Source organism: Salvia hispanica, chromosome 6 (assembly GCF_029641045.1).
Source record: "Salvia hispanica isolate PSC_SH4W2 chromosome 6, Shi_PSC_v1, whole genome shotgun sequence".
Lineage (NCBI taxonomy): Eukaryota > Viridiplantae > Streptophyta > Magnoliopsida > Lamiales > Lamiaceae > Salvia > Salvia hispanica.
The window spans coordinates 25,934,743-26,074,736 of record NC_142697.1 but is presented as its reverse complement, the minus strand read 5'-3'; the positions used below and the strand labels follow the sequence as shown (position 1 = coordinate 26,074,736).

At 34.8% G+C, this 139,994-nt stretch overlaps 19 protein-coding genes, 2 long non-coding RNA genes, 1 other non-coding gene and 1 pseudogene across 28 annotated transcripts; 11 read left to right on the top strand and 12 right to left on the bottom strand.

Annotated features, from left to right (window-relative positions):
• Positions 1-242: 242 nt before the first annotated feature.
• Positions 243-809, bottom strand: LOC125206452 (uncharacterized). The gene has a single exon (XM_048105704.2). The coding sequence runs from the start codon at positions 807-809 to the stop codon at positions 243-245; it is 567 nt and encodes a 188-aa protein (XP_047961661.2).
• A 947-nt stretch (positions 810-1,756) lies between these two features.
• Positions 1,757-3,931, top strand: LOC125204208 (uncharacterized protein At2g34160-like). Its single transcript, XM_048102801.2, has 5 exons — positions 1,757-2,039; positions 2,131-2,179; positions 3,008-3,070; positions 3,358-3,422; positions 3,607-3,931. Exons 1-5 carry the CDS (start codon positions 1,923-1,925, stop codon positions 3,694-3,696), a joined length of 384 nt encoding a protein of 127 aa, XP_047958758.1. The 5' UTR covers positions 1,757-1,922; the 3' UTR covers positions 3,697-3,931.
• A 160-nt stretch (positions 3,932-4,091) lies between these two features.
• LOC125204204 (Pentatricopeptide repeat (PPR) superfamily protein) lies at positions 4,092-7,751 on the bottom strand. 2 transcript variants are annotated; one of them, XM_048102781.2, is made up of 2 exons: positions 5,198-7,751; positions 4,092-4,681 (listed from the first exon to the last, which is right to left on the bottom strand). In XM_048102781.2, the coding sequence occupies exons 1-2, from the start codon at positions 7,725-7,727 to the stop codon at positions 4,653-4,655; spliced, it is 2,559 nt and encodes an 852-aa protein (XP_047958738.2). In that variant the 5' UTR covers positions 7,728-7,751; the 3' UTR covers positions 4,092-4,652. The 2 variants fall into 2 exon arrangements, with proteins under 2 accessions (XP_047958738.2, XP_088916823.1); XM_089060697.1 differs by having other exon boundaries at positions 5,106-7,749.
• A 1,180-nt stretch (positions 7,752-8,931) lies between these two features.
• Positions 8,932-11,286, bottom strand: LOC125204192 (pentatricopeptide repeat-containing protein At1g80150, mitochondrial-like). The gene is made up of 3 exons (XM_048102765.2): positions 11,192-11,286; positions 9,435-10,974; positions 8,932-9,340 (listed from the first exon to the last, which is right to left on the bottom strand). The coding sequence occupies exon 2, from the start codon at positions 10,817-10,819 to the stop codon at positions 9,593-9,595; it is 1,227 nt and encodes a 408-aa protein (XP_047958722.2). The 5' UTR covers positions 10,820-10,974; positions 11,192-11,286; the 3' UTR covers positions 8,932-9,340; positions 9,435-9,592.
• A 910-nt stretch (positions 11,287-12,196) lies between these two features.
• LOC125203126 (ABC transporter G family member 11-like) lies at positions 12,197-15,684 on the bottom strand. The gene is made up of 9 exons (XM_089061892.1): positions 15,386-15,684; positions 14,685-14,974; positions 14,445-14,616; positions 14,136-14,375; positions 13,849-14,043; positions 13,686-13,772; positions 13,324-13,596; positions 12,873-12,980; positions 12,197-12,542 (listed from the first exon to the last, which is right to left on the bottom strand). Exons 1-9 carry the CDS (start codon positions 15,638-15,640, stop codon positions 12,282-12,284), a joined length of 1,881 nt encoding a protein of 626 aa, XP_088918018.1. The 5' UTR covers positions 15,641-15,684; the 3' UTR covers positions 12,197-12,281.
• A 1,063-nt stretch (positions 15,685-16,747) lies between these two features.
• On the bottom strand, positions 16,748-20,801 carry LOC125207692 (ABC transporter G family member 11-like). Its single transcript, XM_048107143.2, has 9 exons — positions 20,440-20,801; positions 19,905-20,194; positions 19,660-19,831; positions 19,346-19,588; positions 19,088-19,282; positions 18,929-19,015; positions 18,439-18,711; positions 18,139-18,246; positions 16,748-17,166 (listed from the first exon to the last, which is right to left on the bottom strand). The coding sequence occupies exons 1-9, from the start codon at positions 20,767-20,769 to the stop codon at positions 16,885-16,887; spliced, it is 1,980 nt and encodes a 659-aa protein (XP_047963100.2). The 5' UTR covers positions 20,770-20,801; the 3' UTR covers positions 16,748-16,884.
• Positions 20,802-26,191: 5,390 nt separating this feature from the next.
• LOC148923429 (uncharacterized) lies at positions 26,192-26,989 on the bottom strand. Its single transcript, XM_089059962.1, has 2 exons — positions 26,912-26,989; positions 26,192-26,818 (listed from the first exon to the last, which is right to left on the bottom strand). Exons 1-2 carry the CDS (start codon positions 26,987-26,989, stop codon positions 26,435-26,437), a joined length of 462 nt encoding a protein of 153 aa, XP_088916088.1. The 3' UTR covers positions 26,192-26,434.
• A 2,647-nt stretch (positions 26,990-29,636) lies between these two features.
• LOC125205195 (uncharacterized) lies at positions 29,637-32,158 on the top strand. Its single transcript, XM_048104019.2, has 6 exons — positions 29,637-30,221; positions 30,315-30,434; positions 30,541-30,594; positions 30,861-31,024; positions 31,341-31,517; positions 31,847-32,158. Exons 1-6 carry the CDS (start codon positions 29,811-29,813, stop codon positions 32,055-32,057), a joined length of 1,137 nt encoding a protein of 378 aa, XP_047959976.1. The 5' UTR covers positions 29,637-29,810; the 3' UTR covers positions 32,058-32,158.
• Positions 32,159-32,271: 113 nt separating this feature from the next.
• Positions 32,272-35,702, bottom strand: AT-IE (histidine biosynthesis bifunctional protein (HISIE)). Of its 2 annotated transcripts, none has more exons than XM_048104021.2 (6): positions 35,479-35,702; positions 34,794-34,958; positions 33,229-33,474; positions 33,042-33,137; positions 32,807-32,958; positions 32,272-32,709 (listed from the first exon to the last, which is right to left on the bottom strand). In XM_048104021.2, the coding sequence occupies exons 2-6, from the start codon at positions 34,941-34,943 to the stop codon at positions 32,508-32,510; spliced, it is 846 nt and encodes a 281-aa protein (XP_047959978.1). In that variant the 5' UTR covers positions 34,944-34,958; positions 35,479-35,702; the 3' UTR covers positions 32,272-32,507. The 2 variants fall into 2 exon arrangements, with proteins under 2 accessions (XP_047959978.1, XP_047959979.1); XM_048104022.2 differs by lacking the exon at positions 35,479-35,702 and adding an exon at positions 33,711-33,763 and having other exon boundaries at positions 34,794-34,915.
• Positions 35,703-37,454: 1,752 nt separating this feature from the next.
• LOC125204171 (putative inactive poly [ADP-ribose] polymerase SRO5) lies at positions 37,455-39,534 on the top strand. Its single transcript, XM_048102744.2, has 6 exons — positions 37,455-37,714; positions 37,933-38,421; positions 38,511-38,746; positions 38,837-38,976; positions 39,059-39,154; positions 39,272-39,534. Exons 1-6 carry the CDS (start codon positions 37,683-37,685, stop codon positions 39,287-39,289), a joined length of 1,011 nt encoding a protein of 336 aa, XP_047958701.1. The 5' UTR covers positions 37,455-37,682; the 3' UTR covers positions 39,290-39,534.
• Positions 39,535-40,586: 1,052 nt separating this feature from the next.
• LOC125206449 (mitogen-activated protein kinase kinase SIPKK pseudogene) lies at positions 40,587-41,451 on the top strand (annotated as a pseudogene).
• Positions 41,452-42,181: 730 nt separating this feature from the next.
• On the bottom strand, positions 42,182-44,673 carry LOC125206448 (protein FAR-RED IMPAIRED RESPONSE 1-like). Its single transcript, XM_048105702.1, has 3 exons — positions 44,607-44,673; positions 42,673-44,436; positions 42,182-42,546 (listed from the first exon to the last, which is right to left on the bottom strand). The coding sequence occupies exons 1-3, from the start codon at positions 44,671-44,673 to the stop codon at positions 42,182-42,184; spliced, it is 2,196 nt and encodes a 731-aa protein (XP_047961659.1).
• An 11,427-nt stretch (positions 44,674-56,100) lies between these two features.
• LOC125208460 (uncharacterized) lies at positions 56,101-57,025 on the top strand. Its single transcript, XM_048108087.2, has one exon. It carries the CDS (start codon positions 56,190-56,192, stop codon positions 56,823-56,825), a length of 636 nt encoding a protein of 211 aa, XP_047964044.1. The 5' UTR covers positions 56,101-56,189; the 3' UTR covers positions 56,826-57,025.
• Positions 57,026-60,182: 3,157 nt separating this feature from the next.
• Positions 60,183-63,631, bottom strand: LOC125205896 (protein KINESIN LIGHT CHAIN-RELATED 3). 3 transcript variants are annotated; one of them, XM_048105074.2, is made up of 3 exons: positions 63,385-63,631; positions 60,940-62,974; positions 60,183-60,726 (listed from the first exon to the last, which is right to left on the bottom strand). In XM_048105074.2, the coding sequence occupies exons 2-3, from the start codon at positions 62,904-62,906 to the stop codon at positions 60,507-60,509; spliced, it is 2,187 nt and encodes a 728-aa protein (XP_047961031.1). In that variant the 5' UTR covers positions 62,907-62,974; positions 63,385-63,631; the 3' UTR covers positions 60,183-60,506. The 3 variants fall into 3 exon arrangements, with proteins under 3 accessions (XP_047961031.1, XP_088917353.1, XP_088917352.1); XM_089061227.1 differs by lacking the exon at positions 63,385-63,631 and adding an exon at positions 63,130-63,285; XM_089061226.1 differs by lacking the exon at positions 63,385-63,631 and having other exon boundaries at positions 60,940-63,285.
• Positions 63,632-65,507: 1,876 nt separating this feature from the next.
• Positions 65,508-65,579, bottom strand: TRNAD-GUC (transfer RNA aspartic acid (anticodon GUC)). Its single transcript has one exon. It is a non-coding gene; the product is annotated as a tRNA-Asp (tRNA).
• Positions 65,580-67,553: 1,974 nt separating this feature from the next.
• On the top strand, positions 67,554-69,902 carry LOC125207697 (uncharacterized). Its single transcript, XM_048107153.2, has 4 exons — positions 67,554-67,865; positions 67,940-68,061; positions 69,242-69,394; positions 69,648-69,902. Exons 1-4 carry the CDS (start codon positions 67,650-67,652, stop codon positions 69,736-69,738), a joined length of 582 nt encoding a protein of 193 aa, XP_047963110.1. The 5' UTR covers positions 67,554-67,649; the 3' UTR covers positions 69,739-69,902.
• LOC125207696 (CASP-like protein 4A2) lies at positions 69,760-72,120 on the bottom strand. Of its 2 annotated transcripts, none has more exons than XM_048107152.2 (3): positions 71,236-72,120; positions 70,317-70,477; positions 69,760-70,231 (listed from the first exon to the last, which is right to left on the bottom strand). In XM_048107152.2, exons 1-3 carry the CDS (start codon positions 71,925-71,927, stop codon positions 70,164-70,166), a joined length of 921 nt encoding a protein of 306 aa, XP_047963109.1. In that variant the 5' UTR covers positions 71,928-72,120; the 3' UTR covers positions 69,760-70,163. The 2 variants fall into 2 exon arrangements, with proteins under 2 accessions (XP_047963109.1, XP_047963108.1); XM_048107151.2 differs by having other exon boundaries at positions 70,317-70,452; positions 71,236-72,111.
• A 6,107-nt stretch (positions 72,121-78,227) lies between these two features.
• On the top strand, positions 78,228-79,423 carry LOC125203158 (transcription factor bHLH168-like). Its single transcript, XM_048101457.2, has 3 exons — positions 78,228-78,472; positions 78,568-78,891; positions 79,067-79,423. Exons 1-3 carry the CDS (start codon positions 78,338-78,340, stop codon positions 79,154-79,156), a joined length of 549 nt encoding a protein of 182 aa, XP_047957414.1. The 5' UTR covers positions 78,228-78,337; the 3' UTR covers positions 79,157-79,423.
• Positions 79,424-88,002: 8,579 nt separating this feature from the next.
• LOC125203329 (uncharacterized) lies at positions 88,003-89,024 on the top strand. The gene is made up of 2 exons (XR_007173345.1): positions 88,003-88,123; positions 88,649-89,024. It is a non-coding gene; the product is annotated as an uncharacterized LOC125203329 (long non-coding RNA).
• A 6,426-nt stretch (positions 89,025-95,450) lies between these two features.
• On the top strand, positions 95,451-96,585 carry LOC125203287 (transcription factor bHLH162-like). The gene is made up of 3 exons (XM_048101598.2): positions 95,451-95,649; positions 95,730-96,053; positions 96,214-96,585. Exons 1-3 carry the CDS (start codon positions 95,515-95,517, stop codon positions 96,301-96,303), a joined length of 549 nt encoding a protein of 182 aa, XP_047957555.1. The 5' UTR covers positions 95,451-95,514; the 3' UTR covers positions 96,304-96,585.
• A 3,629-nt stretch (positions 96,586-100,214) lies between these two features.
• On the top strand, positions 100,215-108,776 carry LOC125207827 (uncharacterized). Of its 2 annotated transcripts, XM_048107326.2 has the most exons (26): positions 100,215-100,469; positions 100,561-100,722; positions 101,051-101,216; positions 101,311-101,427; positions 101,502-101,620; positions 101,744-101,900; positions 102,442-102,509; positions 103,058-103,156; positions 103,243-103,358; positions 103,867-104,041; positions 104,145-104,255; positions 104,387-104,465; positions 104,549-104,692; positions 104,778-104,891; positions 105,856-105,977; positions 106,049-106,131; positions 106,210-106,334; positions 106,412-106,526; positions 106,625-106,762; positions 107,190-107,286; positions 107,370-107,495; positions 107,590-107,682; positions 107,770-107,875; positions 107,967-108,109; positions 108,194-108,280; positions 108,370-108,776. In XM_048107326.2, exons 1-26 carry the CDS (start codon positions 100,308-100,310, stop codon positions 108,493-108,495), a joined length of 3,150 nt encoding a protein of 1,049 aa, XP_047963283.1. In that variant the 5' UTR covers positions 100,215-100,307; the 3' UTR covers positions 108,496-108,776. The 2 variants fall into 2 exon arrangements, with proteins under 2 accessions (XP_047963283.1, XP_088917965.1); XM_089061839.1 differs by lacking the exon at positions 100,215-100,469 and having other exon boundaries at positions 100,665-100,780.
• Positions 108,777-121,115: 12,339 nt separating this feature from the next.
• LOC125203340 (uncharacterized) lies at positions 121,116-122,221 on the bottom strand. Its single transcript, XR_007173347.2, has 2 exons — positions 122,162-122,221; positions 121,116-121,443 (listed from the first exon to the last, which is right to left on the bottom strand). It is a non-coding gene; the product is annotated as an uncharacterized LOC125203340 (long non-coding RNA).
• A 7,781-nt stretch (positions 122,222-130,002) lies between these two features.
• LOC125203208 (transcription factor bHLH168-like) lies at positions 130,003-131,149 on the top strand. Its single transcript, XM_048101515.2, has 3 exons — positions 130,003-130,214; positions 130,395-130,721; positions 130,817-131,149. The coding sequence occupies exons 1-3, from the start codon at positions 130,080-130,082 to the stop codon at positions 130,892-130,894; spliced, it is 540 nt and encodes a 179-aa protein (XP_047957472.1). The 5' UTR covers positions 130,003-130,079; the 3' UTR covers positions 130,895-131,149.
• The last annotated feature ends 8,845 nt before the right edge of the window (positions 131,150-139,994 follow it).

The window sequence follows — 139,994 nt, the reverse complement described above, 5'->3', positions numbered from 1 at the left end:
CTGCGATACTGCATGCCATTTGCTACAAAACTGATCTCTGGACCCTCTCCCCGGCAATCATCATTGAAGATAGGCGACGACTGCAGAACGTTGATGTCGTTGTTCGAACCTGCAACACCGAAATACGCATGCCAGATCCGCAAACGGTAGTCAGCAACGGCTTCGAGGATCATCGACGGATGTTTCTGCTTGAAACCGGTAGTGAACTGGTCTTTCCACGCCACCGGGCAGTTTTTCCACTCCTAATGCATGCAATCAATGCTGCCCATCATCCCGGGAAAACTGTGCACCGCACAGTGCATATCTAGCAGTCTCTGGCACTCATCAGGGGTTGGCTTTCGTAGGAACTCCGGACCAAAGACTTCCCGAATGCCCTTACAAAACTGCCGGAGCACATTTAGACTAGTCGTCTCACCCATCTGTAGGTATTCGTCGAACATATCAGCCGGTCCGGCATAGGCAAACTGCCTAATTGCAGAGGTGCATTTCTGCAAAGTAGACAGTCCGATCCGGCCAGTGCAATCACTCCGGAGCGTGAAGCACTCGAACCGGTCCGCCAATGTCGTCGCTATATGGGTAAAGAGCGGTCGCGACATTCTGAAACGCCGATGAAAAATCTCAGCCGGGTAACGAGGGTCAGCGCTAAAGTAGTCGGCCATAAGCCGATCAGCCGCTCCGACATGGTCTCGTGGGATTGTCCGACGATGAAGAATCTCACGAGGGATCGCCGCCGCCGCCGTCTCCTCGTCGGCCTCCCTCTGCACCTCTTGAATCAAAGAATCCCATGCTTGATTCCACAAATCATCCATAATTGAAATGTTTTTAGAGATAGAAAATTTGGATAGAAAGTGAAATGGGTGTGAAGATGTGTGTGGAGAGAAGATGAAAATGGGAGGAATATTTATAAAAAAACCATTACAAATTCGAAATTAAAAAAAAAAAAAAAAAATTTAAACCGGCGACCGCCGTGCCGATTTCGCCGCACAATAGATAGGCGCAGCGGCCGCCGCGCTTCTCTCTCTTCCGGCTCGTCCTCGCCGCAATCGCGGCGAATGCCCGTCCGCCCCCGGGGCGGACACCACCTCCGCTATAGCCCGCCGCGGCTAAGCCGCAAACGGGGCGGTCGGCGCACCGCCCCTATAGTGGATGCCCTAATGAGATAGGACTCATTTCCCACTAACAATACTTTAATTATTTTTATTTTATTTTACCTCTCTCTTACTTTGCCAATTTTGCATTGCTGAACTCAAAGTGCATATTCTTTGAAGACTGGGGATGTATTTAATGTCGAGATATTGTCGCATTGGATTAATCTTAATGTATGAGTCTTGGTCTTAGCCAGTGATAATATGAATTTTGAGTAATATGGATTTAATCAATCCAGAATAGTCTCGGGACAATTTAATCATAAGCAATCGAGACTCTGGACTAAGATTTTCGCTCAGTTCAATCCTATTCGAAAAATTTTAAAACTGTATGAAAAATGAATCTGATTCGATCTGAATTGTTCAAAAATCTGAAATCTGATCCAAAATTTTGAAATTATATAATAACATATACAAATCCGAAAATCTCATACTATCGAATACTATTAGAATTGTTGAACATAATAGTTTTATATTTACTCGTTTTCAAGGTATAATATACGTAACTATATTTCAGATTTTGATTTACTTTGGATTTTAAAATATCCGAACCAAATATCTGAACCAAATTTTAAATTATTCTAATTTAGTTCCGATCGGATTTTTGATTTTTGGATATTTTTGGTCACCCTCGCAAAAACAAGCTTACGCCTATGGGCTTTGGCTATAATTTGGAGCGATTCCCAAATCACAAAATAAAACCCTAGCTTCTCTAAAACCCTTGCCAGCAGAAAATCGACCTAAATCCCTACCTCAGAAGATAATATCGTTGCAAAAATGGAAGAGATAACCGAAGGAGTGAACAAGATTAACATTGCTGAAAACCAGAAGAAGAACCGAATTCAAGTCTCCAATACAAAGAAGCCGCTATTCTTTTACGTTAATCTCGCTAAGGTATAGAGTTATCGGCGCCCGTGTTTGATTATTCGGTTTCCAATTCTGCTGTGAATTGGATTTTATTAATTTCATGTATTTTGTTATCTAGAGGTATATGCAGCAACACAGTGAGGTAGAGCTTTCAGGACTTGGCATGGGTAATTTCCGTTACCTGGTTTTTGAGTTGCTTCTCATTTTATAATTTCGTATGTATATGATGACTGCGACTAATGAGAATGAAAATGATTTTTGGGGTTATGCTCTGTTTTGATGCGTTTTCAGTTTATGTAAGAGCATCATTAGTCCTCGACAAGTACATTTGTAATGGGATGATTTGGACGGTTTTCTAAGCAATTCAGTTCGTTGTAGTCCTTTTGTTGTTTTCAGTTTTATGTTTATAAGGAGGGATTTGGTGTTAAGGTTCTATGTTTGATTGTTTGGTTACGTTGGTCTGCCTTTATGCAAGGGATAATAAGAAGGTGCTGGCTGCTTGTGAAAAAAGTACTGCTACTGATTAGAATGTGTGGATTTGTAGGAGTAGCTCATCAGCCATTTGTTCAGTGACAATTTCCGGTTGCTCTTTTGGTAAAACTGCGTTGAGATGCCTTAAATTACACCGCCGTGAGAGTTTCTAAGATTGTGGTGTGGTTCTCAAAGGACCAGTTAGTTACGTGAAAAGTTGAAGTTTTAATTGGAATTTGTTGGCAGACTAATCTTAATCTTTTTGCTAGTTGATGTGGATTTTTTTCTGTGTCGTGAATTACAACTCATTCGAAAAGGATATGAATACATTACTGAAACCATTTTGTGACAAGGAGAAGCGACAATTATTTTCTGCTTTTATGTGGATTATTTTTTAGAATCGTGCATTCTAAACCTCTCCTTTGTTTTGGATTGCTGAGTGCATCCCATCCTCTATAATTTTTATTTGTTCCCCTTTTCCTGGTTCTGTACTGATTTTGTGATTTGTTGTTATGTTATTATAGCAATCTCAACAGTTGTCTCAGTTGCTGAAATTCTGAAGAACAATGGATTTGCTGTTGAGAAGAGTGAGTTATTCTTTACAGTTCCATTTTCTTCATTATTGTTTTTTAACGATCACAAGCGACTTCTGAACGCCATACTGATTTGGGAAAGGTTTGATTGGGTGATCAGCTATAGCAGTAACTTTGGTGGGTGTTGGAATAAAATGGTGTTACAAAATGAAGGAAATTGCATAATCTTTTAATCAAAATCTTCAATTTGATTGCTGTATCTAATAATCTGTGTAGACCTTACAGATACATCATATATGTTGCAGAGATTGAACTAACCGTATCTACTTTTGAACATGTAGAAATCATGACATCCACTGTGGAGATAAAGGATGATTTTCGTGGAAGGCCTGTCCAAAAAGCCAAGGTACGTCTATTCCTGTTCAGACTGGATCAGTGCATAAGGATTAGTATTGATGTTTGTATCCTGGGCGTGTTTCTTCCTGTCTTTGATGAGAACAACATGGGTCGATGCTTAGGTACATATTCGTTAACATCTTACATCTAATGCTTTTTTTCATTTTCCTTTTGTTCTCTCTTTTTTCATACAGATTGAAGTAGTACTTGGGAAAACAGCAAATTTCGATGAGTTAATGGCTGCAGCCCAAGAGGCTAGGGAGAATGGAAATGATGAGGAATAAGCCTGATAGCCGTCATCTCATCTCTTATTTTGCCTACTGTTATGGATGTTGAATGAGTTTGAGTCATGTAAAATGGCTACATTTATAGTGGGTATATTCCTTTAAGTTTTGTAACAAGTTGTTTATTGGATGTGTTATGGTTAAGGCTTTTTTTAGGTGTAGATTAGTCAAATGATGTTCTTTAACACAGTACTATTATATGCAGTGGGATTATGCCTTTTTAGGTGATTTATTATTTGCTGTGAGATATTGAAGGCACTCTTTTTACTCCAAAACACACAATTTCCTGTGAGACATTGAATGAACTTCCCGTTTCCTTGCATATCTATATCAATGTTTTGTTCCATCTATACACAATTTTTTGATAAATTAACATGGTGTAGAAAAAGGTATAGTAGTACAATAATAATAACCAGAGAGCTGAGAAATCTGTTGAAATTCCAAGATCCTAGTCCTAGTATAAAAAAATGAATAAACTCTTCAAGATGTTCTATACTTAAATAGAAAAACATGACTAAGAACAACTCAATATTGCACTTGAAGCTTAAAAATCTGCTATGTTCCCATCTAGATCTGTCACAATGTACTAAAATCTTTGAGACCAGCCTCCAATGATTTATACCAGGCTGAGAAGATCCACACTGCCCAAGCCTGGCCAAAGCCATTCCTAAGAGTAACACCTCATGGTCTATTCATTTGATATCCACAGCGTCACCCTCCCCACACTGCCTATCTATGAAGAAAATACCTAACCACAGAAGCAACCTCAACTCATTGTTATGCTCAGAGTGGACTTAGCGTAATAATTTGAAGAAGACGCCATACTGAACCTCTCCTGGTGAATAAGGCTTGTTTTAGGTGAGCTCGGCTTGGCTTGGTTCAGCAAGAAATATGGATACAGTAGTTTCTCACTCGTTGGATATATCTTGTCTGTTGAGGGAAGTATGGTGAGAGAATCAGCCTATTCGCTGCAAGTGGATCCATTCTGCAATTTTATTACCAAACACCAGTTAGATTTCTGCATAAATAGGAATACGCAACAGGAAGCTTATTGTAGAAGCCAAGTATGCTATCAATAAACTGCAGGAGAATCAAGTATGAACTAGGATAAGAATGCTTATGATGCAGTCTATGTTTCCCTTGCCCGACCATGACATGTTACATAAGGGCACAAAATTGTTCATTTAATGAACAGGACAACGGGTTGTCCACCTTACTACCTGCCAGTTCCTATGTTACTGGTGCTTATTCCATGGTAGTTGGTGCCTCAGTTGCTTCTGAGATAACCACATGAGCTACCAAATGAGGAGATGCATACATTCATTCCAATATGATAATCAGGTGATCCGAACAGAACAAAATCACAAAATAAATAGCTTGGAATGTAAAGTTTCTCACAAGAGCTCCACCTCAAATTCCCTAACAACTATGCACTCTCGGAAGAGATATCACATGTTCGGACTAAGAAGTGTTTCCTATTGGTTATCAAGATTTCAAGAACCTGCCAGCACATTCGTTAGAGTTGAATCCTGTAGCAAGGAATGCAAAATCACTGAGGTCTCTTTAGTCAGATGATGGCTCGAGTAGCACCCAAATATGGCCAAATACTTCAAAGCAACATCAAGCTTTGCATCAATTGGTTTGGAAGTAACCATGCTCTTCCATTCTTTGGATTTTCCTACTAAACAAGCACCATGTAATAGAGCAGCCAAACTCACTGAGTCTAGATGGAAGCCTTTATTCAACATCTTATCAGTCAGCTGTAATGCAGTTCCAAGCATCCTGTTCAAACAAAGACATACAACAATTGAGCTGTACGCAGCAGATATGGGATGCCAACCATCAGATACCATCGTCCCAAAGATATCAAGAAGCATATGCTTATGCTGACCAGAACCACCATCTTGTGTCCCCTGAATAACAGAAGAAGCATTGTTTGATAGCCCGTTGACCAAATAATGAAATGTAACTTCATTGGGATTACACTTGCTCATCATCATTTCTTCGAAAAAGGAAGAGGCTTGTGCAAGTTTTCCCTCTTTGCAACAGCTACCTATCACTACAGAATAAGTCACCACATTGGGAGGCACACCATTTGATTGCATTCCTCTGAGAATTCTTTCTGCACCCGAAACATTTCTACAACAACAAAAGCCACTGATGATTGAGGTATACATCACAACATTTGGTATGTACTTCTGTTTGATGACGAGGCCAAACACAGCCAATGCACCAAGCAAATCATTCTGCTTTACTAACCCATCAATGATTGTAGAATATGTAAATTCATCTGGAGTGATGTTTCTTCTAGTCATCTTATTAATGCAAAGAATAGCATTTTTTATCTTCCCAAGCTTACAGTAGCCCTTAATCATAGCATTATACCCTACAAGCCCAGGATTCACACCTGTTTTTGTTATGAGTTCAAAAAGGTTTTCGGCATCATCAAAGTTGCCACTTCTTACATATCCATCAACTAAAGTGGCATAAACATATGAATCAGGAGACACATTACGCCCAAGCATCTCTTGGAGAAGCTGCTGCGCATCAGCAAACCTACTCTGTTTGCAAAGTCCGTTAATTAACACATTGTAAATGCATGCATCGGGAGAAACTCCCCTTTCCACCATGTTGTTTCGGATGGTCAAAGCAGCCTCAACTTCTCCAGCAACAACTAACCCATGAACAAGACCTCCATATGTTATCATGTCAGGCTTATGTCCACTTCGTGTCATCTCAACGAGAAGAAATGACGCTCTCTCAAAATTTCGCTCCCTGCAGTAGGCATGTATAAGAGGGGTAAAGCTTAGCTTATTCGGAACCAATCCACGATTGATTACCTCCTCCAAAAGCTTTTCTGCCTCCTGCACATTCCCATCTTTACAAGCACTAGAAATCAAAGAATTATATGTCACAATGTCCAACCGGCACCCTACTTCCATCATCTTTCTTGTTGTCTCAAAAGCTTCCCTGACAAAGCTGTATTTACATCTACCATCAACAACATTGTTATAGATTATGGTATTCACCTCAATACCACTCGACTCCATTTCCTTTAACATTTCATCAACCTTATCAAATTCCCCTCTTTTGCAAAACCCATCAATCATAGCCCCATAAGTCTCATGGTTTGGAAAGAAACCCTTCACTTTCAACTCTTCGAAAAGCTCATGAGCCCTCTCGAGACTACCTCTCTTGCAAAATCCATCAATGAGAATATTATAGAACACAATATTTGGAATGCAGTTCCTTCCCCACCTCTTCTCAATCAACTTTCTACCTTTCTCAACCTTTCCTTCTCTACACAATCCCTTCACCATTATAGAAACACTATAATTGTCCAAACAACTAGTCTCACCGGCTTCATCTCTCCTCACCATCTCTTCATACACACGCCACGCAGCATCCAACTTTCCTTCATCGACAAGCCCGTTAAGCAAAGAATTGCATGCCGGTAACTGGGGCAATGTGTTGTAGTTCCTAAGAAGATAAGAATACAAATCGAGAGCTTTAGAAACAGACCCCGATTCCGCATACGCGCGGATTACAAACCCTAACGCCTCGTGAGTAGGCCGCTTCTCTTCACAATGCAAACACTCCAACAATACGCTGTCGATTTCTTCCAAGACTCTGGAACGAGCCAAGAGCTTCAAAAGTGAGGAGTAAGCGAACCCATCGAGGTGGAAACTGCTATGGGAGATGAAACCGTAGAATTTGAGACCCAATTCGCAGTTGCGAATTTTGTCGAACACTAGGTGGGCAACTTCAGATGGAGCAATATCCTCTCCAAAGAAACGATTTTGAAGGGACTCTTCCCACTTTTCGTCTTCACTTCGGAGAATTTCACAAACTTCATTGGCCAAATCCTTGACTTGAGGTGTGATGGGAGTATTGAGGGCTGGCTTGATTCTTTGTTTGGGGCGGTTTAAGGGTTTGATGAGTCTTAGAATTGCCTTGGACATGTAGACGAAATGGTTTTTAAAATTTGTAATAACTTCTTTATATTTTATCCTCTTCTCATAAAAACCCATCGTCGGCGTCGCAAACAATTGGACCATGTAATGTTGTACTCTTGCGTATAAAGTATTTACAATTATGGACTATATAATTAACGAATAAAAAATAAATTATTGATAATAAAGCATGTATGGTATGTCATCGCGGTCATTTTATTTTGATGTGAGTGTGAAGTAGGAATGGATTACGATTAGTGAAGTAGGTGATCCTTACCGCATCACGGTGATGCCTTCCGTCCAACGCGGCCCACCCATGGTGCAAACATGTCGCGTTTCTCTTTTCGTGCGTTATTGATGCTCTAATATTTATATTCACAAGTGAATTTACTAGTAAAATTTAGATAAAAGATTAACCCCTAACTTCACAAGTTTCACAAGTTTGCTTTTCTTCGAGAGTGATTAAATTATGCTTGATAATTATTGTTTTTTTGTTCTTTATAATATTTTATTTTATAAAATGATAGATATAAATCGTTGAATTTGATTGAATTTTAGTTAATTAAATAAGACCCAGAAAACAAAAAAGTACATTACAAAGTACTACTTACTATCTATTTTTACAGTTATCTCATTGATATATGAAACGACATTTTTTGGTGTTATTTCGAATTACATTCATTATGATAAAGAAAGGAAAAGAATACTCATTTAATGAAGGCATAACCAAAAAAAACGTCATTTTGTACGCAGAATGAACGATTGTGAAAATTTGAAATTTCATGCTTGGGGAGTATTAGACTTTCTAAACTTATAGGAGTTGCAAGAACATAACATCATCTCTAATCAGCATCAAGATACAACTATCAAGTATGCAGAGAAATCAACAAAACAGTAGTACTACATCTATACAGAGTAGTCTCGTGCAAATGCAACTGACAGGAAACAAGCTTAAATCAAACTGGTGGTTCATCAAAAACAGTCCATTCATCTTCCTGACTAACAACTAGAATTGAACTCCGTGATCACATGAATGTGTTGCTTACAAAAATGACAAACTTCAAAGCAAATCTTTCTTTCTTCTACAAGTTCTTGTTAATGTATAATAAGAATTGCATTTTACATTCCTTTCACACAGCCTCACAACTACACGAAAAAAGGTTGCATTCGGGATTCCAGGTGACTCTATCAAATATGTCTGTGCCTCACAATTACTCTCCATAATCAAATTACAAAACAATGTTACAAATAGTAACACAAAACAAATGAAGGAATGAGCAACTTTAAAAAGCTAAATGAGATGTTTATTAAACAAGAGCTCAATCATGTTACAAAAGAATTTGTTAAGGCTAAATCTGCCAAGTGTGGGTTAGAATTCAATATGGAACATCAGCAGGAGGGAGTTGCTCAGAGCAAGCCGAGGCACTAATACAACCTAGCTCGTAAGACTAGTGAGGTCGCTATATCTTAGAGATTTAATGCATATACAAAACAACTAACCACCCTGTTTCGTAACTCCCTCAAGCTCACTCTGGCAATCCACCATAATACGTTCCTATGTATTCTTCTAAACTAACATGCAGCAAACAGCTGCATCAAAAAAATTAGTGTAGCCCTTCAATTTACCAATTGTTAGAGCTCCAGCATAATCAAACATGAGTCATCTGATGCATCTGGCAATCAGCTCAAACCTGAAGACAACACAAATATCCAGATTATCACAACTGAGAGATGATTTAAAATATTGGATTATTGGTTTAAAATCCATTAACGAGTTGAACTTACATAATAACTAATTTGGGCAGAACCAGAATCAGACTGAAGAAATTACATGCAGTCATCGGAGGTGGTATCTCTAAGGCAAGGCTCCAATCGACCTTGCTTCATAACTAATCAATCCAATTTCCTCCCTATGAGACGATTGACCCATCCAATAAAATAGGTCATTTCCTTGACAGCATGGATTTCATAAATTCAATTTGAGCCGGATTAAAAGGAGGCTTCCTTTTCAAAGCAAGACTATAGATATGTTTTGCCTTATCAAGTTTTCCATCTCCGACCAGGCCCTCAATCAGATTGTAGATGGTACCCACACTAGGATACCAGTTGTTCTCCATACTTTGTTTACACATGTTGTATGCCATGTCAAATTCTCTTGCTTCACAGAAATAATGAATCAAGGTTTGGTAAATTTTTTGATTTGGCTTGTATCCCTCACTCCTAAAAGCAGAATACACATACATAGCCATTTTTAGATTTCCCATTTTGCAGAAACCTTTGATCACCAAATTATACGTGATCTCATCAGGAAACTCAGGAGATCTCTTCAATCTCCGCATGAAATCCAACAACTTATTAGCATCCCATGTACGCCCCTTATTCACCAAAAACTGAATCCTCACATTGAAGGTCGCAATATTTGGAGGACACCCTTTTAATACCATCCGGCTCCACAATCCATTTGCAATCTCTGGACAGTTCGACTTGTAACAGGCCTCTATAAGCGAAGTGTATGTAAAAACATCAGGTTCCAGTCCCCATTTTCCCATCCCAGCCATGACAAGAAATGCCTTATCTAATATACCCATTTCACAGAAACCCTTGATAACAATATTAAAAGAATATGTATCTAGCACAATTCCAAATCTACCAGGAACATCATTTAGAAACCAATCAATCGCCTGCAAATCCCGAGAGTCAGTCAATACCTTCAAAGCAGCATTGAACGACTTAACAGACCTCGCACAACCATACAAATGCATATCACAAAACGTATTGACAGCATGCTTAGTCATTCTCGCCCTACCATACAACACTATAATTCGTATAATGAACCCTTCCCGACGACCCTGTGGCAGAGTCTTCTGATGCTCAAGCAAAATCTCAATATAATCAAGCCGGCCCGCCCCAGCTAACCTAGAGACGGTGTCCTCAAAGACAAATCGGTTCTCAACAACAACCTTATTTGTGGCATTAGCCTTAAACAAATTGAACAATTTCTCAGGGTCCCTTTCCTTCTTTAGCTTAATCAATGCAGGCTCATCTACCGAACTAGGTTTTCCAGCTCTACTGCTAGCAGAACTAATTTTTTCAATGGATGAAGAAACAGCTGCGGTGGCGAGATTACAGTGTGCGGCGCCTAACCTGCGAATCAGTCGCAGAGTGAGCATGTTCCACAAAAGCCCTAATTTTTATGAATACCCATTACCCACCAGGCAAAATCGCAGCTTCTCAATATATCACCGCAATCGAATTCCCTCAACTCAGGCAGCCACAAACTAATAAAAAAGAATTTGATCTTGGATCAAATCAATCCATTCCAATCCTAAGAAACAAAAAAAATATATATCAAATGCGATATAAGATCCCAATCGACCCAAAAATAATAATCCCTAAAATCTAAATTGCGTCCCGAAATTGCAGACTAGAATCCGAATCTAGAAAACTAAAGCAATGCGAATGAATTGATATGCTTTGTACATAGAATGGAACGGATAAATGAGATCATCAAGGCATAAAAACAGATGGGCTATATTACATACATATATATTTGTATATAAGTGAGTTTAGGTGGGTGGGGGAGAGCTTGTGGTGATGGAGGGTTTTGCGTCCATGAAATTTCTAGTTTAGGGGTTTACAGGTTTTCTAGAAATGAGGTCTTATTGATCTGCTGCACGCGGTTGCACGATAAGTTTTTCTCTTAGCTGACGTGGCCAAAGACTAATGCACTAAATTGAGACGATTTAATAATTTAATCTAAATTAAGACGATTTAATAATTCAAATATTTAGGGCGCCCTCACTTTCTCATATTTCAATTTCTACCAATTTGGGCTCATATCTCCATATCTTCCCTCTTGTTTAGTATACAAGATCCAAATATTATATAAAATAAAGACTTTGATTTAATAGAATTATAGATCGACAAATTTATCTCTTCAAGTGAAAATATGGAAAGGTGAGAAAGTGAAAAGATGAGGCAAATGTGTAAAACCAAGTCCATATTTTGGTGCACTTTTTAATGCACACCCGAATCTTACCTATTTTGCAAGATTTCAATTCTTCCTCAATTGACATGAATAGTGCGGACCTCACCTCAATTGTAAGGCCCCCAATAATTAATTTGTGGAAAGTGAACACAAGAATTGGCTTAATTCTTCCAAGAATCGGCCAATTCTTTCAAAGTGAACACGCCCTTAAATTAAATCCGACAGAACCAAAATCTCCTCTTAACTAATGGACTTGAGCCAATCGACGAGGCCCAACAATTTTGACAATAGGCTCGAGCCTTATCTTAAAGATAATTAAGTCCATTGTATTAACGTCGGAAATAAAACGTAATTCATTGGTTCGGACATACTAGTACTAGTAAATAAGGTCGTCATTAGTATCGGAAATCAGAGATTGTGTAACAGTTGCAACACACAATGACAAATGAAAAATAAATACATAGATGAGTTAATGTCTTCAAAATAGCATCGTGAACGCACAATGTCGTATAAAGAATAAGTATACAAATGAGTTAATATCTCGAAATAACACCGCGTGAATCGTACAAGATAAATCCTAGTTGATTGTAATATGAATAGTAATTTGACATAGAAAAAGTTTTCTTATAAATTTAGTACTGTAATTATTTGTGGTTTGCATTCTTTGCCTTAATTGCAATATAACGTCGAATCCACGGTACGATGTCTTCATTTGCTTTGATGACCATGAAGAAGACGAGTCTGTATATAATAGTCATGCTGAATATAACGCTCAGATCCATCCATTTTGATCGATAAATATCCACTTCAAATATGTTTTCCAAAATAAACTCTCCTGAGAGCTTAGGCTTATCAGACGATATGTCATTGAACATCAACCCTTTAAAATCATTCTTGTATTGTCCCTGCATTAACAAATATTCTTAATACTCCCTCTGTCCCAATTTAGCAGTTCCGGTTACTAAAAATGATATAATAAATAGTTAAAGTGGAGAAATGGTAAAATAAGAGAGAGAACAATGTAGATAACTTCTCTACATTAATCTCTCTTTTAATTTACCATTTATTCACTTTAACTATTTATTGCTATCATTTTTATAAAATAAGTATATAAAAGTAAGTGGGACTGCTAAAGCGGAACAGAGGGAGTATTTGCTATCCGCATACCACAAATTCTAATTGATTATGTACATGACCTAATTGAACAATTAATTGATTGTTCATAATTTCATTACCTGTATAGCCCAGAACTGAAAACTCATGTAGGATAATGGATATCGCCAAACAAGCTTTGGGATTTCATTTGGAGGAAGAAAGTAGCCAGATGCAAGCAAAAATATCCCCTGTTGCATCAAAATTATATGAAACCAAATTTAAGATGATACAAACAATATGTAGAAGAAAAAATTAGAGTAGGCACATTTTCTATAAGTAATAGGCCATATTCTGACACGTCATGTCAGGATTCTACTATTCTCATTGATAGAAATCGATACTAAGTTAAAAAGATTGAGATATAGTAATTGATAAGTTGGAAACATTGGGATATAATTGATACAATTGTTAAAGGTTAGAGGTGAATTTGATAAATTTTCAAGATTGAGATGCAATTGATAAAACTACGAAAGATCAGGATAAGTTGAATCACGGTGTTAATAAAATGGTAGATGGTAACGACGTATGGACCTGTATTCCGGCGCCGATGACGATTCCCATATGATAATCAGGAACAACACTAGCAATGACCATCATGAGGCTCTCGACTGCACTCACACAAGCATAGAGGCACAGTACAAAGAAAGCATAATGCGAGAAGCCAGAGTGAAATCCTACCATGAAGTAGCAAATACTTCCACAAGTTACACTTGTCGTTATCAAATATGGCATTGCTGAGAAGGTATTGCTTATAACAAATGCCCCCACACCATAGTGCCCATTCAGCCTCTCCCTTTGGAAAACCTGATCAAATCCCACTTATATTAGTATTGCAGACTATAATACTTTTGAGTCGCATTGCGGACCCAGGAAGCAGAATACTACATGATTACCTTCATATCCTCCACAAAAGAGGGGAAGCCTCCAACGCACATGATGGTTACAAAACCATAGACGAACGCCGAGCACGCTCCTCTCCCCTGCATTTCCCAATTACTACTATAAACAAGTTCGTAAATCAAATTTTTTATTTTTGCATTTAATGTAAACTGTCACCTGAATTGAAGTATAAGCAGTTCCTATATCAAAATAAATGGAACCAATACCAACTGCAGTAATGATGTATATCAAAAGCCTTAGCCAATAATACCCCAAATCCCTCCACATATTTACAAACGACCGTTGTGTCAAAGGGATTGTTTGTCTCAAGAAACTCGCCTCACTCCCTCCAAAACCAACAACACTTCCTTCCTATTATATGCAAGAACAATAGAAAATAAAAAATCCATTCTTTCTTAATCCCAACAAAATAGATAGAGATACATTATAGGCCAAAAACTTACTACTTTGGACATTTCCTCAATCTTTTCTTTTGTTGCACAACAATATTCAGAGCTTAGGTAAGAGTCTACAAGCCTTTTGACAGCTTCAGCTGCTGTTATTTTATCTAGAGGATCATCATCTGTCTCAGACTGCAGCTTCATTGATCGTCTCACTTTGTCAAAATCAGAGTTGATGCAATGTATGAAGTGATCCGAGGGGTTCCCGAATTCAGGGCAAGGGAATCCAGCATCGCCAAAAAACTGTATAAACAATAGACAAGTAAACACTAAACCATTGTGTGAGATCATTTAATGGATCAAGATTCGTACCTTGTGAGCTTTAGACGCTTCGCCAAAGTAGAGAGTTCTGCCATGGGAAAGCAAGCACAGCTTGTCGAACAGCTCAAACACTTGGCTGCTAGGCTGGTGGATCGAGGCTATCACTGTCCGTTGATCCTTAGCCAACCCGCGCAGCATCTCAATCACAAAGAACGCCGCGGCACTGCTCCCCTCCAACAATATCAGTTAGTTTTTAGAGAATTTCCAAATTAATTTTATTTGCCTACTGACCTGTCTAGGCCAGTGGTTGGTTCATCAAGAAAGAGTAATTTGGGCCTCATGAGGATCTCGAGGGCAATGCTGACTCTTCGCCTTTCGCCTCCGCTGATCCCTCGCAAGTGCCAGTTTCCGATGACAGTGTCGGCGCAGTCTTGAAGCCCCATCTCTAGGATGGTGTTTTCTATGATGTCGGATTTCTCGGACCATGGCATCGTGTCTGGGAGCCGGAATCGAGCCGAGTATGCTATTGTTTCTCGTACTGTTAGTGTCCCCATCAAGCTTTCATCTTGTGTTACATATGCCTGCCAAAAGATGTCAACATTTATTGATATAAATAAAAGGGCAAATTGTTCGAAAAATCATTCTGGTCCGTCTACAACTTTATAAAATGACTGATTATATCACAAATTTGGCATATTTTAATTGTCTCATAATCTCATAGTTGTGGGAAGTTATGTACAACATGGCAAACCAGAAAATACTATATGGACAAAACGAGTAGCTTCTGACGTCGTTTAATATACTTAATCAATAAGGTATTTAATTTTTACATATGTATTATTATATCAATAAATTCAGACACTATCATGCTGAAATTTTTCGCCATGGAATGGTAAAAAATTGTTAAAAAAGCCAATTGGAAAGTTGCGGGATAGATCAGAATTTGACCAAAATATAGCAAAATATAACCATTATTTGAAGAGAAGACTCACAACGGTGCCAAAAGAAAAGTTGGCCTTACGGCCGTTGAGGAGAATATCTCCGGAGACGAAGGCGTCGGGGGCGAGGCGGCCCGATAAGGCATCGAGCAGCGTGGTCTTGCCGGAGCCCGAAGGTCCGATGAGAGCTGTGAAGCTTCCTGCCTCAGCATAACCACACACTTGCTCCAAAACTGTGTGTGTTTTTCCGTTGCGGTGAGCGATCATAACCGTTAAATCCTTCCAAACAAGACTGCATGCACTCTCCATCTTTGCCGTTCCGTTTGAGTTTGACTGTAAATGAGACCAGACGCTCTGTTCCTAAATCGTGTTACGGTTAATGTAATAGTTGCTTAATTCTTGCTAGCTGTTTAGAGCAAAAACCAAAAACGCGTCTCTTAATAATTATATAAAGAAGAAGATTTCATATTAGATTTTTTGAGTGAGGGGATCATATTTTAATTATTTTAAATAGCACTTCAACGGGATCGATGAGCCCAAAGATTGTAAGCTGTAACATGTAAGATTAATTAAAAATATACATCCGTCAAGCATGTCTATTGACCATCATAATCTTTGTTGTGTCAATGACGATAATATCATTCGATATCCTCATGGGATATAATAATGTGGTGCTTAATTAAAATTTTAATCAACTTATTTTCACTTTAAAAGATGCAACTTTCTATTCGTAAAAAAAGAATATTCTCACTATAGATCTACTTGAAATTGTGTTTGAATTGAAATTGCAGGAACTGTACTGTAATTTAATTTGAAATATATTTGGAGTATTCTTAATTTGCTATATTAGAAAATCAACTAAAATTATTTATATCCATATATAATACACGTATGTATATTTGAAATTTTTTTCTTTAAGTAAATAATTGTTTGTTGTAGTGAGATTGGTAAATTGTACTACTATGCTGGTTGTGTTGTCTTGTGTTTCAATTTCAATTCGGCATTAATTGTTGCAACTTCTATATAGGCTACTTATATGAAGTGATTTTTCGGCACGAAGTTTTAAAAAGGGATATTAAGTGCGTTAAATAAATAGATAAAAAAAATAAGAGGGAGAAAAAAGTAGAGAGAATGAATAAAGTAAGAGAAAGTAAGGTAAGAAAGAGAAAAAAATTACTATATACTCCCTCCGTCCCAATAAATATAAAACTTTTGGTTTCCGGCACAGGATTTTATGCAAGTGTTGTTTTGTGAGATAATGAAGAGAGAGTAAAGTAAGAGAGAGGGAAAAGTAGAGAGAGTGATGTTTCCATTTTAAGAAACGTTTCATTTTTAGTGGACAACCCAAAAAGGAAAACGTTGCATTTCTAATGGGACAGAGGGAATATAAAAATGGCTCAATTATGACAAAACTTCTCAAAATAGAAAAATGATTCAATTATAAAGAAACAGAGGAAGTACTAATTTATACAGTATGTCCTATTCCTCTTGAATATTAATACATGTAGTAACTTAAAAACGATTCAATCAACCTAGACATTGATGGGCCTTAATTAACTATGCATATCATTAGTATTATTTACAGGTTTTATTCTTTTCTTTGCAATGTGGCGTCGAACCAATGGTATGGCGACTTCATTGGCTTTGATCATTATGAAGAAGATGAGCCTGTATATGATTATCATGCTGAATATAACGCTGAGATCCACCCATTTTGATCGATCAGTGTCGATTTCAAATATGTTTTCTAAAATGAATTCTCCTGAGATTTTTGGTTCATGATCGGGCGTTAAATTGTCGAACATCAACCCTTTCAGATCATTTTGATATTGTCCCTGCAACAAATCATATATATATATATATATATATATATATATATATATATATATATATATATATTTATTATTCACTTAATTTTAACACTTCAAATATCCATCCCTAATTAATAAATAAAAATTCAAACCATAAATACAAGAAATTTACTATAAAGGAAGCAATGAGAAAAGGGACTTCTCAAAAATAAAAGCTATGGGGTGGTGTGCGGTCTTCGTCAATTGTCGTTCCATTTTCAAAGAGGATGCAACATCTATATCAAGATTCCAAATTTGTGGTGATCAAGCACATTTAGCACAGGGTATTCGGTCTGTTCGGTTCTAACCGAACCGAATACCAGGTTAACCAAAATCAAAAGGAACCGAAATTGAAGCACCGAACCAAAACTGAATTGGCCTCGGTTCCTAACCGAACAAGGTCGGTTCGGTCCCGGTTAACCGAACCAGAACCGAAATTCAAAAAAAAAAATTATGCGGTACATAGGTATCGATCCTTGGACACTGCATGGGAAAAATGCCCACCCTAGCCATCACTTGCACTACATTGCATTTTTTGTATTTATACTTGTAGAAAGAATTATGTATGTGTAAAATTAATAAAAGAAAGGAATTAATATTTAATAAAAATAAATATTTAAATGTGTAATTCGGTTCTAATCGGTTAGAACCGATTGGAACCGAACCGAACTGATAACTGAGTGCCTTACTTTTGGAACCGAACCGAATCGATAACCGAATTTGTCGGTTTTCGGTTAACCGAGAAATGTGATAAACGGTTCGGTCATTGATTAACCGACTAACCGATGACCGAATTACCTGCCCTAATTATAGTCTCATCAATTCAAATTGGCTATATTTTATGTTTTTTCAAGTTGTGAGTTTTCTGTTAATTTTGACTCTCCTAATCGGCAGTTCGACGCATTAATATATTTTGGGCACGTTTGTTTGATGGAAAACTTAAGTTAGTAACATTACCTGTAAAGCCCAAAAATGAAAACTCATATATGACACTGGATATCGCCAAACAGGCTTTGGGATGTCATTTGGTAGTCGGAAATAGCCAGACACTAGCATAAATATTCCCTAAAACACAAACATGATATATTAAGTGGAAATAAAGGCAAATATTATATGGCACGTAGAAAAATAAAATTTGGATTAACACTTCTATTTCGGATTAAAGTTGTTGAAATATCTTATGTTCCTCTGTCGACTGTCGTAGACATAACATATCATATGTTGAAAAAAAATACAGATAGCGATGAGCATACGAACCTGGATTCCCGAGCCGACAAGGATCCCCAAGAGGAAGTTAGGAACAACACTCGCAATGGCCATCATGAGGCTCTCGACCACACTCACACAAGCATAAAGGCACAATACAAAGAATACATAATGCCAGAAACCAGAGTGGAAATTCACCATGTAGTAGCATATTGTTCCAGAAATCACACTTATCATAATCAAATATGGCATTGCTGAAAAAGTATTGCTTATAACAAATGCCCCCACACCGTAGTGCCCATTCAGCCTCTCCCTTTGGAAAACCTATTCAAACAGCATTGCAAAAAAAAATCAATTACTCCTACAAAATTAGTCCCCTTTGTTTGGCTCAATATCTAATACTCCAGTTGTAAATAAGATCCGAGTCTCGACTAAATAAGAGAAATCATCCCAAAAGATTAGTTAAAACCCTCACATTTGTTTCCTTAATAAAAACCGATGTGGGAACAAGTTTTTCTTGCACTGGAGTTCATAAGCTTACCTTCATATCCTCTACGAAAGAGGGGAAGCCTCCGATGGACATGAAGGTCACGAAACCGAACACGAAAGACGAGCATGCTCCCCTCCCCTGCATTTCCCACACTCAAATTCTTGTTGAAAATTGATAAGTCCAAAGTTCTTGATTACAATAAAATGTTACCTGGATGGAAGAAAAGGCAGTTCCAATATCAAAGTAAATGGTGCCAATACAAAGTGTGACAACAATGTACACCACAAGCCTCAGCCAATAATACCCAAAATCCCTCCACATATTAATAAACGACCGTTGTGTCAATGTGAACGCTTGTCTCAAGAAACTCGCCTCACTCCCTCCAAAATCCACATCACCTCCTTCCTATTCAAAATCAATTCAAATCAAACACACTTTCTTAGACAACAAATGTACAAAAACACTTACAACTTTGGACATTTCCTCAATCTTTTCATTTGCTGCTCTACAATACTCAGAGCTACGATACGAATCTACGAGAATCTCCATAGCTTCAGCTGCGGTTATATTCTCTAGAGGATCATCATCTGTCTCGACCGTTGATCCTCTAAGAGTCTCCTTCACTTTGTCGAAATCTGAGTTGATGCAGCGGATGAAGTGATCCGCGGGATTCCTGAATTCAGGGCAGGGGAAACCGGCACCACCAAAGAACTGCAAACAAACTTCTCAACATCAAATTTGTTGTATCCATGAAAATCAGTGAGAGAGTGACTGATTCTTGCCTCGTGAGCTTCAGACGCTTCGCCAAAGTAGACGGTTCTGCCTCGGGAAAGCAAGCACAGCTTGTCGAACAGCTCAAACACTTCGCTGCTAGGCTGGTGGATCGAGGCTATCACTGTCCGTTGATCCTTAGCCAATCCGCGCAGCATCTCAATCACAAAGAACGCCGCGGCACTGCTCCCCTCCAACAATATCAGTTAGTTTAAGAGAATTTATTCGGAAATTAATTTTTTATTTGCCTACTAACCTGTCTAGGCCAGTGGTTGGTTCATCAAGAAAGAGCAATTTGGGCCTCATGAGGATCTCGAGAGCAATGCTGACTCTTCGCCTTTCGCCTCCGCTGATCCCTCGCAAGTGCCAGTTTCCGATGACAGTGTTGGCGCAGTCTTGTAATCCCATTTCTAGGATGGTGTTTTCTATGATGTCGGATTTCTCGGACCATGGCATCGTGTCTGGGAGCCGGAGTCGAGCCGAATATGCTATTGTTTCTCGTACTGTTAGTGTCCCAATCAAGCTTTCATCTTGTGTTACATACGCCTGCCATAAGATATCAACATTTATTGATATACATACAGGGCCAAATTATCCGAAAAATCATTCCGGCCGGTCTACAAAATAGCTGATTAGTATATCATAACTTTGACATTTTTCCCATCTGTCTCATTTTCTTATATAGTATTTGAGGGAAATTATGTATAATGTGGCAAAACGAAAGGCATATATATTTTATTGAATTGATCGGAATGTGACTAAAATAACCATAATTTGAGGAGAAGACTCACAACGGTGCCAAAAGATAAGTTGGCCTTACGGCCGTTGAGGAGAATATGACCGGAGAGGAAGGCGTCGGGGGCGAGGCGGCCGGATAAGGCATCGAGCAGCGTGGTCTTGCCGGAGCCCGAAGGTCCGATGAGAGCTGTGAAGCTTCCTGCCTCAGCATAACCACATACTTGCTCCAGAATTGTCTGTGTTTTTCCGTTGCGGAGAGCGATCATTACCGTTAGATCCTTCCAAGCAAGACTGCATGCTCCGCCAGATTCTGCAGAATCTTCTTGTCCGTTTCTAGATTCTGTCTCCTTCTCCATGATCGCGCCATCATTTGGCTCCCCCATCGAGTTTGAGGGAAGAAGATTTTGAATAATTTGAAACGTGATGTTTTATCAAGAAAACATACAAGAGTAGTGAATGCTAAATTAATGGAACTGGTTAGCCTTAATTACTACGATGGGGTTAGGGTGGTTGTAGGATATTATGAAATTAAGGGGGTATGAGGAATTTCTTGTTTATTTTTCATTTTTCAATCCAAACATAATTTATGTACTAACTTGATTAGTTAGTTTGGAGGTATTTTTCGAATATAATTTTTAATTACATAGCAATGTTAATGATTTATCAAATGATTAGTGATTTTATAACCTCAGTCATTTCTCCTTTTTATAAGAACAAAGCAAAGTATAAGTGAATCTTGATAAACTTAAGTAGCTAGTTAAGTTTTTATTTTTCTTTTATAATCATCATTAAATAGCTAGAGCCGTTGTGGTCGTGGAGGTTAAATCAATTAACGCTTAAGTACCAATTAGATGCTTAGAGTCTAGATTAAAAAACCAAAAAAAACTGTAATTAGCAAAATACATATAATAACACTTGGTCCTACCTCTACCTAGCCTCTCACTCCTACAGCCGCGCTATTGGTATTTTATCTAAGCAGTTTGATTCAAGTTGTTTCTAGATTATGCACGCATTTTCTTTGATGTATAGTAAATTTAAATATAATTAATACTCCTACATTTTAATTTAAAAGTTGACAAATCTTAACTGAATTTTATATAAAATCCTATTGAAGCCTTAAATATAAATTGATGATTCTTAAGCGTAAATTATGATCAACAAAAATGTTGTAATACAATTAATATTGAATTAATAAGGAGTATTTACTAATTTCAACTTTCAATTACTTTAAGCGAGCATGTGTTAAACTTGCTGTTAATGATGAACTAGTCTTAACCCACGTGCGATGCACGACGGAATATTTTTTTGTCATACAATTTTAAATTGTTAATCGATTAATTAAAATAGGAAACAATATAATTATATACGATTTAAAATAGAAAAATATACTACTATGTAATAAAAATTCAATAAATATATACTCCTCAATTCATTTTACACCTAAAGACATTAACTTAAACATATTTAAAATTGAATTGAGACAAACACAATTATTTGGACAATGATAAAGAGACTACATTAAGTGTTGACATTTTTGAAAAATATGTTTAAAACAATCCTTCATATTTCTCTACTAAAAATAATAAACTGTGTAAAGATGAAGATAAATACTATGTATGTTTGAGTTAAGGATGTTACAATTCTTCTCTCTCTAAGAACGGTAAAAAATATTGGGGTAAAATTCTGAAACCATATACACGCGGTACTCTAACTTTTGTAATCAAAGGAAAAAAACAACAATAAATGAAATGGAAATTACAATGAAAATTAGTCAAGAAAAACTATCTTTCCGCAAGACAAATTACATCACGGTTAGTGCTCTCGGATTGACATATTTTCCCCAGAAATGAAAACGACTTCCTCCTAACGTATATAACATCTCAAACCTGCTATGCACCTATAAACTTGATGGGGCTCCAAAATCAAGCAAAACAATGTTCCTAAAATGTGCAATAAAATGTTGAGAGCTTCAGAGAGAATGAAGAATGTTTTGTTAGTGTGTATAGTGTAATTCATCCACAATTCTATGCCTTTTATAGGTACAAAATTAGTACATGAGAGATCATGGAATTAAAACATCATAAATTTTAAAATCAAGACAATATAGGTTACAAAATTTGTTAAATGCTCATTATTCTATTTAAATATTTGTAACCACCAATGAGTCATTGTAGTGATTTAAGAATTAGTCAAATGCTCATTAAAATATCTAAATAAATATTCATGAGTTACTTAAAATATTCAAATTGGTCCATAACTTATAAATATTTCAGAATAAGGACAAAACATATAAATATTTCAAGAAAAGACCAAAACTCGCCTTTTATATATGTATAGATTACAATCGTTGACTAACTGCGCCCAACAAGGCTAAATAACGCTACTTAATTCGTTTAAAATTTTAATCAGCCAAAACACTCACATAATACTCCCTCCGTTCCATAGAAATGGGGGCAAAACTTTTCGGTACGGAGATTAAGAAAAATTGTGTTAAATGAGTTAAGTAAAGAGAGAATAAAGTAGAAAATGAAAATGATAGAGAGATGAAGGGAGAAAAAATATGATTTTACTAAAAATGTGAGGAAGTAAGAGAGAGTAAAGTATGTGTGGAAAAATGTGTTGACTTTTACTAAAAAGGGAAATGACTTTATTACTATGGAACGTACCAAAATGATAAAATGACTCTATTATTATGGAACGGATGGAGTAGTAGATGTTTGGCAGGTCATATGTGATTTGAGATATTGCATCTATATAATACTACCACTACATACATTGCCATTTACATAATGTTGGACCTCGTTTTCAATTGTACCATATATTCCTTCAGTCTCAATTAAGTTGAGTAGTATTCATTTTTGGGATGTCCCAATCAAGTTGAGTCATTTTCTATTTTGAAAAAAAAATATCCAATCATTCCACTTTATTCTATAACATATTTATATTTCCTACTTTATTCATCTCTCCTACTTTTTAACACAATTTCTTAATTTCCATGCCCAAAAGTTTGACTCAATTTAGATGGGACGAGGGAATATTATTTATGTGCTGTTTTTAACTAAAAAAGGCTCTATTAATAAACATCAAAGAAGACTCATAATCTTTAAAGCGTTGGGGACTTGGGGTCGACGGTCGAGCCACGTTTAGACGTGACTCTGAGTGGGCTTGGGCTTTGTTGTGCTTCCTTAGATGGGTCTGTTGGATGTGGGCTGATTGAACTATATTTATTTCATGAAAGCTGACCAAATGAATATGGATCAAAATATGGGTGAGTATCTTTCATAAGTAGCTACTTCCTCCATTCGCGCGAACGGAGTTTCATTTTTCTATTTTGATCCGTCCACAGTTCCGATTTATAATTACTATAAATGATAAAAAGATGTCACATTCAACTAACCCACTTTATTCACGTATTATTTAAAATTAATATATACAAGTGAAATTCATACTCCAGTAACATTTTTTCCACTTACTATTAGAACTAGGTCACCCAACCCTTAAAAGACCTTGTAAACTATCTCCATCCGTGACACTCATCCAACCCAACCCCAATCAACTTTTTAATAAAATATTCATTTCTCTATCCTCCACATACACAACCCTCACTCAATTCAACCCCCATCAACTTTTTTACTTCCATCAGTGACCCCAACCCAACCCAACCCAATATTTTCTTTTTCATATATTTTATATTAATATTTTGATTTATAATTAATTTAAATATATTAAATAATGTCTACAAATTATAATAAAAAAAATTATAAAAAGTATATGATTCAAATTTAAAACAGAAAATATTAGATATTCAAATAATTAAAGCACAATATAATAATAAATTACACACATTAAAAAATACAATATGATAATAGAAATAAACAAACCAAAATACAAATGAAGAGTGGAAAAAAAACTAGCTTAAACAAGATAAACATTAGTACATATTTAATTGTTTGTGCCAAATTTATTCCAAATGTGCTCAATCAAATCTTCTCGAAGAGCAATATGAGCTTCTCTATTGCGAAGTTGAGCTCGATTAGTCATATATGATGACAAGCTCCCGATCCGTTGAGTGGAATAGCAAAAGGCTTCAACATTTTTTTCATGTACTCTTGTATGCGTATCTTCAATAAACTCAGTGGCATCATAATAATTTTGATATGTATCACGTTCATCTTCTACTATCATATTATGCATGATGATACAAGCCATCATAATTTTTCCCATCAAAATTTTATCCCATACAAGACACGGCCGTCGCAAAAATGCGAAACGTGCTTGTAGGACTCTAAATGCTCGCTCAACATCTTTTCTAATGGGCTCTTGGTGTTGAGCAAACAACTTATGCTTTTGAGTTTGTGGAGAAGTGATTGATTTGACAAATGTAGCCCATGCAGGATATATGCCATCGGTAAGATAGTATGCCCTATTATATTGATGATCATTCACTACATAATTAACATATGGTGCTCGACCTTCTAAGACATCATCAAAAACAGGAGACTGATGGAGTACATTAATATCATTGCACGAACCTGGAGTCCCAAAGAATGCATGCCATATCCATAAGTCGTATGATGCCACAGCTTCCAAAATGATCGTTGGTTTTCCACTTCTCCCTGTATATTGTCCAGCCCATGCGTTAGGACAATTTTTCCACTGCCAATGCATGCAGTTTATACTCCCTATCATGCCTGGGAAACCACGATGATCTGCTACATATAGAAGTTTGGCCATATCTTGTTCATTAGGTCTTCTAAGATATGTGGCACCAAAACATGAAATAACACCATCAACAAAATGCATTAGAGAATCTCTTGTCGCCGTTGAACTCATCCGCAAATATTCATCGACGACATCGGATGATGTCCCATACGCCAACACCCGCATAGCTCCTGTACACTTCTGTAAAGAGGACAGACTTTGTCTCCCAGTAGCATCGCGTCTCTCCTGAAAATACTCATCGTTAGCAGTCACAGCTTCTACTATCCGAAGGAATACGGATTTGTGCATGAGAACGTCGGAACACCTCTGGTCCGTACGTCGGGTTGGGACCAAAATAGTCATTGATCAAACGCTCAGCACCAATCTCGCGTTGCCTTTCACAATACCTTTTTCTTACTCTAGAAGCTTGGACCCCTACAGTTAGATTGGGAATGTTAGATAACATATTCTCAACAATTGTATAAATTTGATGATTTTGTTGAGAAACTCGTTCTTCCTATTGATTGAGTGCAATGGTATTTGAATCATCAAAACTTGAATCTGATGAAAGTGATGAGTTTTCACTGGAAGACATTTTTTGGAATTGGAGTAAGTAGTTGGTGTTATCTTCAAAAAGAATTCACAAGCTATTTATAAACTAAATACTATTTACAAGTGGCACAGAATTCATATTTTCACCTAGACATGTGATAGACACATTTGCAGTAATGCATGTGATATATCAATAACTTTAGTAGTATAATGCATGTGATATCTGACTCATATTTCCAACAAGACATGTGATAGACACACTTGCAGTAATGCATGTGACATATCAATCACTTTTGCCAGAACATGCATGTGATAAATAAATTACGCTTGTGACATAATAATCACTTTTTCCAGAAAATGCATGTGATAAAGAAATTACGCTTGTGACTTCTCAATCACTTTTGCCAGAAAATGCATGTGACATATTGTTTCTGAAATCCCACTTACTTTTGCATGTGATAGAGAAATAATGTTCCTGACATCTTAATAATTATTTTTACTAGTAAATGCATGTGATATCAAACTCATATCTGCAAATCCATGTGGTAAAATTTGAAGTTTGTGACATCCCACTTACTTTTGCAGAAAATTCTTGTGACACTAATTTATTTTACATAAATTTATGTTACATAAAGTGCAAACAAAGATCACACCAAATGAAGTAAATTAAGATCACACAAAACTAACATTACATAATTAAAAGCACACCATACAAATATTACTACAACTAAGATCACACCAAACTACTATTACATAACTTGTTCTCACACCAAACTCATCTCAAACTAAAAGCATTTATTTTCCAAACACAATCTCCGTTAGGTTGCGTTTCATGTCTTGATCTTCTGGGGACAAGTGTTCTTTCTCCAACAACTTAAGCAACATTCTTTGGTACATCTTCATAGAGGGCTTATCCAGCTTTTCACGTTCCAGCTGCAGTCGAGCCCTTGCTATTTCGTTCTCATTATCTTTAGCTAGCCTAAGTGCATGAAGATCTGCAACACATTGTGCATTAATAGAATCATATTGTGTTACCTTGCCTTTTCCTTTTCTTTTTGTCTTGTCTCTGCCTATAGGTCGGGAACTAGTTGAATGTCCAGATGTGGGAGTTTCCGGATTTGAAGGGACAGTATACTCGCCGGATTCAGAAGTCTTTGTCCTCTTTGAGCTGCTGCCATCCTGTTCATTAGCAAAATTTTCATTGTCAGGAAATACATGTGTTGCATCATGAACACTCCACTTCTCATGTTTACTCATAACTTCATTAAACACTATCAAATCTTGAAAGTCGTTGCCTCCGTCGCCTTTGTAGATGCTATGAGCTTCATTCTCAACATCCTGGTCGCTCATGCCACTCCTTTTTCGGGCGTTGGCAGCTCTGCAAGCAGCCACCCATTTGTTGGCATTTCCGTTAAGTCGTTTCCATCGATCCTTCAAAGAGTCCATATTTCTTTTGTTAATTTCACCTGGATTTTCTGCTTGGCAGACATGATACAATTTATGGACATTTAGCCATAATGTATCTCCCTTCTGATTTTTACCACGCACACTATCTTCGCTTGCGTAGACCCAAGAAGACATAAGTGCTATGTCTTCTTTCACACCCCAACTTAGATTTTTTGAGCTCCTCTGATTTTTGTTCGCTTGTTGGACATCTCCGAACAAATTGCGGGTGATATTTCCAGACGTGGGAATTTCAGTAGATGTAGGAATTTGGCTTAAATTTGGAGAAAATTCAAGGTTTTGTGAATACTCCGGATTTGAAAAAAATTGAGAGTTTGGATATTCTGATAATTGTTGATAATTTTGGGAATTTTGATGGTTTGAGAAACAAGGACGATAGTCTGGATAATTTGGATCCATGAAACCAAATTTATCAAAACAAGAATGAAAAGAAAGTTATTTGTTTGTGAAGAGTTTTGCATGCTTAGTGGGACATATATAGAAAAAATGAAGCACAATAAAAAAGTAGCAAATAATAAAGAAATAATAAAAAAAATAACAATTAATCATAAATAAAATGAACTAGTTCACGTGAATTTTTCAGAAAATGGGCTGACATGAATGTTTGGAAGAATAATTCACATGAGTTTTGAAATGATATATAAAGACAAAACTAATAGTAATTAAATAAATTAAAATTAATCACTTAAAGTAATAAAAATTTCATAAATTCACAATATTCAAAATATTCAAAAGTATTTAGATTTCATATTTATAGATTACAATTCTAAGACATGTACATTATTAAATAAAATAGCGATAATCAATAATTAATAGTAGTAAATAAGAAAAGTAAAAATAATAATACAGGAAACCAATGAAAATTCGACATGTGTCATTGCCTTCACTTTTGTATGGGCCGGCTGACGAGCCTTGAAAATGGGGGTTGGGTTTGATAATTTTATTTTTGCTTTATTTTTAATACTTCCTATTTTGTCTTATATGCTCCACCCCCATCTCATAGTCACCGATGGGGGTGGTCTAAGGAGGAGGATTATCCATACTTTTATAGATGAGTTCATTATCTAGTCATGTAGGACAAGATGAGTTTTAACACGCCCCCTCACATGTGAACCGGAATGACACATCGGAATTCCATCACATGGGTAAGTAAGAGAAGAGATAAAAAGATAAAATTCATCATCGACTTGTGTCTGCTCTGATATCATATTAGAAATTGACCACTCACCACTTAAACGGCCTTGCAAGGGGAGAGTTATCTATACTTTTATAGATGAGTTAGGATCGTTGTCAAGTCGATATAAGACAAGATTTAAGATTTTTAACACCTGCTTTTCATAATATTTCTTAAAACTCGTGCCAAAATGAAATGAGATTCCTATTAGCTGACAGAGAGAGTATTAATTAGTGTAAAGGCCCCGATGTTAAACATTCTTTTTTGAACCGAAGGGAACTTTCTTGAAGTCACAATTTATATAAGTTAACTGATATCAAATTTAATAGAGTTTCCTAATCTTTATAAGTTAACATTAATGTTTGTTTCTCTCAACTCTCCAACTTTTTAAAAGCAAAATTAAGAGTAAATTTAAATTATTGAAAATTACGAAAAAATGTATTTAATTTTTTCAGTGAAATAAATTAATTAGTTTTATTTTAGGTAAAATCTGAAATTGCAAAAAAAAAAAAAAATACTGTTGACAATTGAAACTAAAAAATAATATTAGAACTATTTCACATTGGTGTACAAAGAGAACTGAAATCAGTATATAAGTCTCATGGGTCCTCCTCCTATCACCAATTGGTTTTCGGTTGGAACCCATGGATTTCTTCATGGTATCAGAGCGGGTCGCCGACTGTGAGTCAAATTTAACTGACCCAGCAGTATATCTGGGCCGAAACCGAAAAAAAATGACTGACCCAGCAGTATATCTGGGCTTAAAATTTGGGCCAGTGGTCCAACCGATCGGAAAAAGATTGGGCCAATCGTCCAACCGATTAGAAAAAGGTCTGACCCCTCCAAGGTTCACCTTGAAGGGTTTGAGGGAGGGTGTTGGCAATTGAAACTAAAAAATAATATTAGAACTATCCCACATAGAAAAAGGTCCAACCCCTTCAAGGTGAAATCCCACATAGAAAAAGGTCCAACCCCTCCAAGGTTCACCTGTCCCATATAGAAAAAGGTCCAACCCCTTCAAGGTGAAATCCCACATAGAAAAAGGTCCAACCCCTCCAAGATTCACCTGTCCCATATAGAAAAAGGTCCAACCCCTTCAAGGTGAAATCCCACATAGAAAAAGGTCCAACCCCTTCAAGGTGAATTCCAAGGTTCACCTTGAAGGGTTTGAGGGAAGGTGTTGGCAATTGAAACTAAAAAATAATATTAGAACTATCCCACATCGGTGTATAAAGAGAACTGAACTGAAATCCGTAGTATATAAATCTCGCCCTCCTCCTATCACCAATTGATTTTAGAATGGAACCCATAGATTTCTATCAAATACTTATAATTGGAAAACGGTCACGTGTAACTCGCCTCTCCCACCGCAAATCTGTGTATGTTGGCTTGGGATTGGGAATCCCCAATTGTGGTTGATTTTGGCGGTGGCAGTTGCATTTGCAGAAGCAGCTCCCAAATTCAGCAACAATTGTGAATTAATCGATCTATTAGGGCTTCAACTGACAGACGAAATCAGCAACAAGCTCGTTCATGGCTCGGAGTCACTGCTTCTTTGACTCCGGGGCTCTCTCGCCGGCGTTTGCTCTGAGGCCTGCATCTCCGCCTCCGAATCTGAATTCCCACTTCTCAACTCAACCTCACTGCGCCAGACTCAATCTCATTACGAGACCAGCAGTTGAGACGGCCGCCATTAACGGCAGCGACGGCGCCAGAGTGTACGTCGTGTCTGATTTGCACACCGATTACTCGGAAAACATGTCCTGGCTCAGCTCCTTACCCAGCCACAACGACCGCCAAAGCGTTCTCCTTGTTGCTGGCGATGTGGCCGAGACTCACCAGAATTTCGTCGTGTCAATGTCCATTTTGAGAGACAAATTCGACCGCGTCTTCTTCGTCCCTGGAAATCACGATCTATGGCTCCGCAGGGAAAAAATTGATTACGTAAGTCTACTTTTAATCAACAAATATTTCGACGAGCTGTTAAATTCGTATCAAATTCAATGTGAATACCGATCTCTCTCTCTCTCTGTTTAGTTGAGTTCGCTTGATAAGCTGGATAAATTGTTGGAGGCGTGTGAAAAGCTCGGTGTGGAGACAAAACCTAGCATGGTTGATGGTGTAGGAATTATCCCATTATACTCCTGGTATCATGAGGTAGAAATATGTTTGATTATTAATAATGCTGCTGCCTTGAATTTTGATATGGATCTCAATCGCTTATTTATTTTTATTGTTCGCTGTATGGATTTTTTTTGTCTAGAGCTTTGATGAAGAAAGAGACATAACTGGAATCCGAATTCCATCTTTGGCGATGGTGATTAACTTTCTTTCTCCTAGTAAGGACTTCACATCTCTGTCTAATTGCACAGAGATTGAACTTTTTTTGTGGCTATCTGGAGATTTGTTAAATGACACATTGTTTTCAAGTGGTCAGCCACATTTTCTCATTTTATTTAGTTCACTCAAAACTAAGCCATATGCTAGTAAGACACGGTAGTGGATTGGCTTTTTCGTCCCGATATTGCACTACTTATTATACTTGGAGAGTATGAGATAAGATGTTGCTTGTTTGGTGTACAGGCATGTAAGGACTACCACGTATGTAAATGGCCTGACGAACTAAAAAATGGAGATACTTCCCTTGCAATGTATTTTGATTCTTTGAATGATGAAAACATTGGTGTAGTTGATGATATCTTGAAGAAGTGCACTCATATAATCTCATTCTCTCACTTTCTTCCAAGGTGAGTAACTCGAACTTGGAATCCTATCTTGTACTCTGCAATGTGCATAGTTGTCATACAATTGCAAAGATTTGGTTTTTGGCTGCTACTTGTTTTACACCTGGTGTTGGTCCTTTTGCCTTAAGTATGTTCCAGGGAATTTGCCTCTGTAATGAGTTCCTTATCAGGTACTGTATAACATAGTACCTGCGTTGTCTTCATGTAAATATATGCTAAGAATGTATCTCAATTCTTATCCTTTTACAAACCACAGTTGATATCAAATTCCAATCATACCTTTCAGTAGTACTCCTAACTTGTAAGCTATTTTCTGCAGGCAAGAGTTATGTCCAGAAAAAAGAATGCTCTTCTATCCCAACCTTCCAAAAGTTATTGGCTCGAAATATCTTGAGAAACGAATAAGAGCGATACATGGAGCAGAAGGGCAGCTACCAGCTTGTCATGTGTTTGGTCACACTCATTTCTGTTGGGATGCTGTTCTTGAGGGTATCAGGTGATTGAAATAATTTTAAAAATAATCTCAATTAGCTGTGGCACTTTATTGTAACCAGTCATGGTGCTCCCCTGCAAACACCATGCTACCTCTTCTGAGTATCAGAGTATCATTTGTTAAGTGAGTTAAAACATTCATGATTCAGTTCATTACTAATATTATGATGGTAAAATTATTGTTGATGGTAGCATGATTCATGTGGCTTTAATTTGATGACTTTCTCCCTGGACATATGAAGCACAATAGTTTTGATGTTTCTTAGTAGTATATGTTATCTGGATTAAAATTACCCGTTGAGTCAAATCTATGTATTCTTATGAAAATTGCAGGTATGTACAAGCACCTCTAGCTTATCCAAGGGAAAGAAACAGAAGAATGAATGGAGGTGAAGATTGGCTGCCATTTTGCATTTACTCAAGTGGGAATTTCTCGGAGAAGCTCTCGCCTTGCTACTGGTCTGATCATTACTCTGTGAACCCCAGAACACCCGACATCACTGAACTTGCTCCCTGGGTCGCCAGGTTTTACTCCAAAGCCTGATAACTTATCTTATTCTTGCTTCTGCTTTCTGTGTAGTACCCAAAAGGAAAACTGATATATGAACTTGTACATTTTATATTATGATATATTTATTGTTTTAATTTTGTGATCTGAAGCAAGAGAGTTTACTCTATGTTTACGTGATACAAACAAGTTTTATCGTGCCCAATCGTGCCAAATTTGTATACACCTCTATTGTAGAAAGTAGAGAACAGTCGAAAAATGGTTGAATGTTATTAGCCAATTTATTGTATTTCTCATCGGAAGCAGCCGTGATAATAACATACAGAGTTGAAGCAAATACAATCACAAAAACGGCTCCAGATATACAAACTGCAGACGCACACAGTTAAGTGTCCCATCACAGTATGTATGAGATTTGAGTTGCTCTGCTCACTGCAAGTTTAGCAGATAGCATAAAAGGTCGAGGAAGCACAAGTTATCAACCAGCTATGATGATTTTCGACTCTTCTTTTCTTCAACACCTGATTGTGCAAACCTTAGTCTTAAGACTTGAAGGACGTCTTCGATCTGAACTCCTTTCACAGACAGCAACACCATTGCATGATAGAGCACATCTGCCATTTCAGAGGCGGTCCTAGTTTGGTCCTCATTTTCCTCCAGTGTTCGGCATAACTCATCCGCCTCTTCCCTGCAGAGAAAGAAACACAGAACTAAGGCTTAGAGTTCACTACTTCTATCTCAGTTGCCAAATAGTATAAAGTACACTTATGCAAGGCAAACCTAACCTGATCTTTGAGCACAATAGCTTCTCATCAAGCAAAAGCCGCTTGGTCCAAGAAGGTTTGCTGTCTGGGTTTTCTGTTAACTCTTCTTTTCGTTTTGATATAGTTGATTCCAATGCATATAGAGTCGTTAATGCAAGTTTACTACCATCAACCTATACGAGAAAAATTATTGATCAACATACTTGCACTAATTCAGTAAGAGTTAATAAAGGCAATCAGTTGAAATATGTGTTACCGGAGGATCGTTTATGATGTTATCCACTGAAGTATAGTAACATGTCTCAGCCCCAGTGTGACAAGTTGGTCCATCAGGCTTACCAAGATATATGATCTGAAATATGAGTGAAGTTATCATTTCATGATGGTAAAAGACTAAGATACATAGAACTATAATACCCAGAAAAAACTAAGAAGTAACTTACAGAATCGCGGTCACAATCTAAAAAGACATCAGAAACATTGATGAAATTCATCGAGGTCTCTCCCTTTGTCCATAAAGTTGATCGTGACCTGCTATAGAATGTAGCCTTTTTGGAGGAAATAGTCTTCAAAAGAGCCTCTTTGTTGACAAACCCTTGCATTAAAACCGCTCCAGTATCAACATTCTGAGCTATTGCCACTGCTAAACCTTTGTCGTCCCACTTGACACTATCCAACAAGGGATCAACCTATATATTGATCCAGTAGTTAGACAGGTACTGAAAGATCAACGTATACTACAAAATAAATGTTGAACTATGATCATAGAGGAAAAACTTATAAATTTATCCTTTTCAAACATGTCTATCCACATCCCTCCCCCCAACAACACACAAAGAATAACTGAAGAAACATAGAAAATATTGTGTCCAGATGTAGCTCAGGAACCATGGAGTTTGATTATAGAGCAACGATGAACACTTACTTTCATATACCAAGACATTCAACGGTCTAAGCAACAAGTGAAACATTAGACACCTGCCAATGTCTGGTATATTAATACACGAGATAAGCGAAGAAACATAGAATATGTTGTGATCAGATGTAGCTCAGGAACCACGATGTTTGATTATAGAGCAACGATGAACACTAACTTTCATATACCAAGACATTCAACGGTCTAAGCAACCAGTGAAACATTAGACACCTGCCAATGTCTGGCGTATTATAAACTTAACAATATCAGACAAATGTGATGTGACTCTTTAGCTTCTTCCACTCTAGTACATGAATTACCTAAAGTAAAACAAGAATATATGTTCTTCAAATGTTGTGTTCAGATGTAGCTCGTGTGACCATTTAAGTTCGATCATCAAGCAACAATGAACACTATATCATGTCTACCAGACATTCAACGGTCCCCGCAACCAGGACAGCGGTCGACACCTGCCAGTGTCTGGCCCATTAAAAAAATCTATTTAAAACTCACAAATTCATGATAGCCAATACAGCAAGCTTCCAAGCAATTAACACATACCCAACCTTTCATGTAAGTCACCATCAGGACAAATTCCAGTAAAAGGGAACTTCTAGACTAGAAGCAAGCCAAAAACAAACTAAATAAGTAAAAGTATGTTGCACTATGTCAAGATTTAGCTTGAGTCAAAGAGTAAGACCAGCACATCAGCTCCAGCCAGAGCATGACAAAATTTTAGTTAATTACAAGAGAATATTATAAATTAACAAATGTGGGGTCCAGATGTAGCTCAAATAATTATAAGGATAACTACTAAGCAACGATGAACACCTCCAAGAGAAAGCATAATGGCGGATGAGTAACCCATCCACCAGCACCCTTCTCTATCTTTAATTTCCCAGATATGTAACAGCATTCACCAGAAGAAACTAATGAGCACCTGACTAACATGTGGTGTTAAGGCTAATAGGTGTAAGTGAACCAGTAAAAGAAGTACGACAATAATCAAAGATACAGATAAAAACAATGAACAATGAAATCAAGCCAATCAAGTTCTCTCAATGAAATTACACATAAATGGAAACATGTTACCTTGGCTTCTACATGTGAAATCGGGCTGGAAGTTCTGAGGCAACAATACGCAGGAGAGGCCCTTGTGTTGAGTCCACTAGACGAGCCAAAAATGTGGCCTTTTGGGTTTACTTTTGGAAGTTGAAAGTAATTGGCATATGGAACCGCCATTGACTATCAATCGACCTGAAACAAATAACAACCAAAACCACCTCAATGAGAAAAAAAAACTGCAACCTTTTTTGCATCAAGTGCGGGGAGAATCGTGGGAAATAAAAATGTGCAGACTTCCCACAAAACTAAAACAAAAAATGAATCAAAATAAAGGGCTTAACATTCTTCTAAGAATTGTACATACTGAGATCCGTCATCAGCTAGAGACGCGCAGAAATTACACCGAAAAGAAAATTTGAAATCCAAGTAGGTGAAAAAGGGGGGTTTTCTCTAAACCTAATAAAAAATCGATATCCAGGCACAACAATTATCTATTGTGCAAAGGACTGTGCTTCCAGGTTAGATCTAGAGCGTTGTTCTATAAATACAAAACCATCTTTGTAGCCAAAATTTAAAAAAACAACAGTTGGCGAAATCGAGTAAATACATTTCTGTGAGCGAGAATAAGAAGGCATTAATCCTGAATATTTCAAATTTGTCGCCGAAATGCATCATCTCTGGCAAACGATGACGTATCGGTGCATATTGTTACCTAGAGTCGGAGATTGCTGAAGAGTGGATGGTAGGAGAGCAGGAAATGAGAAGAGAAGACAGCGAGACTTTTGCTAGTACGGCTACTGCGAGTCGAGACAGGTAAATTCAATGAAAATAGACGTCGGCGAGTGACGTCAGCTGGTGATGGTGAGATGCAGAGAAGAAGTGAGAGTGAGAAGCGGCGGCGCCTCCACTAAATTTTCTAGGAGAAGGATGAACAGATATGTGTTTTGGAGATTTTATATTTACTATTAAATTCATTGATTAATGGGCTTAGGCCCATTTACTTCAAATATATTTTCAATTCTTGGACTGGACTTATTTACAGATTATTGGGCCATCATTACCCATAAATCTCAAATCTGGTTGATTTAATTTGGTTTTAAGAGTTAATTACAGAGTTACCCATAAAAAATAACCAAATTGACTAGTTACAATTATTGTATCCGCCAAGAGAATATAGGGTCAGAATAATATGACAAGATGATATATAAAAGCATCTTACCAACTAGTATGCTGCACTTTATCGTCATGAATTTCTTGCTTGATATCGTACAAAGAGGCACATACACATCGGCTCGAAATGGATTAATATTTCAGATGTTTATTTTATTATATTCATAATTACTAGAGCATTTATTTCATAACCATCGCTATCATCTTGTTAGCCATCACATGAGAAAAAAAATCATAAATTAGTTGTTGTCACCTTATTATTGTATTGGAAACAATTTTTATTTGTTATATGGGAGCACTCCAGTTTATATTAATCTTGGAGAAAAAATAATTGTTTAAAAATTAAACGTTAGACGATAATCAAAGGTTTTGATTTTGAACTTTAATGAGTGGCTACCAAGGAATACATTTTCAAAGTTGCATGATTTTTGTGTGAGGTTGAACTTTTTCAATATGAATTAGGAGTACTATATTATGTCATAATTTCATTATTCATTAATGGTTACCTACAAGTGTCTGTTGTAATATCTATTCCCTCCTATATTTGTTCTTTTCTTTGGCCCGAAGTTTCGTGATCCCGCAGTAGCATATATAGGCACTATTTTTTGCATAAATAATTGAAGACTTTTAAAAATTGTAAACGCCTTTATTTTATTGCATATAAACACGCAATTTCCAAATCATACTCTTTCCACGGATAACCATCCATGTTTTACCATTTTTGTGTATTTTTCTAGAATGTATTTTATCATATAAAGTTATAAACTAACTTTTATTCATTCTTCTAAACCGGACTTTTAGTTTTTTATTAAATATTTTTCTTCTCAATCTAGCTAAAATGCGGTGAGATATTATAATAGAGAACGAAACGTATTTCAAAATAATAGTTCTTTGGAAGCATTACTAAAATGATTAAGGTTTCTTGTAGCAATGTACCATTCCATTTTCAAAGAGGTTTAATTGGCTGGTTTAAATTCCATTAACAAGTTTATTGACCTACATCTCCTCCAAACAATCATATTTTTCATATTTTTGTAAGATAAACCCAATAAGCATATGAATATTTTCCTTTTCCTTCATTTATGGTTATGAGTCTAACTGTCTATGACCTCATGCAACGTGCAATTGCAATGTAAGCCGACTCATAAAATATTGTTTAACTAATTAACTATTCCGTAAACAATTCTTTATTTTATGTAAAAAACTCGAACCCACGTGACTCATTATTAAAAAAAATTAATAAATAATTTATCCTGTTACGATACCGATTCAAATTCAATTTCTTGGATATAAAACAGTCAATAAACTCCAAACCAGACCCCTTCCAAATAAACTTGGATTCCACTCTAGAAATCACAAATGACGTAAATACCCCTATAAATGCGTAATGCGTGACTACACTTTTCGTCCCAAGATAATCCAAATAAGTAGCGTGAAAGGGCAAAACCGTCAAACAACAGCACCGCCATCAAACAATCTCTCTCCATAAAAAACCTCAACGCTAAGAAACACATAAGCTGACCGACCACCTTAAACTATAAAACCATCGGCTCCTCCAAATCCAATAAAAATTACTCACGCACTAAACCAGAGGCTGTGTTTTCCGTTGGCCCTCTTCTCTATATAGTATTATTTCATTCTACAGTATATATTTGTTTCCACCGTATTTCTTACCTATCCTCCACCAAACAAACCCTTCCCACTTTTGATTTCTGTTTTAATCTCGTAAAGTTTGAGTCTTGCAAAATGGGTTTCTCACTTCTTCAATCTTTCTTGAGGTATTGATTCATTTTAGACATAGATTTGCTTCTGTAGATTTTTTTTAGGTGTCGTTTTCAGAATCTAGCAATGGCCGCCCCAATTCCTCCAGCTAGTCTTAATTTATTAGGTTGCTGACTTTTTGAAAAATTAGACTTTTTCTAATCGATTAGCAAATTCTAGTTTTCCTACCTTGTTGGAAGTGTCGATCAAGCAAAACTCTTGTCGCGATGTGCAGCGAAAAATTCGACGACAATTTGATCTCTGGATCAAATCACGATTCAATCGAGAAGAAGAGCAAAAAACTGACGCTGTTTGAAGATCTCGTAGAAGATTCAGCCGCCTTGGATTCGAATTGTTACCCCTCCGACTGCGAGAGCGGCGTTTCCGGCGGCGAAAACGACCGAAATTCACAAGGGATTCATGGGATAATCGCGAAGAAGCTGGTGTCGAGCTTGAGCTCGAGCGGATTCGATGCAAGAGTTGAGGGGCTTCGTCGGATTGATTTCTCGAGCTTCACGAGCAGAGCAAAGCTTCAATCTTTCTGCATATATTCGAAGGCGGTTGAGATGAAGTGCAACGGCGATGCCAATGTGAGATACGCGTGGTTTGGAGCTTCTAAAGCTGAGATTACTGCGATTCTCTCTCACGGTTTCTCCCTTCCGACCAGCAATGGGACTCACGGATTTGGAGTTCATCTCTCCCCCGTTGATCATCCTGTTCATAGGTAATCATTATTTTACTATCATTGTTACTATTTGGCTTGTCTTTGTCTGGATTAGTTGATGTTAATGTTTGTTGTTTGTGTGTGTTCAGTTTGGCATTGGATGGTGCTGATGAGAATGGCCTAATGCACATGTTGCTTTGCCGGGTGATAATGGGGAAAATGGAGGCTGTTTTGAGTGGCTCCGATCAATACAATCCAAGCTGCGAAGAGTTTGATTCCGGATGCGATGATTTAGCCTCTCCTCGGAGATACATTGTGTGGTGTTCGCGGATGAACACTCACATCTTGCCCGAATACATGATCAGTTTCAAAGCATCGTATCAAGGTGAGGACTTTTAGACAACTGGTGTGGAGTTTATAGACTGAATTGGATCTTTTCATGTTCTCTTGTAAGTAACAACTAATCTGATTGCAGAAAAACAGAGGAAGTTGCAGCAGCCTCCGAGGGTTCCTAGGTCGGATTGGATGCCGTTCCCCAGTCTCATTGCAGCGATGTCCAAGTTCTTGCCTCGTGATGCCATTGAATCGATTTCGAAGCTTCATAGTGCCTACAGGGTATGGATTTTTCTTGATTTATGACTAGGGAAGTGTCTGATTTCTTCATGGTTTTGAACTTGGTTTGATCTTTGATTTGCAGAAGCAGAAGGTGACACGCCACGAAATGATTCGACGTGTGAGGGATATAGCAGGGGACAAGTTGCTGATGGCCATCATAAAATCTTATAGGAGCAAGGTATGCAGATGGAATTTGGCCTAACAAGAACTTGGTTTAATGTTGATGTCTGAGTTTGGTGATGTTCAGTTCTAGATTCTATTTCACTAAACTGGTGTTTGCTTATCTATGGTGCAGACAAAATCACATCTTTGAGCAAGTGAACAGAGCAAGTTTGAGTGAAGAATACTAGTTAGTTGATGGCGATTAGAAGTATTATGCGTGAAGTTGACAGCCTAACATAGATTGTACATACAATGAAGATCACTTAGAGTTCTTGATAGGGAGTAGTACTATTTACCTCAGGGGTTGTCATTTCTAGAATTATGTTTTGATAATTAGCTCAAGAATTTGAAGCGGTTGAAATTTTTACTTTGCATATTGCTACACTTATTAAGTCAGTTGCACGTCACCAATCAAGCAATTTTCACAATCATCTTATCCGTCTCATTTTCGGTGAAATATAATTTTACGATAAAACTGCGTGACCAAAATTTGGACAACCAAATTCTGGTTTAATATAAAAAAAACCGGTTTGTTTATAATGTCCGTTTTAATAGTAATTGCATTTACTTTGCTGCCCTTATAACAAAACTTTCCAAATTGGCGCCTGTTTTTCTTCGTTTTCCCTCTCTCTCTCATTTCATCTTTCCATGATTATTGATGTTAATGCCAACTGTCCAATACAATCATCCATATCTATATCTCTATTTCATGCGTTATTTTTTCAATTTTTCCTTTTCTTCCATTTTCTTCTCCCCATAAATTGCAACAACCACGTCCACAATTTTCCTATATTATCAGCAAAAATCCATATTTATTCTCTCTCCCCTCTCTCTCATTTCTTCTCCCACACCAATGGCAACAATTCATATATATTTATATACTCTAAGATTTAGTTTATTTAAGCAAAATAACTAAAAGTGTTAAAATTTATAGTAATAAAACCAAAAATATTTTTAAAAAAAGTGGTATTCTATTATAATAAAGATAAATATATATAAACTCTAAATACATAACACCCCTAAATTTTAATACTCCGTATGCCTAAATCAGTTTTGTTCACATTGATTTTGTTATTGGTTATAATATTATTTGATTACTAAATTATCCTTAAATACAAAATACCTAAATACTTCAATGTATCAAATATGCTATTTCAAATATGCAAATTTATTTGAATCAACATATACGTTAGATGACTAATTTTAAATTTACATGAAAATTTCTTTTCATCACATTTCCAACAAAATTCAATGAAAAAAGAATGAATTTGTTCATTCCCATTAAACAGCCAAACTTAGGATATTCTTCATATTGAATGGTCGTAAGCAAAAACTAATTCTCTTAGTTTTGAGTCAGTTCACCGCTGAGAATTGGAAGGAATATTGATAAACTTGTACTCCATAAATTATACATAATATTTTAATTATTTTAAATTTAAAACAAAATTATAGTAACTATTAAAATTAATCAGTCATCTCAGTGCCCGTATGTCGTGATTTGCTATCAATCTTTCTATGATAATGGTGCAATCTACATGATCTTGGAGTATATGGATGGAGGGTCTCTTGCAGATTTCCTTAAGAAAGTCAATAAAATCCCATAGCCTTATCTGGCTGCTATATGCAAACAATTACCGGCTATTGCGCGTGTAATCACACCGTGTTCTCTATGTCTAATACTACTTGTTACGTTAAAATTCCCGCCATGCCATTATAGATACTCAAAGGTCTCTGGTATCTTCATCACGTACATATCATCCACAGGGACTTGAAACCTTCAAATTTGCTGATAAATCACAGAGGTGATTGCAAGATCACTGACTTTGGAATCAGTATAATACTTGCCAACACGCTGGGTCAAGCTAATACTTTCGTTGGTACTTACAACTACATGTCTGTGAGTACTCTTCCCATTACATGAGTTAACAATACCCACCGATATCATTGTCTTTCATGCTAATATCTTTCCTGTGATTATAAATATAAACGTGCTAACAAGTTTACTCACCTTCATCTCCAAATGTGTGCTCTTATCACTCTTATGTTGTATTTTTTATGCATAACCAAATTTTGTTCTGAACTCTCTATTTTTTATCTTCTGTGTGCTTAGCCTATAGTTATAAAAGTGACATCTGGAGCCTGGATTTGGTTCTCCTCGAGTGTGCAACAGGAGAATTTCCATATTCTGCACCTCAGGCAGAGGGATGGATCAATGTCTACTAGTTGATGGAAACCATTGTCAATAAGCCTGTGCCTCATCCATCTCCAGATCTATTTTCTCCGGAGTTCTGTTCATTTATTTCTGCATGGTAATACACTTAAATCTAATACTCCTACTTTTTGATTAAAAAAAAAAAATTCACCCAGGCTTGAAGTGTACTAAAAATGGTTTTAATACCATAGTGATTTATAATTTTACCTTACTCCTTGGAGTCACATTTCAGAAAAACAGAGATTTCCACAACTCATACTACAATGCAGAAAAATATTTGCAAAGGCTCAACATCCATACTGAAATTAAATCCAATCAAAATCACCTTATGAATAGAAATCAGAAAAGCAGTTATTTTGCAATTCATATAATGCAACCTTACTCCTTGGAGTTACATTTCAGAAAAACAGAGATTTCCACAACTCATACTACAATGCAGAAAGATAATTTGCAATTCATATAATGCAGAAAATATCTAGAGTCTAATCAAAATGGTGATTTTGAAGAAAGAGAGATTTTGCCAGGTTGACACAGTTCATAATGCAGAAAATCTCAATCATATGTAAAAAACATAAGGAACAGAATAAAACTTTAGATACATTCTTCCAAAGATAACAAGACCAAATTACTTAAATTTTGATATCAATAACATATGAAAAAACAAATGTTTCACAAGATGGATTTTCAAGACAAAAATAAATTGTTTCTGTCAAACTAAACAAAGCATATCAGAACAATCTCAAAGTAACTATTTCAAATTCCATACCACCAACTAAACTCGTGGCAATATAATGCATATGCCACATAGTTATAACACAAAATATAGGAATATCAACTTACAGAAGGACCACGAACTCCTCTTCGACCTCGACCACGACCACGACCACGACCTTTCCTATTTTCAGCTGGATCTTTAAATCGAGCAGTCCTCGGCCTTCCTTTGCGAGTGACAACAACTGGATCTAAAATAGGAATATCACTTGCATCAATTTCTATTGCTTCAGATGTATTTTGGCTTTGAAGAGAAATTGTGCCGGCAGGTTTCCATCTCTTAAGATCTCTTTGAATTTCTTTGAACTTATCTTTGACAAAACTGATTTTCTCCTCCGAATCAATTGCCAAATTGCTGCATTTTATAAACTCTTGTTCCATCTCTTGAAATTGTTTATACTCCTTGGACATGTATGGATATGCACCTGCAAAAGAAATGCTAAAATGTGGCCTATATACATCCTTCCGCCATCGCCGCAAAATATATCTTTCGCTGACATGATCAATTTTTTTGAATACCAAAACCTTCAATATATGACAGCAGAAAATACCTTTGTTCTCGAATTTCTTGCAATTGCAATCAAAATAGCCCCCAGCAGGCCGATGCTCAACCATGAAATGTAGCTCGCTGGGAGAGGGATACTTACTCGATGTACGTGTCTCAGTAATATCATATCTATCCATTGAGCTACTATCTGACTCCAACAAAATGAGATTGCAATTCCAAATCTTTTTAACTTGTTTCTGAAGAAGCTCCATGATATTATTAGTGTATACCTTAGCAAATTGTGATTCCCACTTAAACTCTGACACACAAGTGATAGGCCTGCACTTCGTCGAATATTCAGCTTGAAGCTCTTTCCGAATCTTATCGATGATACAAATCTCATATTGCTCAACAAAGATTTTCAAAGTACTCCTCGAATTGATGTAATTATCGAAGAATGCATGCATTGACTCACTTCTTTGAGTCGACATCATGCCAGCCCAAAAGATGTGCTTTGAGTATACTGGCACCCAACTTTGCCTTATTTCATATAAGTTTTTTATCCAACTATTTTCATGTAAGTTATACTTAACTTGAAAATCGAGCCAATTCTTTTCAAATTCCGGAATACTAAAACTGCCATGTATCACTCGATTGAAATCTAAACAAGCCATTTCAAAATTAGCGATACCTCTGAATTTCTTGGAGCTCTTCGAAACAATATGCCATAAACAGAAGCGGTGGATACTGTCAGGCAATACTTCTCTCAATGCAATCGTAATGCTTTCATCTTGATCACTCAAAATTGTCGTTGGTTGAACACTTCCCATTGCGTCCAGCCAATTCCTGAAGAACCATTTGAATGATTCTGCACGCTCGTCGTTCAATAGACAACATCCTAATAGAATGGAGTGGTGGTGATGATTAACCCCTACAACAGTTCCAAAAGGCATATTGTATTGATTGACGAGATAAGTCATGTCAAAGCTCACGACGTCGTGGAAATCCTGGTATGCAGCCCGACTCCGCGGATGAATCCACATGACATGGCGAAGTCTAGAATCATCACCAATATCGATCAGATAAAAGAAGTCTCTATCATTTTGCTGCGGCCTCTTAAACATCTTTTGAATGGCATTAGCATCTCCATCTCCTAGTCTTAGCCTCCGCATTTTGTCAACATGATTTCTGCAATCTCTCGTCGAAGCTCCTAAATTAGATGGCCCGCCGGCAAGAACTTCCATCGTTCTTACACTCTTACATAACCTTGATCCTGCACGATCATATGCCTCTAAAAGGACCTTCAAATGAGTTGTCAGGTGCCTATGTGCCGGCATAAATTCTGAAAGTTGTGGCTCTAGATCGTGGTTATGCTCATTGCAAAATGTTGAAATCTTCCAATTGCCGTTGTCCTGTTTTATCGCATTCAAACGAGCAGTACAATTGATTTTCTTAGTGTATTTCTTTACATTTGGCTTTCGGGCCCTTCCGCATGCGAGCAAAAGATACTTATCATCACGTGCAGTTCTTGTTATAATACTAAATCCCTTTACCTTCGCAAAAGCTTGATATGTTGCAAAGAGCCGTTCTCTACTTTCAAACTCTAAACCAGATTGAGGCCCATTTTTCATGAACTCTTCACATGCATGCTTATCAGCTCCAAATAAATCTTCTTCATCCTCCATATTCTCATCTCCATCTTCTTCAATTTGGTTTGAAAGTTCATAGGAATCTCCATCATCTTCATTCATAACTTCATGCTCCATGCTATTTTCGCTTTCGGCGGAAGATCCAAAAAGTTCATGCATCATATCCCTTCTAACAGCATCTATAATTTAAAAAAAAAAGTTTTTGCATTAGCAACAAAGAGGACAATACTAGAATAATCTTGTGTCTCATTTCATATAAAACTTCTAACACATAAACTCATTATTCAATCCTGTGTCTTATTTCATACATAAAAGTTTAGACTAATGACAACGACAACCATAAACTTACCACCAGTTGAAAGTGGAGTCTCCGGGTTCGCATGATAATCTTGAGTCGAAGTTGTTGGGGATGCCATTCCTCACCTCACTGTCCAAAGAAAAACTTCTTGTGAAGAAATTTAGCAGATTCCAGAAAAAGAATAAAAATGGGTATGCTATGGAGCTTTAACTTTCTGTAATAGTGAAAAAAAGAAAAGGAGGGAAGGAAGCAGAAGACGAGCAGATTTTAGTTGCCGTCTTTTCAATGAACATTGTTTATTGATTATATTTGAATAATTTTATTACATGGAGTAGTTTTTATTTTTTAATTGTTTATATTGGTTGATAAGGCTAATTTCATGCATCGGTATGTGCAAAGTAATGTTATAATTTGCTGGGTCTAACACGTTTACTAAGCCAGGTGCGTGAAGAAAATGGCTAGATCGAGGAAGTTATGGAGGAGATGGTCTAGCAGGAGAATGGAACGAAATGAGCAGGAATTACGAGGAAATTGGCGTGATAAAGGGAGTCTACAGCTGAGGGCAACAAAGTCATTATCAATTCCTCGCTGGACCCACTAAAACGCCTATAAATAGAGAGGAGCATGCAGCGCAAGGGAGAGTTTTTTACTCTTCTTAGCTCATACATTTACACACACACTTGGGAAAAATTCTGGGGATAATCGTGATAGGGGGGGTACTTTCTAAAGATCTCGAGTTTGGTAACACCGTCCTAGTGAGGGCGAAGATACAATTGTTTTAATTTCAGCTGTTTTTGCTAGTTTCCACCGTCGAACTTCACTTTTGGGAGTCGACTTTGATGTTGATGATGTTTAACTGCTTATCGCTCATGGATCTGAGTTTAGCTGTTTAATTTCAAGTTATTTTGCTTAGATCTCTCTGCTGTTAGCGTAATTCTTAAATTGCTATGTCGATCTCTGCTTATTTCGTTATTGAGGTGTTTGATGTGGAGTTTGGTGACAGATCTGTGGTTGATTGAGTGTTCGGAGCTTAAATTTGTAAATCTGACGTGATGGAGAATTTCTTCTGTTTGGAGTCCGTGTCGGACGCTTGGATCCGGAGTGGATTTAGCGTCTGAAGTTGGTTTTGGCGTGTGAAAGAAACAGTAGTTGATAGACTTGTTTTATTTCCTTTGTTTTCTATTCCACTTCGTCTAGGTATGCAGATCTGTTAAGTTCTTCGTTATTTATGCATAGATTTGATTTCAAGTTAGTAGCCCTGTTTTTTATTTGCTTATGTGTTTTCTCAAGAAGTTTTATGCGAATTTGGTTGTAGAAGACGATGTCACTGTCAGTTAGTACGAGAGTTAGTTATTCTGCCACTTTCCAGTCGTACTCTGCTTTTTCTTAGATGTGGTCCCACCGTAGAATTATCTCCTAGGTCTAGCTGTTAGGTTAAGTTTCTTTCTAATATTCCCAAGTCAAGTTAATTTTAATTTTCCTCAACCCAAGAAAATGCGTGGCAGCAGCCAACACCAAAAATACTCCCAAATCCTTGATTACGAGTCTTACGCATCCTTCTCTGTGGGATCGATCCCTACTTCCCTATACTAGGTTTAGTAAAGTGGTTGAGGGTTTTTGAAGCGGGGAAGTACTTGTGTGTCCGACGACCGGGATTCCGCACAACCTACGAGTTCCTAGACCAAGTGATCTAGTGGACTTGCTGGATCTGGGGAACCTGCCTTATTTGAATATCGCAACACTGCACACACACTACACTTGTACTGTCACATCCCAAGTAGCTTCATTGGTCTAGGAGTATATTAGAAAAAATCATCGCTTCTTCGATTATTGAATACTTGAATTATGATTAAATTCTGTGCTAATTCATGCTCATATTAAATTTTATTGTTGTAGGAGTATATTATTAAAAAATCGTTATGTTTATTTCATATGTATTTCATTAATGAATCTCAATTATGTGGAATTACACATTAATTATTCTCCAACGTATTTTTCGAATATATTCCCTTATGTTTGGATTTTAGATCTATGGAGAGGTATTTTCGAAAATATATTGTGGTTCTTCTAGTGCTACTGTAAATCAAGAAAAAAAAAGTTGATTCATATTTGGACGAGATTGAAATTAATACAAAATTTTACAAATAGTTTTAATCATGTGAAAGGATTCTAAGTCGTTTTTTAAATATGGATATCCGTATGAATCTACTATCGCTCGCATGGAAAGATAATATCCCTTAAATTATAATGTATTTTTATAATATTAATTATTTAAGGAAAATTGGTCTTTAAAACCATGAACTTTGTCTAAAATTTGGTATTTCCCATGAATTTTGAAATTGGTAATATCATAAATTGACTATTGAGTATAGTTTAATTTATATAGAAATGAGAACGTGCTAGATTTAACTCACTCTAAGCAAAACAAACACAATTATAACAAAAATTATTCGAAAAATTCATACTCCAATTATTAGAACATGATATATTGTGATTTTTTAAACTCATTTCATCCCATAGAAATAGATCATATTTCATTTTTCATTCATGCCATAAAAATATTCCTTATCTAATATGGTAGTAACTTTTTTTTACTTTTTTTTTTAATGTGCCTTACAATCAAATTACTTTTTAATATGTTTATGATTTAATAGTGTAGAAATTTAATTAGTGATTATTCTCATCTAACCCCTTTAAAAAACGTTTGTATTTGATTAAATAAATTTTGAATACATTTAAGAGGTTTGTGTTAAAATAACAACACCTCTTAAAGTGACACAGTGACATTACATATACAGGAATATTATAAACGCTACACAGCTATACTATAAACGATACACAGCTATACTATGAACGATACACAACAATCTATAGATTGTTGTATAGCGTGTTGGATATTGTTGGCCGAGAAAAATTGATGTATATAGTGTAGCATATTGCTGGCCTTTTTTTGTTAGGCCTTTTTTTTCCACGTGACAGCTTATTATTCGTCCACGTGTACAAATGATTGGTTAGAAATGATGGTATGATGTTATTTTAAGAGGTGGTGGCAACTAACACTCCACCATTTAAGATGATCTAATATTACAAACAAAATAGATCAATTAGTAATTTATTTCCATCCAACCTTTGTTTTATTTGGTTCGTAAGAGAAATACTAACGACATTAGTCTCGATTGAGATCCAATGTTGAAAATAGATAAATCAAACCTCCTCATTGCCATTTAATGTTGCAACATAAATAAAACAATTAGTAAATTATTGTCATCTAGTAACTATTTTATTTGTAACAAAAATATAAATGAAATTAGTCTTGATTGTTGCAAAATAGATGGATCAATTAGTGATTTAATATAAATAAAAACACTAATGACATTGTCTTCATTTATTAGAGAAATCTTAATAACAATATTCTTTGGTTAAATGGAATTTTGAATGTGCTTGTTATCTGATATTGCAAATAAATTTATTCTCATCCCAACCCCTTATTAGTACTTGACTAAATAATTTTTTGAATATACTTATGATCTAATATTACAAACAAGATAGATTTAATGACAAAATGATAAGAAACAAATGAATAAACCAAAATATAGAATAATAAGTTTTTTTTTTTATCATCCTGTTCATTTAATTGAAATATGATTAAAATAAGTTAGTGGAATGTGTGACCTATATATCATTTATAGTAAAAGTGAACTGAAACTTTTATTTACGAGCAGACCAAAATCATAAAACAATTATCATATTCATAAACAGAGGAAGTATCCTTTTTTTTTATATATAAAAATAACAAAACTAGCTAAAAGAACAAGTAATTTATAATATATTAACATTATATGAGTATGTTTATTGGTATGACGTTGCACAAACTCTTTATAATATCACATCATAAAATTATAAATATGAGTTATGTATAAGGACGGAATCAGAATTTTATATAAGCCGGTGTTAATATGATAAAATTAAAAGTTCAAAATTTAATAAACTTATTTCAAACATTATGAAACTGACCAAAATTTTACTAAGTTTTTTAATTTGAACGAATATTATTCCATATAAAATTATACGAAAATTTTGTATTTGAAATTCAATTTGTAATTGTGTTTTCATAATGCCATAAAATCTTAATATAAATAAAAAGGTAAGAATAGTAAAAGATGAAAATTATGTAGTCTAATAAAAAATAAAACCATGTGATTTTATATTATTTAAATGACTACTAACATTATATACTCCCTCCGTCCCAGTTTAAGCGACGCATTTTGCCATAAAAGTCCATCCCAATTTAGGAGTCACGTTTAGAATCTTCCATATTTGGACATAAAATTTTACCCCATTATTCATCAAAATTACACCCAAATGCCATTATCTACGTAAAAATAAATAAAAAAAAATGAAAAACCAAAAAGTCAAATCATCTGACTTTCCACCAACTCACTTCATTTATTACACACTCCATCAGTGTCTTGAAAACCGGACCGCACCGGCTGGTCGAACCGGTTCGACAGCGAACCTGCGTCCATTACAGTCTGGTTCATCGCATAAAACCGCCAACACATTGAGCCGTTTTGAACCGGATGAGCCGGCCGATTCGACCATGAACCGCTGGCCTGTTGGACCGGTTTTGTTTATTATATTTCAGTAAACTAATTTATAATATTGTTTATTATTTTTTCAAACCAACTAATTTATTCGGATCAGAAGAAAGAGAAAAAATTATAGAAAGAGATAAATATATTTATATAAAAAATCGAATAAGAGAACAAAATTATGATGATATTCCATGTCATCTGTCGCTTACAAGGTGCTCACCTAAAGGTCCGCAGCACATCAATCCTCTATATATAGTTATGTATAATTTTTAGAGTGAACTTAAAAAATGGTCCCTGGACTATGGGTTTATCTCGCTCATAGTCCCTTGACTTTAAAAATATCGCCAGTAGTCCCTGGACTAAGGGTTTATCTCGAAATTGGTCCTTTTGACTTTTTTTTTTTTACGAAAATGCCTATTTGAGGGGCTTTGAGGATTTTGGACAATTTGGTCTTTTTACACTTTTAACATTTTAAATCTAATATTATTTCAGTTATGTACTAAATTTGATATTATTTCAAAATTATCAGTCTTCTTCCATTTTGTCATCCTTCACTTTGTTTTTTATTTCAATATTATATTTAATTTTATAAAATTAAATTTTAAATTTTAATTTTTAAATATCAATAAAATTTTTAATTAAACTATTAATTCATAGACACTATAAATATTGATTAAAACTATTAATTTTTGTTATTTAATATAATATTCAGCTGAATTGAAGAAGTACACACAAATAATATTAATCATGATGGAAAAATAAGAGCTATTCTATTTAGCCTTCGTTCGGTTTTTATAATTGCTTGTGATTGAATATTATGAAGTTGACTAAAAATTTGATTCTACTAAAATTTTTATATAGGAGTATTTTTGTTGAAAATTACTAGTAAATTTTGATTGTTTTCAAATTAATAAACGAAAATTATATTAGTCATACATTAGATGCATATTTATTTCAGAATAAATCGTGTTATATGAAATATTTATGATTAAAGCTATTAAATATTGATTATGACTATTATTTTTTTATTTTATAATTCACTAAATTTTAATGTTATAAATATAAATTTTGATAAAATTCAACCATATCTTGTTACAAATTTATATATATTTAAGGGTTTTTGGCTTTTTAAACCAAAACCTTTCCCCGAATTCCGGTTTTTCCCATGAACTATGAGATTTGTTTTTAAAACCACGAACTTTCATTTCGTTGGGATTTTCCCTCGGCGGGTCAACAACGAAACCCGGGTTGTCTACGTGTCAATTTTAATCCTATTTGTCATTAAATTGATTACTTAGATCATATTTGGCACAATAATACATACAGTCACAATTATTACATAACAAATGACAACTTTTGAATAAACAAAACACAACTTTAACATTTTGAATTATGCTATTCGGGTCGGAAATGTGCTATTCGGGTCGGGTTGGGAAAATCCTAACGAAATGAAAGTTCGTGGTTTTAAAAACAAATCTCATAGTTCATGGGAAAAACCGGAATTCACGGAAAGATTTTGGTTTAAAAAGCCAAAAACCCTATATTTAATTGTATATGCTATAGTAAAACGGTCCGACCAGTTGAACCGTGAACTAGTAGCTTTGCCGGTTCGCTTACCAGTCTGGTTTTCAAAACATTGCACTCCACCAACTCACTTCATTTAGTACACACTCCATCAATTTCTTAAAACTCGTGTCATAAATTATTCTAACTCCTAAACTGGGGACGGATGGAGTATTACATAATTGTGATATTATGGAGATACTTAAAATAATTTGTTAATTATGAAGTATAAATTAATTATTGAACTATAAATGCAAGAAAAATTAGCAAATACAATTATTCCAAAAATAAAAAAATAGGAGTACAAATTTGAGTACTCCCAAATCTCTCGAAACACACAAAATATTACTAAGAATTACTCCATCGGTCCCCGATTAAGAGTCACACTTTTCCATTTCAGTCCGTCCCTAATTAAGAGTCCTACTTCATTTTTACCATAAATAGTAAGTAGGTATCACATTCCACTAACTCAATTCACTCACATTTTATTATAAAATCAATATAAATAATGGGTCTCACATTCCACTAACTTATTTAACCAACTTTTCTTTACATTTTTCTTAAAATCTGTGCCCAGTCAAAGTGTGACTCCTAATCGGGGACGGAGGGAGAGCATAGAGTAGTATACTTTATAGTAACGTTTTCCCTAGATAAAACAGTCAAGCTCTAAATCTACCCTATTTTTTCACTTTTGTCTTCTTCTCCCTCTCTCCACCTTCCTCCCTTCTCCTTTCTGAAAAAAAAGTGTTGACAGTGGCAGCCATGATGGGATTACTGATTTTGGGGGAACTCAAACGTCTCCCTCTCTCCTTCACCTCTCCTACAAACGTCTCCCTCTCTCCTTCACCTTACTGATTTTGGGGGAATTCAACCGCCTGACACTGGTAGCCATAATAATAATAATAATTTTAATTTTTTTAGTAGTAGTAGTAGACAATGTTTATTTTAACTATAAATAGTGAGTTCTATTCTCTACACTCCACTCATTCTTCTTTGTTAACACTGATCGTAAAAGATCCAAACATACCCCATTCAAAAAAAATACTCCCACAAAAAGTCCCAAACCCAATACCCCAAATAGGAACCTAACTCCGAAAATGGAGTATGCTACTACGTACGAAACACCAACAAAGAAGCAAAAGTTGAGCCTTTATGAACCATCTCCCACCTAAAGTTTGGAAACCTTGTGCAGGAGCCTCAAAGAAGCCCAAACAAAATTGAAGCAAGAAGTGACCGAGTTGTTCCGCCGGCTTCCATCGGTTGGTAACGACCAACCAATTGATGGCTTGCTATTGGACGACCCTCCTTTGTTGAAGTTGTATGATATATTTATGGACATGAAGCTGGGTACTACACAAAAGGATCATGAAGGATCTTCCAGCCTATTCCCTGTGGTGTTAACCCAAGATAACACCACAAGATAGCTCAAGCGATGTTTAATTCAGTTCACTACTATGTTCTAAGCATATCGTTTATTTTGATTTCCGTCGATGTTTAATTCAGTTTACAATGTTCGAAGTAGTTTATTTTCTTCTCTGGACTTATTTTGTTATATGATTTCAATACCATCTTCTCCGGCGAATACAGTCGGTAATTAGCTGCCTCTGTTCAACAGTCCAACTCCAAAGTATGCTATAATTCGCTGCCTCTGTTCTGGTTTTAGAAGGAGAAGAGCCGCTATTTTAATTTTAGATTTAGGCTTCAACTAGGGCTGCATTATTTTTTCCATTATCAAATAAATTACATACCAATAAAATATAAAGGCCCAACTTAAAGTCCAATAAAATAAAATTAGTGACCCACTTGAAAACTCAATTACATCAATGCGTGCGTCGTCTTCTTCTATTTTGGGATATTCTTCTACTCTTCTTCTACATCAAATTTCAGCCAATCAAAGCCAGGGCGGAGATCGGGCGAAGGGCGGCTGCATAGGGGGGTCAGGGTCCGGGTCCGGCCAAGCCCCCGCTGGAGCGGTGCTTGGCCGCTGGTGTCTCCGTCCCTGCCGCCACCCACCATTTTGGTATGGTCCTCCGACGTGGCGGAGTTTTGGCGGTGAAGAGAGGTGTCGCTACCTTCTTGAGCCATTTTCGGACTTTAACTTTTTGGATATGGGTTTGTAGGTTTGAAGATAGAATTGCATTTGAGTTATGGATTGCTGTTCTCTGCATTTTGATTTTGAAACTTTTGATTGGGAATTGCATTTTTATTTTTAGGTTTGTGAGTTTTATTGCTGTCAATGTTTAATTTTTGATATGAAGTTATAATTTCAAAGTTGGAGACTGCAAATTATAGGGTGTTATTCAATTTTGTTGGATTTTTGTAGATTTGGGACTCTTCGATTTTTTTGTTTGTTTGGATTTTTTATTGTGTTCGTTATTGGAAGATGAACGGATTGTCGATTTTCAGGATTAACAAAATGAATCCCAAAATTGATGAAGATGATATATTGGTGAATTCATAAATTTGATGAATCTAGCAAAATAATTGGATGGGTCGAGCTAAATTTGATGGAATGGATTAATCCAAAAAATTGGATGAATTTTAAAAATAAAATACAGTATTATTTTGTGTATTAGTGTACCATCAAATTACTTTGTTTTGCTGCACATTCAATATTTAAAATCGTAAAATCAGTAAAAGTCCTAAAATATTGTGTAACAGTATTTTTATATAATATATTAGTAGTATTTTAATATAATTGTTACAGTACATAATATTATAAATATGTTCTGGTACATCTTACTTTAATTTAATTTGAAATGTGCAGAATATTGACGTCATGTTTTAAAAATTTATGAATTAATTTTTTACTTTTTTATCCATATCTTTAAATTCAAATTTGAAAAATACTAAAAGGGATGGAGTTCAAAAATTGAAAAAGGCTGAAGGATAATATAGTCATTTTTATATATCCACTAACTGCATTTAATATTATAATATATAACTAATACATAAAATTACTAATATATCCTTATTTGGTTGTCCAAATTTTGATTGATTATCAACACTCTTAATTTTACCTACTTCATTCATCATTTTTACTTTGCATATTGCTACACTTATTAAGTCAGTTGTATATCACCAATCAAGCAATTTCACAATAATCTTATCCGTCTCATTTTTGGTGAAATACATATACGATGATGCGACAATTAATTTTACCTACTTCATTCATCATATGAATATGTAACTCCTTAAAGAAGGAACTTAACAAACATAGTTAGTATAATTTAATTATTATTATTATTATATCTTTAAAATCAGTTGTCACATATTACTTAATAATTGCAAAACTTATCAAATTCAAAATTTATAATTTTATTATCTTTAGTTATTTATTTACTAATTTAGAAGAGGTGATTAAGTAAATTACAACTATATTCCAATTTTTAAAAAGAAATGTGAAACAGACCTTATTTTGTTGATCCTTTATTATTTATTTTAGTTTTTTAAAAAACCCAATCATGCACTAAAAACCCAATTGGTTTTTTTTTTCAGTTATAAATATATGTATTTTGTTTCACTACAAACTTATACTACTATTTTTAATGATTTCGTCATACTATAAGATAGTACAAGTCTCTAGAGACTATAAGATAGTACAAGTCTCTAGAGAAGAATGTGAGATAGTATTATAAGGCACAATTATTATTTAAAAAACAAATAAACTTAAAACTCACATAGCTCATAGATTGAATTTATGGCTGCATGAGCTCAGTTGACCTTTCTCTAAACCATCATTTCGCAATAATTTAATTGATCAAAACCAGCAGACAACCTTCTTCGTATACTAAAAACATCATCGATTTAATGACACTCATTTTACTTCTGAGTAATAATAAACAATCAAATTTTATACAACCAAAATAAGATTATATTAGTAATTTTAATGTATTAATTAAATATTAAAATAATAAATATAGTTAGTTACCAAATTAAAAACACTTTATTAGTTTTTGGCCTTATTTTCAATTTTTTATTTTTATATTTGAATTATTTCTCTATTATTTTTTAAATTTGAATTAAAATATGCATTAATTATATTTTATGATTCAAAAAAATTTTAAAAATTATACACAAATACCATAATATTATGAACGTTTCCTATACTATATATATGTCTATATTTTTTAATTAAATGCATAAAAAATTACATTTTTCTCAAATAAATCAATTTTTGGTTGTACAAAATTTGGTTGCATAGCTTTACTATTACTTCTGGATCAAGCTCACTTTAAATAAATCTTATATAATTATGTCATCAATATAAATTAAACGATTTAGCGTGATAGTATTTAATTATTGCGTGAATTTAGGTTGACTATAATAACGGTGTTAGTTTGTGATAAAACTGAAACTCTGAAAGTGAATATATTTGAAAACAACAAATTAAATTATAGGAGTAAATATTTTTGTAAAAAAAAAGATTGTTGTTTGTGAAATATTGAAAAAAAGTAAGTTATTGTTTACCTTAGAAGATTCTAAACAATTTATATATTTTAAAAATTACTTACAATATACCTTAGAGAATAAAGTGATGAATATATATTAAAAGTTAATTAATGCCAGCTGCCCAACATCTCAAGGTTAATTAAAAGGGCATATAGTAAGATGAATCGTTATGAAAATTGATAAATTCATAAATCTTTTCAAATCTACATGTATGGATGTTTACAATCTAAACGCCAAAATCTTTTGGTCTGATACATTATAAAGAAATTGCAAATGACACAACAAGTTTATCAATTTCTTTGAGTTCAAGATATGAATAACATTGATTTTCGTTTTTTTTTTAAAAAACAAAGTATTTTTTAGTACTATTACAACCCATTTAATAAAAAAAAATGTTGATGTTGACTAGATAATGAAGTCATAATACGTGTTAACCAATAGTTATCAAAATATAGTACTCCTCAGTTCTTATTGCCTATACATATGAGATGGAAAAAAATAATTATTGCAAATTACCATAGTACCTATAATAGAAATTAAACATCATTAAGAATTGCAAAAAATAGACCAAACAGCTTTCATCGACCAACTAGAAAATTAGAATAAGTAGAAATAAAATTAAATATGTCAGCGTGTTGATAGTCAAGCATACGTTACGTATAAACCAAGCAAATAAATCAAATCTTTTACAACACAACTCTTTTTAGTTTCTACAATTTGAAATCATGTTTAGAAGGTCAAAGGTCAACTGTATTGCTGAAACGCACCCATTTTTCCTACCATCACCGGACACGTGTAACACCTCTGAATGAGCGCACTACACCTACCACACTGAATCACAACTTTAATTTCCCTATTTAATTTTCCTTGCTTTTAATTTTGTCCCTATCCTTAAACAGCGATTATTCCAATTTCACCGCCAATTTATAAATTTCACTCTCCTTTAAATGAGAAACACACACCCACACACACTCAACGTTTTCCGCCATTTTTTTTGCTGTGAATATTTCTCCGAATCGGAGAAATGCAGGTGCCTATGGATAAATCGCTCTCTCCAAGCTTCAGCATCTATAGCAAAGTCGCCGAAATCGCAGCTCGGACTGTCGATGAATTCGATTCTGATGAATTTTCCGACGAGATGAAAATTTACGATTCTCAGCGAGGCGATGAGAGTGACGATGAATTCGAGTTCTCGACGCCGTCGAGGGAATCGGAATTGCCGTCGCAGACCTCGGCCGACGACGTTTCCGAAAACGGTAAGTTCCTACCGTTTTGCACTGTTTTCAATCGATATTTTTTGAACGAGATCGGAAAGGAAAATAGCGATCGCGATTCCGATTCTCCGAAAATCCGGCTTCCGCTGAGGAAGCTGTTTCGAGAGGAAAGGGAAACGACGATTTCGATGGCGGAGGAGGAGCTCGACGGCGTAGATGCGGTGACTTACTGCGTTTGGCCGCCGAAGGATGAGGGGCGGTGTAAGAAGAGCAGCTCCGCCGGTAGTAATTTGAAGCGATGGAAGTTGAAAGATTTTCTGCACAGGAGCCACAGCCATGGAAGTCGGAACGATTTCAACGGCGGCGAGAAGCAGAGTTACGGCCATGATTTGGCGGCGATCTTCGATGATGCAAATGCGTTGACAAGAAATTCGGATTCATTTTGAGTTTTGTCATTCCTTGCTTTTTGCTTGTTTGTTTGTGTTATACATTTATTGCATTCTTCCTTTTTTTTTTTATAAAATGGAGTATTACTCCCTCCGTCCCCTATTAGGAGTCTGGTTACTTTTGCACACTCATTTTGTAAAATTGATAATAAATAGAAAGAGAGAGAATAATGTTAAATATTATCCTCTATTTTACTTTATCATTTCTTCACTTTAACTATTTATTACTCCATCCGTTCCATAGTAATGGAAGCAAAACTTTTCGGCACGGAGATTAAGAAAAATTGTGTTAGGTGAGTTAAGTAAAGAGAGAATAAAGTGTAAAATGAAAAAGGTAAAAAGATGAAGATAGAAAAAAGTAAGAGAGAGTAAAGTAGGTGTTGAAAAATGTGTTGACTTTTACTAAAAAGGGAAATAACTCTATTACTATGGAACGGAGGGAAATGGAAAAACGCCTCTATTACTATGGAACGGAGGGAGTATTAATTTTATAAAACGAGTGCGCAAAAGTGACTGAGACTCCTAGCGGTGGACGGAGAGATTAAATTTTAACGACATTATCGTAATGTTATTTGCTGGTAAATTTATGAACTTTTGCAGTATAATTCTTTTTTGCATACCCATCTTGAACTATTAAATTATTAATTTATAATAATCTTGCCACCAATCAAGATTTTTGAATATGGTTACTAGACCTTACCAAATAAAATTATTTACTAATTTATTATTATAAGAGGTTGTTTCGCTATCCAAAACATGATGTTGTTTTCGTTGATGTCCAACAGTATCATGCAAATAAATAATTATTTTTTGTCCGTATCAAAAATTTGATTGGTTGCAAAATAAATTAACAAAGTTTGATTATAAGATCATAACATAACAAACAATAGTTTGTCTTCAAAATAAGAACATAATAAATCAATGATTCATTAATGTGTAAACATATTACTCCATAAAGTTGTCAGTTTTAGTGAAAGTTTGGAAATTTTAAATAAACTTTGAGCGATAACAATTTTCTTAAATCAAATTTAATTAAGAGTGAATTACATTTTTAGGCTCTATACTTTCAGCGACGAACATTTGCGGTCCTTATACTTGCAAAATATCATTTGCGGTCCCCATACTATACCAATTGCTCGTTTCGGGTGCTTTTTCACTTTTTCATCAAATTTTCGGACAAAAACGCCCCCAAAAGCCTAAAGGGCATTTTTATATATTCATTCTCCAAAAGTAGATTACTACTTATTTTGAAATTTATATTTTGATAATTGCATTAAAAAATGTTATTAATGATTTTTTTGTTGTATTGGATGGACGAATTTTGTTATGTTATCTTATAAAGTGTTAATTATTGGAATTTTAGAAAATTTTGACCAATTAAACGGCAAAAAAATAAAATAAAACAATTACTAAACATAAAACCACTTTGTGAGGTAGTATTGTTTCGTAGATCAAGTGTTTGATCTGAACAATCGTAATTCGTAATGTGATAGCCAAATTTAGGAAAATCAGTTGAGAAGACAGAACATGTACAAGTTGTCTGGATGATGCCATCACGTTGTTACTTTTCTTGCTCCCTTTCCATCTTCATCTCTTCAAAGCTGCTGATTCCACATGCCCACAATCCTTCAAATGTGAAAACCACACTCCCAATTTCCCATTTATGAGAGCTGGTGATCCCGGCTGCGGTTTGATCACCGTCGATGGCTGTGATTCCGATCCTCCAAACTAACATAAATATCTAAATAAGTAGTACTAGTACCTACTTTTAGAAAGTGGGTGTATAAAAATGCTCTTTAGCTTTTTGGGGGCGTTTTTGTCTGAAAATGTGATCAAAATGTGAAAAAGCATCCGAAACGAGCAATTGGTATAGTATGAGGACCGCAAATGATATTTTGCAAGTATAGGGACCACAAATGTTCGTCGATAAAAGTATAGAGCCTAAAAATGTAATTCACTCTTTAATTAAAATGGATACAATTTATAATCAAATGTACGACGATTAACTGCACAAAACCATTATATTCTCCATGCGGCATAAAAGAAGACATTGCAGTATAAAAGAAAACACTGCAGTTTTTGTCTATAATTGTGTCTTCCTTTAAGAGTATACGATGTATATAATGGTTACATGTTATAAAGGGAATGTAATTACTTTACAAGCGAGTATTTATTTTTATCGAATTCATAGCATGGGTAACTTCTACTCCCTCCGTCCCCCATTAATAGTCACACTTTTCCATTTCGGTTCGTCCCCAATTAAGAGTCACACTTCATTTTTACCAAATAGTAAGTAGGTCCCACATTCCACTAACTCAATTTACTCACATTTTATTATAAAACCAATATAAAAAAATGAGTCCCACATTCCACTAACTTTTTCAACCAACTTTTCTTTACATTTCTTAAAACTCGTGCCCGGTCAAAGAGTGACTCCTAATAGGGGACGGAGGGAGTACATAGGTCGATATACTATTTTCTAATTTTCTTCTTTTTTCATATAAATAAATCCATTGTAGAATGTATTTACTTTGTTCTTGGGGCATCCGATTTTGAAATAGACGTAAGCTGTAAATTAAATTTCTCGACGAGGGAAGAAAGCAAAAGGGATATTTATCATAGCATATTCATATCATATACTAGAATTTAAAATTTAAAATTCTGAAAAATCACAAAGTGCATACACTACTTCACATTAAAAAAAAAAAAAGCAAAAGAAGAAAGTTGGAAAGAAGCCTCAAATTGGATTTATTTAATTCTCCTTACATCGTTTAAGGAAGTAAAGTTGGCAAGAAATTAAACTAGTGCCAAAGCTCAAAACGCCTTTAATCCAAAATTATTGCTTGTTAAACCCTCTTCTTACACCAGTTTCTAGAATCTCACTAATCCTGACTCCCAATCCAAACTTAGCCATTTCACTCGTTTTGCAAATTCCTCCCAAACCCAATATCCTTCAAAGATATGAACAATTTGGGGCAGGGAAGTCAGCTCTAAAGAGATTAGGCCCACTAAGAAATTGAATTGTGAAGATAATATTGGGTCCCAAAATCTTCAACAGAGAAAGGGAATGTCAGATTTTAGCTGGAATTCATGTGGACTGAATAAGTGCTCATCTCATACACACACTGACAAGTTAAGCAATGGACAAAGTAAGAACTACATGAAACAACCAGATGCAGTTGTAATGTACCAACCAAATTCATCATCACATAATGATTGAATTTTTGACGTGGGCTCCTATCCACTTCACCATTTATTGCTCTGTAAATCTTTGATATTTGAATTTCAATTGGCTCTATTGATAGTTAAACTTTGCCTTGAAATCACTTTCAAGTTTCAACAAAAAAGGAGTAGTACTAAAAGAAAAGCAAATTAGGCATGTTATATGATTAACATGAATAATATCATCCCATACATTAAGAATATACAAATGAACAATTGTACACCCAAAACATGATAAAATAAATAAATAGGTACAATAGACAACAACCACTTTTCTCACAACTACTACAGCATGATTCAATAAAATAATCAAAATCCCAACCTGTAAAATGCCATTACCAGTGCAGAATAAGAATCTAGGCCACCAAACTCAATCAAGTATACCTTTTTTTTTGTTTTCTTTGATGTTGTATGAAAAGAAGAAAAAAATGTGTAAAGGTCTTTGTACAGCTATCTTACTCACACCTTGATGCCACCATTGCTGTTCACAGCCTTCGTATTTTGGCTCGTATCAAGGAGTGTTTCGAGTGACCGGTTTTTCCTGTTTCGGACCCTGCCTGCCTCCTTTAGTAGCTCAGCCAGCCTCTTCTTCTCATCTTCGACATCTGGATTTGCCGTCCCGAGCTTTTCCTCCCTCATTCCCACAATAAATTCAAGAATCTCTATTGCATCATCCAATCTGTGTGAAACCAGCAAGTTTTTAGACATATTTAAGATGAAAACTAAGCATAAGAAACTTCTTTCCCCATAACACTGTGTCATAATCAATTCAACGACAGACAATCACTATTGCTTGAAAAAGATAAACGCTTTAACAAAAAGAACGAAAATATGCTTTAATAAAATTTAGATTCTTGAAAATATATGATTAGCAGTGAGCTGAGTATGTTACCTTCCAACTGCATCATAGGTTCCAGCAAGGTTACTGTAAACTCCAAGTGTATCTGGATGGTATGGTCCGTATTCTTGCTCTAGAATGCTCCTTGCTTCTTCAAACAATTGAACAGCCTCGTTAATTGCATAACGCTGCACACAAGCTAAGCCCATCTGGTTCAGTGCAATGCCAAAGAAAGCTGATTTCTTCTCTCCACTAGCACGAAGCTTTGTTGTTGCGCTTTTAAAGGAGGAGTAAGATTCAGAGTAGTTTCCCAACATATAGTACAAAACTCCCATCTGAGCTTCAATGCCAGCAATTGTGTTCTGCTGACCCGGAGCATCGTTATACATCTTTAGAGCCTTCTTTAGCAGCTTCAGCGCCTGCTCAGGCTCCTCCATGGACTCATAAATGGCGGAGATATCAGTCAGGCCACTAGCAATTTCCTCAGGAGCAATGCCAGGGACGGGCTTTTCATAGATCCGCAGGGCATTCTCACAGTAGGATCTCGAGTCCCTAAACTTCCCCGTCTTGTTATATAAGTCAGCTAGACGAACAAAAACAGACGCAACAGCTGGATGGTTCTCCCCTTTGGAAGTCTTGAGAGACGTAAGTGCTTTCTGATAAGCGAAAATTGCCTCATCATATCTGTTTAGAGAGAGATAGGTATCCCCGATGCTACTATCAACAGAAGCCACTTCTGATTCCTGCCCATTAGCCACCATAGCCATGCTTGCCAAAACAAGATGCTCGAGAGCAGCTTCATGGTCTCCCTTTGATTCACAGATCATCCCCATCAGTCTCCTATCTGCTGCCTCCTCAACAGAAGCAGGCGCTCCGTTCTCTCTATGTATGTCTAGAGCCATTTGACAAAGCTTTTGAGCTTCGTCAAATTGCATTGCTTGGATGTGAGCTTCAGCTAAATACCTACAAGTCTCACCAACTCTAGGATCATTCTCTCCAAGCACTTGTTTTTGAACATCCAAACCAGTCGTGTAACACGAAATTGAATTCTCGAGCTGGCCCAACATAGCATAAGTATCTCCCAACTGCATATAACCAGCAAATTTAGCAAGGGCATGATCTTGCCCTTCCTCAACCACGGGAATCTCAATCGAATGCTCCAATGCTGGAATAGCATCTCCATACTGGCCCAAGCTACACTGTATGGCAGCAGTTACATGTAAACACATGACCACATCCAAACTTGGCTTCCCATCAGCACATTTCTCAAACGACTTAGCAGCCCGCTGAGCTAGATCAAGAGCCCTCCGAGCATTATCCCCAGACGACATCAAATCCCTAGCTTGCTTCAAAAGAAACGGCCCAAGATCAGGATTTTCCAATCCTGCCTCAGATTGATCCTCGTTTCCATTTTGCAGCTTCACACTCCCAGCAGCTGAGTTCCTCTGTTTCTTCAACAAACCACCCGGAGACGTTTTCTTAGAACTCTTCTCGCTACGCCTATCAATAGGCAGTTTTGGAGGACTTTTTTCCTTTGGACTTGAACTTGATATTCCAGAAATTTCAGATTCTAACTGCAAGTGAGAAGCTTTCTTTGCATCCACAGATTGAGAATTCTCCACTGAACTATCTTTCTTCGAACCAGAATCACCATTATCCGGCCTCTGCAACTCTTCATCCTCCTCAATTATCTCAACCTCCCTCATCTCTCCTCCCACAAGATGCCTCAACTCAGAATCAATCCGTGACTCATCGCCATCAGATCCAAAACTATGCCTTGAAGGTGATTGATCAGAACTCTGCATCTCACACACATTCTCATAGAGCTGGTCGATTGAGGTCTCGGCCCCCTCTTCAGCCTTTTCCCCTCCATCCCCATTTTGGGGGGCTTCTGGGGCCTGCCCAGCAGCTGGAGAGTTATTCACAGCTGAGTTTTCCTTGCAAGAATTAGAATCTCCATCCTCATTCACTATCCCATGATTCACATCTTCATGAATCCCATCCATCACAATTCCAGGCATTATAAGAACAAATTAATATATAAATAAATAAATAGAGAATGATCTCTTCAAACACAATCAGTCACCTCCTGCAAAATTCAAACAGCCCAAGAACCTAGTTCAGATGCAAGAACTCAAGATCTCAATAGTCACAGAGCACAGTCATCATCAAATTGAAAAAAAAAAATAGATCGAAAAACATGAATTCACAACACGTGTAGAATAAACAAGTTAAGCAGCACACTTCCAACAGATCCTAGCTGATCAGCTCAAGCTCCAAACTCAGAAATGAAGAACCTATTATCAAGAAAAGCTGTAACCAGCTGCGAACAACCATATGTAGCACTCATTTAATGTAGAACTATAAAGCACATGGTAACAGATTAACGCTAAAAATTTAAAAAAAAAAAAAAAAACATATGCCATAAACTGAAAAGAAAATATCAAGAAACAGAGCAAAATGTTACACCCAAAGCATGAAAGACGATAAAGGCCATACCTTTTTCAAAAAACCATGTGAGAGGTGTCTAGAGAGAGAGAGGGGAGACGAAGAAGTGGAAAAAAATATCTTGTCTTTTTGGTGGGTTTTTCGAGAGTGGGACTCAACTGTGTATATAGAAAATTTCGGCGATGAGAGAGGATGGACAGAGGCGGCATTAGGTGAAGAGAGGAAGGGTATAAATGGGAATTTGTTGAGAGAAAGTGGCAGAGGTGAAAGGTCAGACGAAAGTGGAAGGCGACTTCTCCCCAACCCATCGCCTCTGCAACTGCCGCTTTGTTGGATAATTAATCACACTGTAATTCTATTTTTAGTCATTTGTGTTGTAAGATTTTGTTGCAAAATTGAATCTTAGATGCTACCTCAGTCCCTCAAAATCTGTTACAGTTTACTATTTTGGTCCGTATCTGAAAATTTGATACACTTCATTTTTATCATTTTTTGTAGTGTACTCTATATTCCATTAACTCATTTATACTCACATTTTATTATAAAATTAATATTTTAAAAGTAAGATCCACATCCCACCAACTTTTTCAACTCACTTTCCATTATATTTCTTAAAACCTTTGTCGGGTCAAAGTGCAGTAAATTTTGGGAGTCAGAGGTAGTATAATAGCTAGAAATTTACACTACGTTACACTGCAAAATGCACGCAAATTGACTAATCATTAGAGTTTTACTATATTGTTTATATTCTTTCTTAGTTTTGGGTAATTATAGTTGTGATTAATATACTGATTCAACAATTCTTGAATTATAAAGTGTGAAATTAGTAAAAGTGAGGCATCATTTGTCTTTTTGTGATCTCAATAACTTGGTATTAGTCTATTTGAGGTATCATACAATTTGTTATAACTTTTATATCAACTACTATTATCGGTATATGTATTCTTTGTTTTTTCCAATAAAGGGATATTTAATATATTAAATGTTATTACTAGTACTAGTAAATAAGGATAGTAATGGTTAGCCTTTAGCAAATTGACAATATTATACGTCGTTGTTGCATTAATTTAAAGTATGTCGTTAGGTGACATTCATAAAGAATGTAAAACAAGTGAAACTTGTGAAGGAAATTGAAAGATACTGAGATATTGTGATAAATAAGTGTAGTGTAAACTCTGATTTTACATACCCAAAAACTAAGTTAACTATGGCTAGATCACTTACTAAATTGGAGTCCCTACTAAATAAAACATGGAGATGACATGCCATTTGTCAAAAGGGTGGAATGATAAGATATGATCATTGTTGGGTTTTAAATTAATTAAATTTGTACTTTAGGTTGAACTGGTTTGGAATCCAATGATAATTATGATACTCTAGAGTATAATTGAGTAATAGAGTTAAGAGATCATTTTAGACTTTTGGCAATATAGGGTCACGATACACTGTCTAGACAATGATGCATCACGTAACATACCTTCCAAAGAGGGCAAAGCAAGTTTTCGAAAAAAAAGGGAGGCCAAAGCATAAAAAAGCAAATAGTTAATACATAAATTAAATAAGTCACTCAATGGCTTCAATGGAATCCCAACAAAAATATCAACGTGTATTCACTTGGACAGAAGAATACATACATTAGCATGGAACTATTCTTCTTGGAATGAAAATGATTCTCTCTTTGATTTGTATTTGCAATAAAAAAAATCCCCAGTTCATATTATTGTACTCATTCGCTTGTTGCATAAGAGATTAAAGTAATTTTCCTAATTTCATGATCTTTACATAGTCCCCTTTGGTGATTTGTGTTAACAATATTTAGAGGAGGCGATATTGATGAAGGCAGACACAGGTGCGGATGAGACATAAAACATTCGAAAGGCAACGCTCTCATTCTGAAAGAAAAAAATTTGAGCCAAAACTTCAGTAATCCACAAATCTTTTAAAACATTCAAATGTCTGCAACACAACTTCTTGTATAAATGGTCATCTAATTGCACAACGGTTGTGCTACTGATTTCCACAATGGTGTATAATAAGAGGATCTTCACACACATTTATGGGTTATAAATTAAATAGTTACTACTCCACAACTCCACTTAGTAATCTTACCAATGCCCCCGTACTTGCAAATAGTTACAATCAAGATACATAGTAAGTAAAAAAGATAAAAACAACGCCGTTGCCGGGGATCGAACCCGGGTCACCCGCGTGACAGGCGGGAATACTTACCACTATACTACAACGACTTCGATGGCGTGTGGTTCATGCGACTGGAATATACTGAGACTTGGCTAATAACGGTGTAGAACTTAGGATGCACAAACAATTGAAGTCAATGGTACGGAATCATAAATTCACGCGACCAAAATCATCTCAATGGCTAAAAATATCAAAACACTACAAATTTCTAACACCGACTATGAACGAAATCCTTGGGCCGAAACATATACACGGACCCATTAAAAATCTACCTAACAAACCAAAAATATAAGGATTATTTATCGTAATAAAGATCAACGGCCCAAATTATCTGCGGACTATTTTTCATCATAAGATCTAAATCCATTATCTTTCAAAGCAAGTAAACTCACAAGCAATTATGTGAAAACCATTCACCATCTGTTTATGGTTTTGCTGCAAATTTAAACAAGTACCAGTCCACTTCTAAGATATGAGAAGGGGAAGAAGATTTAGAATATGTAGTTTATGAATTTGATGCAACTTCAGTATAATTTTTTGGGTTAATTGCCTATAAGTTGTTATAGAATAGTTAAGAAATTTTTCAAACTCCATGATTTGTTATTCAAATACTAAAAGATATGTGATAAACCAAAATTTGATCAAACTCTATAATTTTATAGACAATAAACCATATAGGCATATACTATATTTTTCGAAAAGAAAATGCCGTTGCCGGAGATCGAACCCACGCGCGTGACAGGCAGGAACACTTATACAGTTATATGTACACTACAACGACTTGAAATTAGGGCTGACAATTTTTGATACGACACGATAACACGACACGGACCCACACGAAATTAACACGACACGAACGCACACGTTTAGGATTTGGGTCATTATAGGGTCGACCCAATAAGAACACGAAGATAACGGGTTGGGCCGGGTCGTGTTTGGGTCGGGTTTGGGTTACACGTTAAGAAAAAAAATAATTATTTTTTATTAATTAAAAAATTATTAAACTTTAATTTTTAGTTATTTTTGTTGATTAAAAATATTATACTTTAATTTTAATTAATTAAAAAATATTATACTTTAATTTTATTAATTAAAAAATATTAATTATTTTTTTTATGAATTTTAAGAAAATGTTATGCTTATATTTTATTAAAAATTATTATTTTTTAATTATTTAATTTTATTATATAGATTTAATGTTACTATACTTTAATTTTATTATTTTGATTAAGAAAATAATTATTTTAATTTGGTAATTTTTTATTTTATCGTGTAATATCATGTTTAAATCGTATAATAACATCATGTTTTAGTCGTTATCGTGTCGTGTCAAGCTAACTTACTATCATTAACAAAGAGTTTACTTTTTTTTTGGGTACACGATAACATGCACGAACTTGTTGGGTCGAGACACGATAAGAATCCGATGATTTTGGATTGGGTTGGGTTGGGACACGATTGGGTTGGGTCGATAATGGGTTGACACGATAACGACTCAACACGCACGATTTGACAGCCCTACTTGAAATGCTGAATTTTATTGTTTTTATTAATTAGTACTGGTACTATATTAAATTGACTGAAATTTAAATTACTTTTTCCCGGAGTGCAATGGTTGACTATTCTTGGGCACGAAATTACTCTTATTCTTACTCTATCGGGAACTCATATTAATTACAATCCACCATGTTTACTAATAAAAATGTCTATCTACCAATCCTAGTAGGCTAGTAGCCATTATATAATTAAAACAACACCTTTTTTAGAAGCAATATTTAAAAAACCCAACTTTAAAAATATCACAAGTTTTATTTATTTGTCTATAATTCTAAATATATCACCGTTTGTTACTCCCTTGATTACTAGTTACCGAATTTCCTAGGCACGAGTAATTAATGTCAAAACCCATCTTTGGAAATTTATACTGTTTTATTTATAAATCCTAAAATTGATAATAAATGGTATAGCAAAAACAAAGAATATGTATATATAAAATGATTTATAATGCCTCTCACCGTCAATCGTCTATTTATGTACTAATAATTGGGCTGAGTCCTCAAACAGTGGGGTCACATCTCCATTACTCCATTCTCCTAATTCATCACTGGTCGGCGGCAATGGAGAAAATAGTGGTGGTGGTGGAGGAGGCGGAGGCGGCGATAACAGCCCTGAAATGGGCGCTCCACAACATCCTCCGCTGCGGCGATGTGGTGACGCTCCTCCACGTGTATCCGACGCAGAGATCAAAGAGCAAGAGAAAGCTCCGCCGCCTCCGCCTCAAGGGCTTCCAATTAGCTCTCTCCTTCAGAGATATCTGCAACGCCTTCCCCAACGTAATTAATTACCTTCTCTCAGTCTCTCTCTCTCTCCATTGATTGATTGAATGAGTTATCATTATCAATTGCAGACGAAGACGGAGATCGTTGTGACGGAGGGCGACGAGGAAGGGAGGAGAATCGCCGCCGTGGTGAGGGAAATCGGAGCCTCCACGCTCGTGGTGGGGCTTCATGATCGGAGCTTTCTATACAGGTATTTTAATTTTTAATTTTTTAATTTTTTATTTATGTAGCAAGCACGTTAGATGTTGTCAAACAATTGATCACAAAATAACTTGGGCCTATGGTATGGTCAAAAAAAGAAAGGTGGGAAAAAGTTTGGTTAAATTAAATGTAAGTGGTGGGAAATTAGCGTTACGTCATGTAAAGTTGGTCATTATACTATGCCACAAGTTTAGTCAAAAGGGTGGGCCCCTCTGCTTGCCCGGCGTTTTCTCGCATGTCGTTTACCGGTCAATAGTCTTTCCGTTCGTAATATGTTACTCTTGTCTTGACTCTGCCGTGTTAGTTTTGAAAAATATGTAGAAAAGACTAATAGTAGTAAAATATTAGTAATAAAATATGATTATATAATGGGTAAAGAAAGATTGGTCGTGTATATAAAAAGTAGTGTGCAAGGATATGAAATTTAAAGTGAGGTGGACGTGTGAATGTCGATTTCAAATAGTGTGATTGTTAATTATGATGATTGTGAAATATTTTAGCGTAGGACGGTTTAAGGTGTGGGATATGCCACTTGGTGCTTATTTTTCCTTTTAATATTCGCTCAGTTTTATTTAATCAACTTTTTATAGTATGAGTTTAGTTGCTAATTATTAGATTAACCAATCACTTTTCTTGTTGTTTCATTTACTTAAAAGAAAGAACATGAAACTACCAGTTTCGTGTTTCCTGCATTTGATTACCTATGTTAATACTTAAATCTAATTTTTTTTCTCTAAAGATATAAAAAGGACAAAAAAAACATTCGTCCATTAATTTGAGTGGGAGAGTGGAAGTTGACATAATCGGATACTCGTGTCACACTAGTTGAAAACACTTTCTTTAAAAATCTTGTAACCACTCTCTTAGGCTTTTAAAATAAAACTATTTGCAATTTGTCTAAAATATTTTATTAAATATCGAAATATTCTGTTATTATAAATATATTATATTTTTATATAGAGGATACATATACTTTTATTTTACTACTAGTATAAGGTAATACTAAAACAAAAGTAAGGTCTAGTTACAGTAAATATTACTCCTATTCAACTATCATAACTTGCATTATTCTTTCAATATTGAAATTTTAATCTTGTAAAAAGACTATATATACACTTTGATGCTAATCCCATTTGGTTTCTATGATCGTGCTGTATATATTCATGTAGGTATCTAACACTCCAAAACAATAGCATAAGGCATTTGAACTGTAAGGTCCTTGCCATCAAAGAACCAACAACAAGTCCGACATCCACAACGATCTCTATAGAAGGGTCTTCGACTACGATGGACTTGTCACAGATCGAAATATCCGTACTTAGGTAAGACTACTTGTCATTTTTTGGGGATTTTACTTTTTTATGCGTTGATAGCTTTTGCATTTTTTATTATGAATTGGTAAAGACCTAAAAACAGAATAGTTATTTAATACAGTGTTGCGATGTCTTGATAGATTATGTGTGTTGAGCAATAAATATGCCATTTTTATAGTTATTGGATAGTGGCGGAAAACATGGTATGTTTGAACTTTATAAGATTATAATTTAATCCATTATTGATTTTTACATATTGCAGTATTCCTGAAATTCGTCCTCAGAAAATCCCATACCAAATTTGTCCAGATCCGAATGCTATAATTTGGAGATCAAAGCCAACAAAAAAGTAAAGACAGAGAGAGAGCATCATATGCAGAGAGCTCAAGATCTTCATTGTCTAGCTACATATATACAAATGAACATTGTAAAACAAGACATTTCCAGCTATTATTTCTCCTTGGTAGAAATTTAATAAAAACTGAGGAGTGAGGAGTGTTCTCTCTTTTATTGATCATATCTAATCCTACGCTCAGTAATTCCAAAAAAAAAAGGTAGAATTGAATTCCTATTTACCTCACAGATTATGTACAGTACAGCTTCTGGAGGGTGTATAGAATACAGACAGATGACATATACTAGTATCAACTATCAAGTAGCATCCCGGTCGCAGAGGTTGTAACCGGACACAAGGGAGCTGATGGCAAAGGCGAGGAAAGCCAGGAACGACATGGCAATTGACGCACTAGCCATCAAGGTGAACTCGTCCGCACCCCAGTTAGAAATCCAGTCGTCCACCCTGGTGGCTGCCGAGGATGATGCTGACATCAGAAGGTACGCAAGGATCTGATCCACAAGATTTTTTCAATATTACAATGAGATTAAGAAACTATTGCTAATATAAAGGAAATTAGATTTACATATCACTTGCCTGATCCATTGCAAATTCGAAATGGTAACGAAGATGGTGTGCAAAGACATGCTTCCCCTTCCCCAGATAGTAAGCCAGGTCCAAAGCTTGGAAACCAGCATACACAAATCCGATAACATTTACAGCTACGCAGAATCTGTTTACAACATCCATCAGGTTGACTAACAACACATTAGTTAAAGCAAAATGCAACAATTAGTTCAACTCTAACTACAAAACCAGATGCAGCCAATCTAGTTCAACCAAGACTATAAACGTATTTAGAAGTTCGAAACAGATAGATATCCAGTTTATGTGAGTAAAACAAAGGGAGTATTCTCGCTTTATTACAACTCCTCCTGCTCCGAGCAAGCTACAGAGTCTATGATTATCTAGCCAGAGCAAATGAACTTTGAGCTGATAGATGAACTCAAAGACCAACTTTATGAGGCTCAAACAAATAGTGATCTAAATCTAAGCTTTTGGAAACATCAAAATACCACCAAAACACATTTTCCTCATCTGTTAGTATCAAATTTAATTTTTGCTTCTGATATTCACAAGCATAAACTTCAGTGGAGCACCAGCATTACCAAAAACTTTGCATTGAAGAAACAGACTACAACACCTCTTGTTTCCACGATTCTACAGTTTTCGACCCGTGTCAATTCGAAAAATTCATGCTATGACTTGAGATAACAGCATAATGATTGCAAAAACTTGTGTACAGCCAAATGTACTCAGCAATCAACATACACCCAAAATCCCCAATTTGGGTTCATCTATCCCCAATTAGGGTTTATCATTAAGAATCAAGGTTTACAAACTCCTAACTAGGGTTTATTATTCACAATTAAGATTTAATCAGGGTGGACTGTGCCAGATTCAATTCATCTTAAACATGCAAGAACCAAGATGAATAAAATTTGCAGAATCATACCTGTATTCGATATATCGACCAAAGGAATCGCCGCTCCACCCCTCCGTCTTGTCAGCAGCCATAACCGAAAACGAAATCAAACAAGAAATGACCTCAAACACTCGAAACGCGAGCGCCACCCTCCTCACCGCCGTGTTCCTCCCCGACCTCTTCAAGATCGACTCCACCGCCGCCCTCGACCGCCGCTCTCCCCCCACCACGCCCCTCCCACCCCCGTACCCCTCCTCCAGCGCCCCATCGCCGCCCACCGGCCCCACCTTCTTCACCCCGGGCGGCGCCTCCTCCCTCACAAACTTATTAAGCCCCACAACCGCCGGAATCTCGAGATTCTCCCCTTCCCTTCCGCTCCCTTGCGGCGAGCTCACCGGAATGTCGAGATTCTCCGATGCGGAGTGGGGCCACCGCCGCCACCCTTTGCCGACGGCGGCCGGAGAAGGCTCTGGAGCGCCGGATTTCCCCGGAGACGGGACGGGGGAGTAGTACTTATCGACGAGGACTATGGCCTTGTCGTTCTTGTCGTTTTGGGGACGGAAGGAAGGGTCGTCGGAGCGGAGGGGCGACTCGGAGCGGAGAGGCGAGTGGAACGAGTCGCCCTGACTCGTCATTGACTCAGTGTCGGACATGGATATGTGGCTGTTGCTGTTTCTTCGGAAACTCGGTTTACTGTGATTGCCGGCGTCCGCGCCTTCCATTTTTGGAGATTTGAGAGGGAATTGACGGAATTTATGATTGTTTGGCGATGAAATTCAAGAAAAAGGAAAATTATAAGGGGGAGAAAGGAGCGAAGGTGTTGGGTTTATGCTCTCAGTTGTCGGAGGGGGTTCTGATTCTGTGAGCGAACGAGCATGGTAGCATCTTGTGCACTTCGTTTATTCACTTTTTTAGTTTAACAATTCGTATTCCTAATTTTTGCGCATAGTCGGTAACATACTCCAATCCAAATTTATTATACAAATAATTGAATATACAGTTTCTGTAATTGTTTTTGGATGGTTTCCACGTGGCAAGTGGTGGTTGGGTTGTTGATATCGCATGACTGTGTGAGGTGCAGATGAGCAATATCATCTTAAGATGGGACATTAAAAATCCTTTACGTCCTAATTGCGTTTACTGAACCTTAAATATTTTCTAATAAAAATATTCGGGCTTCTACCCACGAGTCATCGCCCCACTCTACTCCTCACTAATTTATTAAAAAATACATTAAAAAATGTTAGTATGTCTTAAATCCATTAAGAAATGTTAGTATGCTTATGGCATATTTCTGTTTCAGGTCTTAATTTTGTATTGGGCCTAAATGTTGTTGTCCATTGCTAGATATTGCTCTTGTACATAAATTTAGAGAGGGAGAAAATCGCGTATATATAGGTTTTCAAAAAAAAAATAAAAAAAAATTGAAAATTGGGCGCTGGCTGATCGGCACGCCACAATGGTGGCCAACGCACTCAAATCGGCTAGCCCACGCTGATTCTCGGCTGGCCGATTGCAATAGTTCGGTTAGCCGATCGGCTAGCGACGCGAATCGGCTAACCACTATTGTGGATGCTCTTATGAAAATAGATCACCAACTGTGCACGTGTTGTGCCATTTTCTACACAAACAAGTAAATAAAAGAAAAAGGAAAAGAAAGAGAATAAAGACAAGTAAGGTAGCATTTCATTCATAAACTGATGTGTTTTAAGCATAGTCCCCTGGTGTAATCCTTCCTCACATTTTATATTAAGATATTGGCGCATAACATCATATAATTTTCAAAAAGTTTGGTTTTTTCCATAAATTTTAAAATTGACAAATAATATCATGAATTTCATTCCGAGTTTGTTATTTTCCAGCACTAAAAAAATTTCGACTATATTAATAGATTGAAGAACAAATTTGGAGGGTGTGCTTTAAGAAAAACTATTCTCAAATATTGAAAATCTTGAAATTATCTAAGTTGTTGTCGAGAAATTACGAAAAAATATATTATTTGCCGGAATTTTTTCATTGTAGGAAATAACAAACTCATGGTAAAGTTTATAATATTATTTGTCAATTTCAAAGTTCATGGGAAAAATCCAATTTTTTAAAAATTTCATGATATTAGGTACCAATATCCTCATTATATTTAACTAGTCTTATTATTTTTTGGAACCAAGTCTTACATATTTTAAATTTTGAAAACAATTCAATTTAATATATAAAGTGGCTTCTTACGAAGGAGCATAATAGATTCCCCACTAAATTTAGTAGATTACTTAAAAACCAGATATAATGGATTCCACTAAACATTAGTATAAGTATATTCTATAAATTCTGTATATGCTAACTATTATCGACTCTAGTTTTTATCTTACTAAAACATCTTTTAAACTAAAAAATTATTATAAAATCAATATTAAAAGTTCGTAAAAACCACTATATTTAACACTTGCCCCTATTTAAAATGCTAAAAGTTCCTAATTTTACTTTTGCACTCTTAAATATTTTTTTAAATTAAAAAAATATTGGTCCGCCTTCATAGACTACTTTCTTTGTTGTTCGACCAACGTAAAATTGCGACCCAAAACGCTCAAGGCTAAAAGCTATTTATTCGTAGTTTGATTTTGAATGCAAAATATTATCACCTTCCTAATATAGCTTGACTTTTTTTTTTTGTTTAGAAATTAGAATACGGGGAGAAAAGCTCCAAATTTATTTTACTATATTTTCCAAATAAATTCGGTGAAATACTATTCTACTTAAATAAGTCTGAATAAAATTAGAAAGGAATCTCTAGGGGTATTTAATTCCATCAAATCTTTGGAGATAACATATAAAGGCTATGTCCATATTCATATCTGCTTTAAGTCACTTTCATGCAACTCAAAGTATTTTTTTAAAGATTTTAGAATAAGCTACCTCATTTTTTTTGTTAATTAAAAGAGAAAAAATTGTGGGAATTTTTAATAGTAAAAGTTGAGGAGAATCACCTTTGTCTCCATTCCCTCTTTTTTAGTTGATGTTATATGCAAATTCCTTTGCTTTTTTCCCTCTTTATTCCTAGTTGTTCTTTTCTTGGATCTCTCTTCCATACAAATCACTCTTCTAATTACTTTAATTCAAACAACTGTTCTCAGTGCAAAAATGTTAGTATCATAGAAAAGGCCCATTGAATAAATTATGGGCCATAGTATATTCGATTAATTTCAAATTGGGCCAGTTCAATCTTGGGCTTCTAGATAATTATACTTTAGTTTATTGATTCAATTAAATCCAAGTGTCACCATAAATTGATCTTTCCTTTATGCCATGGTACTATTAATTATAGCAATCTGTATTAAATGCTCCATGGAGTACTAGTTGAGACCTTGTAGGTTGAAATGATTCTTTTTGGTATGAAATTACAATTTTCAATAAAATTTCGAACATAAAAAACACTCAGTAGACATTCAAACTAAGAATTTAAGTATGATTTACTTTCGATAAATCTATGGTCCATTGAACACAATCTTATTTTTATTATTGACTTGGAATTGGAATATTGAACATTGGTCCCATGACTTAATTACAACAACCTTGGACTATTAATAAAGAATTTATCTTTAATTAATTTATTCCGGTTACGTGAGTTTCCCTAATTGGGCGTTAAAATACCTAAATATTCAAAGATATAGACTTACTAACTTTAGCTAATTTATGCACTTGTACTTCCTTTGTTTATCATTAAATATCACATTTTACTATTTTCATTTGCTCATTAATAAATATCTCATTTGCTTTTTAGTATTATTACTTTTAGTAATAAATCTCACATTTCACTAACTTTATTTCACTTATATTTTATTATAAAACTAATATATAAAAATAGGACTACCTTAAATTGCAGGTGGCTACTTAATTAGTTAGTTCTTATAAACTTATTAGTGTGAATATTCAAGTTCTGGTCCAATGACAAATATTCCTAACATATATTACGTGACACTTTAGGAGTCCAAGTCAAGTTATTTTTGTGGACACGACCCTATCAAAATTTTGAAGATGTGTTATGGATATAATCCTTGTAGCCTCGTTTATTTAAAAAGAAAAATAATATTGTTAATGAATATAATTTCTTGAAATATGATTTTAATCTTGAAGATGTGTTATGGGTAATCCTTAGAGCCCCCGGCCGTTCATTTGATAGAACAATCATGTTATTGCAAAATATATTTTCTTAATATATGATTTCTTATATAGTAGATTAATTATTTGTCATACAGGTGTTTGAGAATATAATGAAAATGTTAGGATTATGAACAATACTGATTAGTTAAATGTATTTAATAAATTGACGTAATAATAAAATCATACTCTTTACATCCACCAAAATAATGTTTCATTTTCTTATTTCCTGATGTTTAAAATTTAAAGTTTCATTTACTTTCTTACATTTTTGGGTAAATGAACATTATTCCACTAAATTATTACATTTATATTCTATTAGAAAACAAATAATTTTAAAATGAAACTTACTGTACAGTTCACTAAATTTTCTCTTTACTATTAATCTTACAACTCGCACCGATTAAAAATGAGAGTAATTGATATGCATAATTTATTTCAAATAATTAAAGTTAATAATAATTATAATAATAATTATAATAATAATAAAATCGCATAAACAGATATTAACAGCTTCTATTGTTAATTTTATTCTTTACCGCATAAACTGATATTAACCGCAGTTCACACTCTAAATATACAGTCATTTGATATCGACCACATAAATTTCACGTCATAACCTTTTATCCAATTGCACCAATAATTTAGGGTGAGACTTTGATGAGTCTAGAACTGACTAGCTATGAGAAAACAATGATGGTGTTTTTGCATTTAATCCCATAAAAATCAAACTTTGCACCGACGGACACCGCTCAATTTCAAACGATGTTATCCAACAATTCAAAGTTAAAAAATACGAGAAATTCTTAAAAGAGAAAAAATATAGAGAAAAGTTATAATGTCATCTATTTACTTTCTAAAAAAAATAAAAATAAAAATATACCGTTCTAAAAGTAACAAACTCCAAAAAAAAAGTATATAAAAAGATTAGTTATTTTCTAAAATAAAAAAATAGTACTACCTCCATCCCCAAATTTTGACACAGTTTATTATTTCAGTCCGTCACTGAAAATTTGACACACTTCACTTTTTACCATTTTTGGTAGGGGACCTGATCATATTCCACTAACTCATTCATACTCACATTTTATTATAAAACTAATACAGTACTTTAAAAGTAAGACCCACATCCACCAACTTTTTCAACGCACTTTCCATTACATTTTTTTAAACCCGTGTCGGGTCAAAGTATGTCAAAATTTGGGGGACGAAAGTAGTACAAGATAGCATTCTAAAACATAAATGTATAATACCTTATCAAATAGTAACTTTTTTATTGGAGAATGATTTTTTATGGAAAGAAAGTAAGAGCATCTCCAAGGAGAGAAGGTATATAGAAAATGTATATTATGCATTTACCTTCTTAAAAAGTGAAATATACCCTTCTAAAAAGTAACGCATTCCAAAGGGAAAAGGTATATAAAAAGGTAAACTATTTTTTAAAAATAAAATAATAGTACAAAATGCATTAAAAAATATAAAGTGTTACACCTTCTCAAATACCTTTCCCCTCGGAGAAGAGTTTTTCATGAAAAGAAGGCAAATATGGTAGTTATAAGATTTTAATGGAGAGGTAAAGATACTTCGGGAAAAGATATAATACCTTCTCATATACCTCTCCTCTTGGAGAATGATTTTTCATGAAAAAAAAGTAAATATGGTAGTTATATTAGTTTACCTTTCCATTTACCTCTCCCCTTGGAGATGCTCTAAGTATGGTAGTTATAAGATTTACCTCTTCATGGATAAAGAGGTAAAGACACTTCTTTAAAATAAGAAAATGTATAATACCTTCTCAAGTACCCTACCATATTTACCTCTTCATGGTAGTTATAAGACTTTATCTCACCATTTACCTATCGCCTTGGAGATGCTCTTAAGGCAAATTGTAGTTTTTTTAATGGTGTTTTAAGCTAAAAAGTAAAAGAAAATTTTCAGCATCTATTATTGATACCGAAATGTGACATCACTTTTTTAGTGGGTTTACTTACTGGATAAGGGGTGTTACAGGAATTCATATCTCTATCTAGATTTATTTAGTTGGAAATTTCAATTTTGCCATCCGATTATACTATATACTTTTTTAATTCATATTTTTCTTATTTTTCCAAACCTCAAATGCTAGAATTGCAAACACAAGGAAGACTTGGTAAACTAAATGTTAATGTTGAGTAGAATGATAGGAATTGGGGATAAAATAGGGTTTTAGGGCAAAGAATACATGGTTGCAAACCTGACTTTATTGTCTTAATTTATAATGGAAGATATCTAATGTTCGCTAGGAAACAAAACACGCATTTAATTTTACACGAAAATATATTCAATTGTTCACATCATGACACATGCATTGGTAGGAGGTCATGATCAGTCGCAATTCTTAAGAAATTCGAAATTAAATTATTTCTTACATAAATTAACTTCTGGTCTATCCATTAAATCATATTACCACTATCTACCTATCTTAATATGTTTCACTTTTGATTATATATTTATTTATAGTTGTTTTCATAAATTTTCCTTCAGTTTAAAACTACACGCCCCTTTAAGGTTTAACGTTATTGTATATTCCAAAACAACCTTAAATTTGAAGCTATACGATGGGAAAAGTTGTAAAAAATTAACGTCACCAAGAACCCAACACGCTTGCTAAATTATCAACAACGTAACATCAAAAAAATCCAACATGCTACGTTTCTTTCCATGGATGTATGAAGACGAGTTGTATACATTGCGGCTCACAAATTCAACTTTAAAGTCCCATCATATACCATTTGGCCCTACTCCTCTTTTAAATAGTATTTTGGTTACCCTGAAATCTCATTAAAAGGAACATGCTCTCCCCCCCCCCCCTCTCTCTCAAGTATATATACCTCTACTAATGAGTCTTGATACTTTGAATTAATTGTTCAAGTCTTTCTCCATTCTCATAACCAACTCATTTCCTTGTTTATTGGACTTCCCTTTTCATCCAAGATTCGAAATGAAGCGGAGCGAGACGAGTTCTAAGAGCAAACTTGAGAGAAAAACCATTGAAAAGAATCGAAGGATTCGAATGAAAGCCCTCGGTCTCAAGCTTGCTTCCACCATTCCAGATTGCCATCTCACCCAACCAAAGGTACATCACATGTCTTTGAAGTTTGATAGATTTACAAATTTTGCAAAACAATAAATTAATTGTTTTTTTTTTTTTTTTTTTTTTTTTGTGTATAGGAATTCTTGTCACAACTAGATCAGATAGATGAAGCAGCTGCTTACATCAAGATTTTGAGAGAGAGAATTGAAGCACTAAATGGAAGAAAGGCACAGCTCATGAATTCCGGCAACATTGCCAAAGCTGCTGGCAAATCGGAGACGTTGCCAATTCTGACTGTGAAAGAGTTAGGGTTTGGTGTGGAGGTGATGCTGATTAGTGGACTAAACAAAAATTTCTTGCTAGGTCAATTGATTAGCATCATTGAACAAGAAGCTGCAGAAGTTGTCACTGTTAACATCTCTCGTGTCGGCGACAACATTGTCCACACTCTACATGCTCAGGTGATTACTAACCTAAGGGTCCATTCGATACTTAAACTGAGAAATAGTAAGGTAGTGAAATGAAGTTAAAAACGGGTTTTCGTAGCTTTTCCTAGTATCGAATACTCCTATATATGTAACTATGATATTTTGATTATGTGATTCAAAGACTTACTATATTGTTGTTTTATGGCAGGTTAAGATTTCTAGGGTTGGCGTGGACACTTTAAACATAAGTAACAGGATTCACGAGATGATTTCAACGAGCTCGTTATATTTCTCATAGGAAAGGAAGATTGGGAATCGAAGAAATAAAGTTTGGTATGTGTCGATTAAATTGTTTCTAGGGTTAAAGTGAGAGGATGCAGAACTATATCGATATCTTCGAGCTTCCTCTGTTAATTACTTAATTATACTATATGTTTAGTACATTTACCTTGGGTTTAATATTTCCAAAAATTCATATTGTATAATAAGTAGTAGGAGTACCATTTTGTTTCCTTTATATATAGTTCTTGTAATATTTATAATTACAAATTAAGTGATAATTTGGCCCGGATGTTGTTGCTTTGGATAAGTAAGCATTTGGTAGGGATCTTGATCATCTTATATATATAAAGACGAGAATACAAATTACTATGCATATATATACAGAAAAGTATACTGTAAGTAACCTACACATGAAATTTAGACTATTGCACATGGAATAACAACATTTACTGTGTAACTTTATTTTTTGGTTGCAAACTAGGTTTTTACAAAGTGATTTTAATTCAAGAGTAAATTAACTAGGTTTTTACAAAGTGATTATGTATCTAATTAACTAGGTTTTTACAAAGTGATTATGTATCTAATTAACTGTTTTAAATGACGAACGACTCACTGTTCCTACTCATATAATTATATTCAGAGTTTGTTCTAGGTAATTAGATTAATGGGTCTGTTATTATAAATACATAAACACTTGAAGTAAAGAAGTCTCTAATCGATCAGTTGATTAATAATAAAAATATATAAAAAACACAGATAATTAAGAGTGAAATTTTATTGTTTCAAGATATATAAATTACTATCGTTGCCTCTTAAAGAAGAATTCAGTCAAGGAACGAAATAAAACATAAAAACTTTATAAATATTCCATCATACATATAGGCTGCTAATGAAACTCTAAATGTAGCAGATAGAATGCTAATACGAAACTAGTGAAGAAATAGTAAATCACAAACTTAAACAAAATAAAAAGATAAAAACATAAGTAGTGGAGTAACTTTTATCGGTCTGCACTAATTTATAGAGAAACTTTTTCTGGTCTTACGTTCTTACAAATAAGTTTCCACAGATTGATATTCAGTTCTTTCCTTTTCTTTTCCTGTTTTATTTCAGGTAACAAAAATGATCAAATACTCCACTATATATTTCAACAACTATATAACAAATTAATTTTATAAGGACACCAAATTAGAGACAGAATTACCGCAAAGAAAAAAAAAATCCGTAAGTCAAGGAAATAATTGTCCACTACAACCTTAATCTTTTTGTTTTGTTGTAGTAACACTTTTTTGTGTTTTGGGATGCTTTTGTTTGCATCCATTAATTTTAGTTGTAGGTAGCATATTTAAAAACACAAATTAGCATTCTTAATTTACTAAAAAATATTTTTAGACATTAAATTTTTTTTTTTTGTGATGAACTCAAAAAGATAAAAATATTTTGTCACAATGTAATTATACATGATCAATATTATAATTGAGGCGCAGCATGTTAGTACAATGTTTGTGTTCAATTGAGATTCTAAAACAATTTTCCTAATGAATAAATGATTTTTTTTTCACGACGTATAAAAAAAGTCAATCAACGCAATACGACTTTAGTAGCTAACGACTAATTGACTTGGAATATTGAATTGATTGGGAAGATTGGTACGTTTCTTTTGTTTATTGAAACACAATAATGGATCTGCTAAAAAACAATCAAACTGTCGAAACGGAAAAAACAGAATAGTGTTTGTCGGTAATTTTGTTTACTTCTTTGATTTCTAATAACGAGAAATAGTATTAATCAAATTACACGCATATTAGTTTATTGGGAAATTGGTCTCTAAAATCATAAACTTTACCTAAAATTTGGTATTTCCCATAAACTTTGAAATTGGTATATAATATCACGAACTTTGCATTTTGTTTGGTATTACCCAAACTCACTCAAATAAGTTATTTTCATCAAAATCTTATTTAACGTAGGCAACCGTGATATGTTTTATAATATTTTGAACCACTTTTTAAGTTCATAACATGTAGGATAAAAAGTTACGTTGAAAATCACGTTGATTTAATTGTGTGAAGTATGATGAAAAAGCCTCGTAAATTAGTCAAATATAGTAATAGACATGCCGTGGGAAATACCAAACAAAATGCAAAGTTCGTGATATTATATACCAATTTCAAAGTTCATGGGAAATACCAAATTTTAGGCAAAGTTCATGGTTTTAGAGACCAATTTCCCTAGTTTATACTATGACGGACTGATGAAGTATATAATTTCGTAGTACTACTCCCTCTATCCCATAAGAATATACACTCTTTCTTCTAGGGGAGTGTTATATTGCTAACTCATAACTTAATTGCTAATTATAACTAAATAATAGCCATTAGATATTCAAATTAAGGGCTTAGATCATTAATCCCTAAATGTCAATACGATCAACGAAAAACGTCAATAAAATAATAGGATTAATTCCAAAAAATATCAATAAGATATTAATGTCAATTAACTTGTACATGTTTAGTTATAACTAACTTTTAAAAGAAATCCCAAAACTTTAAATTCATATAACGTATATCAAATTAAAGATAATTTCATAAGAATTCCAACGATATCATACATGCATATGTTCCGACGTCAAAATTTGAAAAAAAAATGAATTTTTTTAATTTTTTCGTACAAGCAAAAATGTCAACATACTATATAAAATATGTCAATATAATACATGTAGAATGTCAATATAAGCAATGAGTTAACATTCTTAAAGCATTGTGTTGACATTCTCAAAGCATTGAGTTGATATTTTCGGAACAATATATTGACATTTTCATCCAAAACCCTAATTTGGAGTTTTTCTTTTTATCTTTTTCGATTTAATAATAAAAATGAAAATTACACGTGGCAAATTGTAGACCACACGTTTTCTAAAATCCTATGACCTTAAATTAGTTGTAGTTAACAATTAAATGATGAGTTAGCAATTGATCACTCCCCCTTTCTTTTATAATTCATCCCAAAAGAATATGCATTTTCTAATTTTAGAAAGTTTTTTTTTTCTCTAATCTAGTGGACCCATTATCCACTAACAATAATTTAATTACTTTTTCTCTTTACCTCTCACTTACTTTACAAATTTTATACTCCCTCCGTCCCTCAACTGAGTCGTATTCCTTTTTGGATTGTCCCACTGTAGCCGAGTCATTTCCTTTTTTGGCGAAAAGTACTTTACTCTCTCTTCATCTCTCCACCTTTTTTCCTTTCTACTTTATCCTCCTTTACTTAACTCATTTAAAACAATTTTTCTTAATTCCCGTGCCGAAAAGAAATGCCTTTACTATAGAGGGACGGAGGAAGTATTAAAATTCGTGCCGAATCCAAAGTGCATATTTTTTGGGGGACGAAGGGATAGGGGTGGGAATATGGATATCGGGTATTGGGTTTACCCGTACCCGACCCGATATCCACCGGGTATTGGATACTCAACATCCAATTTTATGGGGTTGGGTATGTCACACTATAATAAGAGGTCGAAATTGATTGGTAGCGTACTCATCAAACGGGTTATTTTCTCCCCGACTACGCATCCCATACTACCCCCCATAAACTGAAAATCCATAACCCCAATTGCTACGGGAATACCATTTAATTGACCTATGCCTGTTTGAACAGCCTCAGTTAATCCTGTCTTTCTTTGATAAGAATCAATCCGATCTTTATAACGCGCCTCCTTCGAATGAAATCCAATGGGATCCACGGAGATCATGTCTTGGAAGACATCACGATGGGAAATTTGGCTATAGCATGTTTCCAATACTCAGCAGCTTCAACATGGGCCGCGGTAGCTGCCGAATCTTCTACTGGTACATGGACAACTGTGTGGACCGATGGACTTACCAGTCTTGATCGTTACAAAGGGCGATGCTACCACATTGAGCCCGTTCCTTGGCTTGGACAGGACATTTAGTACATGTCGCTATTCCTGGATCCAGAGGGGAGTCCGTTCGATGGAATAATTTCTTAGATGTATTACCGCATCCCCAAGGGTTAGGCCCACTTTTTTCAGGTCAGTGGAATCTTTATGCTCAAAACCCTGATTCAAGTAGTCATTTATTTGGGACCTCCCAAGGAGCAAGAACTGCCATTCTAACTCTTCTTGGAGGATTTCATCCACAAACCCAAAGTTTGTGGTTGACTGATATGGCTCATCATCATTTGGCTATTGCATTTATTTTTCTTGTTGCTGGTCATATGTATAGCACTAATTTCGGGATTGGATACAGTATCAATGATCTTTTAGATGCACATATTCCTCCAGGAGGACGGCTGGGGCGTGGGCACAAGGGTCTTTATGATACAATCAACAATTCGCTTCATTTTCAAATAGGTCTTGCTCTAGCTTCTTTAGGGGTTATTACCTCCTTGGTAGCGCAACACATGTACTCTTTACCTGCTTATGCATTCATAGCACAAGACTTTACTACTCAAGCTGCATTATATACCCATCACCAATATATCACAGGATTAATCATGACAGGGGCTTTTGGCCATGGAGCTATCTTTTTCATTAGAGATTACAACCCAGCGAAAAACGAAGATAATGTATTGGCAAGAATGTTAGACCATAAGGAAGCTATCATATCTCATTTAAGTTGGGCCAGCCTCTTTTTGGGATTCCATACCCTGGGACTTTATGTTCATAATGATGTCATGCTTGCTTTTGGTACTCCGGAAAAGCAAATTTTGATCGAACCCATATTTGCTCAATGGATACAATCGGCTCATGGGAAAACTTCATATGGGTTCGATGTACTTTTATCTTCAACCAGCGGCCCGGCATTCAACGCGGGTCGAAGCATCTGGTTGCCCGGTTGGTTAAATGCTATTAATGAGAATACTAATTCATTATTCTTAACAATAGGGCCCGGTTGGGTATTGTAATTTAAGATAAATCTGGTATTGGGTAACCCAAATGGGTATCGGATATTACCCGAATATCCAATTTATTATTTAAAGCATTTTTTAAATTAGGTTTAGCCATTTTAGGCTTCAAAAGCTGAACTAATTTTTTTACTAATTACAATTTACTAGGTTAATTTTCTCTAAACTTATATAAATAAGTCGATCTCTCTTACTCTAGGTCACGGCTTCTCCAAACTCTCAAGTTTTACGTATTGCATAACCAACTCATGTGGTTTTTATATTTTAATGTAATTATTTTGACTTTTGAATTATATTATTGGTTGCTTCTACAGTTTAATTAAATGCATAAATTTTAATTATTTACTTACATATATATTGCATAATCAATCCCCATAAATATAATCACATAACTTTAAAATAAAAGTAACCCATTTTTTTATAGTTTTATACTACAAAATAAATACAACATTAAAGATATTAGTCAATTTAAATATTTCTATATTTATATTAATATAATAAAATTTGAATTTGTTTTATTAGTTATTAACACATGTAAAAGTCGGGTATTTGGGTACCCGATACGTCGGGTATGGATATCCGGGGCGGGTATTGGAGTACCCGAAAATATATCGGGTCGGGTTTTGAATAGACATTTAGATGATTTTTCAGGTTTTGGTACCCGGTTTTTTTGGGTCGAGTATCCACGGATACCCGTATTCCCACCCCTAGAAGGGAGTATTAATTATAGTTGTAATACCCCGAATCTTTCAACCATTTCAAAGGAACGTGGATTATATATAGCTGAAAGTTAGCTAAGAGCCCAAGTTCTTTCTTACATTTGAAAGACGCTTTTGCAACAAAACGGAAAATGCAAATGGACTCAAGGAACGGGAAGTGTTTTACTAATGAGGAAAGGAATTTAATTTTTTTAGTAGTTGGTGTACTAAGTCTAAATTTTACAAATAGATTAATATCTCTTTTACAAAGCAAAGGAAATTAAATATACACTTGGGCCTAAACCATTTTTCGTACTAGTGTTGAAAGACCTATTCTTGGAGAAGCCAAACCATATGAGAAACCGCCGATCCCTCTCCTAAACAATCGGTTATTAGATTTTTAGCCATGATCTGCATTACTTGGAAATCAGAACAAACAAGTCAAATCCCAACAGAATACAACTCTGCAATTTACATTAATCAGCCCACAACTCCACGTTGGAGGATTGGGAATCAACTTCATAGAAAATAGAGAGTGAGAGAGGGACGAGAGTGCAGAGACGAGTTCATCAAGTGCAGCATCAGAGATTAGAGAAGAAAGGACTTAGCTTAAGCCAATCGCGGAGACCAGACTAGATTTTGCGGCTGACCTCGACGTTTGATGAGAATAACTGTTTTGTTAGTCTCGAGCTTTATGGAATTGAAATGAAGGGAAAGGGTAGTAGTATTGGGCCTAATTTAAGTGTTGGGATGCTGTAGTTTTGTGGGGCTAAGGATTTAATATATATTGATGATCTAGTTTAACTTTTGGATCAGCGAGCTTAGTTCTTGAAGTGGGTTGGGCAGGTTGTTTGATCGATGGGCTGCTTAACGATATGAGAGCTTTACAAATTTATGCTAAGGATGAGCGAGGATAAAATGAACACCATATAGGACGCATGCATTGTTTTAAATATGTTTTATTTTTGCAAAGTCTAATTTTAGTATATCATGTTCTTTCAAAAAGGGGATGGTTTTTGCATGCTATTTGAGAACGGAATGGAAAGACGAGTTGAAGATTTAAGTGAACGAGGTGGACTTTCTTTTTAAATAGGGACTATGACCTAAGTATGTTTATTTTTTCAAATGGTGCAAAATATGTTTATCATGCCCTATTTTTGTGATGCTATGAGACCTATCTGAAGTGGCTTTTGCCATGTATGTTAATCGAATTCGGGTCTGACTAGGGAGTGAGTCCCTACTCAGGCTAGTGTACACCCCGTAGATCGTGCGCTATATCTTCGAGTTGGCCGGTCTAGTGACTTGGAATGTGGCCACATTTCTTGTCATGTATGTTCAGATATGGTATGGTGACGTTGATGATGTTGAGGTTGATGATGATGATGTTGGTGAGATGTTTTAATGACTCGGGCCCTTTCATAGTTAAATACCCCGAGGTCACTCGTTAATGACATACTAAATAATTTTTATAAAAATATTTTCGGCATGAGTCCACTGAGTGCATCAAGTACTCAGCCCTGCATGTGTTTTCCCTATGTGCAGGTCGAGGCGTCGAGCCGTGACGAGCGCGGTGGGTGTTGAGCATAAAAGTGAAGAATGTCTATCAAATGTTTAGAATATGTTGTATCTTCATACATAGCAGTATTCTACTCTCGAAATGCTTCTGTTGAATGTTGTTTCTTTTGAGTTCATTTATTGATGAGTTATTGTATCCCTTTGAGTTGTTGTTTGTTGAGATGATACTCTGATTTTATTCGAATTATTCTTATTATTTCGAGCTATGGTCGAGTTGTGCATGTTTTCCCCTTTCTTCCCCACTTCTTTAATCCTCCCCTAATCGCGATCAACCGTGTTTTCTATCCTTAGAAAATGTGAGCGTGACAATAGCAATATGTATTAAATGCTACATACTAATTGAGACATTGTAGGTTGATTAAGCATACCAAGTTGGCATGATGATCTGATATGGCCATTATATCAGATCATCATGCCAACTTGTATGCCTAGTCCACTAAATTTTAACTTCTAATTAAGACCTTGTAGGTTGAAATGAATTTTTTGGTATGAAATTTTAATTTTCAATAAAATTTCGAACATAAAAAACATTAACTAAGAATTTATGATTTTACTTTCGATAAATCTATGGTCCATTGAACGCAATCTTATTTTTATTGTTGACTTGGAATTGAAATATTGAACATTGGTCCCATGCCTTAATTACAACAACCTTGGACTATTGATAAAGAGTTTATCTTCAATTAATTTATTCCGGTTACGTGAGATTCCATAATTGGGCGCCTTAGACCTCTCCAAGGGTACATTACAACCTAAAATGGGATAAGTAATTAGCTTAAATAGTACTTCAAAACCAATCCCATTTTTGGTTTTTGGGAGGAAAAACCTATCTTTAGATTTGCACTAAATTCAAACTCAAAAGCTTTTCAAATTTTGTGGGTAAAAAGAATATAATATAAATAATATTCTTTTAAGTTTGAGTTTAGTGTAAATGGTTGAAGTAAAATCATATTTGATGTGACATTTACACTCAAATGAGTTTGAATTTAGTGTAAATAGTTGGAGATGCTCTTAGAGTCAAACGCTAACTCACTTTAGTTAATTTATACACTATTACACTCTCAGTTCATCAATAAATATTACATTTTGCTATTGCTTATTAATAAATATCTCATTAGGTTTTTAACTCTACTAATTTTAGTTATACACCCCACATTTCACTAACTTTATCTTACTCCCATTTTATTATAAAACTAATATATAAAAATAGGACCACCGCCTTCTATTTTTTTGTCCACCCATTTTCTACTATATAGTATTTCTTAAAACTGATGTCATGTCAAATGTAGACTCGTATATATTCAATATATCTGATTAGGTGCTACTGCACTTAATTAGCTTATATATATTCAATATATCTTGCTACTGCACTTAATTAGCTAGTTCTTATAAACTTATGGGCCCATTTGGTTTGTCTGATAAGTCAAGTTAGGAGTTTTTATCTGGGCTTGTCAAGCATTTGGTTTCCAATTTAGCTTTGCAGACAAGTCCAAATTACGTGCTCCGGCCCGCTCTAAAATTGCTGTAGAGCACAGTTAATGCATCTTGAGAATTGATCCCGACATGCAACGCTCCGCCACATCATTTATTAATTGCTAACTGGAATGACCTCTTTGCCCCTAGATCGGTGTTTACAATTGTCAACTTCATTTCTCGATTTCTAGCAACCTAAAATCCTCTCTCTTCAGCTTTTCCTCTCCAGATTCATTTCCCCCGACTAGGAAGAAGTCCAACCGGTCTACATCCTCGCTCCGGCGGTTGACGAGTAGTGCATGAACGAGGTAATCTGCTATCTATCACAACTCTGTTTTCCCATGTCGAAAATCAGAACCAACACCATGTGTTATTGGCTAGAGTTTGTTGATTTTGTGAGTCCCCTACAAATTCGTATGATTTTGAGTTGATTTGTTCAAATTCATATGAATTTTAGTTGGGTTTTCCATTTGTTGATGGGATTGCATCATTCACTTCAAATTTCCAAAAACGACAAACCTGCAAATTGAATTGTTTTAATTATTAATTCATATGTTGATTATATTCTGTGTTGATTATTAATTCCTATATTCTGTTCTTGGCTGTGTTGATTATCAATTCAAATTTCCGTGTTCCTATATTCTGTTCTTTGCAGTGCAAATTATATAATTTTCTCCTGTTAATTATCTCTTGTTCAAGCTCATAATTTGAAAATGTTGGGAGACTTTTGAATCTGTAAAATGCAAATCTGGTTTGATTGTGAAATATGAGGCTCATATTTTGTTCTCCTGTTCTTTGCGAATTGAAAACCTTATGTTATCTTGTGAAAACAGATGCCTGTAGGCCAGTTCTTACAAGAGTCAGTGGTGAATTTGTTAGACGACATACTACGAAACTACATCGTCTCGGTGATCACAAGGGTTCGCCCCATGCTAGCTCTTGCGGGTCTTCCAGCCCGGCTGCTTGGTGGAGGTACTATGCCCAGTAGGGGAACAATCCAAGTTATGAAATTAAAGCCATTGATAGGCTTGTAGGTGACTAAACCTATATGCCTTAGTTTTATTTTAATGGTTCTAAAAATAGTTTGAATGGTCCTGCTGTCTTTGTGTTCTCGACCACCCCATGAAGCTTCAATATTTATGGAAGTTGTTTGTTATGGTGTATCTTATTTTTAATGGATCTTTTCAATCAAATCGCCATTTTTTGGAATCTGTAGTGTAACGTATAGGAATTAGCAATTTTTTTCTATTTACTGATTGATTCTTCTTTTGAATTGTTAAGTTGAAGTTTTGCAAAGAATGGATATCAAACAAAGTTGATACATTTCTACTCAATGAGAACACAGTAATATATAGGAAATAGCTTTTTTTGTATGTACTGATTGATTAGAGTTTGAGTCGTTAGGTTGAAGTTTAACATAGAATGGATAGGTTAAAAATAAGATAATTAAAACATCCATATGTATATAGATTAAAACCTCTTTGTTGAAAACCTGTTCCTAATCCAGTAGAAAATCAGCAATTAACTAACAACACCAAAGGATACCTCATAATAACACTGCCCAAATCCACATAAAATAACCTACAGGCGTACACAAGGCCGCCTTAATAAAACTACACTGGAATCATCCAAGTTTAGTCATCACAGAATCCACACAACAAGTCTTAATAAAAACATAAACAACCTACATAAATCAAGCCATAGATATTACAATTTGCTTGACAAAAGAAGCCACTATATGGCATCACGGATTGGGCAAGTGAAGAAGATCAGTTATGATCGAACCTCTCCAGGGCGTGGAGGACATAATCCTCATGGTCCTCTTGTGGTATCCCTAGGAAGAAGTCAAGACGATCCACCTTGCGCAGAATAAGTTCCCCAGCATCGAACTTCTGCGCTTTGCTCAAAGCAGTGAGCTTGCCCAACATCTCATACACCTGTTTCCTGGCTGCGCTCAAATCAAACTCATAGCCTATGCGGAGGCTTAGGGATTGGATTCTGTAGTTGGTGTCATCGTGCAGTTTTGTAAGCAACTGAACAACACCATCAATGCTGGTATCCACATTCCCACTAGTGGAACCACCTCCTGTACTCTTTCGCTTCTTACCAATACCAGATGTCCCTCCCCCAGCCTCGGTCAGTGATGTGTTGTCTCCAACATGCTCTTCAGTTCCAAAACCAATGCCTGAGGCAGATATGTCCTCCAGATTTGCAGATGGCTGCCCTCCAGCAGCTCCATTCCCAGTACGATCAAAGTCCATTTCGGCCTTCGAAGGTCCTCAGCAACCCCTACATTTGCACGGTCTTTTCCAAAAATCACTTGCCAATGGGCCAATAGGGCCAAGCTTTGGTTCTTATGCCTCCAGCACTAGGTTCAGCCTGTGGGTGGAGACATTTTTCAGCAATGTAACAATGCTTAGGTGTGCAAAATCGAACAAAGTATGATGTGTAAATGAAAGTTACCCTGATGATCTGGGGCCACTGCTCATCATCAGCGCCGATCTTGTAGTCTCCATCTGTGTTGTACCTGACCCCAGAACGAGACAGTATTCCTTGCAGCAGGTTATATGTCCTCTTCCAAGCTGTGATCTTTGACACTATGTGGGGCGTTGCTTTGATATCAGAACCTGGGCAATGCCGTTTCACAGCCTCCTCTAGCTTACCAAGGTATCCCGCCCGAAAACCGTTGTCGGATTTCCAGCCTTGTGTCGCGAGATCCTTCAGAGTGACAACAAGTATGTCCTCCTCCCGGTCGCTCCAGCTACGTCTGGTTCTGTCAGTCTTAGGCTTCCGGGAGCGCCCAAGGAAGGCATTCACTACAAAAGATGAAAGACCTTCATATATTTGCCCAAATGTGCCGAACTAACTAGAGATAAAAGTTTTTAAACCCAAATGCAAAAGAACAAGTTACATGCTCTGACCAGATACATAATCATAATGTAGTGTATTCAAACAATTTCTACAAAGGAAGACCATGACATATGGTGTAATTAGACAAAAAAAATAGTGCAAGAGACCAATTATTACAGTGCAACAAACAAAGAATCACCGCAGAAAGAATCAACAACCGTAATATATGATTAATCGGCGTTCATACCTTGAGTTTCAGATGTACCGAACTCAGCTCGCTTCCCTGCCATTTCACTACATAATTCACGAACACTAATTCATATATGCACAACCAAAATCGAGCTGTGGAAGGAATAGAGGCCGGCGAGACTTACTGATAAGGCTAATTTCATGCATCGGTTATATAGTGAAAACACTACATTTTGTTGGGTCTAACACAGTTTCTAAGCTAGGTGTGTAACAGAATCGCTAGATCCAGGAGATGCTGGAGGAAACGGTCTAGCGAAGGAATGAAGGAGAAGTGAGCAGAACTTAAGGAAAAGAAGACTAGAAGAAGGGAGTCAATAGCTGAGGGCAACAAAGTCTATCTATACCTCGCTGGGCCCCACTTCAACGCCTATAAATAGAGGAGCATGCAACACACAAGAGATACAACTTTTTTCACTCTTAGCTCACACACAACACACACACTTGGGAAATGGGAGTTCTGGGGTAGTTTAGGTTTCAAGGGGTCCAATCTTCAGAGAAATTCCGTCGTAACACCGTCCGCGTGAGGGCGAAGATACAATCTATTTACTTTCGGTTCTTTTGCACTCTATTTCGTTCGAACTTCACTTTTGGAAGTCGATTTGGTTGCTGATGTTACTGATTATCTATGCATTTCTTAGTTTTCGTTATATTTGTGTTATTTCGAGTTGATCTACGTTGATCCTGCTGTTAAGAGTTTTTATTTCGGCAAGTTGCATGTTGATCTCTGTTTTTGTTACTTTGGTGCTCGATCTGGGGAATTTGGCTCTAGATCTGCGGTGTTGTTGTTGATCGGAGGTTGTTGGTTGAATCTGAAGTTATGAAATGTTTTTTTGGCTGGAGTTTGTGTCGGATGCTTGGATCCGGAGTGGATTTAGCGTCCGTGGTTGGATTTGAACAGGGGAAGTCGAGTTATGCATGTATTTTGAGTTTTCTGTTTACTTTCTGTTTTGCTTCGTCTAGCATCCGTAGATTTGTTTAGTTCTTCATTAAATCGTTAAAATCTAGTCTGCTCTGTTCCGATTTCGCTCATACTGTTTCTTCTGAGGTTTTATGCAAATTGGTTGGAGAAGATGATGTCGCTGTTAGTTAGTACCTTAGTTAGTTGTTTTTCCAGCTTTTCGTCCGTACTCTGCTTTTTCAGTTATGGTCCCCACCGTCAGTTTATTTCCCAGATCTAGGTAATTAGAATAGTTTCTCAGATCTAGTGATTGTTTCGGTTCTAGTTTACGTGCATGCTTTTGTTGTTTCGCCTAGATCTAGCTGTAAGCGTAGTAGTTTAAAATCCCAAGTTTAAGTTTAATTTCCTAACCCAAAAAATGCGTGGCAGCAGCCAACCCAAAAACAATTTCCAAATCCTTGAGCATGATTATTACGCATCCATCTCTGTGGGATCGATCCCTACTTCCCTGTGCTAGGGTTTAGTAAAGTGGTTGAGGGTTTTTGAAGAAGTGCTCTGTGTGTCCGACGACCAGGATTTCCCGACGACCAGTGAGTTCCTAGACCGTGTGATCTAGCGGATTTGCTGGACCTAGGAAACCTGTTATTTCTTTCTGTGCACACAGTGACTACCCACACACCAGTTGTGTCTCTTCACTTACACTCAACAGCAGTAGATGATTTCGGGAATTGCAGACCAATTCTTCGTCGACCAGCAACGAAGAGAGAAGAAGCAGCGGCGCACAAATTGATTGAAGAATGGAGTGGGAAGTGCATATATGTGTTAGGGTTTGATGTGGTGTTTTGTAATTAATATCAAAGTAAGTAAGGGTACTTCTGTCTTTAACCAATTAAACTGGATCCCTAATCTTCCAGGCCAAATGGCAGCTTAGCCCATGACGGAAAATTTGTCAAACAGGCCAAACACGGGGAAAAAAAAATTAACTGCAGATAAGCCCGTCCCAAACACTATCTGGGCAGCCCAGTTAAGAAATTTATAAGACAAACCAAACGGGCCCTTAGTGTGAAAATTCAAGTTCTGGTCCAATGAGAAATATTCATATATATTCATATATATAGTATAACGTGACACTTTAGGTGTCCAAGTCAAGTTATTTTTGTGGACACGACCCTATCAAAATTTTGAAGATGTGTTACGGATACAATCCCTGTAGCCTCGTTTATTTAACAAGAAAAATAATATTGTTAATGAATATTATTTCTTGAAATATGATTTTAATCTTGAAGATGTGCTATGGGTAATCCTTAGAGCCCCCGTTTATTTGATGGAACAATCATGTTATTGCAAAATATAATTTCTTAAAATATGATTTCTTATATAGTAAATTAATTATTTGTCATGCAGGTGTTTGAGAATATAATGAAAAATGTTATTAAAAAACTTAATACTGACTAGTTGAATTTAATTAATAAATTAACGTAATAATAAAATTATACTCATTATGGCCACAAAATAGTGTTTCATTTTCTTATTTCCTTATGTTCAAAATTTAAATTTCCATATACTTTTATATTTTTGGATAAATGGACATCATTTTCCCCTAAATTATTAGATTTATATTCTATTAGAAAACAAATACTAATTTTTAAATGAAACTCATAATTCACTAAATTTTCTCTTTACTATTAATCTTACAACTCAACACCGAGTAAAAATGAGATTTTAAACTATGGACGAAGGATATAGACATAGTAATGATATGCATAATTTATTTCAAATAATTAAAGTTAAATAATAGTAATAATAATAATAATAATAATAATAATAAAATCTCATAAACAGATATTAACAGCTTATATTATTTGATTTTATTCTTATCGCAGTTCACGCTCTAACTGTATATTGTACCGCATTTCACACACCACATTGTACCCAGTTGTTGACCATTAATAACTTTTTATCCAATTGCACCAATAACTTTTTATCCAAAATCTCACGTCATAACTTTTTATCCAATTGCACCAATAATTTAGGATGAGACTTTGATGAGTCTAAAAATGAGTAGCTATTAGAAAACAACGATAAAAATCAAACTTTGCAACGACGGTCGGCTACATCGCTCAATTTCAAACAATAGATGTGATTATTTCATTTATGTTTCCGATTTAATTTGGTGAAAAAAAAAACTGATCCAACAATTCAAAGTAAAAAAACACGAGAAATTCTAGTTTCCTTATGAAAGCAAATAATTTCATATCTCTGTCTAGATTTATTGAGTTGGAATTTTCAATTTTGCGATCATGATTACATATACACTAAAAAAAAACTTTTCTTTTAAGGATAGAAAAATTGAGACACAATTACTGGCGTTTGGAATGTTTAATAACCATAATTTAAGCCATAAAAGAGAGTATCCCTAAGTTGAATACAAAATATCTTAATCTTTTAGCTTTTTAGATGATTCTATTTGTGTTCCCTAATTTTAGTTGGAGCACTAACAATAAGAACACTTTATGAAGTATGGGGTATAATTAGACATACAAATTAGTGTCTTCAATAGTATTAAAAGTGTCATTATCTGATTTTTTTTGCAATGATATATACTTTTTTAATTCGTATTTTTCTTATTTTTTCAAACCTCAAATACTAGAATTGCAAACATTAAGAAGACATGGTAAACTGAATGTTAAAGTTGAGTAGAATGATAGGAATTAGGGCTAAAATTGGGTTTCCGGGGCAAAGAACTAGATTGCAAAACCTGAATTTATTGTCGTAGTTTATAAATGGACGAAACCTATTGTTAGCTAGCAAACAAAACACGCATTTAATTTTGCAGGAAAATATATTCAGTTGTTCACATCACATATGCATTGGTTCAAGGTCATGATCAATCGCTACTAGTATTTTTTGAAGAAATTCGTAATTAAATTATTACTTACCTTTCGTACTTTAGAATCTCCTTCCATAGGGCTTGGTATTTGGATATTGCACGATAGACTTGGTATTTTTTTATGTTTGCTAATTTATCTTTGGAATCCGGCGGTGGCCTGCCTTCTCTAACCAAAAAAATTATATTACTTACATAAATTAACTTCTGTTTTTACCGTTACAAATCAGTTATTCCAAGATACTTAATAGTTATGATTAATATGCAAAATAATTAACTCATATTACCACTATATGTACCTATCTTAATTTGTTTCACTTTTGGTTATATATTTTTTTATAGTTCTTATCATATTTTTTCCCTTCAATTTAAAACTACACGCCCCTTTAAGGTTTATAGTTATTGTATATTCCAAAACAACCTTAAATTTGAAGCTATACGTGGGAAAAGTTGTAAAAAATTAACGTCACCAAGAACCCAACACGCTTGCTAAATTATCGACAATGTAACATCAACAAAATCCAACATGCTACGTTTCTTTCCATGCATGTATGAAGACGAGTTGTGAAAACTGCGGCTCACAAATTCAACTTTAAAGTCCAATCATATACCATTTGTCCCTACTACCCTTTGAAATAGTATTTGGTTACGCTGAAATCCCATTCAAAAGAACATGCTCCCCACCTCTCTCTCAAGTATATATATATCTACTAATGAGTCTTGATACTTTGAATTAATTGTTCAAGTCTTTCTCCATTCTCATAACCAACTCATTTCCTTGTTTATTGGACTTCCATTTTCATCCAAGATTCGAAATGAAGCGGAGCGAGACGAGTTCCAAGAGCAAACTTGAGAGAAAAACCATCGAAAAGAATCGAAGGATTCGAATGAAAGCCCTCGGTTTGAAGCTTGCTTCCACCATTCCAGATCGTCATCTCACCCAACCAAAAGTACATCAATACATATGTACATACATGTCTTTGAAGTTTGATAGATTTACTAATTAATTAGGTTTTTTTTTTGTGTATAGGAATTCTTGTCACAACTAGATCAGATAGATGAAGCAGCTGCTTACATCAAGATATTGAGAGAGAGAATTGAAGCACTTAATGGAAGAAAGGCACAGCTCATGAATTCTGTGAACATTGCCAAAGCTGCTGGCGAATCGGAGACGTTGCCAATTCTGACTGTGAAAGAGTTAGGGTTTGGTGTGGAGGTGATGCTGATTAGTGGACTAAACAAGAATTTTATGCTAGGTCAATTGATTAGCATAATTGAACAAGAAGCTGCTGAAGTTGTCACTGTTAACATCTCTCGTGTTGGCGACAACATTGTCCACACTCTTCATGCTCAGGTGATTACTAACCTAAGGGTCTGTCGAAATAGTAAGATAGTGAAATGAAGTTAAAAACAGGGTTTCGTAGCTTTTCTTAGTATCAAATACTCCTATATATGTAGCCATGATATTTTGATTATATGATTCAAAGACTTACTATATTGTTGTTTTATGGCAGGTTAAGATTTCTAGGGTTGGCGTGGACACTTTAAACATAAGTAACAGGATCCACGAGATGATTTCAACGAGCTCGTTATATTTCTTGTAGGAAAGGAAGATTGGGAATCGAAGAAGCCTGGCCCTATATTTTCCATCTTGCAAATAAAGTTTGGCATGTGTCGATTAAATTGTTTCTAGGGTTAAAGTCAGAGGATGCAGAAATATCAATCTCTTCGAGCTTCCTCTTTTAATTACTTAATTATACTAGTAATATTTCCAAATATTCATAACAGCTTGTTATATATCCGTATTGTATAATAAGTAGTAGTACCATTTTGTTTCCTTTTTCGTTCTTGTAATATTTATAATTACAAATTAAAGTGATAATTTGGCTCGGAGGTTGTTGCTTTGGATAAGTATGCATTTGGTAGGGATCTTATAAAGACGAGAATACAAATTACTATGCATATTTATATAAAGAAAAATATTATACTGTACGTACTAAACATGAAATTTAGACTATTGCACATGGAATAACAACATTTACTGTGTAACGTTATTTTTTGGTTGCAAACTAGGTTTTTACAAAGTGATTTTAATTCAAGAGTAAACTAGGTTTTTACAAAGTGATTATGTATCTAATTAACTGTTTTAAATCACGAACAATTCAGTGTTCGTACTCATATAATTATATTCAGAGTTTGTGGCTTTGTGCTAGGTTAGATTAATGGATCTGTTATTATAACTACATAAACACTTGAAGTAAAGAAGTGAAATTAAGAGTGAAATTTGTTGTTTCAAGATATATAAATTAATAACGAAATACACCAGGAACTCAAATCGTTGCCTCTTAAAGAAGAATTCAGTCATGGAACGAAATAAAACTTGAAACTTTATAAATATTCCACCATACATATAGGCTGCTGATGAAACCCTAAATGTAGCAGATAGAATGCTAATACGAAACTAGTGAAGAAATAATAAATCACAAACTAATTAAACAAAATACATAACTTATAAAAAGATAAAAACATATGTACTAGTTACTTTTATTGGTCTGCACTAATTTATGGACTTGGATCCCCTGCTGTGCCAAAATGCACAGCAGGAGATGCTGTGCACATCATCACCCTCTATTTGTTTTTATGAAGTTATACAATTTTCTTTTATTCACAAATCAATAGTGGTATTGTGCACAGCATCACCTGCTGTGCATTTTGCCACAGCCGGGGATCCAAATCCCTAATTTATAGAGAAACGTTTACTGGTCTTATTTTCTAACAAATAAGTTATCACGGATTGCAATTCAGTTCTTTCCTTTTTCTTTTTTCATTTCAGGTAATAAAAATTATCAAATACTCCATTATATTTCAACAACTATAACAAATTAATTTTATAAGGACACGAAACTAGAGACCAATTACTACTTGTGTTGGAAATTTTTAATTGAAAAATAGTTAAAATAGATGCCGCAAAAAAAAATTTAAATAAACATCCCTACGTTGAGGAAACAATTGTCCATTACAGCCTTATAATCTTTTTGTTTTGTTGGAACACTTTTATTGTATTTTGGGATGCTTTTGTTTGCGTTCTTAATTTTAGTTGTAGTTAATATATTTATAAATTACAAATTATCATCCTTAATTATATGATCAATAAGAATTTTTTTTTGTTATAATAGTAATACATGATCAATATTATAATTGAGAGGCGGCATGTTAGTACTATGCTTGTGTTCAATTGAGATTCTAAATCTATTTTCCTATTGAATAATTTTTTTTTCACGACGTATGAAAACAGTCAATCAACGCAATACAACTTGTAGTAGCTCTACAATTGACTTGTTGACTTGGAATATTGAATACCATTTCTTGATTGGGAAGATCAGTAGATATTTCTCATTTAAGAAGTGTTACGTGTCTTTTGTTTATTGAAACACAATAATGGTACCATTTCTTTGGTCTTAAGAAGTGCAACGTGTCTTTTGTTTATTGAATCATAATAATAGATCTAAAAAACAATAGACCGAACAGTGTTTGTCGGTATTTTTGTTCACTAAACAAGGACTAGTATTAGTCAAGTATTAAAAATCCTAATTAATCATTTTAGTCTGTCCACGTTAAGAGTTCTGATTTATTTTTATTTAAATGATAAGTAGATGTTATATTCTATTTACATTTTATTATAAAAAATTAAAAATATATAAATGGTACTTGATTTTTAGGACATAAATAGAAAACTAGTATTATCACGCGTGCTATACACAGATCTTATCATTTTTACGTAGTACTTATAATAAGTCAATAGAAATGAGAATCGATATCATTGCATAAATTTTTAAGATAAGAAATGTATAATAATTTTTTATTAGATAAATATAACAATGTTTCAATTAATTAAATGAACATTAAAAAAAATGATTAGTAAATTTTAAAGTATCTAATACAAATATAGATCATACTTCAATAACATAACAAAACATAATCAATATAAAATCACAACTTATAATACTGAACTAAACAAAGTTTCATTAATGAAGATAAAAAGAAAAGTGATTGAGACTCACCTCATTTTATGAGAGAAAAACTCAGCTAAAAATGGCAGATGACTATTTTTGTGGGACGATCTAAAATCGAAAAAGAAGATTATTTTTATAGGATAAATGGAGTAATAATACAGTACTCCCTGTGTTCTACAAAAGTGTTTTTATCATTTTGGTACGTTTTATGTACTCCCTCCGATCCGTTCCTTCGTAGTTGAGTCATTTTTCCATTTCGAAAAGTTTCCTCATAATTGAGTCATTTCCATATATAGTAACTTTCTCCTCTTTCTTACTTTACTCTCTCTTACTTTATTCTCTCTACTTTATTCACTTTTTACTTTATTCTCTATACCTTTTTCTCTTTCTTACATTTTTTATCTATTTATTTAACACACTCAACATTAATTTCTTAAACTCTGTGCCGAAAAATTCCGCCTACACTATTAGGGGACGGAGGGAGTAGCTGAGTATTTTTTTATTTTTTAAAAGTTAATACATTTCTTCTGACTTGCTTTGCTTTGTTACTTTGTACTCTCTTTATTTCCTTTACTCTATTACTTAACTGTTTTAACTAACAAAATTCTTCATAAATTGCATGTTGAAAAGAAATGTCTCCATTATTGTGGGAGGAGGAAGTGCAGTTTTGACATCCTAGGCAATTGATATGAACGGCAGGTGGGCTACTTCAGATATATAAATTTTTTAATTCCTTCCGTAGGTTTAATTTTTTTAAGAAATGAAAAAGAAAATTGGTGAAAAAAAAATAATGAAATTTAGTAGGTCTTACTTTTATATACTATTTCATTAGTTTTATAGTAGTAATAAAATATAAATGGAAAAAAAGATTAGCAAAATGCAGAGTCTATTACCATTTATAAAATAATTCAATTGTGACTCCCAAAATAGGATATCCAAAAATGATAAATTTAGACCGCCAAAATGGGACGGAGTCACGGAGAGAATAATTCTTTTGATTTTTAAAATCAAGCCGCGGAAGATGATATAGTCATTCTATCCTTATTAATTGAATAAGAAAATACCAAGATCTAGAAATAAATATTTTAAATTTTAGGAGTGCACTGTGACATTAAAAGAGAGTAATAAAATATAAAATAAAAACCGATGATAATATTTTTAATTTTCAGATTTGAGAGGATGTGTAGGGTTATATAGAGAAGAACACAAAAAAAGAAACAACAAATATTAATAGAAAATAAATAAAATTGCTCAGTTTCTGAATTTACAGAGAGAAAGTGCAGACAACGGAGAGAAGAAAAAGAAAAAAAAAAAAAACACTCTGGAGTCGCGCCTAAATCGGGAAATTAATTTCTACTTTTCCAAACCATGAAAGGCAACAAAAAAGCCCAAACAAAGAGGCTTCAATAGCTAAACCCATTTAGTGACCAAGCCCAATAAAGAAAGCCCAATACTAAAAGATCTTTAAACCTCGCAGCCGCGAATTCGTTTCAATTCAATTCAATTCAATTAACTCCTCTACAAAATACACACAGAATTGGCCTTGAATGCTACGGTGAAGTGGGATTCGCTAGAGGATTCAATTGGTATTGGTAATGGCTTCTGTAGCAGAAATCAATGAAAGCGCCACCAATTTGAAGTTTAGAGAGCTGTTGAAGGAGGTGCAGCTGGATTACTCTCCTGAAAACACTTCAATTGTAGACAGCGTCGTTTCAGCCATCAGAGACGCCGTTGATAGCATCCCTGACGGCCTTCCGGTAACATTCCGGATAGCTCAACTCTCCACTTCATTTAATTTTGTGATGCTTCTATTGTTTTTAATTTAATTATTGCTGCAAATTTGGCTAGGTTACAAAAGATATTGCACCGAGGTTTGTTCGAGATGTTGGCGCCGATAAAGTGGATTTCAAGTTCAGGAAGCCCAAGTCAGTAGAAATTGGAGGGAGTTATTCGTTTCAATGCGTTGCGAAGCCAGATGTTAACGTGGATCTTTTTCTTCGGCTGCCTAAGGTTCTTAATTTTCAAATTTTCACCACAGATAGGCAATGTTAGTCTCTTTAAGATGCAGGTGAATCAATTTTACACCACAGTTTTTTAATTAACTTTAGTTTAAGATTATCTCAACATATGGTTCTTGTTGTAGAAAGATAGAAGCATTACAGTACATTCCTTGAAAGCAGTTATGCAATCGTTATCATAAACTAAGAAAAAAATGTTTCTTTGATGTTTCAAGTAAGCCATGCTTACTTGCTTAGTGAAGGCTCCTGGGTGTATTTGCCGCAGTTTTCTTCCCTTGGATGTACATCGAATTTGAGCTGTCATTTATGTTTCTTGACAGGAATGCTTCCATGAGAAAGACTATCTAAACTATCGTTACCATGCGAAAAGATTTCTTTATCTTTGTATAATCAAGAAGCATTTAAAGTCATCACCTCTCATCAAAGGTGTAGAATGGTCAGCTTTCCATAATGAGGCACGCAAGCCTGTGTTGGTAGTTTATCCAGGTACGAAGACCTGAGTATCTGTTATTTATGCTTTCATTATAGTTGATGATTTCCGTCAGGTTACTAACGATTTACTAGCATGTCAATTGTTCAGCTGTACAATTATCCAATAATATCGCATTTACTGTGAAAATAATTCCAACCGCACCCTCTATTTTCGCCTTCTCAAAATTGAGCTTTGAGAGGAACAACATTCGCTCCCTGAATCAAGGTATTATAGCTGTGAAAAGTTTCTATTTTGTTTAATGGCCAATCATGAATGTGTGAAATCCCTTCTTTTAACAGCAACCCCGAAGTACAACAACAGTATTCTGGAGGACATGTTTATTGAGGAAAATGCAGAGTTTGTTAAAAGAACTTTCAAAGGATGCAAGGAATTGGGGGAGGCACTGATCCTTTTGAAAGTATGATAAGCTGATAATGTTTTTTAATTATTATACTTGTAACTTCTTCATTCTATTTTTCTTCTCTCTTTCTTTAGTGATGAATTTTTTTTTAAGCATGGGCACTTTTGGTGTGATCTATAGGTTTGGGCTCGGAAGGCTTCTCTGTATGTCCATGACTGCCTTAGTGGATTCATGATTACTGTAATCATGGCATACCTTGTAACGAAGTCGGGCAAAAATAGAATCAGTAGTGAAATGAATGCAATGCAGATATTGCGCATCACTCTGGACTTCATTGGTATATCAATATTACTCTCGGCTACCTTATAATATATATGCATTTTTTATAACTAATGCAAATGTTCTTCCTTTAGCATGATTTACCGTGAATTCCAGGTCCCTTTTTGGCATTGAATTTGTACTTTTAACATTTTAGGATTTGGGAGCCCTAACAGGCTGAAGTTCATTTAATTAAGTAAAATTAGTCAAACTTTTCCTCCGTGTGAAAATAATGTCATAGAACATATTGGGCTATATTATCTTATCAATGGTATATCAACAAGAGAGTAGATGACTAGATGGTATTATTTTCATTTCGATTCTTGGACATGACTTTTGCTTCTTATTTTGGAAATATGCATCAAGTGCTTAGCTCTACTAAAATTTTAGTTTCTCATCAATACATTTAAATGCTATTGGTTTTACTGTCTAACATGTGAAGAATGAGCGTCAAAATTCTGACATATGATATGATAACCATATGCACTACTGCAGGTGCAGACTTAACCAAATATTGTGCATTTTCAAGCATCTAATAACTGGTTTTATGTTGTTTGCAGCCAATTCCAAAGTATGGGATAGTGGAATTTTCTTTCAACCTGAAAGTGAAAGAAATGTTTCAAATAAGGTATTATGCTCAATCTCAATTGCTACTAATCACCTTTCACCTCAATCTATACTACACGGTAATCCCAGACTGCCAGTTATCATTTTTGTTCGAATCTAGCTAGTCATGAGACTTTGTGCTAAATCCTGGAGAATTACTAGTTACTAGTTCGAATTATGCAGGACTCCTAGACATGTAGAGCATCTAATAAACCATTTGAACTTTGAATTTATGAGATACCTGTGCAAATTTCACTTGTTTTAAAAGTTGCTATATGTAGTTGGGGTGTAAGTAAGTGTTTTTGCATAAATTTGTGCCCACTATTTTTGTTGCTAGGCTATTATTTTGTGGATGATGCTTCTTGTTTGTAATTCAATATGATATTGCTTCCTCTCTCCTTTATGACTAATATTTTTTCTCATGTACAAGATGGTTTCTTTATCAAAATTCCTATGGATAATATTTTTTTTAAGAAATGTTGTTGCTACTTGTAATAGAATTTTTTTTTAAGAAGTGTTGTTGCTTTCACTTAATCATTGTAGTGGTTCAATTTGTCTTTGGATTTACAGGAGAGGAAGACACAGTTGCAGTCATTTCCAATTATGATTTGTGATCCATGTGGCAACTACAATGCGGCCTTCCGAATGTCACCTAGTGGGTTCCAAGAGGTAACTTCCATTTTGTGATTAAATCTGTGTTTGGCATATCCATGTCATGTTTTGCTAACGTGAGAGATGTTAAATTTTGTATATAGTTACGTGACGAGGCTGCTGTAGCGCTAAGCTGCATGGATAAATGTGAGTATGAAGGTTTTGATGAGATTTTCATGACCAATATTGATTATCCCGCTAAATATGACTATTGCATAAGGTAATTTTTTTGAAACACGTACATGTATGTTGTTGTCTTTTCTTTATGTAAATGTGTTGGTTTGGATCTTGACTTTTTTTTTTTGTAATTCAGCTATTAAAAAACTAAACTGTACTACAATTTTTCCAATCGGCAAACAACTGTCATGTTATATTAGTAGTATCTAGTTCTGTTAAACCAGGTGTTATCTGTTTGTGCCAAGAAAGCAGAATGCTAAGTTGCCATTTTTTAAGCAGTATACTTTTTTGGCAAATGTTGGCTTCTCTGATCTCAAAGATTCAAAGATGAATAGGCAAAATCAAAAAGCGTAATCATCTCATGCCTGAAGCTGCAAATGAATGATTAGGCATCAAACAGCTTTGAGTGAAAAAACCAGCACCTTTGTGATGGAATAGATTGGGGAATTCATATGTAATATTGCTTTTGGATTATGATGTAAACTTTGATGAAAATTCACATCTAACCTAATTATTAATAGTTTGATGCAAATTCACCTGTAATCCTTTAGGTTGAATTTAAAGGACAACCATGATTTCCATGTTTCTGGATATTGCTTGGATGATGAATGTTGGAGGTCTTATGAGCAGAGGGTACTGTGTGTCATTGATGAAGCACTGAGAGGAAGAACCAAGCTTGTTAGAGTAATCTGGAGAAATGCTTCTTCCGGTTGCAATTTTGAGAATGTATGCTCTAATTAGCTTATTATAGAGTACTTGATAAACTTCAGTTATTGTGCCTAAAGGACATAACTAATTCAAACTTGGTTTAAATTGCTTAAACATTTAGGGTTTATCTGTGCTTGATGGTGAACCTTTATTTGTTGGGATCGCAATTGGATCTGTGGAGGAAGCTTTCAAACAGGCTGTTCTGGGTCCAAGTCCGGAAGAAAAAGATAAGGTAGTACACAATTCTTTACATCAATTTTTTTTTCCCTGTGATCACTTTATATTATTGCTGTGGTAGGATAGCATGTATATATTCTTTTTCAACTCAACTAATTTCCTCACCTGATATTTATGCTTTGATAGGCGGTGGCATTTAGAAATTTCTGGGGGGATAAAGCTACACTCAGATGGTTCCGTGATGGTAAAATTGCTGAAGTTGCAGGTAAGGAATTATGCCACTTCTTTTGATGATTTGGAGTACCGAAGATAATAGAATGATATTATCATGCATATCCTTGATTTTAGTATGGGAGCACGAAGCATGGGAAAAACATCTTATCTTAAAGGAAATATGTGAGCATGTTCTTATGCGCCATCTGTCCCTTCCAAAACAAAATATCATTGCGATTGTAGATCAACTTGATTTTGTACTTCGCCACGGCAACAAAGGTATGGTGTTGCCTTTCTTAGTTTTTTAATGTTTTTTAGAAGCTTGAAGAAAGTAAAATCATTGACAATTGTAATTTGTTTTCAGATCCTGTATCCCATGCTGGAAGTTTAATGAAGGCTTATGATGACCTGTCGAAGCACCTGCGACTTCTTGATGACATTCCCCTAAGGATATCTAGTGTACAGCCTCTGGATTCAGGTTTCTTTTCCTGTTTTTATATCCCAACCTCATGTTGCAATTCTCTCATGTTCACATGCTTGTCAAAGATCTCTATTAAATTAAAGATAAATTAATTATGAACATATCACCCCCCCAGGATGTGTTATATTGCTAACTATTTAAGTTGCTAACTGTGCTAACTCATCAATACAGTGTATTAAAAATGTCAACACGGGGACATCAAAATGTTAACACATAATATCAGCACATTATATTGAAGTTCAACAAAATTATGTTGACATTTTAATGTCATCTTGTTGACATTTTTAATACACTGCATTGATGAGTTAGCAAGTTAGCAACTTAAAAAAGTTAGCAATTGATCACACCCCTCACCCCCCTAGTTTAATATCACATACTTGCAAAAGATGCTTTTTTCAAATATATAGATTTAGTTATATTACCCAAGTAAAAAACTAGAGTATTTCCTTTTTACTGAGTACAATCTGCGAATCCTCTGATCCCAGCTTGGCATGGTCAAGAAAGCTTCTTAGGCTCTGTTTTCTGAGTTATTTTGGATTGCACATGGAGGGAAGCCCTTAGCTTAGCAGCATATTGCAATTTCTACTTCTAAACTATACTAACAAATTCTCAGCCCCCCCCCCCCCCCTCCCCCAGAGTATAGATTCCAGCTTTGCCAAACAAGGAGTCCATCCTTTTGGTTTCTTGAGTGGACTTACTGGTTAAGGTGGTGCTTTCCAATCCAATTTATAGTGTAAACATGGGTCCAATGCCATATTTAGTTCTCTAATACTTGCACTGGTAACTTTTTAAAAATGGGAAACGAAAGAAATTTCAAGTTCCTAACCATCTATATATCTGATCTCTCTCCCTCTTCTTTTCCTAACCTATTCTATATATATATATATCTGTTTCTTTGAGAGCATTCTACTTCTACTCCCCTATTCAAAAGAATTGCTTGGTGCTTACATGTATTTTACAGCATTTAGGTTGACGTCAGTCTTCCCCCCTGTTCCACATCCATTAGCAAATAAGGAAAACGCTAGAATAAAGCTGGAAAAGCATACTGCAACATGTGTACAGCCGTTAGAAGTTATGATTCAGGCAAGAAATGTTTGTATATGTCTAGGTTTCTTATGCATCAACTTTTTATATTAACTTTGGTTTCAATATAGCTGGAAGGTTCTGGAAATTGGCCTATGGATGAGCTAGCTATGGAGAAGACCAAGACTGCTTTCCTTCTCAGAATTGCAGAAAGGTTGGTACTTGGTATTGATTTGAATTCTGTCTCTATACCAGCATGTATGAGTAAGTAATCCGATTGATTGCATGACAGTCTTCACTCGAAGTTTAGGATTACATGCACAGCTACAGAGGATGATGTAGATATTTTTGTGTCTGGGTATGCATTCCGTCTCAAAATTTTGCATGAGAGAGGTTTAAGCTTGGTGAAAAAACTTGGTAAGGGATCCTTTTATCCTGATCAGTTAATACATTTTGGGCGTTTGAATGTTCTTCAACTCTTTTTTTATTTGTAGGTGGCCAGACAAAGCATGTTCTATCCGCAGATAAAAAACTTTTTCTTCGTGGTCAACATTCTAGCATGATTGATGGATTCCGAGGCCGTTATCCAATTTATGGGCCTATTGTTAGGTAAGTTTTTTTTCTACCCTCTCCCCTGAGAACTAGCCTCTTTAAATCCCAGTCTTTTATATTCACAACATGTGTAATCTTTTCCTTTCCATTTGTAGGCTTGCGAAACGCTGGGTGTCTGCACATCTATTATCAAACTCATTACCTGAAGAGGCTATTGAGCTTTTAGTTGCACATTTATTTTTGAAGCCCTTACCATTTAGACCTCCGTGCTCCAGGATAACTGGATTTCTGAGGTTGATTTTCTCTTTCATAACATAAAACACATTTCAAATTTTTGTGGACTCGGTTTTAATTATTTGCCAAGTCCTCGCTTCACTGGATTTGTTTAGCTTCATAGGTAGTTGGACTTTTTGATGTGTAGTTGGTTCTAAATATGATCATTGCTTGATGTGTAGTTAAACTTGCCTAATAAACTTACAAAACCTGATGTTTTTAGTCTCTAAGAAGGAAAATATTTGGTAAACTAGCTTTGAAAGGAAATATGCGCCCTTCATCATTTGTAACATGAAGAAGAATTTGACTGCTGTTAGAAATAGTTGTCACTTCATTTGCATTTACATTTCTCAAGTAGTTGGGAATACTGCTGTTTTTCAGTTCCTTCATATTCTTTGACTTTTAGTTAATTGTTTAATCGGAATCTGACGTTTTCATTTTCTGCAGATTCCTACAATTGTTGTCAGATTACGATTGGAGTTTTTCTCCCTTAATTGTTGATATCAATGGCGATTTAACTCCTGATGATGGCAAAGAGATCAATGTAACTGCGGCTATTAGAATTTTATTATCATATATTCTCATTTCTGGAGCAACTTTTGTTCAATACATCTTATCTTTCTTCAGGAATCTTTCATGTCAAATAGAAAACAGTATGAAGTGAATATGCATAATGTTAAACCTGCCATGTTTCTGGCTACTAGTTATGACAAGGAATCTGAAGCTTGGACCATGCAATCGCCTACAGCAGCAGTTAGTAGCTCTAGAATCTCTATTTTGTTTGCAATTACAATTTTCTACAAAGTTGAATTTTATCATGTATTTGCTATTGGGACTGTTGTGCCAGGAGCTTAAGAGATTGGCGGCATATGCAACCAGCAGTGCAAATTTATTGACCAACGTCGTTATGAAGAATCAACTTGATGCTTATGGATGGGAAGTGAGTCCATCCTCCCACAATATTTTCTTCATTGTTTTGCTTTCTTTGTGATGGATAGTTATAAATATACATGTGTTTTTCTTGCAGCGCCTTTTCCGCACACCTCTGAACAACTACAATGCCGTAGTTCTTCTGCACAGGGATAAACTCCCCTATCCACACCGTCTTCTATTCCCATCCGAACTTAAACTAGGTTTGTTGTTGGAGGGATCCTGGCATACCTTGCACCACATATTTGAAAAAACAATCCAGTTCTGGTTGTAATTGTACGTAACTCTGTGTAGGCAAGCAAGTGATACGAGGGAATGCTAGCAAAGCCTTCCAACCCTTCCTACTGCAGGAAGAGATGAAAAAGAACACGGACGAGCTGAAGAACAAGCTGATGGTGGGCTTTGATCCACAAAAATATTTGATCTCTGAAATTGAGGTGAGGAACAGAATTACGTTTATTTTTGCTGACCGACGTCTTATTGACCGTGCATACTGAGCTGTTTCTTGTGCCATGATGCAGAGAGAGTTCCCCGACACGTTCAAGGTTTGGTGTGATTCTCTTGGGGGCGATGCCATTGGTCTTACATGTGCAAATAGCAGTTCAAAGGTAAGAAAATATTTATTTCTTATCATCTCTGTGTGGTTTGCTAAAAGCAACACTTAATCTCTCAACCCTGGCACTTACAATGCCTGCAGAAGCGCGATAGAGATGACATTGGCGAGGATAAAGATCTATTTGACACACTAAAAGCTGTGGGTGAGTTTGGCAAAGGATTCGTGAAGAGCGTACATCTTCTCAAGACCCCTAAAGTAAGCAGTTGAGTTTTGACTCTAGTCGATCTTTTAGTCTACGAGAGGCGCTGATGACTAGTCAGAATCGAGAAGCGCCATTGAAAACAACTTCCATTGAGGGAAAGGTGAAGAAGGGGACTCAATAGGTTTATAGCTAATTGTATTGACATAGGTTAGAGATGGCTCAAGTATATTATTTGTGTTTGAAGAACTCAGCCTGAAGGCAATTTTGATTTCATTGTTTGATTTTTGACTATGTAAAAGATTGTTCAATATCTATGTTTCAATGATGAAGTGATGTTGTGAGGAAATTGAAATTGGGCATGTCTGGTCATCCATATTTAGTCAAATGTAATTTATAAATATGTTGTGATTAAAAAAGTGATCAGACATATAGCTTAAATGACTACTAGATAAATTTATTTATCAAGGATAATATTTTTGTGGTCATTGTCTATAAATGAACATGATTTAATGTTTAAATATAAGCCAAAGCCCAGTTATAGCTCTTGGGTTCAATACCTTTAGTTAGACATGGTACACTCACTTTCAACTCTAAATTCAATTTATGAATAATATAGCTTATGTAATTTTCTCACGTCATATGTTCAAAGTCAATCAAGGAAATATGGCTATGAATACGACTTGGAATATTGAATATTAGTACCATTGTTTGACTAATTATATGGCTACTAGTATATCTTAACACTTGTCGACTCATGTGCAAATGCCACGTACTGAACCAAATCTAAAAAGGACATAAAACTTATATACTCCATATAGTATTTAAATTATTTAGAAAACAACTCACGTTTTTGGTTAATTTCATCGAATTGACACTGAAACAGACCCTGAATTTGAATTCTTAGTTGTTTTGTTATCCAAAGTAAAAAAATTGTAGTAGTAATTAATGAATAGGTTTAAATGGATGGAGTAAATCAATTAATATTATATTATAAGTATGCTGGAGATTTTATAAAATTTCAGCTGTAGTAAATGAGTGTAGTCTTAACCATATTTGACACTTTGATGTGATACTAGATTTGTTTTATATAACATATGGAGCATAGACTCTATTATTGCATAATCACCTGTTATTACATATTCTAATATGTCAATTTCCCCAAATGGAGTATATTTTTCGGTGAATTTTTCTAGTGTAATAATAAGTCAATTTTCTTGTGGCATACGTTGTAAGCGGAAATGTTTAGGGTTTAGGGATAAAAAGCAAATCAACAATATTGAAAATTGCAATTTTATGAAAATTTAGTGACCCCAACATAACACTCTACATGACCTGAACCGATTAAAGGCTAGTCAAACGAGGTGGACGGGATTATGCGGACTACAGGTCGAGGCATCGTAATGTCACACAACTAATTTGCACACGTCGCCCGAAGCCAACACAAGCACGCCGGACTCGCATACAAGACCAAAACGAAACGGACGCCCCGGGATAGAGAACATTGTCTCTGTGTAAATTCCTTGAAAAAAACAAAAAACAAATATTTATATGTGACGAGGCATATTTTTGTTGAAAAAATAGTTCATGCACAAAAACTCTGAAGTACCAAGTTTGTGGCACAATACAATGACCTAATTAAATTTGCATGTTTCATGCTAAATAATGAAAAATCATGGTTCAATTTGTTTATTTAATTTCAACACAATTTTCCTAGAAGCTGGAATCAAGAAAATCTTCACTAAATTGCGTTGACTGCCTTCTCGATCCATTCGATATGCTCTCTATGATTCAACCTTTCAAGTTTCAACCAATCAAAAACTAAGAAATACAAAAAAGTCACAGTTGATTGGAACCTCCACAATTCAATGAAAGAAAATGGAATGTGACGAGTTAAGGCAAAGAACATAGACGGTGTAAATTATGAAAGAAAACGAAGGATTTTGACAATTCACTCATAGTTGTCGATCGTCTTGTCGCCATTAAAAGAAAATATGATGAGTATGTGCATATATGTGTGTGTAAATAATATTGTTCTATTAATATTTGACAGCCATGCCAACCATTTATCATCAACCTTGGAAATATTATTATGTTTGAGATATTTTTGTTGTTTTCATGGGTTTTACATGTAAATTAAATAATCGTTATCGTTAAATTGTGCATAATGGTATTCGGTAGACATATCATTATGCCAAGTGAGAAGTGAGACCCCATCTAACCATGTAAAATTATGCTTTTTAAAATCTAATTTGTATATAATCAAATGAGAATCTACATTTAAATAACAATAGAGGACTACTTTCAGTTCATTCTTTGTGCAATATTAGGGTTCAAATTTCATAAGGAGTGGAATGAACATTTAGTTTCATTTTCTTCAAGTGTAGTTAATTTAGCTATGGAAAAATTTAAATCCATATTTAATAAAAGAAGATGTAGCTATTTCACCATTCAGCATGAGATTTTTAATTGGATAAGTGCAACATTATTATTCAAATTGCAAACATAGCATAATTTTTACTTATTTCCATTTTTTACGGTTGCAGTTAATTTAATTGTCAATATATTTGCTTCATACATCCAAGACAATATTTTTAGTTTTTACAACAAAAATGAGTTATATACTTAGGATATATACAAATAGAGGTGACTTAATATATATATATATATATATAGGGTCTTGTTAGGTTGAGATTATTTAGCTAAATTGAGAAATGAGATGCAATATGGGCCACTAATCCACAAGATTAACAAAATGTCAACAAATACCACATTATGTCAACAAGGGGGTATAATTGTAATTTCATTAATAAAAAAACTTAAAACATAAAAACGTATTTCAATCCAATTTCTTAAAACCTCTATGTTGAAAAATCTTCAAATCTTCATACAATTCATACAATTCAAACCCCTTCAAAATCTGCAAAATCTCGCTGATCTTCAAAATTCAAACCGTAAACATTCAAACAGAGTTTTCTACAATGACGATAGAAAAGCAAAATCGAAAAGAATCGGTTGAAACATCGATTGAAGCTGAATTGGCTGAAGCAGCGATCGAAGAGAATAGGCATTCCAAATAGGCGACGGTTGAAGCGACTTTTTCAGGTTAAGAAATTGATTCAAATTTTAAGTATATTGCTTCAATTTTGGTGTATTAAAACACATCTGGTTTCATTTTTTATGAATTCGAATCCTGCTAATTTTTTTTTGTTGATTAGCGATGGTAGAATCGGAAGTTGTGGATGATTGAGAATTTGACATTCCTGCTAAATTTGACAAAAATAAATTTGTCGCAATTTACCTCCCAGAATTTGGGGCCGATCTGGTTGCGACATTGATGTGGAATTGTGGATGATTTCTCTTATGAATTCAATTTCTGATGATTTTTTTTGTTGTGATTAATGCTAGAATAATCAGTTTTCTTATGAATTCAATTTCTGATGATTTTTTTTGTTGATTAGCAATTGAAGAAGCGCAGTTGAACATCAGAGAACATCAAGCATCACCTTCCAGTTAAGGATTTGTTTAAATTTTTAAGATTATTGACATTTTATTCAATAGCTATTGACATAGCTATAAAAGTATACATCTTTTAACATGATATTGTATATTGTTGACATAGTGTATGTTTGTTTGAATGGTTGTTGACATAGTTATATTCACATTATAAACAGGATCAATTTCACTAATTAGACTGTGCATTATAAACAGGATATTGACATAGTGTATGCTTGTTTGAATGACTGTTGACATAGTTATATTCACATTATAAACAAGATCGATTTCACTAATTGATTGTTGACTATTGATATGGCGCTGGTGGTACCAGTCGTTGCCGTTAGCCATCAAGAGGCCGCGGCCGGTGAAATGCTTGGAGCCCTGCTGCTGGAGCCAGGATTTCACGGAGAGGCTGCTATATTTGGACAGAAGCTCTTTGATGATGTGTGATTCGGTGAGGCACAGCCGTGGCTCCACTCCGTTCCAAAATATGAAATGTTTTTCTGAATGAATGAATGAATGAATGATGTGGTACATATATATATATATATATACTGTATGTTTTGGACCAGATGATGTAATGGGGGAGGAGACGGGAGATGATATCGTGGTGGAGAGAAAGGCAGTCGTTGGCGGTGAAGTTGGGTCCATTGAGGAAGAACAAGTGCCTCAACAATAAATGCCTGATGTTGATGACAGTGGTGTTGGGTCTTCCCAAAACCTACTCCCAAAAGAATTCATACATAATGTAGTGAAAACCATTAATCACATGAATTACGGGAAGATCAATCTTGTCAAGGTACTTAAAGAAGCTCTCTCACACATCAAATCTAATTTTTTATTTGGATTGGTGTGTGATATGGCTAGATCTGCACTTGGAAGCCAAGCGACTCCACTTGAATCTATGGCCGACAAGTTTCTTCATTTGTCCAAGACGTTCCTTCAAGACAAGCCTGATACTTTTGATCACTGGAAAACAATATCTGAATCAATAGTTATTGCTGAAAAAGAAAAGGAAGTTCTTGAAGATTTGACTGAATTTCCAACTTTTAAATTTGGACATTTCTTTGATGAAGTAAGTACATCATTTTGTGTACATATGTTTCTCTGAGTTGACATTAGATTACTCCTACAGTTTATATACTAACATTGTAGAACTAATTTACAAGCAGTATGCAGAAGAAAGGAACAGAGAAAATATCCCTACATCGCCAGGTTATGTCCTAAAGGGGTGAGCCAATGAATCCGCCTCTCCTATCTCACCACCCGCTGCAGGCCCAATGGATGACGCACAAGTTGAAAAGAACAAAGAAAAACAACAGGAGAAAGGGAAAGAGAAAGAAGAGAATATTGTTAAAATAAAATAACTAAAACTAAGATTAAATAGTATATTGTTTTTATAAAATGACTGAATTGTTGTTGACATGGCTTGAAAGTGTAGTTGACATTTGGTTATAATTGTTGTCGACATGATTTGTACGTGTTGTTGACATGACTTATAATTGTTGTTGACATGGTTTCTATGTGTAGTTGACATGGCTTATAATTGTTGTTGACATGGTTCTATGTGTAGTTGACATGGCTTATAATTGTTGTTGACATGACTTATAATTGTTGTTAACATGGTTCTATGTGTAGTTGACATAGTATGTACTCCCTCTGTCCCGCTTAAGATGACACGTTTTCCTTTTTAGTTTGTCCCAACTAAGATGACACATTTCTTTTTTTGGTAACTTTCTCTCTCCAATTAATACACTCAACCACTTTTTCTCACTCCTATTAAAATATTCATCTTTCTTTATCTCTCTACTTTAATGTTTACACCCACCTTCTTTCTCTCCAATTAAACACTTTAACCAATAACTCCTAAAACCCCGTGCTGGCTAAGCAATGTGTCATCTTAGCCGGAACGGAGGGAGTAACATAGTTGACATGGCTTGTACATGTAGTTGACACGATATGTACCGTAGTTGACATGACTTGTATATGCCGTTGACACGATATGCACCATAGTTGACATAATTATATTAGTTGTTGACATGACTAGTATATATAGTTGACATGATTTTTAACTGTAACTAACCTTAAAAACATGAATTATAATTGAGCATAATTAAATTATATGTTTAAGTAATCTTAAATTATATGACTACATCTCCATGTGTTAGTAATCTTAAATTATATAGTTGGATGAGTTTTAAAACTATTATTGTGGATTCTGAATTTTGAACTTAGCAGTTATATCAAATGTTAATCAGTTCAACAAATTGTATTGAAATGTCAACAACCTATAACAAAATGTCAACAGCTTGTATAAAGTGTCAACAACTCAGAAAACAAATATTTTAATTAATAAAGAAAATTATAAGATAGATGTCATTAGAGAGCAAAATCAAATATCAACAACTAATAAGATAATGTCAATAACTTTTAGTATATGTTAACAACTAAAAAACAACTCTGATTGTTGTTGACATGGCTTGTACGTGTAAATGACATGACTTATAATTGTTGTTGACATGGTTTCTATGTATAGTTGACATGGCTTGTACGTGTAGTTGACATAGTGTGTAACATAGTTGACATGGTTTGTACGTGTAGTTGACACGATATGTACCGTAGTTGACATGACTTGTATGTACCGTTGACACGATATGCACCATAGTTGACATAATTATATTAGTTGTTGGCATGACTAGTATATATAGTTGACATGATTTTTAATTGTAATTAACCTTAAAAACATGAATTGTAATTGTAATTACCCCTCCAGGCAGGACTGGGGCAGCCTGGACGCCCTCATCAGCGAGTAGCACGGAGGCAAGTCTGACTCCAACTTGTATTAAAATGTCAACAACTTATAACCAAATGTCAACAATTTTCAGCCACTCATTCACAACTTTCGCGCAATGTCAACTACTCAAACATTATGTCAACTAGGGGGCATAATTGTCATTTTCGCAATGTCAACTACAGAGACATTATGTCAACTACAATGTCAACAGCGAACATTATTTATGTCAACTACGATGTCAACAACAAATTTTATTTATGGGAACCACGATGTCAACAACAAACGTTATTTATGTCAACAACAACATTTTACAAATAATTAATGTCAACAACAAATATTTTCATGTCAACGACCTATATTATTTATGTCAACAACAACGTTTTACATGTAATTCATGTCAACAACAACGTTTTACATATAATTCATGTCAACAACAATGTTTTACATATAATTCATGCCGTTGAAGCCGGATTTGACTGCAGAACAATACGACAACGGTCCAAGGGCCTTTGCTGCGAAGTCCACTATACGCTCCCTCACAGCTGCTTTAGACTTGTTAAATGTCACCTTCCCATAAAATAGTTCCTGTTTTAATTTTCAATCAATCAATCAATCAATCTCAAGTGCAATTAGCATGTTATGCAGCATTGCAATCTTCAACTAAGTAATTCGAGCTTTATACTATACAACCGCGCTTGAAAAAAAAGAACCACACACAAGATTTCATGAATTATAAGATCAAGAACCGATGTAGGAGATTCACAATGTACCTGATGGTGGAAAAAGGCTTCCAATACATGGAATGTTGATGAAGAGTTGATCTTATTAGCTATATGCAGAGCCTTAGAAGTTGCAAATGAATTATCATGATAACTGCAATCCAATCAGATTCATCTCTCAAATTATGCAAATTGCATAAGCAAGCAATCATAAATTGGAATAACAAATCCTACAACATAATGGGAAAATATGTAAACAAACTGAAACAGATAATGTCAACTAGCATATCTTAATTGACCCACACCAGCACCAACATCTCAGACATCATATCATGGACTCTCAACCCTATCCATAACACCTTCCTCCACCAACAAACACCACAGCAGAGGCTGTTCAGACAGGGGAGGTTGCATTTTGCATACAACTATTTTGTATATCAACAAAATGTCAACGAAGAGTATAGCTACATAGAATATTTAACAGGTAACATACATCAGACATCCTATCATGGACTCTCAACACTATCCATAACCCCTTCATCCACCAACAAACACCACAGCAGGGGCTGTTCAGACATGGGAGGGTTCATTTTGCATAAAACTATTTTGTAGATCAACAAAATGTCATCAAAGAGTATAGCTACATAGAATATTTAACAGATAACATACATCAGGCCAACAGATTTGCGTTTATGTCAACAGAACATCAATTTAAATATCAACAGTGCGTTTATGTCAACAGAGTATAATTCACCAACATAACACAAAAAAATCGTGTTAATGAAACAGAATATCAACAAAGAGTATAGCTACAGAGTATAATTCACCAACATAACATAAAATTTGACAGGTAACATACATCATGTCATGTCAACAGAGTATAATTCACCAACACAACACAAAAAAATCATGTTAATGAAAATCAAACCAAATTACCTCCACCATTCGTCGACGTCGACTCAGAATAAGATGAAGAATCCATCAGATAACACTTAGGTGTTGATTATGAAGTGAAATCGAAGCTAAAGATGAAAAAGCAAAAAAATAAAAATTGATTAGGAAGAAATTTGACTGGGCATCAACAAATAAAACATAAAAACAGAATCAAAGTAGATAAAATCGACCTAAAAACTTCAAATTCAACACCGAAATCCGTCAATTTGTCTTCTGTTCGAAAATTGATATCCTGAGGAATCGTCGAATCAGATTTCGTTCGAATCGTTGAAATCGTCTGCGTTCTAATTTTTGAGTCAATTGAATCAGAAATCGTTTCAATCAATTGAATCAGAGATCTCACGAAATCGCAATTTTCACCAAAATCGCAATTGAAAGCTGAAGAACTTCAAAATCGGTAAAATCGACCGAAAAACTTTAAAATCAACACAGAAATCAGTTTTTCGAAAATTGAATCGCAAATCAGATATCGTTGAAATCGTTTGAGTCTAATTTTCGAATCAATTGAATCATAAATCGTTAAAATAGATTCAATCAGTGATCTGACGGAAATTGCAAAATCTCACAAGAATCGCCAATCTCACGGTATTATGCTGAATAAACCTAGATTAAAACGCGAAAAGACAGTTTTACCCTTTCATATTAAATTAATCTAAAAATATTTATTGTGTGGCAAAATCTGGACCACTCATTTAATAAAAATGAGTGGCTGATATTGCATCTCATTTCTCAATTAGCCTAAATAATCTCAATTGATCACAATCCTATATATATATATATATATATATATAGAGGTGTATTCAGATTAAAACCATAATGTATATTAAAACATCAAACCATGTAAAATAATGTACATTATACACACTAATAATGTACATTTTATTCATGTATAATGTACTGTCAGCATAATGTACAGAATTCATATAATGTAAATGTACATTATTAGTGTGTACAATATTTAGAACAGTACATTATACATAAATAAAATGTACATTATTAGTGTGTATAATGTACATTATTTACATGGTTTGATGTTTTAATATACATTATGGTTTTCATCTGAATACACCCCTATATATATATAGGGTCCTGTTAGGTTGAGATTTTTGGGCCTAATTGAGAATTGAGATGCAATCTTGCCACTCATTCATAATTTTGGCTCAATGTCAACAATGTCTAGTTTATGTCAACAAGGGGGTATTTATGTCATTTTCGCGTGATGTCAACTACAGAGACATTATGTCAACTACAATATCAACAACAAACGTTATTTATGTCAACTACGATGTCAACAACAAACGTTATATATGTCAACTATGATGTCAACATCAAACGTTATTTATGTCGATTATAAGGTCAACAACAACATTTTACAAATATTTTCATATCAACGATCTATATTATTTATGTCAACAACAACGTTTTACATATAATTCATGTCAACAACAACGTTTTACATATAATTCATGTCAACAACAATGTTTTACATATAATTTATGTCAACAACATTTTTCATACGATTTATGTCAACGACCTATATAATTCATGTCAACAACAAACGTTATTATGTCAACGAGCTATATAATTCATGTCAAGAATAAACATTTTCATGTCAACGATTTATATAATTAATGTCAACAACAACATTTTACGTATAAATGATGTCAATAACAATAGTTGACATGAATTGTTATGTAGTTGACATTAAAATTTAAAAAAGGCAGAAAAACTCTCATTCTGGAAACGAGAACAAACTCTCTTCCCTCTCTCACCAACTGCCTTCTCTCTCCCACCTTCTTCATCCCCAACACCTCTCTCTCTCGATTTCTATCACAAATTGGACAGATCCTAGATCTCCAAAATAAAACACACCTTCACAAAATTAGATACACCCAAGCTCAAGAAACCCATCGTTTCTCCAAGTTGCTGCTCTATCAGAATCGACGCCGAAGCTGTCGTCAGTCCAGATCCCCTCTCCGTTTGCGTGAATTCAAAATGCCAGAGACGAAACAGAGACGAAGGCAGAGGAGATTGACTCACCGGAGGTGAAGCGGCCGAGGGAGGATCTGCTGGACAGAATCAACGAGGATTACGATCTCTGCACTTCCATCCACGACCTCGACTTGTTCATGAAGAGCTTCGATGAGGAAATCACTGCATCTCCCACTTCCGGTCACGGATCTGGAGCAGCTGAGGAAGGAATCGTCGAATCGGCGTCGGATTGCGGCGAATCCGGAGGGGTTGAGGAAGGAATTGTCGAATTGGTATCGGATTCCGGCGAATCGTGGCCAGATCTAGGCTATCTGCTCGAGGCGTCCGACGACAAGCTAGGGATTCCACCTCCGACGGCGTCTCCGGCGAGGAAGGAGCTGGTTGGACTCGTCTGAGTTAGGATGAGTTTTGTGAGGATGAGCAGCTGAATAGCACAAGCTTAAGAATCTAATTAAAATCATGAAATTACCATTCTGCCCTTTCATAATAAACTAATCTAAAAATAATTTTTATGTGGCAAAATCTGGACCACTCATTTAATAAAAATGAGTGGCTGATATTGCATCTCATTACTCAATTACCCTAAAAAATCTCAATTGATCATGGACCTATATATATATATAGGGATGTATTAAGATGACAATCCTCATTATTGTAACACCATACCACCATTTTAGGCTATTGGATCTGAAAATCGTGTGCTTGTCATGCTGCCACGTGTAAAAACACGGAGGGGTAAAATAGGAAATTTCTAATTTTACGTTACCAGATTGCAGTGCTGTTCATTGAATATTGCAGTCTTACCACAACAATATTGCAGTTTACCACGACTGCAATATCTAATACAGTAGACCGCAAACCCGTGTTTTTTCACGAAACTTAATCCCAGGCGTCCATAAACTTAGATATTGCAGTCGTGGTAAACTGCAATATTGCTGTGGTAAAACTGCAATATTCAATGAACAGCACTGCAATCTGGTAACCTAAAATTAGAAATTTCCTATTTTACCCCTCCGTGTTTTTACACGTGGCAGCATGACAAGCACACGATTTTCAGATCCAATGGCCTAAAATGGTGGTATGGTGTTACAATAAAGAGGGTTGTCATCTTAATACATCCACATATATATATATATATATACTTTTCCCATATTTTGTTCTTTTTCCTTTTTAATCTTGTCCATCCATTTGCAAGATCTAATGGCCCAAAATAGAGCCTGATTAATTAAATTATATTCATTAAAATAATAAAAAAGGGCCTTATTGTCTTTCACATTTGATTTAGTTATGGTAAGTAGCTTGATTTTCTCCATCAAAAGATTTTAGACTTTATTTTCTACGATACACTCAATCTGTCTTCTCTTCCATCTTTTATTCTTCTAATATTCTCCATTGAAGCTCCATCGGTTTTCTTCTTCTTTTAATTCCGAATTCTTATCGTGCAGTTCATCGCTCCCTCGGCGTTATTCTTCTTCTTAATTTCGAATTGTTATCGTGCAGTTCATCATCTTACAATTTTGGTTTTATTGGAGAAGTCGTGATTCCTTGACGTTTTCTTCAACAATGGAAGAAGGTAATTTACGTACTTGAATCTGACGTTTCTTCAACAATGGAAGTCATTCTTTTGTTTTCGTTTCGTTGACGTTTTGTTCATTACTAATTCGTTCCATGAATTTGACGTTTGAATGTACGTCGCTAGTGTAATTTAATCCACTAGGGTTAAGTAGTCTTTGGTGGCTAGGGTTTATTATGTTGCTTAGGCGACAAGTCTCATGTATTATGGTTTAGGGTTTTGTTATTTTGAGTCATTACTGTGTTGTATTTCGCGATATATTTAATGTTCGAATATTAGTGTATAATGCATTTTTTCTTATCTGTAATGTACGATGTATAGCATATAATGAACATAATTTATGATATGATTCTTGTTTTGAATGTACTTCATAAGCGTAATTTAATCCAATAGGGTTTAAAATGGCATTGGTGGCTAGGGTTTATTATGTTGATTAGGCGAAAAGTCTCATGCGTTATTGTTTAGGGTTTTGTTATTTTGCGCCGCTGCTGTATTGTATTTCGCGATTTATGTAATGTACGAATATCAGTGTATAATGCATTCATTCTTTTCCGTAATGTACGATTTATGGCATATAATGACTATAAATTCTGATATGCATGTTGTTTTGTTTTTATGTGTAGTGTTCGTTAGACCAGAATGTTCTCCACAATTGAAGCCTGTGGTTGGTCAGAAGTTCCAATCACTAGATTTTTCTTTCGCGTTTTACGATGTATATGCCTGCGCTGTTGGTTTTGATACGCGCAAACAAGGAATGAGGAGGTCGGGCGGTGTTACTACTTGGTATTCTGTCGTATGCAATAAAGAGGGCAGTAAGAGGTCTAACGAGGAAGACGAAGTGAATGCACGATCTAGTTTTACTATTAAGAGCATGATCCCATTACATACAATAAAGTGCGAGTAGTACTGTAATGTGTATTATTCATAAAATTATATACATTATTATTTACATTTCATACATTATTAGTTCATTTATAGACATTATGTTGGTTATTCGTCGGTCAAATTATATTGATTAATTTAAACACTAGATAAAATTTTATACATTATTTTATTCGTATACTACATTATTAATGTCAGACTTTACATTATAAAATATCTTTTATCCATTATAGGGTGTAAGATAATTTTGTGATTAGCTAATACGAAAATTGAAGCTTTTAATTTGCACAAGTTCATAAAACTTGAAATTGTTCACAACTAGCTAACCAACAAGTTTGATATTATCACTTCCAACATTAAGCTATCAAAAGAAAAAAAAAAGAAAAAAAAAACAGTGTTCCAATCCCAAAAAAACATCATATCCATAAAGTATCCATACAATCACTCCCCATACTTCTCCACCCCATACATCCTATCCACTCTTTACGGGATGTACTGGTCTCTGCTTTGTCCTCCGATAATCTATGCCGAAGCTTCTGGGCTAATACAATTAGAATTACATCATCTACTGCTTCATCAAAATCAACGCGACGCTGCTTACTTGCTGACCAAAAAAAAGAAAGAGACATGTATTCCATGAGTTTTCTGTAATGCACAAAATCTTGCACATTAATGTTAACAAATGAGTAAATAATGCAAAAAAATCAATTTATCCGATGCATAGATAGACACCTTTTCTTAATAATGTAAAATGTCTACTATGTAATGCATAATATCAGCATAATAATGCATAATATGAACTTAATAATGCAAATATTTACTGTTACAAATTGGGTAACTAATACAAAGATTCAAACTTAGAAATAGTACAGTTTAGCTTATACTTAAAAACGTTACACCATTACTTAATAATGTACATTTTCAACTAAATAATGCGTATTATTAACCAAATAATGTACATATTTGAAACTGTTCCAATGTAACCAATGTACATATTATTATCCGTAAACACAATGAACAAATAATGTTCATTTTCAACCAAATAATGCATCAATTCAATTGAAACAATTGCTTCAGATTACACGAACATTACCACATACATCAAAACACAACCAACAGTCAATAATGTCACACAACCAACAAATAATGCTTCATCTAATTGTGAACCAATCGTTTCATATTCAAACCAAATCATGAAACACACAACAGTCACAATAATGCATAATTTATCTATGAATACAAAGTATAAATGCAAGATAATGTTCAATAATGTAGTACAACCAAGGAATAATGCATCAAAACAGGGGAAACAATTACGTAACCTTCAGTCTGTGTTGGTTGACTCTTGAAGGGTTTGCCTCTCTTCATCATTGATGTTCTGCAATACACACCAACGAAATCAGTTGAATTCCTTCATCCAAACGATAAAAAATATAGATATAACTCAATAATCAACCAAATCGTCAATAATGGACAGAATCAACAACACAGTGAACACAAAATCGACAATTTCCAGAAACATCTACAAAATCCGTATGGTTTCACCCGCAATAATCGAACATATACCAAATACAACTCAACAATAAACTAAAAAATTAAATAATAGACAGAACTCTAGTTCAATAGATTACAATTTCATTTTTTATAGAAAAATTGACCCAAAACCGACACTTACAAGTGTTTATTACCCAAAATCGAATCTTCAGAAACCAAAAAAAATCGGAACTTCAGAAACTCAATCGCGCGCGCGAAACTAAAAATTGGTCCTTTAGGCCTGTGAATTGGCGACCGACGTTGATTTTTGCGGCGAGATGACCGATGATTCTACCACGTTTTTACGGCGAGAGACGATGACAGAAGTTTCTTCTCGACATCAATTTGGGGCGGCTAGGGTTTTTTGTGGAGAGAAGAATTGAGGGAACGTGGTTGATGAGAGAGAGTAGAATGATGGAATGAGAATGGTATGTCAATCAGTTTTCCCAATAAATCCCGTAATTATTGTAATCCAGTGCCTTTTTACTCTTATACCCTCATAATGCACAGAATATGACCAATAATGCAACACAGGTTCAGGTTCTTAATCTTGATCTTGACCGTCCAAATCTCTAATCTAATGGTTGATATTATGAAGGAAATAGTATCTAAAGGGGTAAAAGGAGCTTAATTCTCCCCTATATATATATATATATAGGGGCATGTTAGGGTGCCACCACCCCTTAAAATAACACCATACCATCATTCCTAGCCAATCATTTGTACACGTGGACGAATAATAAGCTGCCACGTGGCAAAAAAAAAAAATCTGGAAAAAGACGGTCAGCAATTTGCTGGTCTTTATCCAGCAATATTTCTTGTCCAGCAATATCCGACACACTATACAGCAATCTATAGATTGCTGTGTAGTGTTTGTAATATTGCTGTGTAGCGTTTATAATATTGCTGTATAAGCGGTGTCACGGTGTCATTTTAAGAGGAGTTGTCATTTTAACACAAACCTATATATATATATATATATTCATTTTCATATATATACATATATTCATTTTTATTGTGAAAACTAATAATACTAAAAATAGTACGTTGAACTTATGAAATCCCTACAATCACAGTTTAATTAACTACTATAGTCTAAGAAAATGGATTTTAATCAAAATTCCACTTCTTGTAAAATTCAAACTTAGATCCTGCATTCGTCCAAGAAAGGGATACATTGCATAGATTTTTATCATATTTATACATGTAAGTAATATTTTGTTGGATTTTTGTAATACTATAGATATAGTAGTATGAAACTGATTGCAAATATAGATATATATAAACTTCGCAATCTAGTTTAGTTACGTGGTCTAAATGGACGACATGTTGTGGTCCGGAGATAGTTACGTAAGTTTGAACAAAGAATAAGATAAACCAATTGATTTGACAATTTTTGCCATTACAACACACAAATTAAAGTAATTAGTATTTTTTTTCCTTTTTATTATAAAAAATATACTAATATGGAGTACTTTTATTTCATGTCATTTTGCCTGCATTTAATGCAAAAATCACTATTTTTAATGCATTCAATAAACGTTTTAGAAAATACAAAAATATGACGTGATAGAATTTTGATATCACTATCCTAACTGGTCATTGCTAGAACGATATTTTAAATCATTCAGAACTATAGTTGTACGGAGTACTAACTTTTAAGCATAGCTAAAACATAATCAAAGTCCAAAGAAAATAACCCTGCCTCAACAATAATTGATAGTATGACTTTGAAAAAATGTACTGTAGACACACTAAAAAGTTAACTACAGTACAACTTAAAAGTCATTGATCACGAGTTTTATTTCTTTCTTGTGCATTATCATTTCTTCATCTTCTTTTCCTACTTCCAAACCTTCTGCAACCTTTTGAAGATAAAGGATGAATAATACAAACGCAAAATACATCAACACAATTTTTTGTTTCGTTTCGCGGTAGAATTGGAACAATTTCGTTTCTTCAATTTGAATTTTTAAGTATGATTGAAGTTAGAGGAGTTGGTCTGATTAGCATGCACATTGAATATGTACACATTTTGAGGATGTTATTGATTAAAACTATACTACTAGTCTCTTCCCCATTGAAAATAGTCCCACTGGCGGACAACACAAGTTTTAATAAAAAAATTATTAAAATACTATGAGAGAGAAATAGATAAAGTAGCAAAGAAAGAGTTAAAGCGAAAATATGAACAAATTTTTAAATATTAAAAGTAAATAATAAATTGAGCGAAATGAAAAGATGAGAGTGAGACTATATTTTTTAGAGGAATGAAGTATATCTTTTTACAAATACTACATATTGTCAAATGATATGTCCAACTAAGTCTAGATTTATAAATATTCCTTCCCCCTTCTCTTTGTTTTCTCTTTAAATGTGATTAATTGGACACACTATCTCGTAAAATCATAAAATATCTACTCTTATTACAAGCCTAAATCTTACTGACATTCATACAAAGTTTCATATTAATTGTGAGGCTCATCAAAATCATAACTGAAACAACATAAAACTAAATCGTTTCAGATAATTTGGAGTCGTTTTAATCAACATTCAAAATATATATGATGACGCGATTTTTTCCAAAGTAACATCATTTTCTCTAAGACATCGTCATTTAATTTGTTGTTATTGATTTTGTAATACTCCTTCCGTCTCATTACAAGTGAGCAGTTTCTTTTTGAGCCGTTGTTTTGCAAAAATAATAATAAATAATTAAAGTTGATTGAAACTAAATTAAGAGAGAGAATAATGTAGAAGAGACTCTTAATTTACTTTTCATCCATTTTAACTATTTATTCCTATTATTTTTGTAAAACAACGTCTGAAAAGAAAATTGCTCACTTGTAATGGGACGGAGAGAGTGTTATTTTATAATTTTGACAATTATAAAAAATAAAAAAATTGATTTTATATATTTAATTTAAATGATTATGGGATTAATCATAAGTGAACGAACAGTTCTGATTAAATGATAATCATCCATTTAATTTATGTAGATATGATATGAAAGGGCAAAATAGATATTGCACTCGTCTAAAGACCAAGTCCGCTCGCATTAAATTTTAAAGAGTAGAAATTTAAATTTTAAGAGCCTATATCTATCATGCCTTTCCCAGCAGCAATTGCGCAATTATCACACATTATTCGTGGACATCAATCATTAAATGCTATTCTATTCAAACGAGGGTTTAACGATGAAACCTTTTTTGGAGATATATCTAAAGGAAATACGGATCAACAGCACAAACCTTATACAAGCATCCATCACACAATTTTTCCCCTTCATAATTATAGTAGTATATAATCAGCAATTAGTTATATCTATATATTTTAGTTTAATTCATATAATGAATAATAAAAAATATGAATTTCAAAACCGTTCCAAAACTATATTAAAAAAATAATACTAAAATAAGTTTTTCCTGTGTTCACTTTTGTTCAGAAGCATAAATATAACGAAGTGATATTACAAAAATAACGATATTATGCTCGTGAACAAAAGTGAACACAGAAAAAAACTATTGACATTATTTTCATAATATGAACACTTCGTTATATTTATGCTTATGAATGGAGTGAACAACAATCTAATAAATATGCTTATTTTGTTAAAATATTAATAATTAAATTTTACTTGTTCTCATTAATTGAAAATGTTATATATAAAGTATTTGTTGTTAATCTTTTAACACAATATATTCTAATCATGTCATTTTTTAAAATCTCTCTCTTTTCTTAATGAGTAGTAGCATATTTGTTTTCACTTTTCAGATACATATGTCTAATTAACTGACAACAATATCTGTACTAAAGTATTCTCTCGCGCAAATATCAACTTAGAATGAACTTAATTCAATTACTGACTATGTAGTAGTAGCATTTTTATGCATATTCCCTTAATAAAGTAATAAGCCTATTATGAATCATAAAAAAAGGTCTGTATTATTAAATGGAAATAAAAGAAAAAAGAAGAGGAAAACAATTTTTTTCTTAAATTTTTTTAAGAAACGTTAATTCACTTGTGAAAGTGGCAGACTTCTGTAAAGAAGCAATAAACTTATTCACTTTTAGGGAGCAGCAATCATTCTTGAATAACACTTTTATGACTTCTATTCAATTGCAGCCTCTTCTCATCATTCAAAACCTCCAATAATTTAGCCTAACGACTTTTAAGGGAGTCATCAGTAGTTAACTTATCATTTAATTGCTAACTATAATTAATTTAAAGTCATAGGATTTTAAAAAACGTGTGGTCTATAATTTGCCACGTGTAATTTTTGTTTCTATTAATTAAATCGAAAAAGATAAAAAAAAAAACTCCAAATTAGAGTTTTTGATGAAAATGTCAATATAGTGTTTCGAAAATATCAACATAATGCTTTGAGAATGTCAACACAATTTAGGATTGACATTGTATATGCTTTATATTGACATATTATCTTAGCTGCATTGACATTAACCTGTGTACGAAAAATATAAAAAATCTAGATTTTTTTTGTCAAATTTTGACGTCGGAACATATGCATGTAGTATATTGTTGGAATCCTTATAAAATTATCTTTAATTTGATATATGTTATATGAATTTAAAGTTTTGGGATTTCTTTTAAAAGGTAGTTATAACTAACTTGACATTAATACCCCTATTGATATTTTTTGGAATTAATCATATGGCCTTATTGACGTTTTTTGTTGATCGTATTGATATTTCGTGGTTGATGATCTAAGCCTTTAATTTGAATATCTAATGGCTATTATTGAGTTGTAGTTAACAATTAAGTATTGAGTTAGCAATATAACACTCCCCATGACTTTAATTAGCTTAGGAAAGGAAAAAGACGCACACAATTATATTTTGGTAGGTGCTCTATTATATTTTTATGTGAGGAGAGTTATATTGCTAACTTAATACCTAATTGCTAACTACAACTAAATAATAACCATTAGATATTCAAATTAAGGGCCTAGATCATCAACCAAGAAATATCAATACGATCAACAAAAAATGTCAATAAAGCCATATGATTAATTCCATAAAATATCAATATGGGTATTAATGTAAATTAACTACATGTTTAGTTATAACTAACTTTTAAAAGAAATCCCAAAACTTTAAATTCATATAACATATATCAAATTAAAGATAATTTTATAAGGATTCCAACGATATCATATATGCATATGTTCCGACGTCAAAATTTGAAAAAAAAATCGATTTTTTTTTAATTTTTTCGTAAAGCAGAAATGTCAACATACTATATAAAATATGTCAATATAATACATGTAGAATGTCAATATAAGCAATGAGTTAACATTCTTAAAGCATCGTGTTGACATTCTCAAAGCATTGTGTTGATATTTCCGAAACACTATATTGACATTTTCATCTAAAACCCTAATTTGGCTTTTTTTTTTTATCTTTTTTGATTTTATTAATAAAAACGAAAATTACACGTGGAAAATTGTAGACCACACGTTTTCTAAAATCCTATGGCCTTAAATTAGTTGTAGTTAACAATTAAATGATGAGTTAACAATTGATCACTCCCCCCTGTAATCGATATATATATATGGATTATATATTAATACTAATCAAAAGAATGAAACAAAGTCATCATGTTATTAATGTCGTGTTTGTTTTGCTAAATTAATACAGAATGTGTGTAAAACGATGCATAAGTTGCTCGTTTCCATCGTTGAATTACAAATTGAATGCATTTTTTCATAATTTTATTCTAATTTTCTCATAAAGAATTTTTTAGATTTTTTTTATTGAATAAAAATAAAAAAGAATTAGAAAATTGAAAATTACCGTGTTAATTAGGGGTTTCTTCTCCATCGCTCTCGATCAGGAGAAACAAATTTGAATCAGGCAGGGACCGGAAAAACAAATGTGAAGTAGGCCACCATCAAAAAGGCAAACTTTAACTCTTGTGGGTTGCATTGGAGTATAAACCAGTACTTTTCGGCGGGGTAAAAAATCATACTAATACTACCTCTTGTTTTAAAAAATACGTATATTTTTAATACAAGTAAAATAAAAGAACTAAAGGGAAAAACAGGTTAAATAAAACACAAGAAGAAAAAAGATAATAGAACTAGCATTAATTGGTTGTTGGATTCATATTATTAATAATATTTTTATGGTATAAATTGCAAACAAATAAATATGTAGAGGTAATAGGTTGTTCAAAAATTTTCTAAAATAGAAGGTATAGAAAATTTTATTTTTATGGATGAATCAAACTAGAAATAGTTTTAATTTTAAGGGATATAGATATTAAAAAAAGGCGAACTACATGCAACGCCATATACGTCACTAATTTGATGGCTACGTTATCTCACAAAAATTCTCGGGTATCAATTGTGAATTACTACTCACTATTAAAACTTATCTTTTAGGGTCATCAAATTTGAGACACAATTACTAGCATTCGAAATTTTTTAAAATAACCATAATTTAGGACACAAAAGAAAGTATCCCTTGTGTTGATGATAAATTATCTTAATCTTTTGCTTTTTTGGGATGCTTCTATTTTGTTCTCCTTAGTTTTAGTTTGGACATCAACAATAAGGATACTTTATGAAAAGCTGCTGGTATAATCAGACACAAAAATTAGCGTCCTTAATAGCGTTAAAAAGTTTCCTTATCCGATTTTTTTGTTGTAGAGATTTGTATATTTTTCCAAATTATGTTATAAATTATATACTACCGAATCTCATTTGGTTTATAATTTTATATGATCCAAATATTTCCCCGTTACTACAAAAGAAAAACGCTAATCAGTGACGGCGGCTGATAGCTTAATGACTAGTGACAGATAAATGAGTAAAAAACCCCAGTCACTAATTAGTGATTGGTGATTGATTAGTCAATCACTAATAAGAACTTACCATGGCAGCGCCATAGTGACTTTAGTGGCGGAAAAATCCGCCACTAACATTTTTTAGTGACCAGCTTTTAATAACGGATCTGCCGATACATAATCTGTCACTAAACCTGCTAAGTGAAGAAATTTAGTGACGAAAAATTCCATCACTAAATAGCATGTTTTTTTAGTTACATTTTACTAGTCTATAATAAGATACAATGTATAATCTTAATTCAATTGTGTCATGTCATACAAAAAATATTACTTATGGAGTATATCATAAATGTTTCACGATTGCTTATGAAGATTAAGTTTTTGCCGAATATACCTTATTTGGGGCAGGTTGGGAAATAACATAAAAAATGTAAATTTTGTGATATTTTAGATCAATTTCAAAGTTAGTGTGAAATACCAGAATTTGGTCAAAATTCATGGTTTTAGAAACTAATTTCCCTATATTTTATATCATGCAATGTACTCCAATTAAAATTGTTCCTTAACAATAATGCAGTGGTTTGTTTGTCATGCATTAATGGAGCCATAGAAAATAGCTTTGCACGGGAATGCAAATTCCGAGTTCCTTCCTATATTGTCAACGAAATATTCAATCAAAGAGGCGTATTATTTATTCCTACTTTGTGACCCTACTCATATTTGAAAAAATATGCTAGGACCACTGCTTTTTTGCGTGCAAGGGACTCTCACTCTCTGTCTCTCTATATATGTGTGTGTGTGTGTCTTGATACTATGAACATAAAGCTTCTATCCATAACCAGCTAAGTAATTTCTTCGTCGAAATTTTTAATTCATTTTTCTTCAATCTAGGGTTTGCAATGAAGCGAACCCGGTCTGATTCCACGAACAAACTAGAGAGAAAAACAATTGAAAAAAATCGAAGGATTCGAATGAAATCTCTTAGTTTTAAGCTCGTTTCCATCATTCCCGATCGCCATTTCAGCCAACCCAAAGTATGTATATATGTCTTCACTCTTCAAACAATGCTTAATTATAATGTTCAAATAAATTTTGATATGTTTAGAATGCAATCAGAAAAAAGAAGAAGCTGAATTTCAATATTCTTAAGGGTTTCCTTCAAGGGTTTATAACTTCTTAACACATCTATGTTAATTTTGATGATATATGTGTAGGAATTCTTGTCACAACAAGATCAGATAGATGAAGCAGCTGCTTACATCAAGATCTTGACAGAGAGGATAGAAGCATTGAATAGAAGAAAGGCACAACTCATAAACCATGGCACGAAGACAGACTACGTGGCTAGAACTTCTTCAAAGCCTCCAATTCTGACAGTGAGGGAGTTAGGTCATGGTGTGGAAGTGGTGTTGATCAGTGGCCTCAGCAAGAATTTCTTGCTAAGTCAAGTGATTAGCATAATCGAACAAGAAGCGGCTCAAGTTCTCACCATCAACGTCTCTCGAGTTGGCGACAGCATCATCCACACTCTCCATGCTCAGGTGATCGATCATTAAATCAACCTTCATTTATATTAATTCATGTGATATTATTTTATGATCATGTAATTGATCAAGTATTACATTGTTTATGGCAGGTTAAAATTTGCAGGGTTGGAGTGGACATTTCAAGAATAAGTGATAGGATACATGAGATCATTTCTTCAAACTTGTAAAAAAATTTTTTTTTAAGGAATTGAGATCATGATAGGGTCCTCGATCTAGCAAATATCGCCGAAGATCATCTCCAATATTTTAGAGTATCTTTTATTTTATTTAGTTATCTTTATTTCTTTTCCATATCTTTTGTAATCTTTTATTTTAATTAGGTTTCTTGAATAGCAAGACATAGGTTAGGGTTTAGAATTCCATATAATAGAATTCTATCGTATTAGCATTCATTGAGAAATAAAGTTAATTACTTGTTCTCATTCCCGGTTCTGGCGGAAATCACCCCCTAGCACCTCAACTAGGGTTTATCTTTCTTTTATTCTCGTTACAAACGTGAGTGCAATATCCCGATATAACAAGTTTCTATCAATTGGTGCTTTCATTGTTTACTCTTCCTCCATCTCAATCCACCTCTCAAAGTCCCTCAAATCTCACGCCCAATCTCTCAAAATATCAATCCACCTTTCTATCCAATCTCTCAAAAAAAAAAAAAAACTCACGCTCCACAATCCAATTCAATTCTCTCCAAATTGTTCCCCAATCCACTTTCTCAAGATTCTCGACAAGCTATGGAATCACAACAACACACGCTCACAAACATCCATGGAATGCTCCTGGAACTACGTTGCCTAGTCAGTGCTCATGGAGAATATCTAGCCACGTTTGGGCAGCAAACACAGTCTGAGGAGAATCCAGACAGCCTTGACGACCATTCGCCTCCGCAGCGTTGGTCGCCCCCTCCGTCGGTCACGCAGGAACCGATGGGTTTCAAGTCTTATTCCATGCCTCGCCTCAAACCTCCACGTGTTGACGAAAAAATGGCCCTGGATTGAATCTGTAAAGTCCAAGAGTATTACAACCACTACCACACTCCGCTCGATGATCGCCTTTATCTTATGAAATACTTGTTCGTGTTAGAGTTTGTATACTAGAAATCACGTTTCGAGTGATTGAATGCTGTAAAACTCTTATTTTATTTTCCAAGGAATAAAACAGACTATTTTTGTCATAATGTTGTTATGTTTTACATTTAATAGATGTTAATTACATGTTTAAATGTATAAGTTAACAAAGTCTAAGTCTTTGATTTAGTAGACCGGTTGTGGACGGCGTCCACTTTAAGGTAACACGGTCAGTCCTAAACAAAGAAAAAGAAGAATTTCACGACCTAGATGGAATTAGAATATCCATCGTGAAAGGTTGCAATGCAGTCCACATATTTCTAAGCCTTACTGAAATAAGATGACATTGGTGTGGTAAAGAACTGAACGGATCTAACAACAAGACTTGTCTTTGGGCTATCTACTGAAAGGCGAGGTCTTAATAAATATTTGTTTCTTAATCAATGAAGGTTAGCATTGAGCATACGGTATTGATTATGCATTACTTTGACTTATCAAATGGTGCGGGTTTTTCATAACCCAATAATCCTGATATATTGGGTAGTGGTGATTAATATCTAGCGGTGCTAGGATTGCTATTATATTGAAACGTGCGCAAAGTGAGTCTCGTTTGATAATGTCCTCAAGAGGAGCGCGAAACAAGATTTTATTATTCGGAACCTAGCTAGTTGGAGTTTGATCACTCTATGAATAATAAATAAGCGTTTCATGCTTAGTCCACTCATGGAATTAATAAGAAATTAATTAATTAAGTTCATAGCATAAATTAATTAATTAATGGATATTTTTATCTTAAGCGCGGGAAATGAAAGTTAAAACGAAAATCCGGATTACTTATAATTTTGGATTTGGATGGGGAGAGTTCAATATTACTTCTGTAGTGGCTGCTCGTAATATTCCAATCAAAGCTTATATTTAATTGTGGGTTCAATTTAATTAGTAAAAAGTAAATTGGATGAACCCATATCCAAAACTAATCCATAGATCCGTGTCTGGGCCCAAAAGGAACTTAATATAAATAGGAGAATAAAGGAGGCACAAATCATAATTTTTAATACTAAAATTTTCGTCCCCCTCTAGGAAGAGGAGTTCGAAATTCTCTCCAAATTGAAAAAAGGATTTCTTCTGTCTTCTTTATCTAAGTCCTAGTATTCCGGTGAGATCAGCCCACACTGATATGGGAGTACAGTTCGGGAACCAGAGAGAAGATCCATGGTCTAGTATTCAAAGCGTCACGTGGAGAAGTCGCTAGCCATCTGACATACTTGGATTTTACATGGTTTTAGAGGGTGGTTTTGTATGAATTTGAGCATATTCCGTCTATTATTAGGCGTGTTTATATCTACTTCTCTATTATGTTGGTATGTTGACCATTTTGTTAAGAATGTGTAGAAAAAGGTACAAAATATGTGGATGTGCAGCAGCCTTGGTTTAAGACAATATTTACTGGAGATTTTGAAGTCCAATCAGCCCTTAATTCATACCAATCTCTTCGTCTTCGAAAGAGCTTCACGTGGGTATCTCGCACGCCTCAATCGGAGTTCAGTAGAAGAAGTTATGGCTGTTATACGAACACTGCGCTGTCCAAAAAATCTCACGCGGCCGGGTGAATTATTACCCTATAATTCCACGCGGCCGGGTGGCGTAATTATGCCTGCGAGATTCCAGAGAGTACCAAAGAAGTCCCACCCGGCCGGGTGAATTTCCAGTGGATTAATTCCACCCGGCCGGGTCCGTCATTTTGGCGTTTTTTAGAGCTGAAACGCAATTTTTTGAAGAAAAAATAAGAAGGAAGAATTAGGTCAATTCTATTCATTCTCTACAAGCGACAAAACACATCTCTCTCTTTGTGAAGAACTCTTGGAAGAAGATTGAAGATTCAAGCTTCAATTCTTCCGCCAATTGCAATTCGGATCATGATTTTCATTGTTTTGCTTAGTTTCTTTTTGTTTTCTACCATGAACATGAGTAACTAAACATCTTTTATGTAGAATTCTTGGTGAAGATGCATTGATTTATAGTTTTAATCAAATTGACTTCGTTTTTATCTTGCTCTTGCAATTGTTTGAATTATTCTTGTGCTTTTTCCTAACAATTGCTTGATCACCAATTGGGAGTGTAGGGTTTCTTAGAATAATCGGGAGATGAAATATTTAACCTTGAAAGAAGAATTATTCACACCTTAATTCAATAAAACTCGGGAGAGTTGAGGTTTTGAGTGAGATCTTTAATCTAATCGAACTATTAGGAGTTAGGTCTAAGAATTAGAAGGGGATTTCAATTATTACACCTAATCTACGGATTTCTCACCTCAGGAAGGGGTTTAATCTATATTTGTGATTGATTCAACAATTCTGGAGACTTTAAATGGTAAATCGTTTCAATTGGGTTAGGCTATGAGTTGTCATCGGATCCTTGAATTCTGCATATTTTTCTATCATTTTTACAACTTGCTTCTTTATTCTCTTGTTTAAGTGCTTATTTTAATCTCTGAATTTATATGCTTTTCGTAGTTGTTAGAAAAAAAACCCCAAAACTCTTGATCGTCTGGATAGTAGCTGAAATTTTGTTCGTGGTACTTAGGTTTACACTTAATTGTCTCTGTGGGATACGATATACTTTTGCTTGCTGTTTGCTACGATAACCCCGTACACTTGCGGGTATTATTTGGGTAAAATAAAGTTGAGCCAAGTTTTTGGCGCCGTTGCCGGGGACAATTTTTGTGTTATATAGCTTGATATCGTGATAATAATCAAGATTACTACTTCAGACATTACTGCTTTAATTTTTTTTTCTTTTAATTTTTCGAGTTCTCACATTTGTGTTTCTTGTTCAGGTGTATGCACACACGTTCTAAAGGCTTGCCTCTAGAACCTTTCGACCCTGAGATCGAAGCATCGAACCGTAAGAGGAACGCATATAGGAGACTCACAAAGAAGATTCAAGCTTCTTCGCCTAACCGCATAGGAGCATCTTCAGATCGGAGGGACCTCTCACCTATTTGATCACCAGTTCAGGATCATCTTCAGCTTGATCCCGATTCTCCTTTTCTGATGGAGAACGAAGAAGGGAACAACAATGGAGGCAACAATGGTCCACCACCCCCTCCTCCCACTAATGCTGAGCTCCTACGACAGCTGGAGGAATTGCGCCGACAGGTTAATCGTGAACCAGCTGTGCCAGTGCAGAATCAATATGTATACCACGGAGTGGCAAACCCAACTGTATTTAACAATATTGACGCCAACAACTTTGAGCTGAAACCAGGACTGATCCAGATGGCGGAAAACAATGCTTTTAGGGGCAAATCCTCAGATGACCCTAACAAGCATATTGCCAAGTTCATTCAGATTTGCAACACGGCGAAAATGAATGGAGTGACAGATGATCAGATCCGATTGAGACTGATTCCTTTTTCTTTGGAAGACGCAGCAAAGGATTGGCTCGAGAGTTTGACACCGGGGTCCATTAGAACATGGGACCAGATGGTCCACAAATTCCTGGAGAAGTTCTATCCCCCTAGTGAGGCTATTAAGAGGCAACGCGAGATCATTGCCTTCCAGATGATTCCTGCGGAAACTATCAGCGATGCATGGGGGAGATTCAAAGCCTTGCTGAAGAGGTGTCCCAATCATGGTTTGTCCCCAACAGTGCAAGTCATTACATTCTTCAAGGGATGTATACCTGAAGCACAACGGGAGTTAAATCTTAGCGCGAGAGGTAATCTTCTCAAGAAAGGAGAGGAGGAGGCGATGGAGGTGATTGAAGAGCTTGCATCCAGTGATGAAGGATGGAGCAACGAAAGGAGTAAGGTGCATAGGGTAGCTTCTACCACGGATCATGATACAATGAGCACCTTATCCGACAAGTTGGATGCCTTAACCATGAAATTTGACTGCATGGCGATGAGGCAACCGTCTCAAGAGCCCCAAGGAAGTATGGAGGATGTGAATTACGTGCAGCAGGGGGGCAACATGTATTACAATAACTCACGCCTGAACTTTAATGGTGGAGGATACAACCAGTATGGGAACAAGGGGCATCCAAATCTCTCTTACGGGAACCCCAATAATGCTCTGCAGCCTCCTCCGAGATTTACAGTTTCTGATGGGATGGTGAACGACCCCAAGAAGATGACCACAGAGGACATACTCAAGTCCTTCATGCTACAATCTAATAAGGTCATGGAGCAGAATAATCAAAGGATGGAGAAGGTCGAGACGGATGTACAAGGAATAGCCACTCATTTGAAGAATATTGATATTCAAATCAGCCAGATTTCCCAGACTGTGAGCACTCTTACGCAACCGGGAAAATTCCCTTCTACCACTATCATCAATCCCAAGGACTGCAAAGCTATACATCTGAGGAGTGGAACAAACTGAAGGAACTTGGCACACCCCAACTCCTATGACTTATGCACTTACTATAAATAAATTAAAATTTTAAAATAAATAACCACTATTTATCAAGTACATATTTCAAACATTCTAAAAAGCAATGGGACCCTCTCACCACTCTAAATACTACACATTTATCTACATGCAAAAATGATGAGGAGGAGAAGGTTGCCAAAATGCGTCAGCCGCCGACCCTGATAACATGTGCAATTCCTACGACTCATCTCAACCAAATACTTCACTCATATCTTATTCCTGAAAAATATTAGTGGTTTATATGAGCCACAACTCAGTGCATATAAACCTTACCTTTAATTCCACATACAAATATCAAATACATTCATTTACCAACATATATCACCGGAAGTAATAAATATCATAAACAATTTAACATTCATATACATATGTCTCTCCATTCTTTTTATTATTCTGTGACACATCAAGCCTGGTATCTGCCCGGGATTTCCATTGTATACGACCCGTAGGTCCCTTATATTTATTTGACCTTTCCACGAAGGTCCCTCTTTGATTTGACCTTTCCACGAAGGCCCCTCTTTGCATATTCTGACCTTTCCACGAAGGCCCCTCTTTGATTTGACCTTTTCACGAAGGTCCCTCTTTGCTCTTTGTATTGACCCGTAGGTCTATTATCATTGTATATAACCCATAGGTCTTTTGCCATTGTATATCAGATCCAGAGCAAGAGTGTCACATATCCTCTTTAATCCCATGATTCAAATGATTCCAATATGATACATCAAACATATCCATTGCACCAATTACATAACCATATATTCCATCAATTAATTCCAATACTATAGGTAAACATATATTTTGCACAAACCACATATCCACATCACATTTCACCATCAATATCAAATAACACATAACCATTCCAAGCTCACATCATATAATTCAAATATTCACTCTAATTTAACACATAGCAATTAATCACATAAACCATGTAAAATTAAAAGTGTGATTTATACACACCTGGTTACGACTGATAGTTCAATCATGCTCCTAATTTCATCTCCTGCTCTATAATTCTCAATCTTTGTTCTTTTTCTTCTTTCTATGTGCTCTCGGCTCAATTCACTAATATAACTCATTTATTTGCTTCTCCTAAAAAAAATGCTACACATATTTTTCCTCTTCTCTTTTATAGTCGGTCAGCCACGTTATATATATGCAGCTCAAATGAGATAAGAAGAACACTTGTCATTTCTTTTATTTAAAATATTACACGTTGTTAGCCTAAATAGTTGACAGATTTCCTTCATTTTATTTTCTTTTTAATAATTGCATAATATATTTACATAATTACCGAAGTGGTGTAGTAATTAATAATAGGAATACTATTTATATTCCTATTCCATACGTAGACTTTAATATGTTATCATACTATATTTTTATTTTTCTTAAAGCTCAACTACAAATATTTCCATACACACTTTTATATCTTTTTAATATTTATGAAACATATGTAAATGTATAAACATCAGATATATAATATTTATTATACAACTAATAATATAAATAGGCAAAAATAAATAAAAATATGTCAATATGCAAAAAAAATGATGCATGTTTCAGGTTAGGGATGTCACAGAACTGGCAGCGGAAGCGCTCACATAAATCAATTACATAATAATCAGATCTATTTAGCAGATTATTTAGACAAAACCTATTCGCGTAATTATCACATGTATCATGCTCATAACTTGAATTAATCATGCTTTAAGAATAATGAAACCTAAAACATGCTTTTCTACGGAGCAGAAAAATACCTAATTAATTCTCCAAAGAATTGAAGATGGCTAGCTTCTTCTCCACGTGATGCTTTGAGTACTAAACCAAAAATCTTCTCTCTGATTCCCGAATTGTATCCCAATATCAGTGTGGGCTGATCTTACTAGAATACTAGGACTTAAATAAAGAAGACAGAAGAAATCCTTTTTGGAATAGGAGAGGAATTCGAAAATTCCTACAGCTGGGGAAGCTGAAATTTTCGAAAAATACAAATAAAATTGTGTTATTTCTGTCTCCTTTATTCTCCTATTTATATTAAGTTCCTTTTGGGCCCAGACAGGGATCTATGGAAGGTTTTGGATATGGGCTCATCCAATTTACTTTTTACTAATTAAATTGAACCCACAATTTAATATAAGTTATAATTGGAATATTACGAGCAACCACTACAAAAGTAATATTGAACTCTCCCCATCCAAATCTGAAATTACAAGTAATCCGGGTTTCCGTTTAACTTTCATTTCCCGTGCTTAAGATTAAAATGTCCATTAATTAATTAATGTCTTCTATTGACTTAATTAACTAACTTCTTATTAATTCCAAGAGTGGACTCAGCATGAAACGCTTATTTATTATTCATAGAGTAATCAAACTCCAACTAGCTAGGTTCCGAATAATAAAACCTTGTTTCGCACTCCTCTTGAGGACATTATCAAACGAGACTCTCCTCGTGCACGATTCAATATAATAGCAATCCTAGCACCGTTAGATATTGACCACCACTACCCAATATATCAGGATAATTGGGTTACGAAAAACCCGCACCATTTGATAAGTCAAAGTAGTGCATAATCAATACCGTATGCTAAATGCTAACCTACATTGATTAAGAAACAAATATTATCAAGACCTCGCCTTTCAGTAGATAGCCCAAGGACAAGTCTTGCTGTTAGATCCGTTCAGTGCTATACCACACCAATGTCATCTTAATTCAGTAAGGCTTAGAAATATGCGGACTGACATTGCAACCTTTCTCGATGGATAGTCAAATTCCATTTAGGATGTGAAATTCATCTTTTTCTTTGTTTAGAACTAACCGTGTTACCTTAAAGTGGACGACGCCCACAACCGGTCTACTAAAACAAAGACTTAGACTTTGTTAAGTTAACTTATACATTTAAACATGCATTAACATCCATTAAATGTAAAACATAACAACATTATGACAAAAATAATATGTTTTATTCCTTAGAAAATAAAATAAGAGTTTTACAGTATTCTATCACTCGAAACGTGATTTCTAGTATACAAACTCTAACATAAACTACGAGAGACCTTCAATGCCATCCGAGAATGAGGGTAGAGTAGCAGAAAAGAGAGCTGAAGAGGAGGAATTGGTCGAAGAAGATGAGACAATGCAAATTTCTACTCCACCTAAGGAGAACACGACTATACCTTCACCCACACCACCTACAGCTCATACTCCAGCTGAAGTGAGGATCCCTTATCCTCAACGTGTTCAGAAGAAGAAGACAGATGCTCAGTTCTCGAGGTTCTTAGACATCTTCAGGAAGGTGAACTTGAATATCCCATTGGTGGAGGCACTTCAAGAAATGCCTACATATGCAAAGTTCCTAAAAGATGTGCTCTCCAAGAAGAAGAAGTGGACTGACTATGAGACGGTGAACATATCTGAAAACTATAATTCGGATCATGATTTTCATTGTTTTGCTTAGTTTCTTTTTGTTTTCTACCATGAACATGAGTAACTAAACATCTTTTATGTAGAATTCTTGGTGAAGATGCATTGATTTATAGTTTTAATCCAATTGACTTCGTTTTAATCTTGCTCTTGCAATTGTTTGAATTATTATTGTGCTTTTTCCTAACAATTGTTTGATCACCAATTGGGAGTGTAGGGTTTCTTAGAATAATCGGGAGATGAATATTTAACCTTGAAAGAAGAATTATTCACACCTTAATTCAATAAAACTCGGGAGAGTTGAGGTTTTGAGTGGGATCTTTAATCTAATCGAACTATTAGGAGTTAG

Coding starts and splice junctions, on each gene's coding strand:
- LOC125206452 (XM_048105704.2), bottom strand. CDS start 809: ATGGATGATTTGTGGAATCAAGCATGGGATTCTTTGATTCAAGAGGTG.
- LOC125204208 (XM_048102801.2), top strand. CDS start 1,923: ATGGAAGAGATAACCGAAGGAGTGAACAAGATTAACATTGCTGAAAAC. Junction 2,040..2,130: donor TTTACGTTAATCTCGCTAAG/GTATAGAGTTAT, acceptor TTTGTTATCTAG/AGGTATATGCAGCAACACAG. Junction 2,180..3,007: donor GCTTTCAGGACTTGGCATGG/GTAATTTCCGTT, acceptor ATGTTATTATAG/CAATCTCAACAGTTGTCTCA.
- LOC125204204 (XM_048102781.2), bottom strand. CDS start 7,727: ATGGGTTTTTATGAGAAGAGGATAAAATATAAAGAAGTTATTACAAAT. Junction 4,682..5,197: donor TCTAACGAATGTGCTGGCAG/GTTCTTGAAATC, acceptor ATAAAATTGCAG/AATGGATCCACTTGCAGCGA.
- LOC125204192 (XM_048102765.2), bottom strand. CDS start 10,819: ATGCTCACTCTGCGACTGATTCGCAGGTTAGGCGCCGCACACTGTAAT.
- LOC125203126 (XM_089061892.1), bottom strand. CDS start 15,640: ATGGAGAGTGCATGCAGTCTTGTTTGGAAGGATTTAACGGTTATGATC. Junction 14,376..14,444: donor AAGCGTCTAAAGCTCACAAG/GTACGAATCTTG, acceptor TTGTTTATACAG/TTTTTTGGCGATGCTGGATT. Junction 12,981..13,323: donor TCATCGGCGCCGGAATACAG/GTCCATACGTCG, acceptor TTGATGCAACAG/GGGATATTTTTGCTTGCATC.
- LOC125207692 (XM_048107143.2), bottom strand. CDS start 20,769: ATGGGGGAGCCAAATGATGGCGCGATCATGGAGAAGGAGACAGAATCT. Junction 19,016..19,087: donor CTGCCTTTTCTTCCATCCAG/GTAACATTTTAT, acceptor TGGGAAATGCAG/GGGAGGGGAGCATGCTCGTC. Junction 18,712..18,928: donor CTTTCGTAGAGGATATGAAG/GTAAGCTTATGA, acceptor CTGTTTGAATAG/GTTTTCCAAAGGGAGAGGCT.
- LOC148923429 (XM_089059962.1), bottom strand. CDS start 26,989: ATGAGCGACCAGGATGTTGAGAATGAAGCTCATAGCATCTACAAAGGC. Junction 26,819..26,911: donor ACGACTTTCAAGATTTGATA/GTGTTTAATGAA, acceptor GCTAATGAACAG/GATGGCAGCAGCTCAAAGAG.
- LOC125205195 (XM_048104019.2), top strand. CDS start 29,811: ATGGCTCGGAGTCACTGCTTCTTTGACTCCGGGGCTCTCTCGCCGGCG. Junction 30,435..30,540: donor TATACTCCTGGTATCATGAG/GTAGAAATATGT, acceptor TTTTTTGTCTAG/AGCTTTGATGAAGAAAGAGA. Junction 31,518..31,846: donor GCTGTTCTTGAGGGTATCAG/GTGATTGAAATA, acceptor TGAAAATTGCAG/GTATGTACAAGCACCTCTAG.
- AT-IE (XM_048104021.2), bottom strand. CDS start 34,943: ATGGCGGTTCCATATGCCAATTACTTTCAACTTCCAAAAGTAAACCCA. Junction 33,138..33,228: donor TAGATTGTGACCGCGATTCT/GTAAGTTACTTC, acceptor CTCATATTTCAG/ATCATATATCTTGGTAAGCC. Junction 32,710..32,806: donor CTATTGTGCTCAAAGATCAG/GTTAGGTTTGCC, acceptor CTTTCTCTGCAG/GGAAGAGGCGGATGAGTTAT.
- LOC125204171 (XM_048102744.2), top strand. CDS start 37,683: ATGGGTTTCTCACTTCTTCAATCTTTCTTGAG. Junction 38,747..38,836: donor TTTCAAAGCATCGTATCAAG/GTGAGGACTTTT, acceptor ATCTGATTGCAG/AAAAACAGAGGAAGTTGCAG. Junction 38,977..39,058: donor AGCTTCATAGTGCCTACAGG/GTATGGATTTTT, acceptor TTTGATTTGCAG/AAGCAGAAGGTGACACGCCA.
- LOC125206448 (XM_048105702.1), bottom strand. CDS start 44,673: ATGGCATCCCCAACAACTTCGACTCAAGATTATCATGCGAACCCGGAG. Junction 44,437..44,606: donor GACTCCACTTTCAACTGGTG/GTAAGTTTATGG, acceptor TTTAAATTATAG/ATGCTGTTAGAAGGGATATG. Junction 42,547..42,672: donor CAAGAAATTCGAGAACAAAG/GTATTTTCTGCT, acceptor TTTCTTTTGCAG/GTGCATATCCATACATGTCC.
- LOC125208460 (XM_048108087.2), top strand. CDS start 56,190: ATGCAGGTGCCTATGGATAAATCGCTCTCTCCAAGCTTCAGCATCTAT.
- LOC125205896 (XM_048105074.2), bottom strand. CDS start 62,906: ATGCCTGGAATTGTGATGGATGGGATTCATGAAGATGTGAATCATGGG. Junction 60,727..60,939: donor ACCTATGATGCAGTTGGAAG/GTAACATACTCA, acceptor GGTTTCACACAG/ATTGGATGATGCAATAGAGA.
- LOC125207697 (XM_048107153.2), top strand. CDS start 67,650: ATGGAGAAAATAGTGGTGGTGGTGGAGGAGGCGGAGGCGGCGATAACA. Junction 67,866..67,939: donor TCTGCAACGCCTTCCCCAAC/GTAATTAATTAC, acceptor TATCAATTGCAG/ACGAAGACGGAGATCGTTGT. Junction 68,062..69,241: donor GATCGGAGCTTTCTATACAG/GTATTTTAATTT, acceptor ATATTCATGTAG/GTATCTAACACTCCAAAACA.
- LOC125207696 (XM_048107151.2), bottom strand. CDS start 71,927: ATGGAAGGCGCGGACGCCGGCAATCACAGTAAACCGAGTTTCCGAAGA. Junction 70,453..71,235: donor GGTCGATATATCGAATACAG/GTATGATTCTGC, acceptor TGTTGTAAACAG/ATTCTGCGTAGCTGTAAATG. Junction 70,232..70,316: donor TCGAATTTGCAATGGATCAG/GCAAGTGATATG, acceptor CTTGTGGATCAG/ATCCTTGCGTACCTTCTGAT.
- LOC125203158 (XM_048101457.2), top strand. CDS start 78,338: ATGAAGCGGAGCGAGACGAGTTCTAAGAGCAAACTTGAGAGAAAAACC. Junction 78,473..78,567: donor GCCATCTCACCCAACCAAAG/GTACATCACATG, acceptor TTTTGTGTATAG/GAATTCTTGTCACAACTAGA. Junction 78,892..79,066: donor TCCACACTCTACATGCTCAG/GTGATTACTAAC, acceptor GTTTTATGGCAG/GTTAAGATTTCTAGGGTTGG.
- LOC125203287 (XM_048101598.2), top strand. CDS start 95,515: ATGAAGCGGAGCGAGACGAGTTCCAAGAGCAAACTTGAGAGAAAAACC. Junction 95,650..95,729: donor GTCATCTCACCCAACCAAAA/GTACATCAATAC, acceptor TTTTGTGTATAG/GAATTCTTGTCACAACTAGA. Junction 96,054..96,213: donor TCCACACTCTTCATGCTCAG/GTGATTACTAAC, acceptor GTTTTATGGCAG/GTTAAGATTTCTAGGGTTGG.
- LOC125207827 (XM_048107326.2), top strand. CDS start 100,308: ATGGCTTCTGTAGCAGAAATCAATGAAAGCGCCACCAATTTGAAGTTT. Junction 102,510..103,057: donor AAAGAAATGTTTCAAATAAG/GTATTATGCTCA, acceptor TTGGATTTACAG/GAGAGGAAGACACAGTTGCA. Junction 107,496..107,589: donor TGCAATCGCCTACAGCAGCA/GTTAGTAGCTCT, acceptor CTGTTGTGCCAG/GAGCTTAAGAGATTGGCGGC.
- LOC125203208 (XM_048101515.2), top strand. CDS start 130,080: ATGAAGCGAACCCGGTCTGATTCCACGAACAAACTAGAGAGAAAAACA. Junction 130,215..130,394: donor GCCATTTCAGCCAACCCAAA/GTATGTATATAT, acceptor ATATATGTGTAG/GAATTCTTGTCACAACAAGA. Junction 130,722..130,816: donor TCCACACTCTCCATGCTCAG/GTGATCGATCAT, acceptor TGTTTATGGCAG/GTTAAAATTTGCAGGGTTGG.